Raw genomic sequence first — 144,179 nt, forward strand, 5'->3', positions numbered from 1 at the left:
GTTAAGAGATGGGAAACTATCAAATCTACCATTTCTCTCACTTTCTTAATTAATCGTGTCCAAACACAAGCATTTCATGCCTTCTTCTCTCTCCGTTCTTTTCCTCTAATAGACATTTTTCCTAACAGCATCTGGCTCATTAAGCACTCAACAGCTTATTACACCATGGTAACCCAGTGCTACCTGACCGTGGACTTTGTGTAGATTTCCAGTTTATGATATTTTTCTCCCGTACCCACTCTGCTCAGTGCCTGTGCTCCACACAGTAGCTGTGGTGATAGCTCATTCATTCACATTGTGTTGAAGGGCTGACTATAAAATTCCTCTTTTCCCCCTCCTCTTCTTGCAACCTAATGCCTCCTCTTGCTCTTTGATTCTGGCTGCATTCTTCTGGGATTAAGGGTTTTCTGTTTCCTAGAAGGAATAAAATATGGCTATCTGAGCCAGAGAAGTAGGAAATCTCTCCGTAAAATCCTTAATGGAGGTTTTTATGGGATATATTTTCACCTCATTTAGTTTTTATTTCAGTATGGCTCTTTCATCAGTCTGAGCATCTGAAGGAAATGACAACTTTATAGGAAGGCGAGAAGGAATCATTGGATTAGAAGAAGATACGAAAACAGAACTCAAAGAATGGAAAGGTTTTGAAAGAATTAAGGCCTAATAGGTGGCTCACTGAAGTAAAAATTAATATGCTTTTTGGATGGAGAGATTCCTGAGAGACTCTACATTGTGACCAAGAGACTGAATGTGATAGTCTGTAAAAGTGGGCAGATTAGCTTTTTTCACAGGTTTTGAAATCGGTAAAGAAGCTTTGATCTCCCGTACTGCTTTCTTCTCAGCAAGGACCCTGGTCATCCCCATACCAGGATGAATACTTCCTTCAGCCAGGTTGTGTCATTATGGAAGATACCTGGCCTTTCAGATGTAATGAGATTTAAAAATCGAACACTTTCCTCGGTAAGTTGTTGCAATGATTATCTGAACTCATTATTAAAAATGTGTATTTTATCTCACCTGAATCTAATTTCAAGTTCTAGCTGGTCAGACATAGCATGCCTTTTGTCTGCTAAACTGAGCAACTTTTTATTGTCAGAAATGTTTTCCATTCCCCAAATACAGACTGTGATTTCATTGCCTCTCAATTTTTCTTAGAGAAGTTAAAGAGGCTGAGCTTCTTAAGTCTTTTGTTTTAAAGCAGATTTTCCAGACATATCATCATGGCTGTAGCCTTTTCCTGATTCCTTTCCAGTGTTTTAGCTACCTCATTGGACTGTACATGTTATTTGAGTAATGGACTCAGCAGCACTGTATGCAGAGGTAATAATAACATTTCACTTTGGCACAGCATGCTCTTTGTATAACTAAGCATTGTATATCCTGTTTTACAGGACAGTGTACAGGATTTTTGGGAGTCCCTACTTCTGAATATGCTCTAAGTGACTTTGTCTTTGATGTAGGAATAATGCGTTTCACTGCAGGATGACGTTCAAAATAGCGCAGTTTACCAAGCTGTGAGCACAATTGACCCGTTCCCATTATTGTTTACTGTTCTCCAAATGTTTGTGTCCTCTGAAAATTTCGCCATCCTGGCTAAATATGTTGAAAAACATTGGACAAAAGGAGATCTCTGTAGGACCCACAGAAAATACCCACCCTTTGATGATGATTCCCCATTAACAATTGCTTTTTAGGAGTATAACTCTGGAAGAGACCTCCTGGGTCATTGTGTCTAATCCCTAGCTATTTCAAGTGACCACATCATACAGTCACTATTAGAAATCTAGTTCAATTTTAATCCATTTAATATGTGCTGCACTGGTTTTTATGTAGTGCTGCTTTTGTAATCTGAATGCCATGTGATAGTAAGTCATTAAGTCATTATTTTATTTCTAGTAATGACAAAAACCAGCTGAAGTGATTTTTATATATTGCAACTTCAGTCTAGAAACAATGAACAAAACAAAAAAGAGCCTGAGGTTTTTCTTCTTTACTCATTTCAAATGAAATATTTTTAAAAATTACAATAACAAATAAGATGACACCAATAACGCACTGAGACATGCTGGTGAAAAAATAACACATGGGATGTTTTTAGCAGGATGGTTCAAAGCTCCACATGGATTTTTTTCTTAAGGATGTTGATTCACAAGGATGGGAAGATAAAACCTGGATGGCAGAGAAAATTGCCTTCCCCAACATCTCCTTCCTTCCCCCTCCCAGAGGTTGCTCCTTTCCTTTGCAGAGAAGCTGAACTACATGTGAAATAATTTTTGGACTGCAACTACTTGCATCACCCAGGTTGTAGATGATGGTTTGGGAACTGCATCACATACAGTTTGACTGTAACTACTGCAGTGCAGCATTCTCTAGAAAATGGGCAGAAGGGGCAGTCGAAGGAGGTGCCTTCTCTAACTGCCCATGTTCAACCTGCTAGTTGCCATGAAAGAACAACCCTAGGTCCAGGCTTTTGCTGGGCTGATGATGCTGGGAAAGGCCAGGCAGTCTCTGGAGCAGTGTCCTGCAGAAGCCACAGTCTGCAGGGATGAGTATCAGATGGCCAGTGTCACCTACTTCTGACTTCAGTGACAGCTCTGGGCACATAGCACCTTATGGTACTGGTGATGTGCTTCCTCTGGGTGTGCGAGTGTGTATCCCTCTGTAACACGTTCCCATCAGTGATCAAGCAAGATGCCGTTGTGTGTTTTGGGAGGAATGAATGCAGTACCCAAGCCAGATGCCTGAGTGTTTTGAGGATTTTGCTATATAATTTCATTTCTGTTTGGTAACTGGGAACTAGATGGAACTTACTTGTTTATAGAGATAACTTTAATCCTTGGCTGTCAAAGTGGATTCAGTAACATGTATATATCATTCATAAATGATGGAGGCTGAGCAGTTCTGAGCTCATCTTCAGAAGTGGGATGGGAGAAGAGTGGGAAAACCCTTTTGAATGTTTTCACCACAGTAGTGGTGTCAGATTTACCCCAATTTCCAGACTGATTGGATCCAAACCGATTTAGCATCCCCAATGATGCTGAAGTTTAAATGATTTCCCACCATGTCTGAAGCAAATGTAGTTCTAGCTACATGTATTTCCATGTTGCTATGAGCCAGTTACTGCTTTTGGATGCTTTGGGCTGTACTTCCCTGTGAGATTATGAGTTTCTGCTCTTCTGAGCAAAATTCATAGGCACAAGGCCTTCAGCAATGTGCCAGCACATTGAATCCGAATTGAAACCCATCCTTGTGTGAACTCAGCTGTATGACCCTTCCTGGGTCTCAGACATATACTTAACGTCATTTCTTTGGTGAATTATACTTCTAAAAAACAGCCCACATTATGCGAGTCTTCCCTCCCTTAGTGTCATATCACACGTGCTTAAATGAGATGCTTTCTTGTCAGTGGCATGAGTCTAAACAAAGAGCAAGAGTTTGGAAGCTGCATAAGGAGAGTTATTTGCTCCTGCTCGGTAACCTCAGAAAAATCAGTCTTGCAACTTCTAAGAATGTATTGCATCAGGGACCCGTTCAGGTTGTGCGTCAGAGTGGGGAACACTTGGGTATGTGGCTGAGTTTGGTCACTCAGGTGAGCCGTTCCCTGCCCAGCTGAGTGCTGGTGTGATAAAGGCACTGGTGTGATGGTGTGGGACTGAGGGCAACGGGACGTAATCGTAATCTCAGAGCTTTTTCTCTTCTGTTTGATGGGCTGTTGCTGCTCCTGGGAGACAGGGAGTTTATTACAACCTTCCCCACTCATCTGCAGTGAGTGTCTTAAGGCAGAATTCAAAGGGGCTACTTAGACAGAATTTAGGACCTGAAGGATCCTTATAATTTGCAAAGACCACTCAAGCAGTCAATAAAAAAAAAAAAATGCTGGTTTCTAGATCTGTATATTCATCAAGATTGTTTTGCTTGAATTCTGCTCTATGGCAGAACTGTCCCATTTTGGAAGAATGTTCAAAAAAGTGAATGTCTTAGGGAGTTTAATTCTATTTTAGATAGTTCCCCTTGCTCTGTCCAAGGGGGCACACAGGTTTTCTTGCTGACTGGTTAGGAAGCTGTCTAGGTCTGGCCCTTTTGAGCGCTCTGATGTGCCCAAGTGCCTGATTTCTAGGCATCACAATATCCAAACCGAAGGCAGCTAAGGCACTCTATTGTCCATAGCCTCTCTTGTGTCATCTCAGCATTGGGAATGGTAGCCCATCCTCCTTTCCAAGGATGGTGTGAGGATAAATACATTAAAAGAGCTGAAGTGCTCAATTATTATGGTAATAGGACTCCCATAAATACCTAAGATATATGGGTATATTTGGATTTTAGCAGAACCTAACTTACAACTTCAGCTTAAAAAAACTACCATAAACCCCCATATAAATTCCAATTGTGAATATTTGATCAGATGGTATGTGGGTGGAAAAGTATGTTTCATTGCTATTGTGATTGCTTTCTTTCTTTAGCTTTTCATGAGTAATAAACATGAAGAATGTCCTAACGCTTTTATGCTCTCCCAGTCAGTAATATTTTCTCTGAACCTGTATGCGAATGTTTAATTCATTAAATGGTGTCATGCAACTTTATGGTGAAATCATAAATCTGTTCTGTTACACTGCTTATTGGAAAATCTTCAACCCCAAGCAAACCCCTAGCGCTATAGCTTGCTTCCCTTGATTACATATGTCTTTTATTGGCTGCTTCCCACTTTCTCTCTGGTTGCTTTCTTCCTCTGCTTCCAAATTCTGCATTCCACTTCTCGGCAGTGAATCTCACTGGTTTCAGAAGAGGACTTGTTTTCGTGTGCATATAGCTGGCAAAAAGGAAAGTACAATATGATGTCCTGCACTTTACTTCATTGGGCTTTTGTGCTCAGTACTGCTCAGGTTTTCAGGATGAAGGTCAGTGCAGAGGCCCTGGAAAAGTCACTGTGGGCATGAAACACCTGTGACAGTACCTGAGGTTAAGAAAGTCTTCTTTTTACTTCCTCATTTTCTTAATTTAGCCATTTCCAGTGTTAGCAAAACTGTGCAGGATGGTGTGCCACATGCAATATCATACACTGCTGTGCTTCTCAGCATTATGCTTTGCTTTTCAGTTGCTCAGCATCATGACTAACCCTACAGAGCCCTCAGGAAACATCTCTGGAGACCTGCTGGTGGGTATCACTGCTCTGAAGTGCTCCTAGGAAAGCAGTTGGACAGCAACAACACAGGTTGCTTAAACCTCTGCAGAAAAGTCCAGCATGCAGCCTGCACAGTCAGTCAGCAGAGGTATCCAAGTTTTGGTCATGATTATTGACCTGTCCAGATTGATGATAAATAAGCTTTTTTTCCCCTAAACTGCTGTGGCCTTACTTTTTGTCAGAATCCTAGTGAAACTGAGTCAAAACCAGCATGACTGTGAAGGGAGCCCCAAGGGATAGATGAAGATGCTCTTTGCTTGTAGCTCTTTGCAGCTGGTTTATCTGTGAGATGATTTGCATGAGCAGCTGTGAGACAGACAGGGCAAGTTGCCTAATGCTTGGCTGTCCCAGACTCTTAAAAACTACCTTTGAAGCCTCCTTCCTGAGCTGTGCTGTGTTTTCTGTGGTCACGGCTAAGGCTGTGGGACAATAATTGCTACTGAAGACTTGTTGGTGGATCTTTGCTGAGTTCTTAGTGGTCAGACGTCTGCATCACAGAAATTGCCCAGGCGATTGAAGCTAGTTGGCAGCTCCTTGGCAGTGTCAGCAGAAACACTCAAAAGAAAAGATTAATCCTTAACTCTAAAGCTGGCTCAGGGACCCATAAGTTATAAGAAAATTGCCCTTCTCTTGCTATGTCTATTGCTCATCCTGTGGCTGCTACTGCCTTGGATCTCATCTGTCCCCATGCTTTCATTTCCAGAGTGGTCAGCAGTAAGTTTTCAATCCAACAGGACATGTTGCCACCATTATGGCATCATCGGGTATAACGGTACAACTGATATCTGTGCCTAAAAGTGGCTTTTCTAAGTGCCTAGATACTACCCAAAGCCATAGCATACCAGAGAAATAACACATATATAAATGCATAGAAAAAACCCTAAACCTATTTTTTCAACCTACACATAAGCTCATGTGTAGTTTTATTAAATCCAGTGAGCTCCTTTTCTTCAAGGTGGATGTGCACTGGAGTGCTCTGCTCTTTTTGTGTTTTTTTTTTTTTGTTGTTGTTGTGCAGTTTGGTGGGTTTTTTTCTTTTTAACTCTCCTGTGTTTTAAAAGAACCATTATATTTGCATCAAGGAGTGTCCTCTGTACAAAGGGTGGGATTCCAGTATATTTTCAGGAAAGTGAACCAGGCAATTATCTTGCAGGACCGGCACAGATGCCAGAATGAGGAGGTGTGGTAAAGGGGAATGCATGATTGATTTCTTTTCTATTCCAGAGCTGGATGAAATGCCTGACACAGCTGTTAGCTTACACTGCTTACAAGAACGAGGAATCAATCTCACCAGATGTTGTTCATTTCCTCTGTTGCTGTGTGGCCAGCTCTGTTGTACAGAGGATGCGGGGGGCGGAGGGGAGGGAGGGAAAAGAAAGGGGAGAAAATCTCAGTCTAAATTACACAAGAAGTGCCCAGTGTGGGAATTTAACATCAGCGAGGAACACAAGAACAGGCCATGACTGGGAAAGTGGAAGTTGGAAAGACAAAGCCCACTCATTCGTGGGTCTGATTCATTCACCGGGGAGCAGAGCAGACTCCTGTCCCCTGTGGGTCGATACATGACCATCTTATGAGTTCTCCTGAAAGCTAATGTTTTCCATTAAAAGGATGCAGGAGGTACATGGGGAGGGTTCGGTAGCAGACAGGCCAGTGATTCAAAGCCACATCTGCCAGCTGCATTGTGCACTGTGACGGATGAGTCTGTGGAGCACTTACTCACATGTGTAGAGTGTTTGAGCAACATTCAGGGAAGTGATCATGGTGACAGGGTGATGTGCTGCTGCCACAAACAAACTACCTGGGTGCTTGCGGTCCTGTGTTTGCCAGCACCATTTCAAACCACTTTCTTTCCCGGGGATGGAAGAAGCTCCTGTGCTTCTTCCTGGGGAGACCAGTCATGACATGGGAGGCACCAGGTGCTGGGAAGCTACTGAGATGTTACACTATCTCTTCGAGATTTTTCACTAGAGCAGGTGTCTTCTGTAGATCCCTTACAGGTTTCTTTGTCTGTGGAACTGGTGCACAAGGAAACAAGCAAAGAGGCAGAGGAAAGTACCTTCAAATGAGGAGGACACTTAGCTAAGGGTAATGCTTCAGGAAGAGACATGAGATGAGAAAGGTTCGCAGATGAGCTGCAGTGGTGCCACAGGCCAGAAAAAGGCACGGTGATATCCATGTCTCCTGGAGAGAAGCCATCTTAATGAACTAGATAAATCCTGACCTAATGATTATCATTCGCTCTGGAATATCCGCTTCAAAATGAACTGATTTCTGTTTTATACTTTTTGACACCTTTTTTTTTGGCAGTCTCCATTTCTTCACATAATGGACCAGGTAGGTTCCTGTCCCTGTGGCTCTACCAGCCTTAGCTGTTGTGCGGAGAAGGGGAGAGCTCATGGAGCTGCTGGCATGGGAGATTAGACCAAGCTGCTGTCATGAACAAGTTTTGGCTTGAGCTGTGTCAGGAAGGGCTAGTGCCACTCTTCGTGACCCTTCTGTCTAAACCACCTTAAAATAAGCCCGCCTCTCTCTGCCATTAATGCCTTATTGGTAAAAAAACCCCAAAGACCTAAAAACCAAACAACAACAGGATTCCAAAAGCGAAAAAAAGCACAAAGCTGTTTTTGTTTTTGCCTGAAGTCTTTGGCCTGCAACAGGGTAAAAACTCTGTGGGAGAGAATAACAAACTGCTGAAGTCACTCTGGAGTGACTCTGATGGTCTCTTGGACACAGTGACAGGGTTGTGATGGACTGACACGTTCCTCTCTTGAGGTACAACCACCACCATTGAAGAAGGGACAGCCAGCTTCTTGCTTTTGGGCCTTAGGACAGATATAGACTTGCTGAGGTGGAAGGACGGATGGAAACAAGATCATAACGCTGCCAATACAACTGTTGCGTTTCATGATGGGTGGTCATGTCTGGCCTGCAGTTATGGAGCCAGACTGACCTACTCTAAGATGTCTCCTTATTAAGTAGCTACTTCTGCCAAGGGCGGGAAGCTGGGTTATGTGGAGCACTTATTTCACCTTTGCGCCAGTTGCTGCGGTTTTGGTTAACAAAAGGAGTATAAATTAGCTGGGGAGCTGTTGGGTTGAAAATAACGCAAAGATTCTGTTCTCCAGTTGCAGGGATGCAGAGCTCTGAGTCAATCTGTTGTCATCAGTGCAAATAATCTAGATTTACACCAGTGTGAAATGTCATTCAGATGGATTAGCTGAAGCGATTCCTTAAGGGTGAATAAAATGCTCTCACAGGGCATGTTAGAGGTTGTGATGAAAGGATGTATTGTATGGTTCCTGGGAACAAGGATGAGACATCCTGATACTCTACAGTTACATTGATCAGATCCTTGCTATTTCTCAAGGCAACCTGAGGGTTATTCCTTGAAGAGCCAACAAACAATTTCCTGTTTTGTTGCAATTTTTTACGCAGCTGAATCCTACCTTGCCACGTTGCTTGAATAGACTGCTCTGAATATCACCTAGCGTATCACCTCGCTCTGAAATATCGCCTAACAAACTCTTTTAGGCAATCTGTGAGATGTGCCAAGGGGACCTGATCTTTCAGTGCCAAAGCTGGCAACTTCTGGTAACTCCTTCACTTTATGCAAACCTTCCCTTACCATTGCTGAAAGGCAGACAGTGTATGTGCAGTTTGAAGTTACGGTTAAAATTACATGGAGAGAAAAAAAAAAATGACAGGAGCAGCTGTCATATTTTTAACAAAATTTGGTCACTGCGGATATGAAACCTGAGAACTTGCATAAGAGACCCGCTCCACTGAGCGTTGGTTTAGTCCACAGAGCAGCTGCACAAAGGGGGGCATTTCACTGCTTTTCTGGAGCTCCTGGCCTGGGGAATTGTGGCTGCAGGTTCCCGAGGGCCCCCTGGTGTTTTGCGCAATCTATCTTTAGAGAACTGCAAGTTAAATTTCTGAGAAGGGCACTGGCTTTGAGCAGGGACTACCTCTAAACTGACAAACCACTTCCTGCAATCGTTAACTGAATTAAGAGCTTGCTGTCTCCTTCATTCCCCTGAAAAGACACCCCCCCGCCTCCCACCCTGTCACCACCGCCACCCCCTCTTGGCTTGGCATCAAGAAATATTGGTAAAGACAAGAGGGCATGGAGGGTTGAAGTGATACCAGTGCACATGCCTCCTCCCTGTCTGTGGCTTCTACAAAGGGCTCTGATACCAGTTCCATTGGGTTTCTGCAGGAGCTAAAGTCACGATGTTTCCAGAGTGTTTTCCAGTCCTGGGAAAGAAGGCACCTCATACGACTGTGCATTTGATACTTCCTTTGTAGTACCTTTGCACGTCCCTCCACTGAAACTGATGCAAAAAGATGTTGTAATTTTTAGCCAAATTCTGGCAAGTAATAGAGCATCTGCAACTCCTGGGACATAAAAATATCCCAGATCTGGTCTGTTTCATGTTCCAGTATAGGATATGGCAAAACCTTGCAATCATCCGTATTGACTTCAGTGGTATATGCTTGTAGCCATTGACAAAAAGAACTGCAAAGCTACTCTGAACTCTTCACGTCTGATTTTATACTTGCGGATGGTGGTGGTTGGTCTTTGTTTTTTGTTTTGTTCCCAGATTTGTGGTCTTCTAACATCTGCTTTACTTAGTCTTTGCATACATGTGTCTTCAAAATGTCTTGGGTGAGATTTACAATTGCTTACTTAGTACACATTGCTCCCTCCCTACATTCCTGGTCCTCCCTCTCTGAAGGTGTCTAGGCAGGCCTATTGACTGTGGGACTTACAGATGCAGACTAGTATTTTGCAAACTGGTGACAGAAATTTAAATGTTAGTTAAATAAGATTTTTCAAGAACTTTTCAGTTATAGGCAAGGCAATTTATTTGAAGAATGTTTTTCTTGCATTTTTAAGATTGCAGCATCATTGCAGAAGTCTATTAGTTCTATATACATGAAACACAAGTAGTTTAAGACTATAAAAATTACTTAAAACATGCTTTTCTACTTGATGTTTATTAGATAAGGTCTATTAAAATATGACCGTTGCTTGATAGCTTAAATGGTCGTGAAAGATATTCTTCCTGCAGACATATCTGTCTCAAAAAAGAATATAAAGGTATTGACTGTTATCACATACAAATATAAAGAAAAGTTTGTTTTGCAAACAAATGTTTTCTCTCAAAGCAACTGTTTTGCTTCTTCTTTGCCACTGACATGATGCCAACAATAATTAAGGAACTAAATGGGGAATACATGCTATATTAGTATCCAAAGACCAGGAAATACATGGAGGAATACATAGCATGAGTAGAAGAAGCCAAAATCAAGACTATATGCAAATCTAGAAGTCGTTTGAATTTCCCATTAAACTTCAAAGGCTACTTATAGATGTGGTTTTTTTACACTGAGGACATTGACAGAACTGAAGTGCTATGTGTAAAAGACCTTCCGAAGGTTGCTAACTTCTGTTCCAAAAAGCAGCCCGAAAAGGAACTGGAAGCCTTTACCACTCCTTTATGTGCAGGATGAGCAAGAGCAAATAACCAGGGACAGTTTGCTGTCCCTTTGCAGCTGGAATGAGATCCCACAACGGTGCATTTTGATGCTTGCAGAGGATGGACTGAAGAAGAATATAATCACCATAGTATCAGCTGTTTTGATTCAGTATTTCCTGAGTGTGCAAGGCACCTGAAGGCAAGATGAGCTTTTAAATTATCTCAAAAGACAAAACCAGTGAAGAATTTTTCAGCAGAACAGTTTTTTCATTGGGAAGTGGCATTTCTTTAAAATAAAAACTTTCCCTGGGAACACATCAGTTGGAACGAAACTCGTCATTGTCATTTCTGACAAAGCTGCAAACTCCAGAGGTTTATAAAAACTGAAACTGCATAGGAAATACATACAGGCACGTAGCTTGAATACAGTCTACAATATATACACCCCAGGAGGCTGGAGTATATAGAAGCAGGAGTCTGCTCCCACCAAAAGCACTTGGAGTGTTTCCATCTTTCTTAATGGAAGCAAGATCAGGCTCTGAGTATGGAAATGCAAAGAGGCAGATAGTGTGAGCCCAAGGGAGTTGCTCATTTGTTTGGCCATTGCTGCATGCCTATTGGATTCTCACTTTAGTGGCAATTTTCCTTGTCCAACAGGATGCCATTGATGCCAGGGGTGTAATTTCTTACACCCGTGTAGACTGGAGTTCAATCCATAAATGCACTGAAACCTTCAGTGGTCCCTTGGTAAACCTGGGAGCAAGACTCGTGTCCATTTCCATTGCCGTAAGCAGGATGTAGAACGCTTTTTGAGATAAGCAGATAAAATATGCTACGAACACAGGCAGGATTGTGCCACTTCATGGTTCGCACAGTCCTGACTGTGGCTGGCTCTTGAGCTGTTTCATCAGTCAGTGCCTTTCTCCCACGTAAACTCACATGAGATCAAAGCGGCTCACAGCCAGTCGTGCACCCTGGGGTATGTGAACCTGCTGTCCTCACATCTCAGGAGACCGTCCTGCCAAACGTGCCTGGAGGGCGTCTGCAGCAAGATGGGGCAGAAGTCCCCTTTTGAGTCCATCACTAGGAATGGAAGGATCCCAGGTCCCTGAGAAAAGCAGGCGGCGTGAGTGAGACTGCAGCCCAGCGGCCATGGCTCTGAGCAGGGAGCCCAGGGCTGGCTGGGGGGAGCCCTGCTCCATCAGCAGGGTCTGGGCTTCATGCAGTGGCTGCCTGGTGTCACAGAGGGAAGGGAGCACTGACAGAGACACTGAAAGAAATCAGGCCAAGAACACATCTCTCTAAGGACCTTCTGAACCCGGCATCTTCAAAGTTTACATTTTTTGTGCCTTTTTTGCACTTTAAATTCTAACTTGCAAATACTCCATTGGATAATGGTGGTCTTCTAATGGTAGAATTTTCACCTAAGTGCTTAGGCAGGTGTGTAAGGGAAGAGAAGTGTATTAAGCTGTTCTTATGCCCTCTGACCTAGGACTACAAAGCTACACCTCAAGAGGCAGGCTGAAGTTAGGCTAAATGCAGGTATGCCGGTTCCCAGGTCTGTGTACTAATGTATTTCTCACCCACTCACTGTCAGATCCTGCCCCTTTGAACCTGACGTGGTGTAAAGGCCTTTGACTCTAATGCATACAGAAGAAGACCTACTAAGACACTCAGACCGCAAGGGAAAGCTCAGCTACCCATGACGGGCTTCTCTGGGCCACCGTGGCGAGCAGCGGTGGATCTTGAGAAAGGTCTGTAGATCTCATTTCCCCTTTTCCAGGAGACAGACGTAATTTCCAGCCACCTTGGCCAGAGTTGGTCCCCACTGCAGCAGAGGCTGTCACCTTACTAAGTTATACCCCCATCCTGCTTGTGCCGTCAGCCCTCCTTGGTGCTCTGCTGTTTTGGCTACTTCCCCATCCTCTTTCTCCCCGCCTCTCTTCCCCTGTTTCTTTTCTCTTAAGAAAGTCCAGCTTCTCGATGTAAAGCAATAGGCATCAGGCCCTGAAGGGATTTTGTGGAAGCTATCAAGCCCATCCCCCTTGCCCACAGAAATTCAGCTATACCTAAATTTGTATGCAGGGAAGAGGAGGAAGGGGCAGCGAGGCTGTCAGGCTGCAAGCTACTTTTGGCCTGGCTCTGATTAGCACCGAGCACAGGTGCTAAGCACCTCTTCACTGTCAGATTTTCCGTTCAGTGTGTGTCCTTAATACAGGCAGAAACTATTTTTAGTTACAACACAATCAGCTATCTTTATCAAGGGGGTTTCTACAGTGCCTATTGGTATAGAAGCCAAGTACTTCCCAGACAGATTTGGTCTTCATGGCATGAATGAGAAAGCATTTCTGTGACAAATTATTTAAAAATAGTATGGGTAGATTTATTAACACCTTGTAAAAATGTAGGCAGCTGCAGCTAAGTATAAAGTCAGGCAGCAAAACCGTAGGGTAAAAGCTGGTTAATGTTTTACAAGGAGTTTTCTAGACATAAAAGATCACTTCTTTCAAAGCTGATTTTTTAGAGAAAAGATGCCTATGAAAAGTTTTATTTGGAATTCACTTATACATCCCAGATACACAACCCACATAATAAACATCTTAAAGTTGAGAGTCTCGCTTCAGTTTACCTGCTTCCAGTCAGTAATTATGGATACTAAATTTCTGTAACAGCTAAGCTAAATTTACATTGTCTGCAGAAAGGTTTGCACCACTTAAATCAATTTAAGAATCTGTTAAGTAAATCTGACGCAAGTTTAGTTATTGCAAATGTCTTAGCTAATAAACTTCATGGGATTGGGTTATATCTTTTCTGCATGCATGGATGAAACTCAAGCACTCTCAAGGCCTCAGTGAATAAATAATAAATGATGCAAAATAGCTTTTTGATACATAATAATCTCATAACTTTAAAATGTGTTTTCCCAGGACCAGAAATGAGTGTGGTGTGTCGCTCTGGGAAGTTATTAAATACAAAGAAAAAAAGAGCTATTTCTAGTGTTGGAAGCTGGTCAATGCATCTCTCACCACACCCTGGTTCCTGGCAATCATTTACACTCATCTTTTTCTTACGCCCTTTCAAAGGGGCTGTAAATTACTGCCAACTCAGTATGTTACACCCACCTTATCACAGGTGAAAATAAATGGCAAAGCAATGAAGATTCAGATCTGTGGTACCTACGTGCACAGAAAGGCTGCTGCTTTAGCTTATCGGATAACTTTATTTATCTTCACTCCATCATAACCTCGTGTTGAGTACTCTTAACCCTCTCTAAGCCGGTACTTGATCCTATGTATCAGAGCTTTGTTTCTCCCTTCTTGTGTGTCCGTAAAGCTTTCTGGCTCAGATTAATCATCATTCAGACTAAAATGGAGTTTCTCTAGCGATCCCTTGTGACTGCGTGGCGTGTCTGGGGTGCTTTTGGGATTTAGGCAATCCAAAGCCTGGCCAAAGCTAAAATCACTTACCTGATGTGGTCAAGTGGAGTACAGTCAATGTCACAGGTAAATGAAGTTTCTTAATCTGGTTTCAATCATGCAGAAGTGATTTTAAAATATCCCTTGAAGTCACTTTATTATAACCCTAGATCACCACTTAAAATGGCCAGTTTTTTCCTTCTGTGAATGCTGAAATGCAAGTTAGACTTAACCCTTTATTTTCCTTCCTGGCAGGCGCTGGAGAGGCTGAGCGCATTATATCTATTCCTCTCTTTCCCCTTCCATTTGCAGAGGAAATAACCTTCCTTTCAACAAACCCAATGTCCCCCACACAGCCCCCCTGCAGCAGTTACCGTGTAGGAGCAGTTTCTTAGCACAGCACAGAAGTCTTTTTGCCTGCTCCTTTGCTACTAGCCATACCTCAGCTCCTGGGACACCCCTAGGACAAAGTAGGAGTTACTGGCCATCAGCTCTGACAAACGATACCTGTGACCTCAGGCATGGTAGTACAGAAATGTTCCTGGCAGTATTTGTTAAAACCTTTGAAACAGTCCCGTTGGCGAGTATTGAAAGAAGCCTACCGTAGTGACAAATTCAAGTACTCCCAAACTAGGAGGTGAAGAAGATAAAGTTGTCTAGGCAGCCCCAGCTTGATCTCTCCATATGAACAAGTCATCTTTAAACATGTGATTGCAGATCCCTGCACCTCCTGGGGCTTCCATGGGTGGTGGTTGGTTAACACTGGGCAGCTCAGGATGGTCAGGGTGAGGCTTATCTTACTCGTCAGACCCACACAAACCATCCTCTGAGTGCATCATCACTCATTTTCCAAGAGCTTTCCTATCATGGTAGCAGTCAAATGCTATGCCAACTCTAATGAAAACATTTTCTCACTAATGCCAAAAGATGAAGTTAAGCTATTATTTTCGTTTTTGGTGGCAGAGAGAGATTCAATAGCAACTAATTACATGCCGTGTTTTTTTCAGAGCCCTTGGTGTATTGTGTGTGCTCAGGGTATGGCTCCTTGCACCGCCAGTTACAACTGAGGCAGCAGCAGCTGCAAACCAGTTTTGTCCTGTGCACTGAATGAACATGGGAAAAGCAGGCTGGGTATGGCACTAGGTATTTAAAAAAGGATCTGAAAAATGTGCAAAGAGAGGCCGGGTACGTGGCTTTTATTTCATCATAACATTTATTATATTGTAATCTAAATATCCCTTCCTATCTTTAAGTGGGTACACAGTGCATTTTTAGGTTATATTTCCAATACGTTCAAAAATTCCGAAACAAGACATGTAACATTGCATGGGAATATGAACTTGGTATCAGCTGGACTAAACGCTTTAAATTCACTGTGTAAAGCCCTGCCAAGTGTGTTAACAGGGTAATAATCCACAGCAGTGGCGGGTCCCCATCTTCCCTGCTGCCTTGAAGGAAATGGAACATGTGGCCTGTAAGTGTCCCAGATGTTTATGGAAAGCAGAGGAATGAGGAGATTTGGAAAAGGAAAGGCTTGAGGCATGGAGGGGAAGGGGTTTCAGGACAGAACTAAGGAGAATTTGGGGCCGGACTGTAGAACTATGATGATTCTTTAATGCAACAAGAGATCAGCAAAAAGGCATTTTAGGAAAGTGCTTGGAAGGAAGGACGGGGGATCTTTGTGTGCTGTTCAAGCCACTGACATCAGTGCTGACTCCCTCAACAGCTGCTTTCAACTCAAACGTGCTGGGAGGGAGTATGTCATATTTTATCTCAAGCTTCCTAAAGAGCCAATTACTCTAATGACTCATCCCCACTCAGAGGCAAAATAGAGACTTCTAATGAGGCATCACCAGGTCTCAGCCCATCTCCAAGCTGACCACCTCTGTCCTGAGCATTTCTGAAGCATCTCATGAGTTTTAGCTCTGCTTTGTTCAGCCTTGTGCCTTCCCTTACTTTATCCCTTGCTTCTGTTGATTCTGGTTTTGATGTCAAGGGTTCAGACTCATTCTCTTTTTCCCCTGTTCCTTTTGTTACGGAAGCTGTAGGTCTGTCTTCCATTAGTAATCACCTCGTGGGAGGGAGGCTACTTCATAAGAGACTATTGTCCTCTGATAATATACTAGTCTGGTGTCCTGCAGCCCCATTAAGTTCATGTTATCCATGATCACAGTAAATTTTCTGGTTCACTTTTTTTTTGTGAAAATGCCCCAGCGTTTAGCATCAGGACTTAAAATGTCCTGCCAGTCTGGGCTGAAATGTTCTCTGCAGGTGGCAGCCCTGTTCTGAGGGTATTGCTCTGAAATTTGGCAGCATCAAATAAAGTTCCAGATTTGACTCTTCATCTTTTTTTAAACACCCTTTGAGTAGTATTTTTTTTTACAGCAGCAATAAAATGTTGCTACGCTAGAGCTGAAATAATGTTATTTTTAAATCAAACTTTTTTTGCGAAACAGAGTCATGGCAATTGTGGTCTGTGACCCATTATTACTGCAGATGGTAGGCTGTGGCTCACAAAGAAAGACTTTACGTGTGAGATTACATGTTTAGTGGTTATATTCTCTAATAACACTGTTTATAGATAAAAAGGATAATAATCTAGGTAGTTCTTTCCCCAGCACATACAAATGAATTTATATCAGTCTTGGATCATAAATTGTAAGTTTTTAGAGTTATCATTCTGTGCTGCTTCTGTTTGACTATTTTGGTCTTTTAAAATGATCTTTTCTTTACAGCATTACTCAGAGCATATTAGTCTGTATTGTTTTATTTATGGTTTTTCTCTAAATCTTGGATATTTTGAGTATTCATTTGTAATTTCCATATTTTATTCTGCTTCTCCCTTCTCCTTATCTATTTTTGGCTTTCTCTTTTCCTGTTTCCCTGCAGTCATCTTCTGATCTGCACTCTCCCAGTAGCAGTCTGCTATATTTCAAGTGCACCTTCTCCCAAAGTAATTGTAAAATTTGCCTGTAAAAATGTTGTTTTATCTCAGCTTAAATGCCCTCATGACAGCAGTGTTTGTTTTCTTTTAGTTTTCACAGATATTTAGTTTCACAGAACATTGTCCCTTCCATCCTGGCTTACCAGGCCGGGTCTTCTTAATTCAAAAAGTGAAGTTTTCCCTCAAAGTAAAGATATCTTTTTGGGCAGACACTTCCGAGGAAAGGTATGGGCAGTTGCACATCTCCAGCCAGGTGACTGTCCCATTATATTTAACGCCACTTCTTCAGGAGTGATTTGTCCCCTGTACAAGCTGATCATTGGTGGTGTTGGTTCTGTCTTCACACTTGGTATTGTAAATCAGGTATCACTCTGATATGTGTACCCAATCCAAAATTAATAAGGGTTCTGCTAGTGTACAAGGTAAAAATCTACTCCATTTAGGTATCACAAATCTTCCCAGTAACAAATTATGCTTGCTTGTGTAGAAATAATGTACTTTACACCTACTTCAGTAAATTCTGTCTTTCCAGCAGGGTTTTGCAAAATTATTTTGCTTGTTACAAAATATAGCAGCTTCTTACAAAGGCTAAATGTAAATTTGGTTTGTGGTTTTTTTCCACTTTTTGTGCAGTCCTTCATGCTCCTTCTTTCAATTTCTGTGCGTGGTTTTCCCATTCCTTTTTGAGCTTTCAATTTTCTTCCAACTTCTCCTTTAACTAACCCAATCCTCTGAATGAGACATGATTTCCTTCAAAGCCTTCAATCTGCAAATGATGTTCTCCACTTATGGTCTAATTGCCTTTTCCAAACTGAAGTCAGAATATTTTCTGCAATCTTGTTCTTGGTTTTGGCTCTTCATTCCAACTTTTGCCTCCAATTAAGGATTCTAGAAACCCTCCAAGGAATAGTTCGTTCAACAGTCACCACTCTGTTCTCAAAGCCTTAAAAGCCTCCTTACCATCTTTTTGAGTTCTCATATGATATCTTGCCAGATGTCACAAGATCTCTCTCAAAAGTTTCATTCTATCTAGAACAAAGGGTTTTTTTCAATGTCTTGATCACAATCTCATCACTATTTTGATCTTGACTTCCATGCATGCTATCAAACAAGGTTTGTGATTCTCTGATGAAAAGGATGATTTTAGTCACCTTTTTCAATATCTTTGCTTGCCTTCATGAAGGAACAATCTTTTAGCTTGATCTGATTGCTTGCTGTGGAATGATGGAGTCAGAGCTTAGTTTGGCCTTCTCAGTTCCATGTTCTTTGCTCTTTTTATTACCTTTCTGTTTCTAGGTACACTAATTTGTAATTACCTCCACCTCTTGTGCCACATAGCATTACAGATTCAGCATGCTGCCAGTTTGGTCCCAGAATCTTCTAAATAAAATAAAAAAAATCTACTAAAAGAAGAGTTTTCTTGTGTGTGTGTGCGTGCGTGCGTGTGTGCGTGTGTGCGTGTGTGTGTGTGGTGTGTGTGTGTGTGTGTTTGTTTGTTTGTTTGTTTGTTTGTTTGTGTGGGGGTTTTTATGCAGTATTTGCAAGGTCTTGGTCAGCTTTCCCAGATTTTCACTGGTTTGTCTCTGCATATAGAAAAATGAGCCTAAATAGTGTAAGTTTTGCAACGGTTATGAGCATTTCAAATAGTTTTTAGAGTGGGCAATGTAAAGCAACTAAGACGTGCTTCCAGCCCACCGTAAAGTGCACCTCTCCCACAGAAAGAAGACCTTGGGACAAGGTGTGCTGTGCTTGTTGAAGTGTCAGTAATGAGCATATTGACCTGCGATACTTCATCACCTTCCCAGCTTTTTACGTGTGGACTCCTGATCCTACATCCCTGCCTTTGACTGTTACACACTGTGATTGTCTGTATCACAATATCTGTACCGCAAGTCTGTAATCAAAGCTGTGCTGGGTTTTATGTGCTTAGTTGTTGAGTGTAGGAGTATATTGGCATGCTTGGTGTTATACCCTTGCCTTGGCATCCCTTTGGACCTGAGTTTATTCCCCTACCTTCTGCTGAGCGGAACTGGGGGACCAAGGGGCTGCTGAGCTAATCCCACCCACTGGCTGGTCTGGCTGCAGCCCCTGGATACTGAGGGACCAGGTAGCTCTGTTAGGGGAAAATTGTCTGAAGGCTGTTATAAACGTATTGTTCACTTAGAGCATTTTGGTGTTCATAGAGCTGTTTTGCTTCTTTCTTTTACTCTGGGCAGGGAGAAGGAGGAGAGAAGGAAAGGCTCTCAAGCAAATAGCTGTGCAGCAGGGTTAAGGGAGGATACATCTTCAGTGTGAAAGGCTGTGAGAGTTCAGACTCATTTTGTGATCTAATGAATACATAATGCATTTCTAACACCATAAATAGGTAACAGGTCATGAGAAAAACTCACATGTCCAGAGCTGGCTGGAAACCAAAGCTGTTGATCATATACAAGTAAAGTGAGCAAAGGTCACCATTAGCATGAATTAGGATAAGTCCAGAGCTGGTTCAATGTGGATCACTGGTGTTTCTAAATTTGTACTAATAGGATGAAGAAGGCTGTGATTCAAGGGCATTACACTCACTGAAGCTAATGAGCTCTTCCTATCCCCACACTGACCACAGGATATCAGGATATCAGGAGATGAATCTAAGCCTAAGAAAGGTGTGAAATGGAAATGAATTCATCAAGTGTAACTAAAAGCCAGGACAGAAGCTCCCGTTCAGAGTTAAGGTGACCTTAATTCACATTTGTTTGGCTAACTCTGAGTGCACTAACCACTGACTCTCCTGTGGGTAAGAACGTCCAGGTTCGTCTGTTTCATAAGGAATAACATGTTGAGGATGCAGGGGTAGCTCCAAGTTTCCTTTTAAACAGCTGGAGTTCTACATCAATTACATATATCCATAAACATACTTTCTTCATCCTTCGATAAGAACAAAGAACAGCTGTACTGCTGTGGTTGTAATGTGAGTATGCACACATGTCCAGAGATTATCCTCTCCTAGGCCTATGTGCTCATCACAGATCTGACTTTCTGAGACAGTTTGCTGTGTTTTTCATGTCCAGACTTCTCTGATTTGCTTTACATCTACATCTACATCTACATCTACATCTACATCTACATCTACATCTACATCTACATCTACATCTACATCTACATCTACATCTACATCTACGCCTATATCATCTACATCTATGTCTATATCATCTATATCTATATCTATGTAATCTATATAATCAATCTATATCTATCTATCTTTACAGGACAAGTGGCAGCATAGGACTTTCCTGACACTGCTGAGTGGCCAGACCGTTCCTGCTCCGGTCAGTGTTGAGGATTTGTAATTCAGTATCTTCAAGGGGCAGTGTGGCAGTGTGAAGAAAAGTAGTTTCTAGATGAAAATGGCACTTTAACTTCCCACTAGACTCATGCAAGGAGCCCTGAGGTTGTGCAAGTAATCCCCTTGTCCTCAAGCACTTGCTCTGTGCTGTGACAGGAGCTCAGTGAAGCATGCTCTTGTCTTGGGTGGATGCCCTCTGAAATTTATCTTAAATTAAATTTATTGCTGTCCTCTCTTTCTTACCTTTTACCTGCTGGTCCTAACCTTAAGCTCTGCTTGCCATGGCTGACCTCTCTAGCAGATGTCTGTTTGTAACTGTAACTTTAACATAAGGGAGTTACTACCTTAGTTGTCACAGAGGAGGTCACGGCTGGCTGGTGGTGAGTGGGAACCAGGTTGCTCTTCCTCTCCAGTGATGGACCAGCAGGACAGAGAACACAATTTTGGGATTTATTACCCTAGGTAGTAACTCCCAAATGGATGGGGGGACTGAGTGCACCTTCAGTAAGTTTGCAGATGACACCAAGTTTTGGGGGGGAGTGTTGATCTGCTTGAGGGTAGGAAGAGTCTGCAGAGGGATCTGGACAGGCAGGACTGATGGGATGAGGGAATCTGAATGAGGTTCAACAGGGCGAAGTGCCAGGTCCTGCACTTGGGTCGGGTCACACCAACCCCACACAGCGCTACAGGCTTGGGGCAGAGCGGCTGGAAAGCTGCCTGGGGAAAAGGACCTGGGATGTTGGTCAACAGCTGGCTGAACATGAGCCAGCAGTGTGCCCAAATGGCCAAGGAGGCCAGTAGCATCCTGGCTTGTACCAGGAACAGAGTGGCCAGGAGGACCAGGGCAGTGATGATCCCCCTGTGCTCGGCACTGGTGAGGCCACACCTCAAATGCTGTGTTCAGTGTTGGACCCCCCACTACAAGAGGGACATTGAGGTCCTAGAGCGTGTCCAGAGACGGGCAACGGGGCTGAGGAAGGATCTGGAGCACAAGTCTGATGAGGAGCAGCTGAGGGAACTGAAGCTGTTTAGTCCAGAGAAAAGGAGGCTGAGGGGAGACCTTATTGCTTTCTGCAACACCCTGACAGGAGGTTTTAGTGAGGTGGGTGTTGGCCTCTTCTCCCACATAACAAGCGATAGGACAAGAGGAAATGGCCTCAAGTTGCACCAGGGAAGGTTTACATTGGATATTAGGAAAAATTTCTTCAACAAAAGGGTTGTCGAGCACTGGAAGAGGGTGCCCAGGGAAGTGGCTGGGTCACCATCCCTGGAAGTGTTTAAAGCATGTGTATATGTGGCACTTAGGGACATGGTTTTGGGTGTGAACCAGGCTGCTTTTCCTCTCTAGTGGTGGTCCAGGAGCCTGGAAGATACAATTTTGGGCAGATACACTTGGCTGACACTTCTGTGGGGTGAAAACTGGAACTTCTATTCTGCAGGAATGGTTGAAATTTGTTGTGATTTCAAATGTGATGACAAAGTAGAAAAATAGTTGCTATATACATATGTGATATTGAGCTAGAGAAGATAAGCTGACTACTCTTAACGGCTTAAAAAGTCAGAGCAAAAAGTGACAACAGCGTTCAGCTTTTTTGTTGTGTTGTGATATGTGAGCAGTGGTAGTGTAGTATATGATTCCAGAAAATTCTCTAGTGAAATTTCAAGGTTTTTCCACAATGAAACCTTTTAAGTTTTACTTTTAATAAACTTTTTAATTTTCCTTAGGGAAAGTGAATTCAATTTTACATACTTTTACAAGGAAATTTGTTTGAATTTGATATTTCTTCTTCCCTGAACTAAAGCTACCAAACCCAGTTTTAATAAATTTTTTCCAGTATATTCCAACCTTAGAAAAATGACACAGTGACATCTGCAAAATTTTGAGAAGATTTGCTGCAGACAAAACCACTACTGAAACAGAGTGCCCCAGTTCTCACACAGCCAGAATAAATTTTTCAATGCTGTTCTTTGGAGTAGCGTGCAGTCAATGAGATGACAGGTCTTTAACCATACAGATTTTGGACAAAAAATGTTGTGTGCTAGTAAATCCTACTAGCTTTATATGTTTGTGCTCACACTACCAATAGGAGATATAAATCAAGGTTAAGTCAAGTGAGGTAAGACTCTGGTCTCTAGGGAATAGTGTAGGAGCTTCTGGAAGGTGGTGCGTGATTTAACAGAGGCATTCTTTCTGCACAGGCTGGCACTGAAAGTATAAAGCTGGTGGAGTTCCCAGCTAACATACCAGAGATAAAAAAGAGCCCTGACCATTTGTGTTTATAGAAGATCTCCTGGTATTTTGCAAAAAACCCTGACACTTCCAATCTCTGCATCCTGGGTAAGTTGCAACTTGTATTCTCCTCCCATAGATACCCTTCTTCTCTCAAGAGGAGAAGGATGCTCTGCTTCTCATCTGCAACTTCATCTTTTACTTTATCTCAGTAGGACCATGCAGAGCAAGAGCAGCATGAGTTGCAAAGATGCTCCATTTTGATGATGGTTCTAGAACGTAGGTACCAGGGCTGCGTGTGGCAGTGGAAGCTGAATGCTATAGATTTACATTAGCAAAAGTGCTAAAGAGGTCAGATTATCTTCTCTGCTTTTGGTATCCAGGCTCTAGGCAGGATGTATAATGCATTGTAGATGCTAGTCGTTGTCCTGACCATATTATTAGTAAGTCTCAACACTTCTGGGGCCCCAAATCAAACGTCTGATTGAATTTCAACCTGTTATATACTGTGTATGGGTTTTGATAACTTTTGCTGTCCATCTTCCTTCTTTTCTAAGTTAAGATGAATGGCATTGAATGGAAGAGATGCTAATATTGCATGTGTGTGAGATGTATGTGGGTACAATCCCCGTGTTCACTGACTGTACAGTCTCCTGCTGTCTTTTCTGAAACTCTACACTGCACTTTTTGAAGGCATCATGTAGCCTTTTAACGAGCAGATAGTAGTATGATTTACATCATTACATATATGTGATTTGTTCAAACAATCAAGTTTAGATTGAACTGGTTAGAAGTAGGCAAGTACATGTGCAAGAAGGTGAGGTCCTTTGCATCTGTATTGTAAACCTATATGTAGGTGAAGCCCATGTGAGAATTGCAGGAGACTGAAGACCACTGTTGGTTCCAGTCCATCCATCTACTTTGAAGACCATTCAGGCACTGCAGGACCTGTGGACAGAACACGTATATTCCTCAGGTACAAGAGTCACACATGTCTTTGGCCCTATGGGGAGCTGATATGGCTCTGGGGATATGGAAACCATGCTTTAGTTTCTCCTAAATAAAATGACACAGATTTTGGTTTTGATCGTGGGCCGTTTTTGATCTTAGGTACTAGAAATGCAAACACAGTTGTACCTCCTTTCGGAGGGGGAAGGGGGAAAAGCAAATATAGAATATTCAACCACCAAGATATAAAAAAACTAAGGAAACAAAATCATGATATACAAGGGGTGTTTTCTTTAGTTTTACCAATTCACTATGAAGTCATCAGAAGTTCATGCCAATCTTTCAAGCTATTGTCTGTCTGATGAGTGATATTTATTTTTGGTGATTAATGAATAAATATAAACCCTGAGAACACGTGTATTTTCTTGATTACATCTTATAAAAGAATGCACTTGGACAAAGCAATTTTCAGATATTTGCAACTGTAAAAACACCCGTTGCAAACCCAACTGAAATTGAAAGCATATTTGACTGAATCGATTTTAGGTTTTCTTTCTCCAGTTGCTTTTGAGTCTTCTTCTTTCTGTTTCTTTTCAATTCACATTAACGCAGTTTCTTTGCCTGACTGGGTGAAAAAAACCCGAATTTTGCCTCAGTACAGGCTGCAATCCCGCCCAGTGATCAGCAGGGGCTCCTCTTGGACTGTGACTAACTTGGCTTTCTGCTCTTCTCCCTTGCCATTGACCAGTCCGTGGTGTTTCCACACTGGCTACCTGGTGTGGGTCCTATAACAGTGGGGAACCACATTAATGCAATTTTGTGTTCACAAATTCTCGCTAGTTTTTTGCCTCACACATAATCCAAAAAGGGAAATGGGTGAATCACCATAGATGTGTTGTCGAAGGACACGTTCTATATTCCGAAAGCCAGGCAATGAATTTCCACGTTCAGGAAATTATAATCAGTGATGGATATGGACAGACTTTGAGATAATTTTGCTACACCCGACATTAATGCATGATGAATTTCATACCTGGATAACAGGAAAAAAACCCTCTACACAGATACCTCCGCTGATGAAGTATCACATCTTCACAAACATGGGGCTGAATTTAAGCATATCTTGTATCTGATGCTCTTGTTTGTCTGCAATATGTTCAGCCTAACTTCCACTGACTTCAAGGATATTTGGCCTCAGTGCTCAGGCTTCATGCTCCACTGGGAGCCAAGGAGTTTGATCCGGATGATGAGGTGGATGTAGCTGGCTGTGGTGGCTCGTGATAAGGTGACCCACACACCCAGGGTAACCAAATGACTCAGGTGCTTTCCTTCACATACTGCAAAAAAGACGAACAGAAATAGCTCCGTTCCACCAAGAAGATTGACTAATTGGTCACAAACCTATGTTACTGGTATGTAGATAGCTGGGGAAAATACAGTGCAAAGGTACAAGTGCAAAACCAATGCCAATGAACCCGGACAGCTGGTAAATCATGTAGTTAACTCGGGGGTTTAGGAGCGAGCCAGCTTTCAGAGGAGAACTGAAGATGGAAAAGGGCAATCTTTTACTAGTTGAATAATTTATTTCATTACTAAAAATCTGAGAGGATAAATTATTTACTTAGCTATTTTCCAGCAGATAAAAACCAAATCTAGTAATAAGAAACATTCCTGGAAGGCTATTATGATTTATCATGAGGAAAATAAGACATTGAGAGTGGTGTCTATAAACTGAGTTGTGGATATGCTATACAATGGAAGTTAATGATACGCCTTTTCCATCTTGTTGCAGAAATATGAAGAGCAGTAATGATTGCTAGCTCAATCTTTACTGGCCTTTGGTAATATAAAATTCTTGATTTTTTTTTTTTGTGGAGGGAGAGAAGGGAAGAGAATTTTTGGAGACCAGCATTCATGTGGTCTTACTTGCTTACTCTGCCATTCTCCATATTCTCATTGATCACCAAGGATCAAATGAGAGAAGTTTTTTAGGGCGGGTTTCATGTGTTCTAACTATAGCTGTTCACAGTGTAGGTGTCTGGATCTGAGATGGCTGGCATTGATGTGACAGTCTGTAAAGAAGTGTCAATCCCGCAAATGCAGTTCAGGGTGAGATTTGACTCACCAGGCTCAGGGGTCTAGCTAGGCTGAGACGTAGTGCACTCTGAAGAGCAGACATGCTATTGATTAGCTCTCCATCGACTTTGTAGACACATGCTCAGGTGCGTATAACTACCTTATACGCAACTACATTTGACACCACAATTCCTAGCACTTGCATTCCAAGTGCCACTTTGAGTCCCTGGGCTCTTTGGAGGCTGCCCAATCTGCCAGAGTAGACTTGGATACCACGCCTGGATGATGTCAGTGAAACCTTTGGATAGAATTCTGTATTGCATGACAATTCTCTATGATTTGCTCTTACTTTTGGTGAAGGTGTGATTTCATTCCATGTCATATGTTGCTCAAGCTGACAACTAATTGTGCCAGACATTATCTAGGCAAAAATAGTGGAGACTGTCATGGCACTGTACCTGAAAATGGAATTTTGGTGCATATAATACCCTTAGCAACTCAGGCTTATGCATCTGCTATCAGCTTGTCAGAATGAAAGTGATGAATTTATTTCTGGCTTGCTTAACCTGGGTGTTGTACGGGTCAAAAGTGCAGAGGCTTCTCTGTGGGTCTGGGTTTGAGATTTGCTCCAGGCTCGTGCTGAAGTTCATTCCTCTTGATCTGGATGTGTGATCAAGCTCACTGTCCACCTATTTCTAAATAAATGCCTCCACTTCGGGGTATCCAGACCTTGCTTTGCACACCCTCAACTTTGTTTCCTGAGACCTAGGCTTTGCCAGGAAGAGTGTAGCACCAGCTGTCTAACATGGGATGAGAGAGTGGGAATCAGAAGCACAGCCAGAAGCAACACTACCAGGTCAGACCTGGCTGATTGCTAAAGCCAGCCACATAACCTGACGTGGCTGCTTCTGTTTGTCACTGGCTGGCTAGCTCAACTGCTGTAACTAAATGATTTCCCCTGTCCTGGCTCCTGTAACATCTCTCGTGCCACAGATCTTCTGTGGACTCGACTTCAAAACAGTTTGGAGGAGTTTTTGACCCTTGCAGAGTTCATCTACAGTTCTGGTTATGCTGGGACACGTTGACACTACAGCTAAGCAGATATCTGGCTAATAAAAGCAATCCCAAATGTTGAGGTTATTGCAATGAAGGCAAAACCACTGTATCCCCTATTTCTTCAGGCTTGCAGTGTGCTAGTATGATAAATATGGGTTACCAGGTAAGGATATGTTTTAAGTATGGTTACTGAGGAATCGGCCATGCTGTTCTCCGGACAGGCAATAGGATCTGCACGACTAATTCCCTGAGAAATGAAAGGAAAATGTTCTTCGTTAATAGCAGAGAGAAAGAAAACATTTGCATGGTGAATGCAGTGAATTTGTACGTGAATGTAATTGGCTTTGCTCAGTCTATTGCACTTAAACGATTTCTATGTCTAGCATGCAGAGCAAAAGAAATGTTTCACAGCTTTTCATGAAAAGTGGCCAATCATTACTGCAACCCTTGGGACTGGCTGTGATAACATTAATCATGATGAATCAGTGTGACATCTATGGGACCATAACATGCAGCTCTCTGAGAATACCACTGAGTTGTGTTTCAGAGTACTGTGGACTAGTTTGTATTTTTCTCTTTACTCACAAAGAACTTTTTCCACTCACTAAAAATATCTTATTCACAGCAACATCTCAGCTGACTGTTTGCTACAGTGCAATGGTTGGATTTTTGCTTTTGTAAGGTCAAAACCATGAACTTACCTTCTCTGATATAAAATGACTTAACTATAAGCAAATGCCAAACAATACGATCTCTGAAGAAATTAGAGTCCTGAAATAATTGTTAAAATTCTACAAGTAAAGCTGTTCACTTAAAAAAAAAAAAGAAAAAAAGAAGAAAGATCAAGGGAAAAACTTATCTCTTCCTTTGTGATTGATCTTTTTCTCTTGTGATTGCCCTCTGACCTACAGTAAGTCATTTTAGAGTGTGTCAGGAAAATCTTTTCTATAGCTTTAGAGCTGGAAGGAGAAATGCTTTGTTTCTCAAAGTATTATCACACAAAACATCCAAACAACTGCAGCTTTTCTGTTATTTTTCCCCACATCCTATAATGTGATGGAGGAAGGTTTTACCCATGTTGATGTGAGTTGATAGTGTCTAATAAATATTGCCATCTTAAATCCATATAGAATTTTTATGCTGTAGCAGGTATATACAAGAAAACTTGAATTTCCTTATGGATGAAGAACCTAACAGGAAAGAAACACAATGGAGAAATTATACCCTGCTTTATGAAGCTTGTGCTCATTTGAAAATAAGGGTCTTTTCAAAATAATTCCTTGTTTAAAAAAACAAAGTATATTGCTGAAACCATTGCCACGCTTGGTCTCAGGAGGCAGGAATGGGTATGAAGGCTGACTCACCTCTGACTTGTTTTCAGGCAGTCTGATCTCTCATGGTCACTGCTGTGGTAAGTTGCTTGTATCTCTTCCACACAGAAACCCACTGTGCCTGCAAAACCACCTGAGCTACAAAACCACATCACAGCCTTGCTGTGCAAACTATGCACTGTAACTTCGCTGTGAGGGGTGGCAATGCCTTCTGACAGGTATTGGTCTCATAAAACCTGAATTTGGGGTCCTTTCATGGATGCATCCCGCACAAGGCATCCATTTGACAAGCAGCTTGAAGGTGGCTGATGCCTTCTGTAACGACAAAAACCTGGAAATTACTTCCTATAGGAAGCTGAATTAGTTCCCATTAGAATATTGTTGAAAGTTATCATTATTATGTTGTGCTATTAAATGTATGTGAAGACATTTGGGATGGGATTCCTGTGAGTAAATACAGGCATCTAGAGCACAGATATCTGCATCTGGGCTAGTAACCCCACGCTCTCAGTAGCCATTGGAGACCAGAGAACAGTTTGATGCATCCTAAAGAAAACATCTAAAACTATCATTCTTAGTGTCTATTCAATTCCTTTTTTCTGGAGCTCTCAGAGATTAGCTCAAAGATAGATGTTGATATTTCAGATGATCCCCAGCAATTTTATAGACACTTTAAAAGCAGAACTCCCAGTCTAAATACACTAATAGATTCAACAGGTTTTAAATACTTACTTGCTATATTTTACTTATACAAATTTATGTTTGCTGTACGCTATGTATGACATGAATTTGTTAAATTGTTCTCCCACTTAAATTCAATTTCTTGTGGTTTTGCTATCCGCAACCCCCACCCCTCGCTTCGAAGAGGCCTCCCACATCTTTACAGTAAAACAGCCCAGAAATGTCATTATGTAACTCCGATACCCCCCTAATCAGTTGAGCTCTGGCTGGGTGGGTAGCCCTGGAGGCGGCGAGAATCTCCCGCACCTACGGCTTGTCCAGCTTCCCGTTCTCAGAACTACCGACCACAAGAAACTCCTGTGGTTACTAACAGAAGAAACAAGTTCCCTACAATCTCCCAGTGCACCTTGTCAGTTGTGGTTTGTGAGAATTGCACTGTGCTCTTATCCAAGGCAGTCAGCACCAGTGCAGGCTTTGTGCCCCTTCGTGCCGTCAGTTTGGGGTCCTCAGACTTACGGCTTCGAGCTTTCCGGCACGGTGGCTCCGTTCTGTGGGAAATTGTTCAAATTAGCCCCAGAAAGAAAACCATTGCCTTTGTGAAAACTACCTGCGCTCAATCACAACCACTCTGTGGGAATGAAACCAGGCTTCCCTTGACAGTATGTTAGTTATTTTTTATTTATGTCTCTGCTAACACGTGAGATGACTGTGGTGAAGATCCCAGTGCCTTCTGTCTCTTTCTGAATAGGACTGAGCAGCTTCTGTTCATTTATATTATTCCTCCGACATATACTTTTGCTGTGAGAATGATAAGAAATGAACCATTTAAGGGCAGTGAGGTAGGAACTGGGCGATGTGAGATTACGTGTTTCCCAATTAAACCACTTCTGACAATAAAAGGTGCCACTGGGTTCTTCTATTATAACATATAGCTACAGCAGGAAAACCTTTGCAACAGAGTTAGCCTCTCACTCGTTCCATTTCCTTGAGGCTTTGGTCCATTTGTTTCTCAATATGACCCAAAATCTCAGGCCTTGCAAAACAGCCTTCTTTTTAAAAAGTTACCCTGTGATCTGTCAGTGCATGTCTCACATTGCTGCTTTGTCCTGTGATTGCTTGGCTGTGATCCTGGTGGGATTACACCAGCCTCTAATGGGCATGTTTTCCCTGGTTGCTCCTAGCTATTCTGCAATAGCACCACTCAGCTCCATCAATGAAAGAACTGCAATTTTCTCTTCCCTAATGAATTAATGTAATCAGTGGCAGGCTGTGACTGAGAATGAAACTAAAACTTGATGCAATGGTCAGGCAAGGAACTTTGACTTGGAGCTTTGTTTTGACTAGGTCCCAAATGAGGAGAGGCGTTGCTGACAGTTCTGCATATACTCTGTGGATGCTGGTGGCTCCAGTGGCAATAAAATTGTTCACAGTTTTTTGGTTTTGTCTTGTTTTCATTACCACTGTCATGTTGCTTCTTTCTGTGAAGTTTAGGTTGCCAGCTAATGATCTGGTTCCAGGGGCAGGAATGGCCTTTGGCTTCCTGCAGAAATTAATTTAAAAAAATACAATAAAATCACTCAGGGAGTTATTGTGTGGAAACTCAGCCTCCACTGGGTGCTGGCTGGGAGCAGGTAGGCAGCTGAAGACATCACCAGGCACCCCAAGGTTCTCAGAAATACTCAACTATGAGTGTACTTGGGATGTTGAATATGAGGTTTTTAGATGTAAAGCGTTAAGGACAAACTGGGGAAGGGCCACCAAGCTTCACCCAAACAAGTGCACACCTCCATGTTATTTTTGTATTCTTCAGCATGGTCCGGTTTAGGTTTGACCTGGCAGGGTGAGCAACAAACGATCAAGCACTGAGAAGCCTGATTCCTGCTCCCTTCCCCACTTCTCGATCTGCTGGGCAAGTTTAGCAGCAGCTGACCACTTCAGCCAGGCCGGGGCAAAATCCAGTTTGGACCTGCACATCTTTTTTTAGCTTTGGGACAGGCCAGTGCAGGACTCCCAAGCAAAACATCTGTGCAAATTTGAAGACTTATAAAGACCAATTCCAAAGAATTTTGATGTAAGAAGCAATTTGGCTTAGTCAACATGTGGGCATGGGACATATCTGAACGATGCCAGATCAGAAGGAGGCCACCCTAGCAATGAGTGGGCAAAGCAGCGTGACTATTCCTTCAACACGTCAGCCCAAGCACATGCCATGTAGTGCCGTAAGTGCTGCAGCTTCTCCAAGGTCCCTCAGTAAGCTTGGGCTTGGCGGTGAATCACCATGATCATTGTCTCTCTGCAAATACCGACTTCCCAGGTGGATAGAAGAGGATGAGGGAGCTCTTGCAAGATTCCAACCATAACAAAAGCCACTCATAATTTTATTGTGCTCAGTTGTGGCTGCAGTTATTGTGCCAGCCTTCCCCCCTCCTCCCCCCGCAGAGCCTGGTCCAGACGCTGTGGTTCCTTCCCCTGGGGCTGGTGGCTCAGGAGCTGGAGCAATGGGAGCCTTCTGGAAAGCTAGCTGGGGTTTCTCCACACTGCGGGCAAGGTGGCTGCTGCTTTCACACCACTGAGGGTGGCAGTGAACTTTCCTGATGGGGTTTTGCTGGCTTACTGTGCTGATAAGCAGAATCCCACACTTCTGGAGTGCTTTGAAGGGGCAGGGCAGGCTGTAATACTTTAGGTGAGGTGCACACAAGGCTTCAGAGCCATTTATTATGACTGCTGTTCCACTGCCAAAATCTCTGCTATGGTCATTTGGCACCTGTCCATGGAGTTGAGAGCAACAGTGCCAATTGCCACCAACAGAGACTTGGCCCTCTCTGCTGGAAAATCCCACCCTTCCAGGATACACTTCTCTTGCTAGAACTGCTTTATTTTGTCTGCAGTAAAGCTGGACAAGTGATTTGGCATTGCTGGGCTGGACTGTTAAAAGCATTCATAAACGTGAGCCATTTTGTTACTGCAGAGGACCCGGCACCACAGCCTGCCAAGGACAGCACTCTCTTCAGTGAAGGCAAGCAGTCAACAGTGCTGACCTCTCTGGTTTGCACACCAGAAAGAGGCCCGTCTGCCCTGGCCCTTGCCCTAATATCCTTTATTTTGGACATGTCTAACCTGACACATTGCATTTCCATACCCCATGGATCACCCATTTGGGAGTATCTGCCATCCCCTGTGCTGCGTTGACCAGCTTTCCTCCCCTTGGCTGGGATGCTCTGATGCTGTGGCCCTGGTGATGTGGTTTCTCCTTCTAGGTGGTGGCTCATTGCTCTGATTACGCTACTGGTGCCACAGTGCATGGGCCTGCATGTAGGCAAAACCCCTCTGAAGCTGCTGATGTGCATGAACTGTTTCTGGCTGGGACCCAGGCTGTCTCGTGGGTGGACTAAACTCAGAGCTGGTCCACAGGACAGTTTGGGAAGATGGTGTTCCCACAGGCAGAGACCCAACACAAGGTAGAAAACCCAAACTGTTCTTTCAAAAATATGCAGATGATGACATATTTTCTCCTGCTTCTGCACTGAGAAGTGAGTATTGGTGCTAGGCAGCGTTCAGGGCCTTGCTATTTTGGGTCAGTGGTCAAGGAACTGCATTATGAGACTCACTTGGTGTTCCCTCCAGTTCAGAGGGCAGGAGGGAGGCTTTTTCACACTGTACAGAGCTCAGTGCTCTCAGCTATTCCAACTGACAAATGCAGTGTGCGCTGAAGATCCACATGTCTTTTTTAGGATGGTAAAACTGCTCAATACTAAGTATGTATGATGGGGTGCAGCAAATGTTAGGAGTAGTTGTAAATGTAAGCCTTGCAGGGCTGTCATCTCCACACAAACCTTCTCCTGTAAAGAGGGGAGCTGAATTGCTGAGGCGAATGGTTCAAAATAACTGCAATAGTTGTGGGTTGGTTTTTTTGGTTGCACTTTGTGACAATGTGATCACTTCCAGGTACATGCTGCCTTCCCTCCCAGGACTCCAGTCAAAACTTGGCTTGTGGAAACCAGTTCCCTTTTACACTTTGACTGCCAGGTATTTACATTCTTTGCTCATTGTTTGTGCTTACTTGCTTCTTGCCTCCGTAGAAGTGCCTGCTGAGAGTTGTGCCATTTGTTAGGGACAGCCAGAAGATGTTGACTCTCCTTTCCCGCAGGAGTCTTCTGTGCAGTGATGCTCACCGCAGCTGTGTCCAATTTCCTGAATGGTGTGCAAGGTAAACATGCAATCAATTAGTTGCACTGAACGAGTGATCACATTTGCTAGGATCCAGTGATTTTAAAAGCAGAAAGGACTGTTGTCATGTAGCCTGATCTTGCATTTTCAAGTTTTTGTTGCACAATTTATTAAAAAGCCTTTCCCTCCTTTGTGGTCTGTAGGACTAGGCACTACTATATATAAGGCTGATGCCCGCATCCCAGTTTCCATAGGCAAGCCTCAGGAGGAGACATGAAGCTGGAAACCAGGTGAATCAAGCTTGTGTTTAGCTGCTAAAGCGCTTAAATGCTGATTTCTGTAACTAGCTGGAATATTTGGACATCCTGTTTAGACACCTTAAAACCTGGACATATTGCGCAGCAGTTTCCTGGCACTAAACCCTTTAGCAAACCAGCCCAATGGCTTCCTACAGATCCCCAGTTTTCTACATGCATTTTAGAAATATTATCTGCTCATTTTATCAAGCATATTTTGCAAAAATGAAAACCAAAATTCTTTCACACACAGCATAACAACTAAAAAGTGACACTTAAATAGCAATCAGAAGTTTCTACACCTCTTAGACACAAGCATTCCTCTCCCCCTACCGCCATTAACTTCCCTCTAGGAAATTTACTAATTCTAATTAAATGCTCACTCTCCCAGTTTCTATACGATCAAAACTTACTAGTTAAATTTGGTCCAAGGAAAAGGCCATGAGGGTCTTCCTTAGACTATGAAGCTCAGGTTACTTCCAGCGTCAGACTAAGGAGTGCGGTTGCTGTGGTCTGCTCTTAAGCGACTAACGTTCCTGGCTGGCTGAGGACAAGACTTAGGGAGAAAAGCTTTTTGACTTAGTCATTTTCACTGAGCTCCTACAGGTGTGCAGCTGTTCCTAGACCATCTAAGTGATTGCTGGTCACCACGCAGCACTTACTAGTATAGATAACAGTAACTAGTGCTGTGTGGTTGGGAACCTTGATAGCTCCAGAGGGTAGGAGTTCAAAAGTCTTCTAGAAAAGGAGCCATGTAACCTACCCGAAGGCATTAGTGAAGCAAAGACCAGAAACCAATGAACTTTTTGTGCATGTGGTAAGTTACAGGGGCTTTCACCCTGGCTATATGAATCAAGAACGATCGTCAGCCCTACACTCCCTGATACCACGAGAAAAATTCTTGCCGATTTCTGTAGATGCGAGAACAGACCTTAAAGTGTTGCCCCAAACAGGCAGTGCTCAATGGGAGGGAAAAACCTGGAATAATGTTAGGCAGCAGCTGGGTCAAAAAATGGCACAGCCTGGTCAGAAATGCCCTCTCCAACCTAGGTAGTGACTGTCCACTCAATGCAACCACAGTAGCGCTTGGCTTCTCTTTCAGTGCACAGGCAGCCTTGCTGCTGGTACCTAGACATGGTTAGTTTTCGCTGTCTAGGTGAAGGGATTGCTTCCATCAACAACTGAAAGAAAGTCAGCCTGAGCTGCTAAGGCCACGGTAAAAAAAGTGCATGCACGTGTGTGACTACAGCAGTTCAACCCCTAATCAGTTCCTCCTGTTAAAATACTGTTTATTGCTGCTTGTCGGTAAGGAGTGACCAGTAAATGGAGATGCCATCTCCATCTGGGCGCCAGATTATGGGGAGGAGAGCTGCTTCCTTTGACTCTTCCTGACACGTTTCCTCAAGTGAAGCAAGGACCTCTCCCTCCTCAGGGCTGACCTCCAGCCATCCTTAGAGGGAGCTGTTGCCCCAGCCAGCCCCAGCCTCCCTTCCAGCTCTTCTCCAGACCTGCTCTGAACTGCTGCGCAGCAAGGAAATTCAGTTGATTCATGAGTTGGCACCTTTCTGTACGGCACTGTCAATCACGCCAGCTCTTGAGGGTGCTTTGTAAATAAATATCTTCATTTTCATTTGTTTGGCTTTCTGTACACAACAGAAGAAAGATGACTGAGCTAAACTGTGGCGGCACTGTGATCTTCCACGGATGGCTGGGGGAGCCAGGGAAGCCTTTTAGCCCTTCTGTTAACATACATTAAAAAAGCAGGGGAGAGCTTTACATAATTTTCTTCTGTCATTTCACCAGCCCTTTGTCTGAACCATCAGTCTTTTCCCTCATCCTGACCCTGTTCTCATTTCCATCACAACTGGAGTAATTTAAACCAAGCCGGGAAAGTTACATGGGTGCAAACTCCTCTGAATGAGATCAGAGTTGGACCTTTTGTGACAAAGGACAAAGGCCTGGGACCAAAATCTTCGCAAAGTCGAGCATCTGACTCAGTAGTTAACCTTTGCTTTTAACTTGTAACCATTTTTCTTGGAAACAAATGTCAGGATGGTGGCTCAGGGTACCCTGCCTCCATGCATTCTGTGCTTGTTTTCCTAATTGGGGATGGGCATGCTGTTAGGGTTTGTTTTCTGAGGAGAAATGTGTGGAGATTAGATACACGGTGTCACTGGTGTTATTCCAGGCTGATAACATCACATGGCGTGTTTCATTCTAAAAGAGGGTGTAGGTTGAATTACTGCAGGCCCAGCATGGGTTGTGCACGGCGTGTGTAAGAGCGTATTTCAGCTGCGTGAAGCAATATGCGGGGTATTGTTTTAGATGTGCATGGGCTGAATTAAAAATGTCAGCTATCACATGTTGGTTTTTTAATGAACAGGATCAATTGTTTAACCATATCCTCAGGCTTATTAAACCAAATTCATATCGGTGGATAAAATTTAAATAGGAATGAATTTGCCTGTTTACTTTTAGTATCTCAAAGCTGGGAGTGGGCTCACTTGCAGCAGAGGGACTGTGCCCCGTAGACCTGTAAACCACCGTTCTTAAAACTGTGCAACTCATTTGAAGCTGATAAGGTTATCTCAGTGTTTGCAGTTTTCCTTCTACTCTTCTGTTTTTCCTACGGAGAACACTCGGCACTGTCCCTGCTCTAAGGTAATACTATTCCGTTTTCCAAAGCAATTTGTCAGGATTGTAAGTGTGACCATTCGGCATGCAAATACAACTCATAATCCTCCTGCTGTCATCTTATTCATTTAAATGGACTGAATACAAGGCATATTTTTGTAATCTGTCTGTGCTCTCTTGGGACAGCTTTGTAAATGACATGTTACATTCCCAAGTCTCAGCCAGGCAAAGAGGTTCATTCAGTGCCAATAAAGAGCAGTTATTTCCTAATAAGTATATTAACTGTTCAAAATGCGGTTGTGACGATCTGAGAAAAAGCTCTGTCAGAGAGAAAGCAAGCGGGAGCGAAGCACTGAGTGCCCCTGCTCGGAGGGTGTGTCCATCAGGACAGTGTCCAGCATGCTCCCGACAGATCTGGTGTATTTGCCTCAGTGGGGTGATCCAAGTGCTGTGAGTTACGCTGGTCGGTGGTCAAAGGGCACACCACCAAGCAGGCAGTGCCCAGGAGCCAAGCACTGTCGTTCCAGGCTTGCTGTAAGCTGGCAGCAGCCACGGTTGTCACTAAAAGAAGCAGCTCTGTCTTTTCCTGCCCTCTCTGTAGCCATCACTAAGAGTAGACGCTTCTTGGTTCTGCAGGCAACTGGGTCTTGGAAGTGACCTGGTTTATGACTATCCAGGAAGCAGCAACAAAAAGTTGTTTTATTATTTTAACTGATCTGATTTATTGTACAGCTACAGATACTGGCCTCAAGGCATGGTGGCACTGGAGCAGAAATATGTTGAGGGAAGCAGCGAGGAAGACCAGGACTACCACTTCTGGTGTCAGTGCTGCTTTATGGTAGCTTAAAGTGAGCATGAAGCTCCAGGTTAAGCTACTTACGCAGCCAAAAGCTCCTGCCTGCCTCAGCTCTGCGGTGCTGGGCCATCAGCTCCCTAAGGTAAAGGCTGCAAATGGAGGTCTGCTCTGTCAGCCCCCCTGACTACAACCCCTGCCCAGCCTCGTATCTCCACACTTCCTTGGGCAGTTTGGTTCAATCAGTGCCAGTATCTCCTCTAGTGAGTTCCTTTTGCTCTTTTTCATTTTGCTTCCTAGGGCTGTCAAGTCATGGCCTTAACATTTCAAGCAAAGAAAAGAAAGCATTATTTTTACAGGGTGCAGAACTGAGCAATGGAACTCACTGCCATGGGATGCTGTAGGTGCCAAAAGCATAACGGAGATGATTTTTTATTTTTTTTTTTAAATTTAGATAACTCACAGAGGAGGGCTTTAGTGATGACTATTTATATACAATGATCTCAGGAATGCTGTTACTAGCTAATTGACGTGAAAAGGATTATTCTGTACATAACCTGCTCTACTCTGTTCCTTAAATCTTAATGTACCTTTTCAGTCCACTCTTTGATCTGGCAGGGGCTAAGGTTCAGAACGGCAAACTGGGATGCTAGACTTTTGGTTTGATTCAGCACAGCCATTCCTACACTTCATAAACAATATTTTGATAATCTCTGAGAGGAACTTAAGACATGAATGTGCATTGTCACACTTTGTGCACAAATTATCACCTGCAAATGCAGTAGCTTATCTGGCAGAATGTATGGTCATATATTCTCAAGGAAGAATAAGATCTGGGTGTTAGCTTACAAACATGAAGTTATCTAGTTCTGCACAGCAAAGATAAGGCCAACTATGTCAAACTTCCAGAGCCTTTACTCCAGCTGGTATTCTGCTGTGGACGCTGAGTGCCTGGGAAGAAAGAAGGAAGGTGAAACTTGCTCCCTTTGGTATACAGCTTTAATTATAATCCGTTATTTACCCCACAAGTGTTTGCAACTGAAAATCTGGAAGGAGTATTTGGAGACTGAATTTGCTTTTATTTGCACAGGGATGAATAAGGAAGGATTCCTCTGCAGTTGGTGGATGTGGGACAGTGTGACAATGAGCAAGATCAAGTCTTTTGTATTTCATGGGTACCCTGGTGCCCTTTGTCCCTGAGTCAGACATAGCAGAGGCAGGGAGAGGTCCTCCTGTTGAGCCTCTGCTGGTCCCGCTGGCGGTGCAGGTGTAGCCCTTGAATGGCAGTTAGGAACATTTGGATCAGTGTGGGTTTTGTTGCAAATGTTCTGTGAAACTCATCTCCTTAATGAAGAGGAAAAGGCAAAAAAACCCATCACCCCTCCACCGCCCAAATGCTTTGCAGTTGAGAAGGTCAGCGTGGCTGATCTTGTTGCTTTCTTCATGGTCATCTCCAGACCACGACAGAGCTTTTCAAACCCAAGCCATTACCTACTGCTGGCCCACAGTGTCCCATGTGCTTACCGACACTATCGTCCTTAATGATTTTGGAGCTGTATCAGGTGTGAGAGCGTTTCCTCCCTGCTGGGAAGCCCTTGGCAGTGGTCTCAGGTGGTGTGTGAGGAAGGGTGATCTTGGGGCTGGGTCCTGGGGTCCCTTGAGCTCCTGGGGACAAGGAGGGAAGCTCTCAGGGTGTGCTTTAGACATCTGACCTCAGGTCTACCCGGCGCACTGAGGGCCTGTGGAATTTATCAGAAAGGGAGAGAGGGCCATATCCTCCCGCTGTGCGGTTTGGGGAACAGGCCCGGAACAGCTTTGCTGAGCGAACCTGGTTTCCAACGCAGCATGCAACCCAAAATTCCACGGGGCACGACAAACTTTTTTAGCAGCAAAATGCACAGGGGGCTCCCATGTCTGCTGTCACAACAGCCACCGCGGGAATTTCAGTGCTGAACCAAGCTGCAGCAGGGCACGCAGTGGGGTACGCAGTGGGGTAGGGATCCTGGCCACCCAAACAGCAAAATAAGAAGTGGTTTCATTCAGAAAGGCAGTTTCTGCTTTTTGCTGGGAGTGGGAAGCTTGTGACAGGATCCAGCGAGGTGACAGAGGGAAGTAACCTTTACACACAGTGGGAAACTGAATTCATTGAAGAAAATACCTCCCCCATCCCTACCCATCTCCTAAACTGGCCTTCTGCCTGGGGAGAGAGAATCTATCCGATACCGACCGTGCTTTCATTTTTCTCAATGAAAAGTAGGAAGCTCCGAGTGCCACCCAGCCAAGCCCTGCATCCTCGCACCAGCCAGGACAGCGGGCCCCTACGGACCTGCTTGTGGGGGAAGAAATTGCTCTTTGTGGGGTTTGGCCTTCCCGGCGGCAGCTATCGCTCGTGTCTGCGAGTCATGTGCCTTAATCCCCCCAAGTGGCCTGCCCTGCGGTTTAACATTCCCCGAATTCCTGCCGCCTGCTGACACGCAGCCCATGGAATGGCCGCTCCAGAGGCCAGCAGGCTGTGGAGAACCTTTGCACCAGCTAACGGCTACACCCGCTCCCGTCCCCTGTGCCAGGCATGCCTTTCTATTCGGAGCTGCCCGGGCCACCCGTGCTGGGGACGGATATAGCTGGGGAGCAGCAGGAGAAAGCATCAGGAGGGTCACCACCACCGGCCAGGGGCTGGATGCCCGGGTGCTCCCAGAGCCCCGGTGCCATGCAAATCCCACCGTCTGCTGGAGAGTGAAACTGAGGCAGGGGTCGGGAAAGATTTTTTGGGGAGGCTGGATCTCTGATCCCAGCTATCTGGTGGAGCTGGGAAGGGAAGAGATGTCTAGAGAAGATGACAGGCTATGGTGGCCTCCTGTGACTCGGCTCCACTATTGAGACTTAGCAAGATGGGAAAAGTACTGCTCTGTCTGTTGAGTGTGCTGTGGGCAAGGTCTCATAAAGCCTTAGAATTCAGGAGAAAGTGACATTTTTGCTACCCCAGGAGAGCAGAAAGCTTTCATCCTTGTCCTGACTCTGGGTGCCTGGCAAACCTGAACTTCACTGGTCCTGAGCAGGGCTGAAAAGGAAGGCTCTCCTCCATTTCCTTGCTTGTAAAGTGGAAACAATAATAATAATTAGATGAATTAACAATCCTGTCACATAAGGAGTGTTTTAATATCGGCTATAAATAAAAAAGTCACCAAGGTGTCTGCAGCGTTTGGAAAGCCTGAGAAATTTGCTTGGCCATCTGACCTTGCAAACACTCAAGGAAACTACATGACTTGAGACTATCAATGAGGTGGCTCTGCTGAGTAAGGATTACGCTTGCAGGCAAGGGCTGGGGACCCAGGTGGTGGCAGGATAGGAAGGATCACAGTTATTTTTTTTCCTCAGTCTGTTATGGTTTCTTATTTTCTAAGAATTTCAGTGACAGGTAGGAATTTGGAAGCTTTTGTGTGCTGATAACAGAGGCCGTTAGGATTTGACAAGTGTGAAAGGCAGGCATATGTTGTCCCCAAAGATATGCAACACTAACCATCCATGCATCATCTGCGGATGAATGTTTACATTTTACAACTTTCTGAATCAACTGTCACTTTCTCATTCTCTCTCTCTCTCTTTTTTATGAATGAAGTCTGAAGCAAGCCAGACAGAAAGGAAGGCTGCAGCATGTTTTATAGCTGGTGTTTCCTTCTGGTGAGGATGTTACATTTGCTGAAGCAAATTTCTAAAAGAGATGTGGAAGGGTTTTCTGGTCAGGGTTTAGGGGATATTTCATTCATGCAGGAAGTTGCAAAAGCTGAACAGAAAGTGTATATTCTAGAAGTTTCAATTAAAAAAAAGTAGGCTAGAGGATAAAATTGCAAAATACCAGCTGAGGCTCAGAACTAGAGTTCACTTCATAGTCATAGTAAAGTTTAATATTAATAGCAATAACAGGATTCCTGTAAATCCAAGACATAGGAATACTTTTGCATCCAATCTTCTAGTGTAAATTTTTGAAAATGCTTATTTCTATGATGAATTTATGTGACAAATAATAGTTGTCTGTTACATAAGCTGTTCCAATGCAGAAACTTTGGACTGAACATGGGGAACTGTTCAGAGCAGGGATGGATGGGATGGACGTAATATCACCTGAGCTGGGGTTTAGGGAGTTTCCACATATTACTGCCAAGCAAATCACCAACACAGCAAAAAATGGGAACACTCTTCTGTTGTCCAGAGGGGATGCAGGAGCTGATCTGAGTGGGGATTGTGGCTCAAATGCCTTTAATACTCCACATACCAGTGCATCAGGGAGTGGAAGCTGATGTGTTTTAGCTTTGTTCTGCTAAGTAGGTAGGTTTTCCCATTCATTTGTCCTAGACCCACAGTACACAGCTTTTCTACGGAAGTATAGCCTCAGTGGGCCAAATGCTGGGGGATGGGAAGGGAGTCTTGGCACAGGCAGTGAATGCTACCACAAGGATTCATAGTTTTACAGGTTTTAATGTCAGCAAGAGTTCACTGTGACCATCTAGGCTGACCGTGTCACATGGGTGAAAGATGCTCACCCCAAACTTTCTACATCAGGCTCATAGTTTCTGTTTGAGTGTCTGTGTATTTTTAGAGAGAGAAATAAAATCTTGATTTAAAAGAGTCCCAGTGAATTTGCCACATCTCTAGTTAAGGTTACGCACAGATATAACTCAAAGCTGTGCGAGCCCTTTATGCAGACCAGTTTCAGCCAGTTTAATCCTCTCTTACATCACTGTTCCAAATGGATAAATTCCCAGGTCTGAGCACATGATAGGGAGTAACTGAGTTACTGAAGATGCCCATCATATGAAACATGCTAGCTGACCATTTGCACGCCTTAAGCTTGACCCAGTGAGAAGTGTGTTAGTTTAAACTGTCTCTACAGTAGATTTCATTTTCATTAGGGTCCAAGCAAGCACAATTTACTTTGCAACTGCATTATGCTAAGGACACATGCACCGTCAGGCACTGACCATTACCGTGGCTTAGCTGACAATCAGTAGCTTGATTAACTGCCTGAATTCACTCATGCACCCCAGCCCAAAAGGAGTGGGTGGAAAAGGTCTAAATAGCTATATTGTTATCTCATTTAGTTGTCCCTGGACATGTTTTATAAGCTAGAGGAGGCCTTGGATACACTTCAGAAGTCAGTTTACTGTGTTACTTGAAAATGAAGGGCAAAAGGAAGCCAAATTTACATTTATCCAATGAGAAATAGGACCTCTAACTTAAGCTTTTTTCATTAGAGAAAGCAGCCTCTGGTCTTCAAAGGTCACAAGCGTTCACAACAGCAGCTTAGTGTCTCATCCAGCAAAAGAACTTCTCCTGTAGCTTAGCTGCCTCCTAAAATCACATGAGGGCACTGCTGTGAGGCCTGCAGCTGCTTTGCCTGTGTGATCTCATGCAATCAGAGCCTGGAATGGCATATAAAGTGACACATTGACCCACCAGATGGTTTCATTAGTACTGCACAGGTCATGACAGCAACGACTGCAGTAGCCTGTAAGCACATTGAGGACCGAGTGCCAGGAGACACAGGGAAACCAAAGACAAGTTTGCAAAATCAACAGATGAAAACCTCAGAGGAGGGAGTAGGAGAACAGCTGAAACCTGTATGCAAAATTGGTTTTCTGCTGGTGTGCAAACCTGCCTTTCTAATAGACTGGTGTCCAAGTGCCTGATGTGGGCTCCAACAAACATTCAAAATGCTTGGAGGTCTCTGCCTTGCATTTGCCTTTCCATCGTTTCTAAACGCTTGCAGGTAGTTTACAAAGGGGATATTTGTTCAACAGTTCAGTGTGCCTCGGCCGCCTTGCAGCTTAATTGAACCACCATCTCCAAGTTGCAGACCCACAAGCCCTCTTCAGCGTGGGACCCATGATGTTTAATGGCATGTCATGTGGAGCAGGGACTGGGACCCAGAGGATCCCAGAAATGTTGGGTGGAAAGGAGCTTTGGAGGTCATCTAGTCCTTCCTCCCCCAGGAAGCAGGAATATTTCCAAATGGAGTGAAATGCAGAGCCACTGCATGGATGAGAGCATAGCTCAGGGCTTTCAAGAACAGAGCATCTTAATACAGTCAAGAAACACCAGGAGAGAAAAGGAAACAAAGGAAAGGGGGAAACCCCCTGTAATTTTCCCAGGAAAAAAAGAGAGCCTGAGACCATATTTTGGCATATGTTATGGAGCAAATATACTAGGGAAGGTGTAGAACCAGAGAGAAATGATTAATTTTCTGTGTAATCTGAGTGTTAAAATGGAAGATTTCCACGCCCATGGGATGAAGGTTTGGGGTTCAGCAGAATTCTGCAGCCAGCACGCAGCTGCACTGGAAAAACTAAGTTTTACCCACTGCTGGGTATCCACATCCCAGCTCTGCCTGCATGCATGGCGGAGCAGACTGGCCCCAAAAGTACAGTCTCTGGCAAGGTTTATCCTCTGCTGAATGTGAAGGCTATTGATCTGCTGAGTTTAATTAAACTGTCTGGCTATTTTATCTTGCACAATTTAGATAAGAAAACGACTACTCCCAGACTCAGAAAGAAACCGCTAGCCCTCTTCCTTCTTCGGTGTACATCTGCCGTTCTCATGCTGCCCAATTTGTGATGCTGAACTGTCTGTACTCAAATTGAAAGCCGCTCCCCACCACAGAGCAAAATTTCTGCCCTGCTTGCCCTCTAGATGGCAAACTCGCCTTAATTTTGAACGGGAACAGCCACCGCGGTTGCTGCTGGCTTTTGCAGTTAATTTGCAACACAACTTCAGTTTGTAGTTTTGAATCAACCAGACACACACACACAAAAAAAAATAATAAAAAAAAATCCACCCAAATCCCAGCAACGATAATGGAAGAGGAGGGGAAGGGGGAATCAGGGGTGACATACGTGAGTTTCATAGAGAGATTTCTCGTGAGATGAGATGTGCAATAGCAGGCATTGATTTACCACGTGCATTTGGCAAGTGCTGGCTCTCCCTGGCATCTGGGTGCTGTACATCTCCAGGAGTTACTCCTTCAGGAGTGCTACATAATTCTGCTTAGGTGCTGTACTTGTGGTTGAAGCAAGAATAAAACTGAAATTTTAATTATTTTATTCATTTAATTTGGCAGTGAGAGGAGCCTCAAGGAAAGAATCAGGGATCCCAATTACTCTGTAGGCAGCGAGTTCTCCTGTTCTTCCCTTGGCAGCCCATTCCCTGGGTATACCTAACCTCCTGTCTCTAATTCCATTCCTCTTTTTCAGCTCCTGCCTCCTACCAAATGTTTTCTTCCCTCTTTTTCAAGGAGAACCCAGCCTTGGGACTCCTCTTTTAACACCTCCAGCTATGCATCCCCATTCCCAAACCCCATCTCCCCTCTCTCCCCAGTTCCCATCTACCCTAAACATTCAGATCCAAAACATGGCCAGCACTGTGACAAAGTCACAAATGACAACCTCTCAGTTGCCTCTCAACGTCTTACCCCTGAGGAGACGCAGGTATTTTAAGTCCTACAAAATGAAGAAAGTTTGGTGGCCCAGGTCTTAACCATCCTTCCCCTTCCCAGGAGCACAGAGCCTCAGGGGAGTGTGTAGCCTTCCAGGGAGGGATTTCTCTTCTTTAAGTGGTTATTTACAGTGCAGGCATCTATATCTGAGCTGGTCACCTGGGCTGCCTTTACAATCAGTGGAGAGCTGTCAGCAGAGTTTGGGGAATCTAGGGCACTTCCTAAAGTGGTCACCCACATTGGTTGTAAGTGTTGCACACCCTGAACTTCCCACAAAGACAGCTTGGACACTCTGTTTAGGTGGAAACTCATATCACAGGCAGAATTAGGGAAGAGGAGTCTCATTTTTGTGCCACTGGTCAGATGAGGTGAAGTTTTTATTTTATCTGTTTCTTGGAATTCAGAATATTTCAGACTTCCTCTTTGTGCAGGAAACAGAAGAGTTTTTGACATGGCCAGCAAGACTTCCTCCTTACTTTATCCTTGAAAGCTTTTAGAAATCAATTCTCAGGTACTGTAGTGGAGGTTAATAAAATATGTGGGCTCAGCCCTTTGGAAAAGAAAGAAAGAAGGTAAATGCAGTATTTTCCAAATCAGAATTAGCAAAATCCTGTTTCTTATGTGTACTCTTGGTTATAAACCTAGGCAGGAATACAAGGTTTCAGAAAGGAACTAGTTCTTCTTTCATTTTTGGTATGATGAGGGGCACGAGGAGATCCAGTCCAGTATCTACATTCACTGTCCTATCTACCACTGCAATATTTCCCTAGGGCAAGTGAAACATTATTTGTCTTTTCTCAATCATCACTTCTCAGGACAGAGAAAGAACATGTAATTTCCAATCTATATAGAGTCAACATGACAAATTATTCCCTTCCCCACTGAGGTATTTGCTTTTTTCCTTTATGTTATAGGTTGGTACCAAAGGAAGATGCTAGACATGTTTCTAGATGGGAACACGTTCTCAGGGTAGCAGAGACTTCAGAGCTGCACACAGCCAGTGGCTTCTCTGTTCATTGCTAATTTTATGTGCTCGTTTGCAAAGTTAGTCCAATTGTCTCCATTTTCAAGCAGCTGAGCCAAAGATCTTCTATTACAGAGCCCGATTTCTTATGCTTCATGTAACCTCGTTGGAAAACAGCTAAGAAAAAAGAGAATCAAAATTAAAATTGTTTGTGCTAACGAGTGCTACCCTCTCATTATGCTAAACCTACAAAATAACCACATTCAGATCTATGGAGATTTAAATTCAGAGCTATGATGGAAAGCAAAGGACCTATCAATGTGGTAGCCTGGAAGCCACAATAATGTACAAGAGTGCTCCTGTTGAGGTGTTACAAATGCAAAATGTAGGGTTAGTGGCTGCTTTGCAAAATGTATGTGAAGTCACACCAACTCAAGGCATCTGGGCTTGGCTGTATGTAGGTCTTGATCAGCTGTGATTTTTTAGTTGCAAATTGGACTTAGTTATCATGTGGATAGTTACAGAAGGCTGGATTTGTATTTTAAGAATTTGTTAGGACCATGACAAGCAGGCTAACTCCACATGTAAAGCAAGAGATATTAATGAAAGGAATGTAGCTGTGTGGAAGGTGCCAGTGTGAGATCTCAATTTATTACTTATTCCAAGCAGAGACCCCCACCAGAATTGCACTAATTACATTATTATGAGCATACTGCAGTAGAGCTCCTATTACTCATGGGAAACTATTATTTTTTATTAATTGATATGTACTTAACAGTTCCAGCCATGACTCAGTGCCTGTGTCCCAGGGATTATATGGGTGGAGAAGAAAAAGACAAGTCAGAGGGAGAAGGGCTAAGACTATCTTTGCCAGAATTTGTCTTTGTGTAGAGTTGCTTGGGAATTTCCCTACTAGGAGATGCTATTTTTCCAGACCTAAAATTTGCACTAGGGAAAGCTTAAGTTTTGCATGAAAAATTTTGGAAACTTGTAAATATGGTGGGTGCCTACTCATCCGGGGGTCCAATGACATGTTCAGTTGCTGTCACTGACACCTGCCAAGAAAGCAGCACATCTTAAATCTGAGCTGGAGACTCCGTGGTGGAAGGGGTGGTCAGGACAGTCCTAGATAAATCAGCTTTCCTAGAAAATGTCATGGCCCAGTACCTCCACATACAACGTGCTCTGGGAATGGGTGGATGGGGGCATTCAGCCCTCTAAATGATTTAGTGGGTTTTTTTTTACTGTTGGGCTCATCTGGCACTAACATTTTTCTGAAACCCTGCTGCTTTCTCTGGAACATAAATTTCGCTGATGGCCAAGTGTACAGTACAAACCTTGCCCTTTACAGTGCCAGGTACCGCTGACTGATAATGTTATGATGGTGCAAGCAAGATAGCAGGTACATGGTTTAACCATTCATCTCAATTGGTTCATCATAACTCTGGGACCATGTTTAAATCCAAATTGATTACTTTTATTGCTATCTCAGGATAAACTCTATGCAAGTTAGTCTTTTGATGCTTTGTAAATGCATACCTCTCCATAGGCTGTTTATCTGACGTGCTGTATGGAATTAATGATGTTTATTCCCACTTGACCAATTCGCATTTGTGGCACCTTTACCCAGTCGCAGGATATGTTTGAGCTGACCCTCCACAATTAATCACACCCATCAACACAGCCTGTGCGACCTTCTCTCAGTCACATTAACTAGCTGGCAGGTATCGATTCCTTATAGGTGGATGTACTTGCAGAAGTCCCCTGTTAAGAAAAGCAGAAATTCAATCTCAGAGTATATTTTTTCTCAATACACATACCTGACAAATATTCTGGGCTTAATTCTGGATTTAAAAAGGAGAAAACGTCTCATGCATATTGCATGCAACTTAGATTAATAAGCTCTAATACTTGGACTCATTCGCCATTTTATTTACTTAATTCAGAAGCCAAACTGGAAGATTTTACCACTGGGGCTGTTAGAGTCAAGAGAGAGAGATGGCCTTCTCTTGGGCATGCTTTAGCTCACTGAAAAGAAAACCAAGGGAGATACCTGTATCTTTCCACTGATGAATCTTCAGCTTACAGAGAATAATCATGGGCCAAAATGGGTATGAATGGCCTAAGAAAGGGCTGAATGGAAATCACAGATCTCCATTGGCATGTCTCTAAATGGAGTCCTAGGTGAAAGTTCAGTGTCCCCTGAAAGATAGGGGGAAGTCAACTTTATTGGCAGACAAAGATCTCACTTAGGACAGGTTTTGTGTTACCTGTATTCCACTTCAATCTTTAGCCTAAATATAGTGTCTGGTGACATTTCAGATGCCCTGCCTTGTCCCACCTGACCTTCAGCTGCTGGAGAAAAGCACAAGTTTCCTGTGGCTTATGCGTCACATCTAGCAGTGTGAGCACATCTCTCTATTTCAGATACACAAGGGCATCTCAAATAGCACCAGACACCTAGATTTAGGTAACCCAAATCTGCTTGGAAGCTATTATATAATAGTCCCTTAACAAAAGCTTAAAGAATCCATCAGACTGAAGGAGAGACGCTGGATTTCACAATCTTTGGATAGGTAAATTGTTTGTGTCCATCCACCAAATCTGCAGCATACTTTGGAGGAGGTACCCTTGCCATAATGTTGAGTGACTGACTGATCTCTGGGCCTTCTCAAACAGTGGTTGAGAAAGGGGTTCCAGGTGGGTTGAATTACCTTGATCTCAAAGAGATCAGAAAAAGAGAAAGGGAGGAGAAATGTATATTTTTATTATAGTCTTGTGGGGTGAGTATGTTTCAGTTGCATTACCTAAAATTAGAATGGTCAAAATCTAAACCATATCCTCCCACTTAGCTGAGAACAAGAAAATGCATCCTTTCTGTTTTCCTTCTTTCTCCTACATTGCTCGTCCTTTTCCTAGTAAGATCCTTTTTGCAAGGGAATGTCATCTTTGCCAGGGTGTCATTGCTTTTAATGGTGTAGGAGACTGTAGGAATGACCCAAAACTCAGGGGATCTAGAACTGTTTGTTCTAGGTAACAGGGAAAAAAGGGATGTGTCAGGCTCCTCTTCGTTATAGTCTTCTTAAACCAAAGGATGATACGGTTATTGTTCCTTGATAGGATCAGTAAGAGATGCTGAGGATGCTCACAATGTTTTACTTTAGGTGCCTGCCTTTGCAGCCTCTGCCCAGCTGCCCAACCACTGGCCTGCAGGCACACCTGGATGGAGCCTAGACATATCTGTAGAGGCAATGGTTAGGTTTCCATTGGAGGAATCAGATTTCCTAAAACAGATGCCTAAAATCAATGGCTTGATTAGTGCCTGCCTCATACAGTATCTCCTCTGACAGCATCTTCTCTTTCTGCACCAGCACTTGCTCCTTCTTTGTCTGTAAGCTTCAGTTCTTTGCTCCGGATCGGATCTGGTGCTTTTTTGATACATTTTCTCCCAGCCTTTCTCACAGAATATATTTCTCAGTGGAAACCTCCTGGCCCACACATGCTTTCCATATGCCCACGATTGGAACGGGCTCATGCACTCACTGGGGGTGGAGGCTGCAATTGTTTCTCTTGAGGGAGGCTTGGCCCAAACCAGCACACACTACCCTTGAGCACGTGTCAGTGTTTTCCCCAGCAAACATGGCTGGGCAACAGTCACTTTTAAGTGACATTGAAACAGCAGGAACTAGGTTCTCCTTCTATGAGACGTGGTTTTAGTCTTCCCTCTGCACCCTTGTTAAAATGTGTTGAACTTATTGGCAGTGTTTTCTGCGAGCATTTTCATGTAACAGTTAATGTATTTCATATTCATGCATCTGTGTGTATCACATCATTCTTTCCTCACCCCAATACACTCATTTTCTCAGACACATATTTAAACCTTCTAGCTGCAGCCTAGCATTAAACTAAATTGTTGAAACTCCAAATGCAAAATTTATGAAAAACAGATTTGCTGTTTAGCTAGAAAAGCAGTAACGTTTGTTTTTTTTTAACTAAACTTGTTAATCTCATGATCACCCAAGTAATTTTCACTGGTGGGTGAAAAATTGGTCCTGAATTATTTGGTCAACAGCTGCTTCACTAGCAGGCTCCAGTAGATTACCAGGGCTATGGGAATTGCTCTAGTGGTGTTATCCATCAGTGTGTCCATACCTCTTTACTGTTAAAGGTGGAGTGAGCTTAGCAGTGCATTGGGTTTGCGTGGCAAGGTTTTGGCAGTGGGAGGACCACAGGGGTGGCTTCCATGAGAAGCTGCTACAAGTTTCCCCCATGTCCTGCAGAGCCAATACCAGCTGGCTCCAAGAGAGACCTGCAGTGCCTCTGGGATAACTTATTTCAGAAGAAGAAAAAGTTGCTGTGCAATTGCAGTCAGAGGAGAGGGGAGTGAGAATATGAAAGAGAAACAACTTTGCACACATAAAGATCGATGAAGGTGCATTTCAGATGTCTACCTCACTGTAAGATGAATTATGCCCCAGAAGATACTGTTTCTCTCCACTGACAATAAAGAAAATCTAGATGGTTAGCTCAGAGGTAAACAACTACAAGGAACTTACTGGAGTGACGCCTGATAGCGTATGTGGAAAAAATGAACCCGATGGCTTCAAGCTGTGTGTATTCTCTGCACAGCCACATTCTTCTGGTAATGGACCCCTTTCCATTTTGTTGTGATTAATGCCACATTTTCTGCAAGTAAATTTTGTCCGGGCCATTTGCTGACCTTTGCAGCCCATCTTTGCACATCGGTGTGCATTTTTAATTGGTTTCCCTTTGGTCTTACTGAACTTTTAATTTGAAAAGCAGAGTTTTTACTTGACCTGCAAGTATCAGCTCTCTTTTGCAAAGTCAAGCCCATTGCTACAATAACCTTGCTTTGACCTTGTTTTCAGTTACACTACAAATAATCTGCTAACTAATCCATTTCCTAAACTGTTCATTCTCTGCAGTCTTGTTTCAGTAGCTTCCCATAGTCCTCATGCTTCTTCCAAAAGCATGCTGTCAGTTTCCAGTGCATTTGGAGCTGTCACTTCCAATACTGGGGAAGATTTTAATCTGTCTAACTTCCCTGCAATAATGCCTGCTTCCAGGTACAATTTGAAAAACTACAATAATTTCTTCTAGTTCTGTGCCTCAAAGGATCCTACTGATTCTCAAAGGAAGGACCTGAATTTCTTGTATCACATTGGCAGACTTATAAAAGTTCACTGCTTCTGTTACATGTGATACCTGTAGGTATTTTTGAGCACTACACCATCCTCTTGAAAGTGGATAGAAATTCCCATGTGCCACTAAACATTAGACGTGTTGGACTGAAAGGATCATGTCGACAATTCGGTCCAGGCCTTGCAATCAAAGGTAAGGAAGGCCCATGGATCATCCAGTTTGCCCCATTCCTGAAGCCTACATCCATGACAACTTGTCAATGATCTCTTGTTTATCAAAGCCCTCTAAGGAAAAACTCTTGACAGCCTTCACAACTAGCCTGCCATAGAAAGTGAGCTAGAGAGGAGAAGACCAAGGAATTGAGCAGAAGCTGGGACCACAAGCTGGGGCACCAGGAGCTGTGGAAAGTGCCGATGTCATCTGCTTCATGAAAGGTGTGTGAAGCACTGAAGGTATGAAATCACTTACTCAACGATGAACAGAAACCATGGTACTGAAAATTGCTCATAACATAAAAGGAGGATAAATCTCACTGAACTGTGACTAAAAAGTCAGGCACCAGGCTAGGCTAGCTCCCCTGTAGTCAGTGGAGGGCTGGTTAGCAGAGTTTAGGGTACAGTATGGTCTTTTCTAGGAAACATTGATATTTAACCAAATGTATTTCATCTGGACTCACTCTTGCAAGACTGAATAATTCTGTGATGCCTCGGGTGTTTATCATTAAAGAGCAAGCCAAGTACTGTCCTCACTGCATAAACAATTTATAAACGTTTGTTTCCTGCATCGTAAATGGCACCTTCATGTGTTCTTCACCAAACACACTGATTTTAACCTTACTCAAATAGTTATGAAGAAACATGGAACATTAAAGACTGGGAATGTTGGTGATTTTATGCACCAGTGTTTGACACTTCATCAGCAAGCAAACACTGGTTTCCTATGGACATAGCTACACACTGGTGGGGGCAGAACCAAAGTCAACAAACATCTTAATTACCCTAGGTACCATATCCGCAGGCATCACATTACAGCTGATGTACTTCAGAGGAAGCCGCAGCTTAGCTGCAAGGAGACCAGAGCCTTTGCATCAAGGAAGGTCAAAAGTCAAAGGAAATGCCAGTAGGAGCAGTAGTCACAGTGAAGGAGCTTCATAAACCCTTCACCTTCTTGTTTACCCTTGATTTCTCATTTATTGTATAATAGAGGCATATCTAAATGCATAATGACACAAGAAGCAGCTGGACTATGTTTGCTCAAGAAGGCGACTCAGCTGACAGTGTAGACAAGAACTCAGCTAATCAAACCACACTGGTTTTCTGCTCATCAGTGCCTGAGGCCACGGATGTAGCAGCTGGAATTAAGTCCTCACATTTGCACTGATGGATAGGATGTCTTTGACAACTCCGTGGCAGAAGGAAAAAAATTGCCACTGATGTTAAGCATGTAAATGTGAGGTTGATGCAATTGCATGTCTACAGTGTATAACTTAGTTGCTTTAATTGGATGTGGGTCCCAGATAATGCTAGATATTGTTGCACAACTGTGTACCCACTAGGCTCTCTTTCCACCTTCTTGTAGCCAGCTGGGCCTGACTCTTGATCACAGCTATGCTGGTACAGAATTTCTTTCTTAATGGATTTAACTCAGATCTTAGATAAATGCAGTTACAACAAGGCCCAGATGTGCTAGGGCAGGCCCTTGGGTAGATGTGGTCAGGACACAATTATCTCATTGTGGCATGAAGGCTTGTGGTATGAGGTGGCTGGAGCGCTGGGCAGCTGCCTTTGCAGGCTTTGTACCAAGGTCCAGCTGCCCCTGAGCAGCCTTGACTCTCACCCTGACCTCTGTCCTGAGCCTTGTCTGTGTGGTATCTGGCCCAATTGGCTACCCTCATCCTCTGCCACCACTAACGATGTGGACGTGATGAAATTACCACAGTCTATTTCTGTTCTGGTTAACATGCTGCAAGTGGACCATCACAGGGACTGCCAGAAGGTGCATCTTAATTCCCAGTACTTTCAAGCAGTCCCATCATCATGGTGCAGATGTGTGGAATATATCTAAAACAACAAGAAATCCCAAGTACATTTCTGCTGCTTAGAAAAGGTTACTCTCTCTCTGGAGATTCCTGCTTTCCTCATTCCTTGTATCTCCCCTTGCTGAGTGACCCTGGGGGATGCTGCTGGGATGGGATGGAGCATGTCTGACATGTCCTTATGGAAACTCAAAGCCCACTGCTGGGTGAAGATTGGTGCAGTATCCTAGTAAAATCTGGTGCTCTTGTCATTGATTTCTTATGTGGCATTGGACAGATCCCTTAGACATCCAGAAACTGCTAGAATGTTGGGTGCCTGCCTGCCTGTGGCTCAGACCCCCCATGCACAGCCTAGCCTTCACTCCTACCTGCATCTCCATGTCTAAGGGCATGTTGAGGGAGCTGGCAGTCTGCTAAGCTGGGCTGAGCGAAGAGCAGCCACGGTTAACACAGCTGCCCCAAGGAGGTGATCGGAGCCCGGTGGCTTAGGGACCGCGGACTGCTCAGATGCTGCGCTGACTGATTTTAAATGTTCATCATTTACCAAAAACATTGCAACATTTATCTGGGTTAAACGGTTAATTTTGATAGCAAAATTGCCCATTTAGTTATGTGACCATTTCAAATAGCCTGTTATATACTAAATCACACACCTGCTCTCAAGTCAGTAATAGTTTCTTACATTTTGTACTCTTTTAATGTATCTTACTGGCATAAGCAGATTCATTCCAGTAATTAAATTTATCTTGGTACATGATCTGACTTTTCATTATTACCCCGAAGAAAGCTAATATTCAGACTGACTGCAGAATTAGATGCTTAGTCTTACAACAGGAGATGGTGGTTGTTTATCAATATCCTACAGGAATTATTAGTAGATTATGTATTATCTGTTCAATGTAGTCATCCAACAATTAGGTTTGGTTTCAGAACTTGGGAGGTAGGTGCTTGCAGGTCATGCTTGCCATGGAAAAACGTGAATGGGCAAAATGACTCTTCTTCCACATTCACAAAAGTTTTAAAAAATTGCCAAAGCTGCTGCGAGGTTACCTATAAGCAGTTCCAATTCCCAGAAGCATGTGTGAGAATTTTCGAGGTAAAGAATCAATGGCTATGAAATTACACATTAGTCTAGGGGGGTGTACTTTGCCTGTTTTCACAGCCAACATTCATCTTCCTATAGTAATAGTGGCACAGACAATTTGCCATGGTAAAGTTGATCTATAAGTGTTTTAATTAAAGTTCTGACAGCAAATTGAAATCTTATTTTACTTACAGAGCTGACAGAATTCATCTCCTTCTCACCTGGGTGCTTGGGCTTAGAGGAGGACCTCAGGACTGGCACAAGCCTGAGAGGAACATCAGGAAAGCACAGACTCATCAAGATCCAAGTTATTGCTGCTGTGTCTTCTCTCCCGTGACAGAGAGCAGGGGCTACAAGAACTGGGTTGTTGTGGCTTTGACACTTCTTGGACATCAGGACTCATTGGCACTTTAGCAGAGGCCTCTGGGAACTTCAGAGGGTTGGTTTGTAGGAGATGGTTGGGATTTTTCAGCTGCCTGACACACAGGCAAGAGATGAGGTACACTGCTCTCCCTGAGTGAGGCTTGGAGGCTGTGTAGGGAAAGGAGATGGCAGGGAACAAAATGCCACATCTGTTCCTGAGGAACCTCTGATATCTTCCCTCACGCCAGAATTAGGTGGCAGCAAAAAGGAAGGAGAGGGTTATCGCAGGGCTTGGACAGGCCTCAAGCAGAGGCTCAGAAATGATGAGGAAACTGAGGCAAGAATCTGTTGCAAATTTTATTGATTTCTATGGCTCTGGTGTGGTGTGTAAGACGAAGCACAAGACTGAGCAGGCTTAAGACAAAGGTAAGGTAGGTAGTTGCCCAAAGTAGAAAAGTGGAAATGGCAAAATTACGATTTTGAAACTCAATGAGAGAGGCAACCCCCCAATCTCAGAGCGGCATTAAAGCCTCTGTGAGGGTTGCGGCTAGTGCGATGGGGTGGGGAGGACTGAAAACCCCATCAGCAGCACTAAGTGCCGACATACTTGTCCCCCAGGGCTGCCAGCCTCCAGGCAGCTTCTCTTCCACCACTGAACAAAAGTCTGTGCGTGTTGCAGGGTTCCTCCGCCGAGAAGGCAAAGTGTGGGAGGCCTGGCTGCTGGTACATGTATGGCTCCTTCACCCCACGGCATGGCACGCACACCCTTGGCTGTGGCAGAGGAATGGGCTGGGGACAGGTACTGCAGGGCCATGATGGACTGCTGCAAGGGCAGGGCACTGATTTTTTGTCCTTCTGAGTTATTTAGGTGATGCTGATGCCCAGAGGAGCTGCTCTGCTTCCTCTGCCAGTGTGAACTTTGCCTTTGCTGATGAGAAATCCTTTACTCTGTGAGATTAGAAATCCCACCTTTCACTGATTTATGCACAAGAGGTGTCTGTCCCTTTCCACTGACTGCAGAGGGGATCTGTAAGGGCATGGAAAGGCACTGAAGAGCTCAGTGTGCTGAAAAAAAGCTGGTTAAAATGAGTAACCAGAGCTTTGCAGCCATAAAGAGGAATATCCTAACTCCTAGGAGTTCAGTGGGAGAATTAGGTGATCTAGAACATGGTGTATAACAGTCTCATACTTTGTCAACTAACCTTGAACTGCGGTCAGCTGAGATAACCCAGTTTTCTGTGTTCCAAATTTTTCCTATACAAAAGCAAGTACAAAACCTCACAAAGCAAAAATCTCTACTGGGACGATGCTAATATTTTGTTTAAGCTTTGATTTGGGAAGTGACCTGAGAACTGGCAAACCCTAAGATCATACATTTTTGTCTTCAAAAATATACTTTGCAGGTTATATGTATGGATATAGATGTCATTTTTTCAGCAAGGGTAGGAAAACCCTAGAAAGCCACCAAAACGCATGCTTAATTTTCACAAAGTGCAAGACCATGGAAAAGATCCATGCCTCTTTCTTGTGGGTTAACCACTAAGTCTGGCAGCTCCTTTTGGGACTCACATAGCAGCTTGGTTTTGTAATTATTTATAGAACATTAATTTTCAGTCAGGAAAGAACTAATTGTTTACTATTAGCATAACACTCAATTTGAAATAATTAAGGAGAACTCTGTTTTGCACTAATCTTCATCTAAGTCTGAAATGTATCCCCAAAGTCCATTAAAAACAAAGCAAAACCCACTGTTAATTAGTGATTTACTCCATTACAATAGCTGGGAGTTCTAACAAGTTCAACCAAGGCCTATGCAACATTATAAAATAAATCTCCTGGTTTGTCACATTCGAGAGTTACTAATAAAGAGGGCAATTCAGCATTATAAAAGTGCTTACTTTGTCTGGGGAGGCCTCACAGTATGTCAGCATTATATAATTCACATGATGGCAGATCAGAAGAGAGATATAAATTGTTTGGTTGGAGAAATTAACTAAGGATTGATTCCCTCTGTTTTAATTTAGCATCAGAATGCTAGAGAACTTCTAAAAGCAGATGGGCTATTGATCTGACAAGAGGATAATCAGTGCATCAAAACAGGGGGAGGACGAGAAATGGGTACTCTGGAGGCTTCTCAGCCATTGTTGCCTTAGACAGAGAGGTCTTATTCATAGTGAGGGGTGGGGGGGAGAGGGAGATGCGGGAGGAGAGGCTGCTTTGGGACAAACCCTTCCCCATGTAAGTGAAGCTGAAAAAATGCATCTAGCAGGGGAGGAAATGTAAAATCGAAGTGGGAAGATCTTAAGTTATAAGAGGATGGGGGAAAGAAAGACCTCACAATCAGTCACTGAGGACACCCAATTCATCAATGTCCATCCTATCTGCAGGGCATTAATTGTCCTGTTCATGAAAGGAACTTGAGAGCCCTGAGGGGATGGGCTCCCAAGAAAGCAAGTGTCTTCTGCTATGTGAGGTCCAAGCCCTAGTATGAGCTTCAGTGACTATTTATTTCTCTGTGAAGTTTCCGAAAGTACAGAAATAATGAGCTGGTTGTGTCTTTTTGGCTCTGGAGGCAAAGCAATTCTGTGTCCATGTTAACCACACATAAATGATGCTGTCCGGTGGGAGCCTGTGTTATGGACAGAGTCAGGACGTTCTGACTCCTGGCATGACAGTCAGTTATGTGCAGTGTCCTAAAAGCAGCACGGGAGCATCACTTTTTGTGGAGGAGAACAGGGAGGAGAGGAATAAAATTCTCATGTTCAGCCAGCGGTACTTAACACAGATCCTGGAGGGAATTCAGGCAGACTTAAAGCAAGATTTATGTTTCCTTGATCTTGGTTGTCTTCCTGACACAGCTTCTCTCTAGCAAAATTTAGATGACCCAGAAGAGATTCTGTCTTGTGCACACCCGTGGAACCACGTAGTCCTAATATAGCATTTGAGAAATAGTTGGGTAAGGCTTCACCTCTTTGCCAGATGGTGCACCCTACTATGGGGTGTCTGTGCACTCCGAGGGGGGCTATGGGAGCCTGGTCAGTTGAATGATGCACTGGAATGAGACTGGTCTATGAACCACAGACTTTCTCAGGGACTCTAAGCAAACCACTGTCTCTTTCTGCCTATTTAGGTAAAAAAAGGATGATAATTGCTTTCCCCTTAACCCTCATGGGGCTGTTTTGATTTTAAGTCTGTCTAGTAGGAAGATATGCCTTCTCATTGTGTAGAACACCACACACAAAGTTTGTAATTTAGTTGTCTCTCAAGTGGAGAGGTAGCATTGTTTCACACATCACTGGGGATACTGCAGATCATGGTCTGCTGAAGGTCCTGCGTCATACCTGACAGCCCCCTGGTAGACATCCTGGATGCCTTAGGGCTCCTCGTGGTGTGGCAACTTGTGCCCTGTTTGTGGTGGTGGATCCATCAACAGCCATTGCCTCACTTATTTGTATTTCTAAACCATTCTGAGGCACAAATCTTACAAAGCAATAACAATAGGAACTAACCGGCATTTAACCCCTTCTTACGACGTTGAACTTACTCCAAGGTGTTTACTGACTCATCGATGCTTTTACACAGCTTCCACTAGATTCCAGTGACTCCCGAAGTTTTGCTCGTCATGGGATTTCTTTTAATAGCAATGTATTCATATGGCTTTTAGCCCATGTCCTGGCATTAGCATAAGCTAACCCTCACTTACCAGAATACTTTTGGAATGGATGCAATGGCATACACTCAGCACACTGATATTAGGAAGGTTGCAGAATATTTTCAGTCCTTTTGGATTTGGGAGTGTCCGAACCCCAATGAGACAGTAATTGTGCCATTGGTACCAACTGTCCCTCTTCCCCCACCAGACACCCAGAGGAGGAGCCATCATCATACTCATGACTAAGGTCTCTATAGACCACCAGCAAGTGTTCTCCTGACCACAAAATTATGTGTTTGAGCTGGGCAGCCATAAGCCAAGTACACTTTGTCCTGATTTTGATATTCTGAACCAGCTGCTCTGATATTGCTGGTTCAGAAATGGCTGTGTAAAGAACAAATGAGTAGGGCTGGAGATACTCCCTGTAATTCTGAGGTTTGCCCCTATCTGGGGCCGTTCAGTTTGTGGTATCATAAGAGGAAGCGATTTCATATCACAGAGACTGTGGAAGCAGCAAGCAGAACCCGCTGCCTTTCCATGGGCTCAAGCTAAATGAATCTGCCTGAGAGACACCAAATAGATCTTTTCTATTTTGCTCTTTGCTCTTACAGTGACAAGAGTGCAGTTGGCTGTGTCGAAACCAAAACACTGTGCTTGCTGAAGTCTGGTGGACTTGAGTCTACAAGTGAGCCACAGGCAAAGGAGATCCTTAGAGGTTCATAGAGGAGTGGAAAAGATGTTTTGATTAATCTTTTTTTTTTTTTCCTGTAAAAATCTCATAATGTTATAGTGGTTTTAGTCATTTCAGATGTTTTGTGACAAACTGGAATTGTATTTATCCAGCTTCAGAGTTTGCAGGGAAAATATGAGTATTATCAGAAGCCAAAGCACCTGAAAGTAGAAAAATCCCTACCCTAAACCCCTAAAACTAAAAAAACCCAAACAATAAAAATAAAAAAAAATATTTATATTTTAAGAGGATTTATAACTGTAATAGATTTGAAATAGGTTGAGAATGCCATGAGGTAGCAAACAGAATGTAAACCTCTTCCTTCTGCTGGTCACTGCTAACTCTGCAGCTTAGCAGTCAGTGTTGGTTTCTTCCACGACAGACTTTTCCCTTTCAATGTGTTGAGCACCTGGGTGCTTACCTTAGCTCTGAAACCTCAATTAGCCGGCGTGGAGATGCTCTTCAAAGAAGGGGACCGAAATGTCTGTGGTCCAAAGTGATTAATGGGGAAGGTAGATTTTACTACCTTCATTTTAAAGGTAGTGAAGCCAAAGGACACTGAAAAAGTAACCATTGGCAGAGACAGTGTTCAAAACCACATTGCACACGTTCCTCTGCTCACTGATGGTTGCATCTAAATATCTCAGTCCCTATTATCCCAACTAGTTGCTATAAGGTTTAATTTTCAGTTGTTTTAGTTGTCAATTAAAGATGTTTGAACAAGTTGAAATGACAATGATTATTTTAAAGTTTTTTTTTTCTGAGAGAAAAAAGGAGCTTGTGTTAATAATCGTGTGTATTATAATGGTACCTTCAGGCCACATGCAAAAATCCGCCTTTGCCAGGGAAGAATTCAAGATTCTGCAGGGTGTTAATCCAAGCAGACTAGACAGACAAAGAAATTATTATCCCCTAGCTATCAATGGAGATTTGAGGGATTAAACTGGAGTTCCAGAGACCCAAGTATGACCTTGAAGAAATTAAACCCAAATAGTCTTAAAACCTTGTTCAGTGCTATCCGATACTAACCTTATTCCTTTTGCATTAATAGTCTGAAAACAAACAAACAAACAAAAATAAACTGTCAAATGGTCAAAAACAGTACAAGAGCCATTTATGGAAGAATGATGATACTGCATAGAGCACTTTGGTTCATTCCTCAGAGAAAAAAAAAACGGGACTGCTGTTGCCTCATTTATGGACCTCAGGAGCTGACTGTTATGGGTCGGTATGAGAGGTGTGAGCAGCACATTTAATAGTGAGGGGTAAAATCTGTTCTTAGATCAGCTGAGATAGCTAGAAAAAGCAGACAGTATTTTAGGCAGTCAATCCCTTCCACTGGTCAGCATGTCATAGAAAGATGACAATGGCATTGCTAAGTATCCTTTAATGGCATTTAAAACATTGTAAGTCATTCCCTCCCAGCTAAGCAGTTTGTTTCCAGCAATTATGTAGGCTTTGTATTCAAAAGGTAACAGAATCCCAGTGCAAGAGACTCCCTGAATACAAAACCTGGCACTGTGGCAAGGAGCACTTGTGGCTTTGCACAGGCTCATTGGTGTGAAGACTGAAACTCTTTGTATTTACACTCCTGGACCACAAGGGAAAAAAAAAATAAAATAAAATAAAAAAAAGTATTCTGCTTCTCTTGAGTCTATTTATATGACCCAGTGCAGTACTGGCTCTACGTAAGCTGGCTCCTGTGGCAATGTCATTGGTTTTCATAATGGCCACTGGAGCAAGTCAGCGTATCAAGGAAAGCACCCTAGCGTGGGTCTGAGCGTGACTGTGCTGTTTCTGATTCAGTGCTGACCTGACTGTCTCCTCCAAGCTCTGGGCAGTGTCTGTGGGATGGACACCCCCTCTGAGGACCACAGTTGTTTCAGGGTCCTGAAGACTGGCCCAGCAGGTCACATCAGCCCCTCCTGGGGAGGAACCAATTTTTCTTCTTGGGCTGGCATTATCACTAGAGGGACACGAGAGAGAGCTGGCAAAGCTCAACTATATCATAGGTGAGTGGACCCTAAAAATTTCTACAAGATCAAGCTGACTCTTCATCAAGTCATGTACTTGGATACGTTTGGTCTTGGAGCCACCCTAGGTCTTCCTACACAGCACTGTATGGATAAGGTAACTACAGGTGGATAACTGCACATTGTCCAAAGAAGAGCATTTTCCCTGATGGATACTTGACTGTGAACATTGCCGCCTTCTTGGCCCAGCTAAATCATAGTATACAAACCTTCTGCCTGAAGGACAAGGTAAGCCCTATGTTACACAATACCAGGAGGAAAGATTTGTGATAGTGAAATCTCTTGGCTCAATGTCTTGGTTCAAAGTATCCTAGATTTGACTCAGCACCCTCAACTTTGGAAAGGTTCACTGGAAATTTTTTCCATTTTCATTGGAAAAAGTTACTTACATGACTAAATATTGTATGTGTGCTCAAACACAGGTTTCTTAAATGTCTTATTGATGAAGGAATAGCTAAATTCCTTCAAATAACAATGGAAAGTTTGATTGTTATTGCTGTTAATACTTTTTTTTTCTTAATAATTTAAACATTATGTCCAGTTTGGACGGAACTAGGACACATCTGAAAGAGCATAAGGACTCTGACAGCAAAGATCCTGAGTTTTGTATGCACATCAGGGACGAAAATTAAAAATTTCCAAGTAAAAAGCTGACTGTGTATCGGTGGCATTCTTGCAACAGTTGTTTTAGGGAGTAAGAACCTCCTAGGACTTACCTCATTTGCTGGCTGCTAGCCTGTCTATGCTATTGCCCTGCAAAAAAAGGCTGCTGGGCAGCCAGAAAGAGAAAGGAGAAGAGAAGGTTAGGATCTGTCAGGGTTATAAATTACAGTAGATACAACTACAGAGGATTATGGCAGCCAAAATGGTAGCTCCTGGTGTCTGGTGGTTTTTGAATACACTACCCGCTATGCCTGAGTTAGCAAGCCATTTCCCAGTTTCTTGCGTTCAGTGGCTTATGGAAATTTATGTGATGTGTTCACAAAGGAAATAAAAATACTTCAATTGGCTTAATGCATCTAACATATAAAGTTTATAGCAATTCTTTCAGTAAGTAAAAGTATGAGTTTATTGGCCAATATTGAAGTAAGGAACTGAGTTTGATTGCTAAATTATCATGCATCATTCGGTCTGGTTACTTCAAAGGTGTCCTGCTAAGTGCCACTGTAAAACAGTGTAGAGCATTTGTGGTGTGTAGTTCACCTCACAGGCCGGTGTCTTAACTGACACTGTAGTCAACTATTTAATTATACCTGTATTATCACCAAGGCTCAGGCTTCAAAAGAAAGCATCCTAATGAAAATTGGATGGAAACCAGTCCACCTATAGAAAACTTTTCAAAATAACAGCATCCTTGTTAAAAAGCCATTCCGGTCAGCTCTGTTTGGGCTGTTATTTGTAGCTCCAAAACAAGACTGCTTTAGTGCAACTGAGCTATCAAGTCTTGCTCTATCCATGGGATGGGAGTTATCACTTCTGACTAAGGCTTTTCAGCAGCAACAGCCTTCACACAGCTGTGGACAGCATCAGACTTTCAGAGGTGAGGAACACCTTGAATTAGAAGCATTATATAATGTATATTAATCCCAGTTTGGTTCAAACTGATGAAGTCCCCAGAAAAAAATAAAACCAAAAACCTGAATGCAGACTGTAAGATCAATGCATTTCAAGAACCAAATAAAAGCAGTGCAGTGTAGTGCATTTACATCCTTAGGGCTTTGGAAAAGCATGTTGCTTTTAAAGGATAAACACACTGACGGAACTCCTGTTCTTACATTCTCCTTTTCTGGGCAAGCCCAAAACTAAGAGTTTTCCACCATCCTCTTATGGAAGGAATGTCTAGTGGGAGATGCTTGTTAAAATCTTGGAAGTGTGCACTGTATCATTGCAATGCACCTTTCCAAACAAAACCACAAACCTTATGATTGCTCCATGGTGTTGTTTAATGTGTGACAAGGAGTTCTGCTGCTATTGTAAAAATACCAGCTGACTTTTAACAGGACCATTAATTGATACTGTATCTTATTAGAACTCCTGTTTAAATGGCAGTAAAATGTTAAACCTTGAATGTATTAATAAAGAAGGGCAATTAGACATGCTTGTTTCAGGAGTCTCGATAAATTAATAAATCTTGAGTTAATTACAGTGCTGGGCACGCTGCAATCAGTATATTTCAAAAAGGGCTCTTATCACAGTTAAGTACGTGTGTGCAACTGGTTAACTGGCATAGTAAATCTGGCAGGAATGATTGTGAGGTACGGTAACTCTATAGTTTATTCTTTCCATTATCTATCATTAATTTTTTCAAAGTTTAGATGAGATCAAGTTAACGTTGCAAGTGAAACGTTTCCAGAGGCGTGGCATGAGGTTTGGCCACCTATTTTGCTTCAGATTCTTCAGTGCCATTCATTACCAAAGGGTTTTGGTCACAACTATGTCACGTGCAGTAACAGGTGACACCGCACATAAACCAAAGCCATTTTCCACCTACCATTTTCATCTTACTCTTTCTTTGAGGTGGAAGAGCAAAGAGATTAGACTTATGGCTGTATACAGACCTGAAATGCTGACTTCTCATCGGAACCACTTGCTGTACAATTGTGTCAAGGAGTACAGGAGGTGTTTGCTTACATCTTGGTATATACATGGTGACTCACTTAATTTAGTGCCGGTTTTAGTAAGTCCATGTATTTTTACACATACAGACTTCGATACAATACACCCTCGCTAACGTTCTGCAAATGTTTGTGCCGCAGTTTTTATGCCCGTCTGCCTGAACATCTGGTCTGCTGTAACTGGTGACAATGTTCTAGTTGATTTTTAAAGGTGCTTATTGATTTAATCTATACATTTATGGGTATCTTATATCCAGTAGTAATGTTTAGTAGCCTTTCTACTTTTACAACTGTTTTACTCGCTTTGAAATGTTGAGTTATTCTCTTGGACTTTGCCTATACTGGCTGAGACGCAATGGAACTATTCTGCACAATATAGGGTAACTAATATGTGGATTATTTACTTTTTTATTTATCTGTTCAATAAAACCACACTCTCCCTCTGATCCCCATGAAATTATCCAGAAGTCACTGCTTTTCAGACCTTGGTTTCTTAGGTGGAATTTAAATAAGACTTGATGGAAATGCAAAGGGGAGAGTATGCTGGCTCCAGCTGTAGGACACAAGAAGCCTGGACTCCATACAACTATTCCTCAAACTTAGAAGCAAGAGAAGTGATGCTTTGAAAAGATGTGTGTGGCTGGTAACACAACAGTTTCAACAATATAATTCTGACATGATGCAATCTGGAAATGACCCCATGCTGAGTACAGCTCAGAGTGTAAAATTCAATTTAAGAACACTATTCTGCCATGGCCATGCAATTTAAATCATACATGTTGCAGCATCTTTTCATACTAAAGAACATTTTTTGACAAAGCATGGATTTGAAGCTGAACAGTACACGGGGCAGAATGTAAGCAGGAACGCTCCTTTTAAGACTGTGAAGATGAACCAAGTCTTCTATTAATTTAATGTAACTCAAGACTCAGTGAAAGCAGATTCCTTAGAAATAACTGTGGCAAAAATTGAGCCACAAGCAATCACATGGAGATCACATTTTATTAATTCTGTTGTTTACTAGGCAACTGGCACATAAATACTAAAGCTTAAGTGAGTCTTTTCTTCAACCATTTACTAGAAAGATGACTCTTCAGTGATAATAGAAACCCTTATGAAGAGAAATAAAAAGAAAGAGTGAAAATCTAATTTCAATTTTTCATAACAACTTTTTCCATCTGTTCCTTTTAACCTGATAGTTATTTGTGTTTGCATTCAATAAAGACAGGGAATATACACACTATATTTTGCTTTTGGTAAGCTATTGTTTTACCTGGGTATTTTTTTATTGGTGTCTCCAAGCTGGAGATTCCCTTTGCTGGATTCCTGCAGTAACTGACAATAGAGTCTGATAGTAAAGTACTGGTCTGTGTTAGCTATTCCTAAAGATGGGACAATTGGTTTGGGAGCCAGCAGAGAGATTTCTGCTCTGTCTCTCTCTCTCTCTCTCTGACTCTTTGGACACAATGACATTGCTTCAGTTTTACAACAGTCTCCCTGAACCCAGAGATCTGTCCCAAGTTTACCTTTGAGAGGGGTGGATGAAGAATGATGATTAGGACTCTAAATTCTAACTGCTATAGCCTAGCCTAGCAGAATGACAACAGTGCAGACAGCAACAGGGTCATTTCTGTAATGAGAAAGCCAGTGCTATTTGTATTGTGTAGCTTTTTATGATTAGAGAAGCAAGCCTAAGCAATTTGTAAGGAAGTTAATTACTTTACAAATGTGTTCAGATTTGCTCATCTTCAAAGCTGTACACCAAAAGATGTTTACATAGGTCTCGCTTGGATTAATGGTTACAGGCCAGGCAAGCAGCACGATGCTGGCGCAGTGCAGAGCTGTGGGAGGGAGCCCTGGGCTCTTCCTGAGCACGCCCTGCAACACTGCCTCACACAGAGACCTTAAGGTCCCGTTCGAGTGGGTGTCTTGTTTCTGTGAGGGATCACATCCCCTGACTTCCTAAAAGGTGGGATCAAGAAACCCCTGCCTCATTTTGGGGCAGGATGCCACCTACTCAGTGCCGTATTTGCTCTGTTTAAGGCAGGGGCCACCCCTCCTGCTCCGCTTACAGTCTTTGTTTTGCTGGATGTTTGGCTGGGACACTCAGATGTTCTCTGTTGTCCTGGGCACAGACACAACCAGATCCTTCAGGCTGAACAAGTCTGAGTTAGCCTGCAGCTTGTCAGGCAGCTTGTCGTGTTCTGCAGCTACTGATTTCTCCATGCTTGTACGGACACATGTTTAAACACTCTTCGGGAGGAAAAGTTAGAGTAGCCATGGCGGAGGTTACCATCCAACACACTGTATTTAAAAGCCACAGCCCGCTGTTGGAAGCAGAGCTGTGCTACTCTGCTGCCTCAACACCACCCATCAACCGATGGGTTGAGCCTCTGCACGGATCCAGCCGGGTACCGTGGTGGCTTCCTCAGTTCTGACCAAGGCAGTCTGAGCACAGGCAGTGGGGCTCGCTTGTAAGCCTGGGATGCATCTTCATCCATATTTATCAGAGGGTCCAGTGATATGCAGTTGAGGAGAACAGAAACAATAAATATCAGAACTGTTCAGCTGAAGTGAAACTGGTTGATGCCTCTCACAGATCTGCTCCTTCCAATTCAAATGGGAAAGTGCCAACAGCTCTTTTTTGTGAACTCAGGTTGTCCCAAACAGTGCTAGGTTCTAGGTCTACCTCCAATGGCAGCATCAGCTCAGGGCTGTCTCACGCTGTCACATTGCTTGATCTGAGATCTTTCACTCTTCTTTTCTCTACCCACTTCTGTTGAAAAAGGAATTATCAGATTCATACAGTGTTTTTAGCTGAAAAGTGGTGGAAGAGGAAAATCTCTCTTTACCCAATGTTAGAATTACCTGCTTTCCGAGATGAAGTTTCACTGACCAGCTCATTATACCACGTTCTTCTGGGAATTAGCAATTAATTTTAAAACAGAAAGAATTGATCATTAATTTTCTTTAAAACCTGTATTCCTTTATATAACTTCACTTCTTCATGCTTCTTCAGCTTATCTACTCAGTTGCTGGCTCTCTGGGACAGTTTTCCAAAGCTATGACAATGTCTTTTCTAGCCGTATCCCTGATTTCTGTGACAGATCTGACAACTCTCCATTTCAGATGAACCAATCTGCTGATAACAGAACAAAAGTGAAACATCACTAACTGCATGGGGAAAAAAAAAAAAAAAAAGGTTTCAAGGGTTTATGCTTTAGCACTTTTCTTAAACCTTTGTTTTCTTCACCTCACTTATATCTTTATGCTGGCTGTGGCCTCAAAACTGGTCCCACTAATTTCTATCTTAGAAGGCAGCTTTTCAAGTGAGATGATTGCCCCAAAATTTTTCTGCCTGCTTGGGAGATACTCCCAGGCAAGTGGCCACTTCTTCCACCTGAAGTTAGGGTCTAAGTGGACCCAAGGCGGTGCTTTTTTATTTTATACCCAAGGGAGAGGGTATGATCAGCAGGGACAGAGTCCTGTTAGCAGTGATGGCCTGAGTACTTGCTGCTGTTAGTTCCTCCAGATGGTGCTGCCAAAATAAGAACAGCACGTCCATCCCCTATCCCATCTCCCACCTGTGACAAGCCACCATCCTTACAGGGATGTCACACTCCTTTTCCCATGGCCCTGGCTGGATCCCACCAAGCTTCGATCTTGTGTAATTTTTTGGTGTTCAGGTAATGAATTTGCACTATTTATAAGCTGTACATGCTGCTAGTAGTATATTTACAATAAGAATTTACCCATGATGATCATAGAATCATAAATCATTTATATTGGAAAAGGCTTTTAAGATCATCAAGCCCATCAAAGTCATCAAGACCATCATGGCATTGCTTTTTCTTGTGCGCAGGATGGCAAAAAAAGATTAAGAGCTTCAGAAACCAGTTTACTTCATTAAGGGGGCTCCTTCCCTGTGGCACTGGTGAAGAAGCAGGGAAAGAAGACGATGATAGATTTGCGTGAGGAAGGGAACCACACAGGCAGGAAGAGGACTCATTGGTGCCTGCAGTGAGACCTGCACTGCCACAGATCTACATACACTGCCCACCTTCCATATCTGGGGTTTGGGATGAAACCTGTGTAAGCCTCCCTGATCCCAGCACCCTCTCGCCCTGATTACTAGAGCAAGGACACGTAAGTGTGAGGGCTGTGCTGATTTGAGTGGCAGCGTTGCTTCAGCCAGGGTGTGTTGCCCTGTTGTCCTGCTCTGTGATGTTGCATTCAGATGCTGGGGGAAGCTGAGCTGTCACACTGCTGGATACGGAGTCCCCTTGCCTGGCTCCACAGGGCAGTGCCAAAGAGCCATCACAGCTTCCCTTTCTGCATATGGTACATGCCATATACCATGCCAGATGGAGCTGAAAGGAGATTTTCTTTACAAAGCCTCAGTAAATCTGCCTGCTAGGAGCTGCGTGCATGCAGTTTGGGTGCAAGGGAGAATGCAAACACTGTGTCAGAGTTCCCTCAGGTACCACAGATGTGCCACATGTGGCTGTTAGGCTGAAATATGCAACACTCACATAGGTGTGTGGCTGTGAAAGTGTCTTCAACAGGTATCTTCTTAAGTACACCAGTGTAGCTGTCAACAGGGCTGAGAAGCTTTCTGTTGCAATGAAGGAAGGTGAAGCAAACCTACCTTTTTTTTTTTCCTTTCTTTTTGCATTTGCAGCAATGCAGCAGAGACATTTCTTGTAGCTGGGAGAGCTCTCATGACATGCGTATGAATTCATCCCCTTTTAAAAATTGCTCTCTCTTCTGCAGTTTTCAAGTATCGGTTTTGCTGGGCATGGAGTCCAGAGTCCTAGGAAGGTGAGCGATAAGCCCTAATAGTTGCATCCTCTTAGGAAGACTGGGTGGCAACTAGGGAAGTCTTCCTCACTAAATGATGAAGCTGAGAGTTATATAGCATGCTGGGGTAGACAGTAATGTACCTGTTGAAGGAAAGGCAAATTTAAACCTGGGGAAAGCTGGTGTCTCCCATTCATTAGGGGACTTGCACCCAGTTCCACAGGGTCACACTGGTCCTGCCAGGGAACACCTTTAGAATTCCACAGTGGTCGCATATAATTGCCACAAATGAATTCACTAATGTCCCTGAAACCACAATGGACATTGCCAAAACAATCAGAGAAATGTTTTATGTAATAAAAGTTAAGCTGCCTCTTGTCACCTCTCTGTCTGTGAAAGCTTTCTTGCTCTGTACTCTGGCAGAATTTGAGGTCTCTACTTAAAGCCAGGCTGAAATGTAATCCCTACCTAGATAGCCATCGGCAGGAAGGTCTCCAGACAAATTAACCAGGTTAAAAAAGGAGAACATTCACCTTAAAATCAAATTCACCATACACTTTTGGTCCTGCCAACAAGCTGGTCAATTTGAAACAGTAGCCAGGAGCAGGAGAATCGAGATTTATTTCAAGACATCTGGAGTTATTGTCCTTTTATTTCAGTTATGTGTCAGAATTCACAGTCACTAAAGTTCAGGCTTATGCATGTGGTCCACGTAAACTGTTTTGTACAACATATAGAGAATAAGGACCAAACCCATGCTTGGGAATCAGTTTCAGCCACTATCCTTTCCTGTAAAAGTCCTCAAACATAAAGCTGTTATCAACAGGTTTAATTTTCGTTTTATACCACCTAAATATTGCTCACTACTCCTTAGAGCTGGATCTCACTTCAGATCAGGGCACTGACATTATTAGCTGCATGGTAGCCAGGCAGCAAACAAAAAAGATGTTGATGATTTTCTGTGATGCAGGTGATAACGGTTACCTAGGTATTGAGATTAGTACTGACTCATTGATGCTTATGCACAAATAATTCAATGCAATTGAATATATGAGGAAAAATACAGCTCCTGGATTCAAGGATGTTCTTTACCTTTGAAAAATGGCCAGCTAAGCATTCCGGAACAGCATTGTTTAAAATTATGTGTCTGCCCTGGTGTGCTGAGAAGTATGAAGCAGTGACATTTGCAGGGCTATATACTTTTCCTTCCCTGGAAGGCCAAGCTGTAAATGTAAGGTTTCAATCTGTGGGGCAAAATTAACCCAACATTTAGAACAGAGCAAAGATCGACACTGAGAGCTGCATTTTTAATATCTCATAATTTCAAGCTGCATAGATGTAGGGGTTTGATTCAAGGCCACAGCTGGTATGATTTCAATGGAAAAGCAGTCAGGCTTTGAGTGTAAGCATCTTTGTACTGCAATTTGTACAATACAACTGTATTGTAATAATGTTATCAATATTCATACTGAGAATTTATAACTAGTTTCACAAGTTTCAAAACCTTGAAGAGTTATTTACCTTCTGGGTTCTGCTGTTAAAAACCTCTGCAAATTGCTACAGATATTTTAAAAAACCTTGCCTCTTATTGGTGATTTTACACTGGCAGCAGTCAAATTCTCTGTGCTATAAGCCTTCTGGGCATTACAAGTTAATGACTGAAACTGAGTAGCAGTAAAAGAATGATTAATGGAAAAATCTCATGTCTCCCTGTCAAAGCTGGCTCAAGAGCTATGCTCATATAGCAGCAGTTACAATATTTCTCAGCTTTGCAATCTCCAGACAATGAAAAATGGCACCTTATATATTTCTAAGATAGATAGTTCCCTTAATATTGACTCTATTACAGGAGAAAATTGTGCTTTAAATAAGGATAAATATTGGCATATTTTATTATAGAAAATAAACTCACATTTGAGTCAACATGCCACAACTATCTTCTTTAGTGAATTATTGTTTAATCATTATTTAAATTTTGGATTTATTTACTAGGGAAAAAAAAAAAAGGCACCTCAAAAGCAGATAGCTTAAGAAGCCAAAGCCGCACAGAAGTAACAAGAACACAAACATTCCAGAAGCACAGAAAGTTCAGTGACACAGCTGGGAAAAACACTGCAAAGTGGTTTTACCTCTCAAAACATGTGCCATTACCTTCGGGTTTAAAATGTTTCATGTAGGTAGTGTCATAAACGATGTGGGTGAGGTTCCCAGAATACCACACGAGACTGAGTCTCATGAAACCCAGGCAAGCTTGGAAGGGTCGTAGCTGGGTGGGCATCAGGTTGTTGTCTCAAAAGGTACCATGGCATTGGTGACTGCTCTGCCATGAGCTTGATGGCCTTTGCAGTCATCCCCCCCTGCTGAAGACAGAAAAGGATATCTCACATATCTGGTGTGAGATACATTTCTGTCCATGGGTCCTGGATCCAAACCTAAGATTATAGAATGAGGGACCTTCAGACTTGGGAGACACTATTTTATTGACGGTATAAGCTAGACCCTAAGTTTGCTGATGACACTGGGATCTTTTCCTTTGTATTATTGCTCACTGGATTTCTCTGCTTCCCAGAAAAGGATTGCCTTGTCTTGTCTTACCTTAATTAACTTTATTATTTTCTTTGATTTCATTTATTTGTGCTAGCATTGGAATTGGGCTGGAAATGGTTCCTTGCACCACACAGAATGCTTCGTAGTTTTGAAAACAAAGCCCTGCTTTATGCAGAAAAATTACTTTCAATCCCTTGGTGTCTTGTGTGCGAAATGGGCAATAGTTACGGTGCCCACGTCCTGTCGATGAAGGCATTCTGGATACAGGAGTTCAGTGCTCTTGCGATTACTGGGCAGATGACAGATCCGAATGGGCTTTTTCTAGGTTACTGACTTGTTCTCCAACTACTTTCAGTCTCCCACTCTTTGAGCAGAAATATGTCCCTTGCCCTGATCTTTGCCAATAGATCTTTCCCTGAAACCAGCACCTCTCCGTAAAAAATGTTTTGCTTCCCAGACAGGTGCTGTCATTTGGACAGCATCCTTTCTCTCCTCAATCTATACAAAAATGTTCAATTAAAGGCATTTCAATCTCCTTGACGAGCACAAGTGCTCATTCCTAGCTGGCAGCATTCTTGCTTTCAGCGAGACGACAGTCAAAAAAACAGAAGTGGCAGCTGCAGAGCAAAAGGTGAGCTTCCATGTACGGAGCACCTAACTCTGAGAGGCATTGAATATCAGCACACAGACCTGGAGTTTGATTCTCTTTAACAGTGAGATGACCACAATACTTTGTTTTTAAGACATGTCAAGATCTACAGCATTTTCTCAACAAATTGCATCAGAAACCTGGACAGACAAATGGACTCTGCGGTGAGATTCAGGTGAATATCCAGATGGTAGTATCAAGCCTCGTAATTGCTACAGCCTCCAGTAAAATTAATTTGTAAGCCATTGGCTTTCTAAAGGCCACATGTCTACAAATACTTCTTTTTTTTCCCCTTTGTGCCAAGATACATTCTTTCAAGAAAAAAGTATTGCTAAGCAAAGGGCACCTGTCTAAAATTACTAAGGCTCAAGTAAGAGATTTGCAGATCAACTTCACTGCCCTTTTCCCCTTGTGGTAAAACTATATGCTTTGCCCACGGAGAACAAGAGAACATGCCCTTGCCTTGATTTGTGAACTTTAAAAATTGCTAAAAAAAATGTCTGGGAGGAACTAGAATGCAAAACTGGCCTTGAGCTGTGAAGGCTTTGTTTTTCATTGTTTCTTAAAAAGAAAACGAGGATGCCATAAACATATCTGTCTTTATTTATTCTTTTGGTCCTCTGGTTTTCCTCAAAATAATTATTGCAAGATTTATTTACACCATTTATTGATTTACACTCTAGGCAAACCTAATATATTTCCAAAAGGATCCCCGTGCCCAACAAAAAAACAACTCACACTTCAATTTGTTTATTTCTATTGTATTTGGACCCAGTCAGAAAATAGAATTTACAACCTGCATGGAATTGTAGAATATCTGTATTTCATTTTGGTCTTCACTCAGTATAAAAGGACTATTACTGATGGAATAAAAAGCTGCAGAATAGTTTGATTTAAAAATAACTAAACATTCTTTATTTTGACATTGAAGTTGAATACAATTTTCTGCTGGGAAATAGCCATCTGCCCACCTCCTCACTGTGGGTGTCTTCTCTTGTGTGACCTTAAACTTAAAAAAGATTAGCTGTCCGACATATTTTTTCCACTGAAAAAAGTAATTTTATTAAAACAGCTTCCATCAAAATACATAATTGGCAAATGATGCTCATTAAGAACTGGATTACATCTTAGGGATAATAATTTTTTTTTTCAAGCTGATTTCCTACGACTGTTGTAAGAAATCCAGGAAAGACTCTGCTCAGATGGGAATGGTCCATCTTCACTAACACCTCAGACCTTTACCATTGCCAGTCTGTGATACACCTTTGCCACCTCTGTGATGTCTCACGTGCCAGATCTCTGCCGATTTAAATCCCAGCTCACAGTGCAGTCACTGTATTTGCTGCAGTGTTAAACTGTCAAAGGAGAAGAACAGCAATACAAGGCCAAGGAAAGTATTTTGTGTTCTGGATTGCTGCAGCATCTTTTTTGACGTATTAGAAGAGGATCATAAAAAAAAAAAAAATTTGGTTGGTTAGTTGGCATTATAAAACTGATGACAAAATGCCATTTCCTGCTACAGATAAAACCAACCATAAAGTTAAGCAAATGTTTTGGGCTTTTGCAGTGGATCTGTCATGATTCCAGTGTAACCAGTGTCAGTCCTTACATGGTGCATAAACTGCTGAAGACCTAGTTCCTGACATACTCTGTAATGGAACAGAACATGAAGTAGTAATGGCTCCATTTTTACTACAGTATATTTTGTGATAGTAAACATTATCATGACACAGCTTTGTCCCCACAATAACACCAGCAAAAATCGCTGTGCATTACTGTACATTGCAGATCACTTTTCCAATAAAAATATCTCTCCAATTAGAAATATTAGGGAAAAAAATGCAAGAAAGTACACACCATAGTTGTTCTTAGCATATGCTAACTGTTGTCACTCTCTGCCTGAAAATTAAAGGTACAAACCTGAGGACCCAGGGTTGGTGTTTTAAGTGTATAGCATTGTTCCACAGTTTAGAGATTGTCCGGTCTGCTGATATCCTTCAAACCTGTGATAACAAGCCCTGAGCTACTGTAATCAGCTGAACTATGGCAGTTTACTCCATTGTAAGATTTCTGCTCCAGTTCAAATTGTTGAATTCCCCTGGGCTGGAGATAGCTGTGGATCACTCTCTCTCTTGCTCTCTCTTTCTCTCTTGCTAAGACAAATTCTCTCATGGTGCAAAATGGCACAGATTTATGCACATGAGTTCTTTCTCCAAACCAGCTGTTCCATGAAAGCAAGCAAACAGCTTGACAATCCAGAAGCTGCTCTTCTTCCACAAGATGAAAAAAAAAAAAAGTTTTTCTCTTCATCTCAGTGTGTGCATTCACCTGAAGGAAGAATTTAGGTCCGGTTAAGTTAAAATCAGTCTCATTTTTTATAAGACCAAAAGGCTCCTGGGAGTCATTTGCTAGAAGTATATGTACATGTTGCTCTCACAAAGTCTGTTTTGGTCATGTGATGGTATATAAGCTTATACCTGCTTGGATGTATTGGAAGAATACATTGGAAGATGTATAGGAATCAAACACGTGTACTTGAGAAACTTTCAAATTTTTCACAAATACAGATTCTTTAAGGAGCTTAGCAGCCACATCGGATACATAAAAATGGCATTAGGGAGGTACTATTACCTGAGTTTAAAACAAAACAAAATAAAACTGCTTTGCAGGTTGTTTTCTTTTTTCTTCATGCTCCCTACAACTCTGTGCAAAGTATCCAAAGGACCAAAAGCAGGCTATAGCCACTAGACATGAGAGATGGCTCAAAGTGTGACAATCAGTGGAGCTGGGAAGCATTTCTCTCTCATGAAGTAATGTGTGCTGATAATCCTAGATACCCTTCAGCAGGAAGAACAGCTTTTTATAGGGCTCAATTTTCTGCTTTGAATGAGATTTGCTGAGTGTCTGGGTTACTGTGAACCATGGGAGACATTTTCAAAGGCACCTCAGGCGCCAAGGAGCTCAAATCTAAAGCGACTTGGTGGTTCCTGGATCCTTTAGCTGCTTCTCAAATGTTCTCCTTTAAAACAAAACAAAACAAAAATTTATGAATATAGGAAAACATAAAAACATGAGAAAAAAATCCAAGCACTTAATGTGGGACAAGTGATGTGTGGTGTGGGGACCAGAGGTGCAGCAACAGGAAACACATCAGTGTTTTAAAGCACAGATTGAAAGAGTCACTGTTTTATTTTTTTGCAATGACCTTTTGAACTGGAGATTGCGGGTAATTAAATAATACTGTTAAAATAAGACATAAAGGTTCTCCCTATGTATAGTGGCAGTCCCTGCAACACCGGCAGCAGCAGACTGTGCCCAAACCCTACGGTTCCCAGGGAGCCATGCCTCCCCTTACAATGCTCTGCAAAAGATGCATCAGGTCCATGAGCAGTTTGCATCGCATCTCTGTGCACACGGATTTCACTCCATTTTCAGTGTATTAGCTCAGCTTTACAGATTTGAGCATCGGCGCCTGGTGTGGTTATGACTCTGACCTGGCGCACTCACCCGCTGGCTTTGAGCATGGAGCGCGTTGCACCCAGAAGGAGTCAGTAGCTGATCCAGCAGTTGCCTGCTGTTTATAGGAACTGCTCATGATCCCACAGTAAATTGCCAGAAAGCTGCTTTCATGACAGACCACATTCCTTTCCCCCTCATCACTCCCCTCTCCACACGGCGTAGCTGGATTTCCAATTATGGCTGAACACTGATGTGTCTTTTATGCCCCTTTTATTTTTGTTTCTAACCTCAGAAGCCATTGCCAACCTGCTCTTCTCTTAACTAACCATATTCTTCCCTCATCAACACGAACAAGTGCGGCACCATCGAGCCCTGTGTAAATAGCCACAGTGACATCTGAAACAACAGAAATGTTAGTAGTCACTTGATGGGGGTTTTTAACAACATGCTTGGAGATGTCGAGGGTTTACTTTACATCTGCAGCAAATTCACTATGTGATCTGTTGATGGGTTGCAGATGGCATCATGAGCCACTGCTTGCAACAGAAGTAACAACCCTGGTCACATTTTACCACATTAAACAATTTACTTGGGTGGTAATTACATAGCAATTAACTTTGCTGCCTCACAAATGCTATGTGAGCAGTCTGTCTTTTTCAGTTTTTTCTCCTCTGTCAGCTTCAGCCTTTTATCTATGGCTTGGGTACAAGTGCTCCTGCCAGAACAAGCTACTAGGAAATGTGGTCCAGCCATGATCTCCTTGGGAAATAACGCCTGCTTCCCTGGGCAGGGCTGGGAGATGAGCTACCAGGGTAAGAATTTTAGCTACTGCTGATTACTGTTACCACTTAAAGGGCGGGCTCAAAGCATTTGGTCAAAACATTTGATATCTATTCAAAATCTATTTCCCTGGGCTCCTTCTGCAGCCACTGTATAGACTAGTACAGTACCTCAACAGGGCAATTCGCTCCAGCTCTCTATGAGGGAGGTGAGTTACTTGAGCTGAACATAGCGGTGATGTGAGTAAGATGCTACTTTTAGGTAACTATATGTTAGGTGAAAGGAGCCCTGTCCTGCATGGCCACAACCCTAAAAAGTCTAAAGAGTAGATGGTGTGCAGGCAAAGTCTTTGCAATAAAAGCGAGCTTGACCTACCTGTCTTAGAAAGAAAAATTTTTTCAGGCGATAAGACAAAATGGCTCTCTGGTATTATTAGGTTTTATAACCAAGAAACTTACAGTGGAAACGTGTGTGGAACTGAGGGTGGTATCAGTCACTGGGACACTCTGTGGTGCTCTCTGGTAGATTCCTGAACCCTTGACATGAAGACTATAGGCATCTTTCCAAAAGATGTGTTGTAATACATACAAATGATATGCTACATATTAATGGCATCAAGTGTGGGCACTTTTACGTTGGATGGCCAATGTAATCTTTCTGGAAAAAAATCTATGGAAAAAATCTTACATATGTATTTTTTGGCTACAAGTTTTGCTGTGTATTTTTTTTTCTGTAAAACTTGGTGTCCTGGCAATAAAAATACATACAGGACCATTTGGACATATAAGCTATGCCATGTTGGTCCAACCATGATTTTTGGTCCTTAGGTTGTAAATCCTTAGGGACTATGACACGTCTTGGTTGTGTTAACATATTTTCATGACTAAAATTATTAACAACCACCTTTAAAGAAGAAAGGTGGTCATGCAGGAAGGCATTGCATGAGGACAGAAGTGATGCAGCTTTCATTCTGCCAGGGTTTCCTCTGTGATTTCATTTGACTCATTCAGGTTCAGCACTTCAATGCTTTTAAGATTCTTTTTGAAATCAGGAGGCTGACTCATAACTGAGCTTCAGGCTATATAGGCTGCATATAGACTTTCTACTATAAGAACCTAAACATACCATCACTACCTGTTTGACATCTACACTTAGTGATGAGCTACTGTGGCTGTCTGTTATCCAGAGCTGCCAGACATTTGCGCCTTTATCAGTCAAGACAGAATTAGTTTCAGCTCTTAGTTTGGTACCTTCAGGAAGAGGTCTGAATGTGACACTTTTTCTTCTGATTTTTTTCCCCTCATTCCTCTTCCCTTTCTATAGAGACTGTAATCACATTATGTGTAGACAGTTCTAATTGCAGATGCAGCTTTAAGTGCTACTTTAGCACAACTAAAAGCCAACTACACAGGACAGTCACACTTGATAAATTTATTTTAAAGACTGCCATTTTGAGCAATGTTACTGGACGTTGTGGAATTGCCTACATTGTACAGAATGGACTGGAGATTGATAAATTTTGCAGTATGGAGGAAAGGTGGCATCTGTAGAAGACAGGAGTTTAAAGTCCGCTAAAAGTCAGTAGCATTGTTATTTTATAATCTCCTCATGTGGCTTTTACTATCCCTGCCCATCTGTTCTGACAGAACTTCTCTATGTTCCAAACAAAACCCTGAATAAGATATTTTTCTAGTGCCATAAACTTAATATAATCTAAACTCTGATTACAGTAGGGTTATGGGGTTTTTTACCTGTGTTTAGATAATTACTCTGCCAAAACTGCTGTAAAGCAAATGGTGTGCTGACTGCTTAGAAAACTAAACAACTCCAGTTTTTCTCCCTTTCTAATATTTAGCAACTGTCATTTAGCTCTGTGGCATCTGGAAAAGAGCAGTCCAGCAAAAGCTGTTAACGTTATTTTGATGATATGTTTCCATCCCTGACTATCTCACTTGCTATACCAGCTGCTGGCAGCACTAAAATGGAACTTCTAACAGTTTTTAGAGTTGCTATTATTATTATTATTATTTTCCTAGTGTGACATACACAGCAGAAAAAGTTTTATAATAGACAAGTTAATCTGTGGCTGGAACTTGTGTTGTGGCTTATTTTTTCCAAAATTCCAAGAAGCTTCTCAGATTTATACCAGACACAGTCTGGAAAGAGGCCAATATTGTTCAGACTACTGCTGAGCTACCTGAGCCATCACTACTGACGGAGACCGGAGTTTTCCCTAGTTTATATACAGGATTGGCCAGGAATTTTTTGTGGAAATAACTGTGTTACAGAAAATTCAGTTTGGGTAAAAGGGACCTTGCTACACTTTTATGACAGACTGGATCAACTAAACAGAAAATTAACATTCATTAAACTGAACTGAATTTTAAAATTTTGGATTATTTTGAGATTAATCCATGTTTGCCTAATGTTCTGGCAACATTTAATATGTGTTATCTGATAAGTACTTTTTGCTACTTTCCTTTTCTTTACAGATCAGTATTTTTTTGCAGGATAGCATAGATATCCTAATGTACAATAAATTAAGGTTTGTGTTGTTTTAAAGTAGTCCAGACTTGGTGCTAGCTGAGTATCTAACCAGGCAGCACCACTTATGAAAACCAAAAAATTTCCTCATCTTCTAGATACTTACGTGGTCTTAATATAGTGTAAGGTCATGCTACTGTCTTCCTTCTCAACATCCATGAGAGGCAGAAAATTGCCAGTATTTCTGTTTTAAGGATGAGAATTGGAGGCCAGTTCACAGACTTGCTCTCTGCAGCGGAGTGTGAACAGGAATAGGCAGCAAGCTACGCTGCATGCTCAGCTCGCTGCTGAGCTGATTGTAAAGACAATAAGAAGGAGCTTAGGCTTAAATCCTGTCTTTGTAAAATAGCTGCCAGAAGTAAGAGAAATGTAAACTGTTTTTTCATAAAGGCCAATTTAGCTCTTCATGGACAGGAGAGCTTCAAATCCAACCTCTGATTTCAAGCAGGGCTTGAGTGTCAGGTCTCCTATCTCCAAAGCGAGTGAAAACTACAGTCCTGGAAGAGTTCCATTTTGTCCAGAATCAGACCCCGGTAACATCTGGACCCCACCAATTCAGTTAAGGAACACAGCTGTTAGGACGTCAGTTAAGGAACACAGCTGTTAGGATGTCGTTCTCTTACTCCCTGTGGCCTCCTGAATGCTTTCTTACATTACATAAACTTGTACAGCCTCAAGAAGGGAAAATAATAGTCTGGGTTCCAAGAACTCTCCTAGAGCTGAGTCATAGTATCGTGTTCCTGCTTTGGCCTGGAAGAGTGAAAAGCTGTGCTCCTCCTGGTGCGGGGACAGGCTGTAACTACCGGGCCATGGAGGACAGAAGTGGCATCAGCCCTGCTGTCAGAGTGCGCACCCCCTTGGGCTCAGAGGTGCAGGGACAGAGCCTGGCGTGAAAATTGTGAATGCAGATGAGGATTTGCAGATCACCAGGTCACTTTGCACATCAGTAGAAAAAGAAATGTAGGTGCTGGAGGGACTTCCCTGCAAAATAAAGACTTCGGTGCCTTCAAGGTAGGCAGAAACTGAGTGGCAGGTCTGAAATTTCAGTGGTATCAAAATATTGGACTTGCTTTTTCATCTAATGGCCTGAGGTCAACCCGAAAAGTTTAATCGACCTGCCTTAGAGGCAGGTTGGTTTCTCACGTTTCTGGTTAACACCTTAGATGAAAAGGACTATAAGACTATACTTGTCTACGGCCTTTCTGGAAGCACTCCAGAATGTGACTTTGTTCCATGATGGTACATTAAGAAACTTCCTCTTCTACTGTGGTCTAACCACCTTATGTGGCTGAGATTTATAGACTGAGCTAACATAGGTGTGGTTGACTGCTAAGGTGTCAGTTGGGAGATCGGGGCACAGAGCCATCCATAGAGCAGAGTAACCTAAGCTGCTTCCTGCACTGGTGGTACCAGTGCTACGCCAAAGGTGGGCATGGGGAGCAGAAACAAACATCTGAGAATCTGGCTCTCCTCCTCTTAATTCCTGACTGCTGAGGATGGAAAATCTTTAACTCACTCCGACATAGCTCCAGAGCAGCTAAGAGAAAGGTTATCACCAAACCTGTCATGAAACTTCCATTTCTCATAGACCTTCTCCCCTACCTGAAAAATCCCAGTTAAGAAAACCTGCAAGATTACTCTGCAGGGGAGCAGAAAAAGAGAACGCAGAAAATAATGGGAGCATATAGTAATAGTACAGGTCATTTTGGGGTAAGACATGAGGGTAAAGCACAAGGAGACAGATATGCAAGGAACCATTCTTTGGTTTCATGCTGCAGTCACCCAGCTTAGCTCTTTGTCACCTAAAATTATAAGATCACATGATAGAATAATTCAGGATGTCAGGGACCTCAGGACATCTTCTGGTCGCATTATACGTGTCTTATACCTCATTCAGACGTTTTCCTAGCCGAAGTATGGCAATCTGTGAAATAACATCCTTGTTATTAGGTGTCACCTTATAACTACATTGCAGTGATTTGCATCTCTTCAGTAAGACATAATCCTGAGGATTCTCCTGCTCAGGCAAAGCACATACAGCCTCAGTATTCATAAAAAGTTAGACATTAAAATAGTGTTGAGTAACATTTTAACTGTAAACTACGTGGCCACGGGATTCTGTACGAGAAGAATGGGCGATAAGGATTCACATCCATGTTATGCATGCTCCCTATTGTATGCATGGCCAGAGGAAGGAAGTTATGTATGGATGACTGCTTAGGGGCTGCAATTCAGAAACATTAAAAAAAAATAATCATGCACGTGAAGTGTAAACACAGACAATTCTGTTTCCTTTTATCTGAATTTTCTCAGTGATGCCTCCTATTATGTCTATAATATTTATGCCTCATATCTCTACATAATCTGCATATATATATATATAAGAAACTACATCTCACAGAGTAACCATGTAATTCTAAACATATGGTAGAAGGCTTTACATGTCTGTGTATGTACCCATATGTTTGTGAGTACGGGTTGCCGTGTAAGTGTATATTTTTTCATTCCCTTGTCTTCTACAGAACTGAGGGTACTTTAGGGATTTGATAACCTTACATTCATGCCATTTAAAACTGAATAAAGGCCACAAAAATAATACAGGAGATAATGCAGTACTGGAGGATGAGGGACAGGCTGGCTGCATTCCTTGCATTCAGTAAGGTTTCTGTTCCAGGCTTCAAAAATCTAAGTATGATGAGCTCTTAGAAGAGACAATGGGAGCTGAACCGCATGCAGAGTCAAAATAAAGGTCTGTATAGCTCAGCATCCCTCTCCTGGACATCTTGTGCTCAGTGTAGGACAAGCAAGATATTCTTGGGACCATGCAAGAGGTTCAGGAGAAACTCCTTTTAAGAAGGTTGGTATTTTATGTGGTGCTTGCTAAAAGAATTAGTACAGGTCATTTTGGGGTAAGGCATGGAAGGAAATAAAGGGTGCTGCCCTGGAGTTCTCTTGTTCTCCTTCACCCTCTTGCTTAGTTTTCAAGGAAGCTCCTTTGCTGAAAAAAGCAAAATGAAACACAAATACAACAAAAGCAGCATGCCAGATAGGACCTCTCCTCAAATCATATCTGCTTAACTACTTCATTTCTTCATCACATTCCTTCTCAAAACTCTCCTTGCCTGCTAGTGTCCAAGATCATGGTTTCTTTGTTCTTACACTTCTGAGTTGACTTACTTTGTCCCCTAGCCTTTGGAATACTGGGGTATTGTTTTATTGTTTGTACAGTGCTTCTGATTAGCAGACACCTAGACAAGGTATCCCCTAAGGCTCTTTCTTCTTTCCTTGTCTCTGTCTGACAACTTAACTGCTCTGAGATGCCTTAAGGTGAAAGTAGCCTCTGGGACCTCCCTCAAGCTTCCTGGACACTGTCCCTTCCAGCCTGAATTACTCCTTGATTTTGTGGATTTGTCAGGGCTGGATTCAGCAAGGAGAGAGAAGCAATTAGCTGTATCTTGCCCTGGTTTCTGCACCTTGGGACTGATGACTCCAGCTTGTGATGAGGCACAGTATCATCACATTGTGCCAGAATCTACCATGTGGTTGCTTACATCTGCTCAAATTAACATAGGGTTGGGTTCAGTTGGCCAGACGCTGACACCAGCTGTATTTAGTTCTCACAGTCTTGGCAGGTGCAGTAATTCGATGAGGTTAACCACCAGTTAAAGGGATGCAGAAACCACTTCTCATGTTTCAAGCTATTGTATTTTTGTGTGGTAGGAAATGTCCCTTCTATCTAGATGGTTATTGATCATATCATTAAAACGTAACAGTGGCTGGAAACCAGAGCTATGCGAAAGTATCAGCAGTTTTATTTCCCAGAGATACTATCAAGAAATATTACCTCCTATGCCCTCTCCAGCAGGTTTGTATACAGGTGAACCCAATATTTCTAAATTTAAAAAGAAAATGTATAACAACGGATATGCATTGAATTTTGTGCTTTTTTTTTTCAGGCGCAAATTTAGCAAGAACGAAGGAATGATTAAAACCACAGGCTAATCAGAGTCAACTTGAAACCCAGCTCAGGTGTCCATTGTTTTTTCAAATGTTGGCCAAAATTTTGGATCAGGAATGAAGTGAAAAATGAACCCAAACAGCTCCATTCTATCATAATAATAGCAGGAGTGTGCAGGGAATCCTGAGCACAAACACCGTGTATTTCACCCCAATTGTCCCTACTGGACATTTCCTCTTTTAAGGGTATCCTTTGAGTCTTACACTTTGTCATTCCTTTACAATTGATCCCAAAACACGTAAAATTCTCGCTAGAGCTGACGTTTGGCAGAAAGGAGCCTGTTCCACAGACCACTGTTCCGTTGGGAAAGCCTCTGGAGGTGGCATGCTGAGATCACTGTATAAAATCGCCATTTAGCTCCCTGATCATGGGTGTACCACTGACAGCATGAGCTCCCTCAGTTGCCCTCACCTCCTTTTTCCTGCTCTTCCTAGGGGAGAGCTACCTTATTTCCTCTGGGTACGGCACTTTGCACAGTAGTGCCTCATATACTGTGCTGCATGTGTAAAGCATCACTTATGTGGTATGAAAAACAGCCCTTTGGCTGGGTTCAGTTCTATGGTGTGCAGCTTTCCCAAGTTATCTTATGTCTGATTTATGTTTAATTGTCTTTTTTTTTTTTTCCCAGAAGTTTGTGATGTTCAATTTCCGAAGTTATGATTAAACAAATTAACATATTTCTAAGGGTTTCTGATTATTTATTAACCCAGCATGGGAGGAGTCTTGGTGAAATGTGTGCCCTGTGTCCCCACACATGACAGAGCTCTCACAGGGTTCACACAGTTTGCTCACTAAAAACAGTCCTATGAATCTTCATTAAGCCAGGAATTATGGGCACTATCACAGCTCTAATTCTGGTTTTCCACATCTGTATCTGAGCTTGTGCATAGCAAAGATACCACTTCATTTCCAAATAATTTACAAAGGGTGTATTTTTCCCCACTGAGAAGTTGCATTCTAACAGCAATCAGCAATTCAGAGCTTTCAATTAAACATTGTGCCATTTAAATGGCAGTAAAAATGAAACGGTAGAGCAGAATGGGAAGGAATCTAAAAACAGGTGCAATTACACTCATTTTTATTTCAGACTCTTAAATTTTAATGCCTTTTACAGCCACATGAATAAATGAATTATGCAGGATTCACAACTGTTGGGAATTAATTCATACTGTTCCAGAAAGCTCTAGTTCAGCAGAGGTAGCAAAGGGAATAATAGGTTCTAAAGGTGCCAGCTGTTGGCCATAGGTTTTCCAGTGATTCTAGGTACGTGCCAGCAAGTTGCAGCAGCTGCTGTGTGGCTAGGGATCAGGGAGAGTGATCTCACCATATTCTGATAATATCACTTCCTACCACTATCAGTGGGAGATAGCTGGCTTCTTATTTTGTCTCCATGGAGAACTGTGGTGCATCTTAATAGTAGGCACACTCCCCACCCCCACCCCACCCCCACACCCCCATCCTCAAGTACTACTGACTATGTAAGTTGCTTTCTCTTGGCAAGCAAAGTCCCATACTTGTGCCCTTGGAAGCTGTCACTATGAGCTTAGTTGCCTCTCATGAAAATCCAAAAATTGATTTGCAGTTAGAGTCACACTGCACAAGTGCATCTGTAACTTGGGACCATTTCATTCAGGCTCCTTGTGGGCTGCTAATTTCCCTCAGTTCAAGGGCATTTACACCTAATAGGATTTACACTCACTCACCGTAATTCTGGAGTTAAGGCTGCTGCTGTAGTTAATGGAAGGTTGAACATTCTTCTGAGGATCTTAGATGTCTGAGACTTTGATTTCATGAATACTCCTCCTTTATCTGTCTGAAGCAAAGGACTCTTCTGAAATCACAGCTCCAAAAAGACGCACTGATTTGATTAAAGGAAGCACCTCATTTCTCTTCTAAAGGTATAGCATATCCATGAAAGAACTGGAATAAAGCTTGATCTCGGGTTTTTTATTGTTTTAGGCAGGAATCCAAACCTTTACAAATTGTAGGGAATATCAACTACTGATCTGAGTCATACCAAGCCCTTTTTGCCATGTTCTGAGTGCCCTGTGTTCTTATCAGTCAATAGAAATGGAAGAAGCTAAGAAGCTCACATTGGATTTTCCGCACCTTGCAGAACTAGGAGCTTATTGCACCATTGCTCCCTACCAGTTTCTGCAAACAGCTGAAACTGTTTTGCTCCAGCACTTCTTCTCTGACATAAGCCAGGGTTGTCAAAAGAAAAATGCATTTTCCAGATGCGTTTGCAGCATATACACACACATCATGTATTCAGGTATCTTTTTTCGGGTGTGAAATAGCAGCATAAGGTCAGATGGCCACAACACTGGTTTGCAGTCTCAGTCTGGTACCAGCCATGAGATGCTGCTAGGTGTCTCTTGCTCAGCAGCTATCACCCTCCAGTTCCATCACACCCTCCAATGCACCTAAAGGTTGGCTCAGAGTGAGTGTCTGGCACAATGGACATGGATCGTGAGCATGCCCCATTAAATTTTGCCCTAGCTGCAAAAGTGTGTGCCTAGGGGGACGGAGACTTGCCCATGTAAATGCAACCAATTGATGCAGCTGATGGGTTCTTCATCTGGTTGTCTTGATCTATCTTCAAACTTTGCTGTTCAGCTTTACCTACATCCATGAAGTTTGTATCCTTTTGGTTTCATTATCTTGATTATAGGGTCTGGAAAATATAGCAAAAAACCCTCCCCCTCCCTTTCCCTGCCCAAATTTCTACAGGGGATAAGGAGCTGCAGACCAGCTGTGGTCACAGCACTGCATTCCTTTGTGTTACTGCATTTTTTTAAACCTTCATTATTACTCTTCAGGGCATTACACTGACATCACTGCCACTCCCATCACATCAAGGAAAACGGGCTAGATAAAAAGGCAAACACTGTCTGTCCTCTGTCTACAATGAAAAGAAAAGTTTTAGGGAGGAATTACAATATGAAGCTATTAAAATTATTAGAAGTATCAGGTTCTAACTTTGCTAACAGCAGTGTAACTTCACTCCCTTTTTCCATGGTGCTTTGTAATTTATGCTTGTTTGAGAACATCTTTGATTCTGGGGCTAGGAACACACATGGAGTTCACACGATTTGTCTTTGAATTAAACTCATTGCTGCATCTCAGATGAAGACCTGAGATAGCATTGAGAGCCACAAAGAGTCCTCCAGTACCTCCCGCCCTTCCATCCCTTGTAGTGAGATCAAAGATCCCTGAAGTGCAACAATAGTTTATAGAGGAGGGAAAGGCAAACCTTCATCCCCCTCCCGCTGAGGCCTTTCCCTGATTTCAGACTGCTTTCTGTGGGCCATCAGTACAATCTGTAGAGCAGGGTGCTGCATAAGAGTCCCAGACTCTTTGATCTCTGCCGGCTATGGTTTGGCTTCCTTGACAGCCTTGTAGCCTACGTTTGCAGCCCCAGCCCCAGCACAACGTACAGCCTTTAACAGGAGACTGGCTGATACCTCAGGAGTTGCTCCCCCACTGATAAGGATTCAGTTAAAGTAAATACAAATAAGGAAGATTTTCTTGAGTGATAAAGGATTAGTGGAAGCCAGGGAGGCAGCTTCTTGTTGGTCATCCACTGAAACATGTCTGCTGTTGTTGCAAGGGGATGTCCTGCAAATAATTCTGCCCCTCCACCAGCTGACCTGCAGCACCTTTTTCCTTTGTGTGTATTTGCAAACGGGATAAAAAACAAACCCTACCTTGCATTAGAAGACAAGCTACTCATCCGTATCAGCTCACTGTCATTCTCATCCCACAGTTAAGCTCCTTTAGGAAAGGCAAAACAAACCCTAGCTCAGGCTTTCTCTTCCAGAGCCGTCAGCTCCTCCCCACCACCCTGGTGGCTGTCCAGGGAGACCTCTGCCAATTCTTACACAGCCAAGTGATATTTCCAACCTACCCCAAGTAATTTGTGGGAACCCACCACCCACCACCTCTGTCATGGAAGGTCAAAAGGAGCTCACTGCTCTTTGCTCTGTCATCTGCAGGCAGGACTGGATTCCCTCCAGGTAGGGATCAGGCTGTATCATTAGCCTCACCAGGAAAGAAAAGTGCTCTGAATAGAGACTGAAAACCTGCTTTGGTAAGAGGGATGAGCACATGTCCAGCTCCAGGAACTGCTCACGTGTTTTCTGTCAAAACATTTCAAGTATGAGACTCCAGTAAGTGTATTTTTATAATTTCCAAGGTACTGATTTTGTGAGTCAATACCTGCGAAAATCCTTCAGCTCAATTGTATTCTTGTGTTTTTCTCACAGGAAGAGAAGTGGTTTTTTTCAATTCTAAGAGTTTCACAGATGTAGATTGTGCTGAAGCTAGTTAGGGAAGATTTCTTTTTATAGCGATGTCCTCACACAGATGACCTGCTGTCAAAGCCATATTATTTCTTCCAGCACATCTGAGTTACAAAGATTTTATTTATGGAATTTTATCGCCCTTCCTGATAACAGCAATTTTAAAATGTCCAACTTTTGGAAACACTGAAAAAAAGAAGAAGGAGATAAACGTAACTCTGTGGTCTGTTTAAGAACAGCTCTTTCTAGAAGAATAAAGCATATGAAAAGAAAAATGTTTAGAAATCTGATTTAGATTGATATATTTGGTTGGTAGCTCACTGACCAGTGGTGGTGCATAACTCTCAGCAAGATAATCCATGACATGACTGCAAAAATATAAACATAAAACAAACATGCCATTCCCACAGCTGCAAACAAAATGGGAGAAATAAGAGTGGTTTCAGTGTTTAGCCTGATCCTTATTTGCTTTCGAATGACATGCCACTGGGGCAGCATTGCATAAAATTGTCCTAAGACTTCCTGTAAAAGGTGTTGTTTTTTGATTCGAAACAGTTGGAAAAACACATGTCTAAATGAAAGTGCACTCAGAGGACCAGCTGTTGAGATGACTGTGCCACTTGAAATCTTGGAGAACATAGTGGAAAACTGCAGAAAAACTCAGAACTGGCAAAGAAACAAACTCAGGGCTGATCTTCCAAACAGGAGTCAGTGTGCCAACGCGACTGCAAATATGAGGGTGGGCAAAACCTTGGATATGAAGCTACAGTCATAACAGAGAAGTAACAAAGACTTATAAATGTGATCATTTCTTGAAACATTCTGGTTTGGTGTTTTTTTTTTAATTTGGAAAATTTCACTGGGCAAGGACCATCTTACTTAGGGAGGTACTGGAAAACAGCAACTCAAGGAAGAGATATCAATGGCCAAAAATAAACAGTTATTTCAGTGTCATGACACAGATTAATTATGCAGTTACTAAACTTCACTGATTTATATAGGAAGTCATGAAAATGATTGCTTACCAAAAGTGTGCCATTGCCAGCTCTAATGGACATAAGATGAAAATGTGTAACTGGAGGTCATGTGGAAGCAGAAAAGAAGAAAGAGAGAGGAAATCTCTCTTTTTATAGTTTTTGAAGGTAAGAGGAGACATTGAGAAAAGACCTGATAATGAAATGCTATCAGGCTGCTGATGAGTCTTGAATGAAAATCTCTGAAAACACAGGAGTGGGAACACTTATGGAGACCTGGAAGAAACAGCTGAAGGATTAGGCCACCCACCCCTGGCTCCTTCGCTGTCTTTTAACACTTAATCTTCTGTTTCATGCAGTGATAGTTGGTGTTTATCTTCTGGAACTAGCTGACACATAGGGAAGTGCCCTAATGCCCTTCTGTTTAAAGTCAGGATAAGCATTTTCACCCAAACTTTTTTGGGTGTCTTTTCATTCAAACTATTCAACTGCATGTACAAGATCCTCCAGGTCCCTGTTTGAAAAGCTCACAGAGGCCTATTCCTGAAACACACCAATCTAACACCCAGATATGCACATGCAACAATATGCACATGCGTGGTGGGGAAAGGACAGGGAGAAAACATGCTGTGGCAGCCCCTTCTGAGCCTGCAGAAATGCTGTGCTAATCAGTGGGGGGAGAAATGGCAGTGGTGCCCAGGCATTAGGATCAGAAAGTCACCATAGCGCTGGTTCAGCTGTGCTCTGCACGTGGAGGAGCTGGGAGTGCCAGCTCTGAGAGAAAGAGGCAGTGAGAGACGGAGGAATACAGCTGATGTAGTATGAAATAACCAGATGTGGAATGTTAAGGCATGAACAGGTGTGTACATCTCTGAATGCACTTTTGTCTGGGTAAGTGCCCTGCAGAGCCCAGAGATCAAAGTCAGGCTCTGGTGGTGGAAGAGAGGTTTTTCGTTTGAAGAACTGGGGGAAAGCTCATTTTGTGAGCAGACGATAAGTGGATAAATGCTAGCTGGGAGGGTTCAGGGCTGAGAAAATCAGAAGAATGAAAAGTTTGCTAGGATTAAAAGCATCATCCTCTGCATGTTTCCTCATTACGTTCTTTCACTTTGCTGGCTCTGATCCAGCAGACGCTTGGATAGAGCTCATGGTTACATAAAGGAAAGCACCTGAAATACCTCTTTTTTATATATGCACCCACACACGTGTAAGTATATAACCTCTAGATTTAAAACCTGTTCTACTGGGAAGTGAAGAATTGCCACTGGACTTGCTTGTGAGGCATCATCCTTCCCTTCATCTCTGTCCAGTTGCTTTGTCTGTAACATGACTGGGGTTTAAAAGGGCCTCGCACATTCGTGTGTCTGCCACTAGAAACAAATATAAAAAAAAAATCCGGTGGAAGGAAAACAATGAGCTTTATTCAACTCCCAGAGCCTCTTTGTTTTCCTTCTGGCCGCATGCGTGGGCTCTGCTACTATCCTGCTTTCCAACAAGTCCATTCTCTATAGGTCCCTTCTTGCTCAGATAATACTTAGCATGTTCACACAGATCTTCCTGCACATGCATTCACCGGTGATTTCTGCATGTACACAGGCTTGCTTGATATGTCGCATATTAAAGCTTCACATTTAATCCCACTATCATTACGATAGCATAGCTGCAGTCTCAAGCACTGCATGAGCGTGGAGGGTAAAACAGTCCCTGCCTAGAAGAGCTTGAAGACAGACAGACATAAACCAGCAACCACCACAACAACAAAACAATAAAAAATGGAGAGAGTGGAGACATTTTTTCTCCTCCTTTGCCTTCTGCTAACCTTCCCTCCCATCTCTGCCCAGTGTTGAAGACAAGTGCTCCACCCTGCTTTGTCCACGCAGAATGCTTCCCCTGGAGAAAAAGGCCTGGTGCCACATCTGCATTCCACGGTGAAGAGAGAGGGGAAAGAACAAGCTGGACCTGCCTCACTGGTGTGGGTGACGCCCCAGCACACAGGGACTCCAGCAGGCAGTAACTCTCAGATGCACACGTGCTCACAAATGAGGCAGCGCCACTGATGCTTTCAGCTCTGCTCAGAGCTGGATTATGTTGGCACAGGCACAGTGGCACGCACCTACCTTTTGGAGGAGAGAAAAAGGAAAAATGAAAGAGGAATCCCCAACCCAATCTCTCCCAGGCTCACTCATCCCCACCTCCATTCTCCCCTGAAGAAACTCCCAGCATGGCAGAGCTGAGAGCTCCCAGATCTCAACTCTCTGCCACGAAACCCGCAGACTAAGGATGGACAAGCGCTGGCACATCTGACCAGGAGTTGTTATCCCATATATAAGGGAGGGCCTGCAATCTGAAGGCAACTTCCAGTTCTGAGAGGGGAAGCAGTGACTCCTTTCACCTCCTGCTAGCAATGGATGTGAATAATATGACAGAGACAGGAATAATTTAGTCTGAATTTGAGAAAGCCAGTCCTTGGTAACTGATGTTCATATTGCGTTGAGCATAGGTTTTGCAGTCCTCACATTGCCATTTTCCAACACGGCACAGAGATTTGTACTGACAGCCTTTAAACTGCATCAAAGAAGCTGTCAGAAGTGTTATGACAGCTGGCGAGTTATCAGCCTATGCTTTAGACACCTGGGGATGCCTTGGGAGGCAGTTTGCAGCTCTAGGGTAAGCACATTAAGTGAATGCATTGGCAAAGTAGCAAAGTTATTAAGAATGGTGGGATTTAAACAATCATCAGAAAACGGTCACCATCCTGGCTTACACTCGATTCTTGTTTTCCAGGCTACCTGTGCAACGACACACTGTTTCTTGGTACCTGATGAATTCCACAGTGGTGGAGTCTCACAGTATTGTGAGGAGCAGGCAGCTGGCCTGCTTCACCTGTGCTCTCAGTCATTACAGCTCTGTCTCGGAGTTTATACTCCAGTTGAAGTTGGAAGGGTCCCATTTTGCCTTCTGCCTCATTCCCATTCTTCTCTGACTAGCCTGCAACCCAGGTTTTGCAAAGACTGCATGTAATAAACTAAGGTGATTTAAAGCAGTTGATGATATTGTTACCAGTCCCATTTCACTGGATTTGAAAATTCAGCACTAAATCTCCACCAACCTTGTTTTGCTGGCCTTTGACAAACCAGGGTTCCTACCTGAAATACCTAACATTTGTTGCACAGATGTGAGAAATACATCTGTGATGACACATACACACACAACCCAAACTCATTTTCAGAGCAATCCATCATCTTAGCGATTCTTTTCCTTTCCTTATTTTCCCATGGAGATGATTAATTCACTTCAAAACTCCTTCCTTCATCTTGAGAGCTAATGCAAGGCTTGTTTAGGAGTAGCTCTGACCGAGATACGTGAAGACATTTGTAGCTGAGCCAAGAGGCCCCACTCCAGCTCCAGCCAACATGCAGCCCTAACAGCTGATCCAGACATCTACCGAACAGCTGGCAGGATGCAGCCCACAGCTGTTAGAGAAACGACAGGGAACAGTGTCTGTTTAAAGAGGCAGAAGAGACAGTTTAAATCCTGTGATCTAGGGACTAGCAATGCACAAAGGAAGATGTCTTCAAGCACAGTGTGTCATACATATGTGCATATGCATATGCACAAATGCTTAATTGCAATGGGCTATAATAAAGGAATTTGGGATGACAGTAGTCCCAGTGCAGCTAGTTGTCTCAAGGCTGTAGGTGTTATTCAGCTCCCCATAAGAAGATCCCTGTGGGATCCTCCCTCCATGTGAGGGACAGAAGAGCAGGGGGAGATGATGGGGTCTGTGTGTGTGGCTGCTCTAGTTTTTAGGGGTGTGGAGTTGCATTAGTGAAATAATTTCCTTGCTTCCACATGATGCAAAGCAATGCCAAGTGCTTTAATAGATCCCTCGTACATCAGGTAGCAAAAGACACTGAGACCATCTGTCTTGCTGCTAAATAAAACCACTGTTTAGATCTCAGAGCTGCTTACAGTCAGATTTGGAAACAAATTTAGGAGCCTAGAAGTAATGGGCTGCAATGTTTGACATTTAGGAGCCAGGCCTCTGGAGTGGGATCCAGAAATTCAGAGTGTCTTTGTTCCAAGGATGAGGAACACTGGTGTCTCCAACCTGCTGCCTAGACAGGGAGGATGTGCAGCTTCAGACACTGAGAAAACACCAAGGACAGTAGCGTGGGTGAAGTCCAGTCCCTCCAGATGCCCCATTATGGGTAACAGGAAAAAACTATGACAACTATTATACTGACTTGATTTGGTACCTGAGCTGACTTTCTCCAAGTGAGGTCTGACCATACTCTGCCTTGGGCTGACATAAGCTTGTACGTAGGTCGTATGTGGAGATACATCCACCCCAGCTTGTGGTCTCCTGTACTTTGTCACATAAAAGCTTGAGGATTAACTGCAGTCAGAGACTGAAAAGCCCTCTTAGCTGCAGAACCCAGCCCCCCACCCAGTATGCGATTATCCTCTTGGTAGATCTTGCTGTAACTCAGTCAATAGGGGAAACAGAAAACCAAATGAAATGAGATATTTGGCTTCATGGAACTCAATTTGGAAGCTGCGCTTTTATGAACATCTGGTAATCCTGCCTCCCACTCATAAATGTCAAATGCAGGACCCTCTGTGTCCCTTTGGTCAGTATCTTCCCCCTCTGCTACAACACTTTAACCAGGGAAGAATTTAGAGCATTTTCTCTTTCCCAGCAGGTTAGAAACTGCAGACTTTTAAGGAAAAAGTTTGTTTCCCACTATATTATTTTTACTTTCTGCTCAGAAGGGACCATTTTCTATCTTCTCATTCACTAAACCTCCTCACACATTTTCTTGGTCTTTGTGTCAGAAACAGATTTATCTTTCTGTATTATATTCTTAAATTTCAGTTGACCCTGGAAGTTAATGTTTTCTGTAAGTAACTGTAGGTCAGAGCTTTTAATTCATTATACAGCAATTATTTGTTTAACTGGAGCTTTTTGAAAGGTCTAAACCAGAAAGGCCAGCTGGAGGCCTATGGGTTGGCTCCGGCCTGTGGACCAAATCTCCACAGAGGAGACAGGGACATCTGTTTTGGCAGTGAATATGCTGCCATAATTGTGGCTTGCTCAAGTGCTGGCCCTTGGTGGACACATGAGACTAGCCACCACGAGTGTTGTGTGGACATGGGAGGAAAACACAAAGACCAGTGCGTACGAGCTAAGCCTGGCAGTTGGCTCTGGACAAGGTCTCTAATTTGGCCTCAAAAGAGAATCATGACACTAGGACTTGGGTCCTATGGTTGGCAAAAGTCACAGAATCCAGGTTAAGGCATTTGCCATCCTAAATAGGATGAAAATTTAGCAACTGTTGGCATGTGGATTGTACTAGAAACCAAGGATGGGCTCTAATGCTTAGGCTACAATGAATTAAACTTAAGTGGTTATAGCCACAACTAACCTCAGGACAGCCTCTCCCCCTGCCATGCTTTGTCCTGCCCATGTGTGCAGAACATCTACAAGATTTCCACCGCAGCACAAAAGCAGCAGAAGACAGCATGTACACCTTCTTCTGTTGGGGTACGGACATTTGGCCCCAGCGCCAAATTCACTGAAATCAGTGTTAATTGCCTTCCATAGGCTTTGGTTTAAAACTGCTGAAGATAAATATTGTTCGGGGGGTGGGGGGGGGTGGGAAAAAGCAGCCATTGATTTCTTCTCAAAGGTGATGAACAATAAAACCATGTCAATGAAAACAGCCACAGGTACAAGGGTTTCTAGCTTGATGCTAGTACAGTGAGCCTGGACTGTGCGAGGGTTTCAGGTCCCAAAGATATTTTTTTTCCTCTCCCACTACAAGCAGCTATCCCGTAAGACCCCAATGAACGATCTGGTGAGGTCCCTAATGCAGTGGGTAGAAGTGAAACAAATCCAGGTGACTAGACCGCCCACAAGAGTTTAGCTTCACATTTTACATTTCTCGTGTTACACAAGAATACCTCTGAGGTGTCCCTGGTTGCTCCCTGGAGGCCGTTACATTAATGGCAAGACAGACCTCCACTGTCACTACCAAACCTCCGCTAATGAGGTCCTGTGTATGAAAAATAAATGTTCTAAAGGATATAACGTTAACTTTCTTACTAACAAATTTATACAGAGATAACCCAAATGAAATGGCTGCAGATCAGCTTATCAAAGAATCAGCATCTTCTGCATTTTTAAATTTACCACTTGTCTTAAAACAGCGTTCAGTGGTCCTAGCTCAGAAAGGGGAGTCCTTACAGAGACTGCCCTTGACTTAACGAACTTACAGACTAAGTTCAGGTGGTACATAGTGCAAGAAAACCACTAGAGAGTTCTAGTAAGATATCATTGCTGAAACTATAATTTTAAAAATGAGGAACTGTTTCTGCATTACTTATTTCTGTGTTCATGACCAGGGTTCTTCAGAATCCCATTAGAGTGCATATGTGTATGCAAAGCATACAACAATTTCTTCAAAGCATTTTGGCCTAATAGAATCCTAACTGCCTACTAGAAGAAGTAATTTTGTTGTTCCGATGTAGTTTGTATGTTTGCTTGCCTACGTCTATCTGTGTTCAATCTTCTGATTTAGACAGTTACCAACTTGGGATCTGGACCACCTCTTTATTCCCTACCACAGCACAGTCATGACCAAGATGGGGATGCTTAGGCACATATGTTTGTTTAACTAAAAACAGCTGAAAAATTGTCCCATGTTCCTGAGATAACCGAAAAGTGAATAGGAGAATATCGAAGAATTCCTCACGGCTGCCAGTGAAAAATCAGTCCTTTAAAAAGTGCATTAAAAGACACCTTTTAAAACACAGTTAGAAGTTGCCCAATAGCCAACCATCCCTTCTAAACGCCTATGGCAAAAGTAGCAATAGTGACACATATATAACAACTTATAAGCATATATTTATATAAGCTTTCATTATATCATTATTGCTCAACATCTGGAAAGGACAGAATGATTTTTGTATACAGGCTTACGTGAGACAGCACTGAGATGTCATGACCTACACTTGATGTTGCTTTCTTGCCACCACAAAACCAGTTCCTAAATGGTTTACCCTTATGCACAGCATGGTGCATCAGTAACATGTCAGCCTTCAAGGCTTAAGGGTATCTTTGTGTTAAGTTAGTTAAAGCTGCACAGGTTTAAGATCACAATCTGCAAATGGAAAGACATCAAGTATTATCAACCATAAAATATGGAATTGATCAGAACTGACAATATTTGTGTGCAGCATCATTTTGGTAAAATCACAAGCAATTTTCTGCTATTATTTGAATAACATTTACGCTATTTGTATCATCCCTTTCCACACTATAAATAACCAGGGAATTGGCTGACTGGCTGACTGAGGATGTGGGGAAGTGACAGTGTAATATCCTAGAGCAGGAAGGGAAATGACATGCTAAGCCTCAAAGGAGTAGGTGAAGCTCCTGGGCTACAGAAGTTCCATTGAATATAGAGAAACAATCAACTGGTTAAACAATTGTTACTAATTTTTTTATTTATGTTGGAGCTTATACTGGCCTCTTGCAGCTAAGAGCTGTACATGTCCCAAACAGCTTATGAACAAAGGATAAGGTAGAAAACAACACATGAATAGAGATAGAATGAAAGGCTGAGGTAGTGCAAGTTATAGAACTAGACATAGTAGGTGACTGTGCCATTTCAGTGGCAGATTCTTAAAAAATTAAATATTCTGTTAATTGACACACAGTATGGTAGCAAGGTCCCATCATCACCCCCTTCGTCTTCCAGCATTAGTTTGGAAGATCTGTGTATTTCTGCTTCTCATCCCAGAAGAAAACAGGGCATGAAGACCTGTAGAGAGATGCTTATTTAGGATATAATCAATTTTATCATTTCTGCAAAAGAAATAAGATTGGCAGGAGTTCTGTAAGGAGATGCTATCTGTACTGCTGAAATTCTGACAGAACTGATCTAGCCATACGCTTTAAATCTAATCTGTGAGATCACACTGGCAGCCGCACAAGAGCACCAGATTGGAGAATGGATGATAAAATCATTAAGACAGCTCCTGTCAGGTAACTACGAATTGATCATGACCCTTCAGCCCAGAGAATAGACAGTAATGATAAAAGTCTGTAAAACCATAAGCAATACAGGGAAAGTGGAAAAGTAGCGATTGCTTTCCACCTCTTGCAGAACAAGAGGATGTCATGTGAAAGTATCAGGAAGCAAGTCCAGAGACAACTCTTCGCACAGCATGTTGTTAAGCTGTAGGACTGCTCCCCACAGGATGTGGGGGATCTGGATTCAGGAAGGAATTGGACCTGTTCATGAAGGAAAAATCCATTGAGGGCTATTAAGTACAAAATTTCTAAGTCTGGTTTAGAACATCACTGAATTACAAATTATTGGCAGCTGGGAGAGTATTCTGGGAAAGTATCCTTGAATGTTTTCCCTAGCTCTTCCACGGAGATCTACAATAGGGCTAGACTGACCTTTGGTGTGAGCTGGTGTAGCTGCTCTTGTGTACTTACATCACAGAATTAGGTTAGACTCAAAGGAAAAATTACTCAGCTTGTATGACCATTGTAAAACTACACATCTCTTGTGTTTGCTTCAGAAAGCTAGTCAAGCCTCTAGGCAGCTTCCTGCATACGCTGAGCTCCGTTGAAAGTAATGCCAAACTTAAAGCTCATGTTTAAGCTAAACTGGAACCTAAACTCCAGTTTCAAAGACACAACTGGAAAGGTCTGTGATGGGAAGTATCATTCTCAATGTGGACACTTCCAGGACTGCATCATATTCAGTTATACTGTATTCAATACAAATTAAAATATGACCAAGAATTTTTCTTTTAAGCGCCTTGCTTCAGCCCCACATATTTGTTTTGAAACTTAGAAAGCTATTTTAAACAATGAACCTGGAAGATAATGTGGTTAATGGTTGGGTTATGTCAATGTCCCTGACAAAGCTTCTCAGGTGAAAAAGCACCAGTGGGTTTCTCTTGTTTAACTGAAAACTCAACCATGAAACCCAGTGCAATTCATCATCAAACAGATTTTTCGCACCTGTTCGGAAAAGGTAGAAACCACCAAGAAGCCATCTGGGTGTTAGAAGCAGCATCTGGAGTTGTGGGGACTGCTGATTCACCACCCAACTAGGAAGCAGAAGTCTTATTTTTTCCCTAGGCTACTAACCTATGTTCCACCACTCCTTTCTTGTGCAACTGAGAGATTAGTCTACCTTTGCCCTCTACTATAACTTCCAGGAAGAGGGCTGTGCAATGTGCAATGACCTGGGTGCAGTGCTGCTAACTGAAGATGGTGGTAAACAGGCAGGTTGTTATAGTTGGAATCTGATGCAGAACCCTTCTTTTCCCTTGAACCCAGAGCTACTTAGCTTCGGGACAGCTGTGAACAGATTGACCTTAAGGAAAAAATAGGTGTGAACAGTTTTTTTTTTATTATTTTATTCATTTATTTATTCAATGCACTCCAAACAATGGCAGCCTGTATTTCATATGTTTTTTATCTCTCGTCAATTGAGATGTTGACACTTTTGATTAAATCTTTGATTAACCCAAACCTGAACCCATTTTCTCAAGCACAGCAGAAGGAAACACTCTCTCTTCCCCTCCCCCCCAAATACCTTTTTGGATGGTTGGTGATTTTCTATGTCATTACTGTAAATTTTTTCAGCATGTGCAATCTTGCAATATCACCTCAAGCTTTTAATTCCACCTAGAAAAATAGATTTAACTCAGTGCAAATTATGCCAGATAATGTTGCTTTTCACATAGGATAGAAGAATAGCAAGTGCAAACAACAAGAACTTAGACTGTTTATTTAACCCTACACAGTGTTTAAGGCTACAGTTCTCATTATAACGGGATCCTGCAGACAAAGACATTATTGTACTTTGAAGAAATCAATAGAAGGCATCAGACTCAGGAAAAAGTCAACAACAGTTAGTCAGTGCTCTCGACACAGAGTTATTTGGAAATGTGACTGTAGATATCTAATAAACTATCTAATTTAAAAGCCACTAATTTAGGTGCCTAACCTCAGTGGGGAGAGGCAGCAGTTAGGAATCTATCTCTCCTAATTCTGTCTTGGGAATTCCAGATTTTATGGGGATGTTAGATGAGCATACGCGGTTGTCCTTGAACCTCATGGAAACAGGGATGTACAATATGAGGTATTTTGCTGTGAGATAATAACAAAAAAACCCACTCATGTAATGTTGGAGTATTGATTCATTTGCTGTTGCTATAAATCTACTACCCACTGTCATCAATCTAACCTTTGATTAGTTATTATTACTCCATCACTACCCCGATTTGTATAGTGACGGGCTGTCTGATGAAGTCTTCAACTTAAATTTGGGTGGGTTTTGGAAGATTGCTATAAGTTATCACAGACAACAGGACTCAATACACCAGGGAAATTGAGTGTGGTATGTATAGGATTGTTATGATATAATGTATTCATTTGCATATTTTGTACTTGTCAGACTAGATGAACTAATAATGATCCTGTCTGGCCTATTTGCAACAGAATCTCTGTGGAACAATCTTCGTGTTATTTCAGTCATTCAACTCTAAATTTTAGCAGCCAACATTGTGACTTTGGCCCATAGCTTTTTCTTTTTTTTTTCTTCTAGGTATTTTTAGGGCAAATAGTGTTGCTTTTGTTGTTTTACTGTGGGTTTTTTTTTTTTAAAGCCTTTTGTTTGCATGCTGGAAAAAAAAAGCTCTGCTTGCATCTTTTCCCTGCAGAACCAGTCATGCCGTGTTGTAATAATAACCAAATCCCTCCCCACATCAATGTCACAATGTTTGTTTTAGCAATCTTAAGTTCAGCTGCCAGCTGTTCTGTTCTTTGGATTTTATTGCAGGAAGTATAAATTCCCCTTGGTTTGGCTGGAGGTGCTTTTAGAAGCTTTTGAGTGAAGGGGGATGGGAAAGGAGAGAACAGCATGTCTATTTTTGTTGGGGAGGGGTGACAATCAGTTAAGGACTATTAAGCTTGATGGCCTTGATGTTATAGCATTGCATCTCTTTTTACCATTTCTTAATCACTACAGAGTAATAACATCTTTAAAATTTATTGGGACAATTAGAAGAAAGCACAGTTCCTTTGACCCCAGCTGTTTCAAAGATTTCTATGGCTTTCTTTTCTCTCTCCTTCTCCTTCTTCTTCTTTTTTTTTTTTTTTTAAATCTTTTTTATTTTTTTAAAGAAAGGCTAATCACTGGACCAAACTTCTTCTCATGCAGTTTCTACCTTGAGATTTATGTCAAGTTCCAAGTTGCTGATAACATGATAATTAAACTCAAAAAGAAAAGAGGAGGAATGTATTCATGAATAACACAGCTACCTTCATGAATTCAAACTAGTGCTGTGAACGAGGAACTCACTTGGGTAGAGAAAAAAGGTCCCTCCAGTTCTTTGCCTGAAATTTGACCCAAATACTTTTTGAAGTTGGAAGAAAGTGAGGGGAATGTAGTTAACACTTGCCTTTGTTTACATTCCCAGTGGCTCTTGAAGTCAAATGATACTGAAACATGGTAACAGAGGTTGCATTTTGTCTTTTATCAGACTAAGTGTAGTGTGCCATGTCCATTCCTCAGCTCAGTTTTTCCTTCCAGTTCAGCTTTTCTCCCTTTCAGTGCACTCTCTTCTATTTTCTTAGAAATCTGTGAATTTTGTGGCTCTGAATTCATCTTTCATCCCCACCCCCATCCTATGTAAAATTAATTGGCAGTATTCATTTCATCTGTGTTCCCCACACTAAAAGACACTTTGCTTCTCTGCTCTGGTACCAATACAGAACCAACTGCATCTATCATCTGGTTTGTGATAATTTTTACACTGATTGTTTATAGCTTCTGTGTCAGGAAGAGGGAGATATACAAGTTTGAAGAGGAGAGGTGAAACTCCTATTTGAGAACATTAAACACCTAAATGAGACAACTAAGTTATGAGTGTACTCAACGCTGCTTCACTAAATAGCTATCTGAAAGAGATAATTATCTCCAGAGGACTACTCAGCCCTGCTAAAACTTAATCTAAATTGTCAACTACTATCTCTTTTCACCATCTATATGAAATGCCTACAGAAAAAGAAGAGACTGTATTTGAACTCAGATATCCCAAAGACCTGGGCACGTGCCAAATTGTTGCAGTAAAAATTTGTGCCAAGATGTAGGGCTTTTTTAAAAGAGAAATGTAAGGCATCCTGGACAACCTTTATGGCTTTTTCAGAACAGACAAGTGAACTTTGAGTTCCCCTTTTCCACCTGAGCATCCTAACTGGTAGGCTAGGGCATCAGCCCCTCTTTTAGGACCTGTTCCATTTTGAGCAAAAAATTTCAATTAGGCTGCTGTAAGACTGACTACAGAGCCTCACTAATCACCAAGCACTTGGAGACCCTGTGAATTAATTCATTCACAGGGAGATACCTGTGTGTTCTTGTATCAGATCAGAAGTGGTGTCCTGAAGAAAGTCATCATTCCTTTAACCTAGTTAATGATGATGGAGTGATCCTGGTTCTCTCTACAGGATGTTATGAAAAGTATATCTTGAAGCAGTATAGAAACAAATGTTGAAATATCAGCATTTTTCCAAATGTAATTTTTCTTTTCTAGCCAGCTTTGTTCTCATGTTTCTGCCTTAATCACTGGACTAGCTTTCTTCCATTGCTGTCCCAGGAGTAGTATTACGTGGCTGTCATCCTTTTATGACCTTTATGACTGAACTCATATTGTACCATATCTTTTGAGAAATACCATGTATTTTCATAATATAATACACATTGTGTAATCTTCTAGTTATGAACACATTGAGCCCCAACTTATTAATCACCTCCAATGTAAATCTAAGCAGTAACATGAAGTGACACACTACATAACCCTGAAGTCTAAGGAGTTCACAGTATAGAACATAAAGGACCGGAGTTTTTCTAAAGGCCCTGTTGAGAGATCTAGTTCAGTAGTGAGATCAAGGTTCACATATAAATATTTCAACATCTGTGTGCTCCCCCAGAAGTCTATGCAGATTACAGGTATCCTGGAGTTGGGCAAGCACTGGTCTATCATAGCTTCCTCCATTCTTTGTTTCTCCTTCATGTGCCCAGATATTGTACTACCTGATAATCCAGCTCTAACTAATAATTGCAGAAATTTTAGATTAGAGAGTTAACGTCATAGTCTGGCAACAAAAGCTCCAACAATATTTTATTCTTTTTTTATTTTTTTCTTTCTTTTTGAAGACTATAAACTCTGCTTCCTCTACTGGAGTTAAAATGGAGACAAAATGGCACATAAAATACTGAAATTGTTTCTCTTAAAAAAGAAACACTTAAAAATTTTGAATTGCAACATTTGACAATTTCGAGTTGCTCTAATTTCAGCTTCTTTACCCTTCCTTTCAGAAGATTCATGCCTTACTGGCATAAGTCAAGATCCTAATCAGTTAGTTAGATGTTACAGATTCAATGAGACCATATAAACAGGCACTATAGAGATGGCATATAGGGAGCTGGAAGATCAGTAGTATAAATAAGCATAGTTACAGTATTAAGTAGGAAGCACATACATGTGTCCATGTGCGTTTATTTATATACAATGTGAACAGTAATTTATTATTGTTACGTTTTATTGAGCCCATTGATTACATTTACGTAATGTCATCAAATATCTCCACAGAGGCTCATCTGCATCAATAAGGTTATAGCTCTAAATCACCAATGGCTTGGGCTTTACAGCCAGAGTAAATAGCTCCCTTTAAAATATGCTATAGTGAAACAAAACCAAACCACGAAATACCCCAAGACATTGCTGTCCTACAAATTTATTAGTTTGGTCACTGCTGAGAGCTGAAGTCTGTCTAGTCGTGCAGTCAAAAATGTTAATGGGAAGGAGGGAAAAAAGTACCATTTATAAACAGTCATGAAGTCCTGGAAGACCAGTGGAGATCTCTGAATGTTCATTCAGCAATAATATAAAAAGCAAGAAACTTAAAGCAAAGCCACGTCTTCCATGAGCATGGAAATGAACTAGAACGGCAGAGAGTACAAACAGAGCTTGAGAAAATGGTAAGTCTAAAGGTAAACTGTAAAACTCTTGAGTTTACTTAATTTACCAGAATGCATGTAACCCTGAGTGCATCCCCCCTTCTGGAGTTAAGGAGCTCATCTGGCTGAGTCTACCTTTGTTGGTAAGAGCAGTTGTAAAGAAAGCTAGAAGACAGAAGGTACCAGACCAGTCAGAGACATAGCTGTGATGCACCTGCAACGTAGCACAGGCGAGGGCCAGCCGTAAAGCCTCAGTTTAAAAGCAAATCCCAAGGGAAATAAGGGACAGGCTATCACTTCTACCTCTGGTGTGCTCAGGGCTCTGACATTAAAGGGAAAAACAGCATGAAGAATATAAAGCCCTATGTACTATCTGCCGTTGGTCCACACTCACAAATGTTGAACTAAGCTTGTATATAGTGCTTGGTGAGCTTTAGATTTAAAGTGGTAAGGCCATTCCCAGCTCTGAGTGCCATAATTTTCAACACCTGAAGCTGGGAGGAGTGGTAAGCAGTACTGCTTTTAGGAAAGTGGTCCAAAATTTTGCAAAGGTCATAATTTGCAGTGAAAATACAAGCTTAAAGTATTCCTTTTCATGAAATGAGTTCACTAGTGGGTACTTGCACAATTGCAGAAGCCAGGGCCATTTTTGTGGCCATTTGCTGAAATGACATTCATGGCTCTGAGCTGCCCTTCCAGGGAAGCGGTAGGTTTCAAGCAATGCTGCTAGCAAGCACCCCCCATTCCTGCACAGCATCATTGTAAAATGAATGAGGGCCACATACACACTGACATGAGGCATCTGTCTGCCACATTTCATAAGTGCTGAGAACTATTTTCTGCACCTTGAAAGTCACAAAACATGGAAGAAAATTATCAATTTAAACCTAGGAGAGAGTGCGTGCGTGTGTGCACATCTGTATGGGTTCAACTGTGTATGTAATATGCATTTTATGGGGTGAGAGGACTAGCTGTTTGAAAATATATAGTCAAGTTTGCCTGACATTTCATACTATAAGTCTGTGATTTCAGTAGTTTAGCTTCACCAAGGGTAAACAATTTTATTTAAGTTTCTAGACAATTCTCTGTTTCAGGAGATTATTATTGTGATATGTCTGAGAGGGATTTACTTCCAAGTTCCAGCAAAAAGTGTCTCGGTTACTTTCATCAAAAAAAAGTAGGGGAAAAATATGCAGTTTTGCCCCTATTGAACCATGTTTTATGGAAACCATGTTTTGAAGTAAGTGTTTCAAATTCAGCAGTTTGTGACATTTGTTAGTGATAGATCTCTCGCTGCTGTCATGTCGAAAATCCCAGCATAAGTAGCTAAGCTATAAATAAATGAAAAATCTTAGTTAACAGATGCTCTGAATTTTATTTTGGGCAGGTGACCTTCCAAAGCCTTTCTCCTCACGGAGCTCATGCTAAGCTGCTGCAGCAGGAGCTGAGTACACCTCTCCCCGCAACTTCTGCTCCAGACTCCTTCCTCAGCATGTGTCCGCTAAAAGCAGTGATCCTCCCTCCTCTAGTCTGATATCCAAATCCTGGTGTGGTGAGGGGAGAGTATCTTCCTTCGACTTAGGATGGGATGAAAGCCAGACCAACAGAGAAAAGATAGCAGCCTACAGGTACAAGAAATGTCTCTGGATGTACCAAAAAACCACAGGCAGTGACTGAATTTGGCTGATGAATGAATTATTTTATTTTTATTTTTATTTTGCCAGAACTTCAGCTATTCCTTTCCATGTTTCTTACTGTTCTTCCTATTGACCATGAAGTACTGCAATGTGTCACCACTGTTCCCAGCTGTGAAGAAACTTGTAGTGCTGCTTTCTACTAGGTAAATGACACAGGAGATCTTGGGATATATGAGCTGATTAGTCCTGAAGTTTATTTGAAGAGCCAATAGGGCTCACTTAGAGGTTGTTAAATAAGAGTAAGGCTGGCAAGGAAGAAGGCTGAAATGAATGGACTGATGTGGTCCAACCTCCCTTACTGTCCAAGTGAGGAGTCTGCTTTGAGCACCTCACAGCTCTCTTCTGGCCTAGAGCTTGAGTTTTCCTTTCATGGAAACCAGGTGAGAAGCTGAAGAAAACAGTGCAGAAAGCTGATGTTCTCTGCTGCCTTATCTCAGCTTGGAGCCGGAGCATGGACAAGTCTGGACCACAGATGTGCTCCTGGGTTTGAATGAAACCAGTATTCCTGGGAGAGATCTGAAATTGAAACTGGCTTTCAGGCACTAAGAGAGATAGTGTATAAAAAAAACAGCTGAACACAAGGAGACGAATAAATCATGATGACTATTGTCATTTTTTCTACCTGTAGAAGGAGGATAACAGCTTTCTCTCCGAACAGCTGTTTATTTAGTGGCACTAAGTTTGCAGCATTGTTTCATTTGGTACTTGGTCTAGGTATTCAAAGGATCTCAATCCACACATTGGGACACTCCTTCTAAAAGGCGTCACAAAAATACAGTGGTTCAATGTCCAGGAAGAAATCACATAAAAGCCAGAGAAACTATATTTGGAGTAGTGTTGGAAGATGGTGTGCTAAACAAAGCATGAAAGCAGATACTGATTAGTGAGGTTGAAGGAAGAAAATACAAGGTGTAGACTCAGTGAATATAATTACTCTTGCACAGTAAAGAGGGCACGTGGAAAAAATCTGTCCTTCTGTAATTAAAGGTAATTTGATAATGTGTGCACACAAGGTATACCTGAAGTTGTATATTCATCCTGAATGATGGCATTTCCTAACTGATGATTACTTTATCTTACTACCTTATCACTCTTTAAGCCAAAGGGTTGGATTTAAGTTATTTATACACTTAAAAACATGCACATACCTCTAAACGAGCTAGCCCTCTGTATACAGACCATGTACAGATACAAAGTGTTCATGACCTATAAATAAATACAAACTGTGGATAACCAAAAGATTTAAATATTTTAAAAGAGATTAAAATATTGGTTAAAACCCACAAAACATTGTGAACCAGAAATAAAGTTAAGGCCAGCGATGTGTATGATAAAATAAAATTATGCCTATGAGTGTTCAAATAGCTGATGACTTTCAGTCAGGAAGGAAGGCAAAAGGATTTTGAATAAACATATTTAATTACTAACAAGATGATGGTGCATTAATAGCACAGAAAAAGAGATGAGATATTGGAAATTATTTTCTAAATTAGTTGTCGTATTGTTTACTTGCTTGCATGTAATACTGAAGGTGTCTGGTTATCAACAGGATATGGACACATGCTTAAGATCAAGCATATGTTTGGTTTTCTTCGTTCTTGAAACACTGCAAATGTGAACACATGACTACTCATATCACTACAGAGAACAAGTGAGGAACACCATGCTGCTTACAAAGGCTGGGGTTCAAACGGGTCAAAGGGAAGACCACTGATAATCACTTGGTGGAAATTATTATTATTAAAAGAAGAAAAAAAAAGTGCAGTGCTTACTTTTCTTCCTTAAAATTGATGAAAAACAAACGTGCCAAGGAAAGACACATTTAGACATAGTATGGACATTTCAGAAATAAAATTAAGTTCTAAATGTGGTGAGACATGAAATGCAAAACCCCTATCTGCAGAGTAAGCCCATAGTATCTCATATTAAGAAGATTATGTAGGGATTAGTTCCAGTGTAACTTGCCATATGAAAATATATGATGACAGGTGTTTTTAAATTACTGTAACAAGGTGGAACCTCCTCTTACAGCCAAAAGTTTTGGCAACAAAAGAAACTGGGTTTTAAGGATAAGAAGCTGCAGACAGCTGGAACAAAGAGAAATCTATTGACAACAAGTGGAAGCCTCCTGCATATATTTATCATAGACCGGAGTGTTTTCCATAAACTCAGCCATATATTGTTAAAAAAAAAAGAAGATAAAAAAAGTTTATTTCTGCTGAAAAAGTGCCCCCCTACTGTGCTGAAAGTTCTCCTAGCAGCACATTCCCTACCAGCTTTCCTGAGATTACTTAACATTTCCATGTTGTCTGGCAATGAGTCACAGACAAAAAAGGAAAGGAAAAGCCTCATATGTGAGCTCTATATCATGTTTAAGAATTTTGGTCTGGGTGGAACAGCTTAAATCAAATTCTACAGACAAATAGCACCCAATAAGTGGCAAAGATCCGTGGAAGACCTACTATCCCACTGGGCTACTGTCAAGGCATTTCTAAGTTACTGGCCCACAAAGAAGTGAGCTGACTTGTGTGATGGCAGGACAACTTGGAAGGACGTGGTCCAGCTCTAAGTGGCTCAGTCCAGAGTGAGCTCTGAAGCCCCCATTCTTGAAGCTGTAATGAGGCACCATCTTTGAACCACCACTGTGCTTCTGGGAAAAAACAAACAAACAAAACTGGTTAAAATTATCTTTGTCAACACTTCCAACTACATTGGTAACTAAGTTGTACAATGGGAGGTAGAACCAAGCACTTCGGTGAATGAGGGAAGGGGATGAACTCTTAAGGTGGTGTATCCCCAAGGTTGTATCTTGATATGGAAGTGGAATAATGAGAAATGGGAGCCAAAGACGGAGCCAAAATCACTCTTACACTACCTATTACTGCACTAGTACATTACTGAAACTTCACATTGATTCCACACTTGCCTGAACTTTGAGACAATAGGAAAAAAGGTTTTTTTCCCCCTCTAAATTACATGGATTTAAAGTCTCCTTTAGCATACTTGAACTGGCATTCATCTCAGCTTACTTTAGGTGTCTAGAGAATGGGTGTTTGCATCTGAGCTAGTCCTGACCTACTTGCTTGGCTCTTGTTAAAGCTCATTAAGGTGTAATCAATATAAGCCAATGAAAGCCGATTGGCATTCATTTGATCTCATAACATCACCTATTTAAGCTGACATAACTTCATACACTTCAGTGGCAGGATCTAACTGATTATAAAGGGAACCAAGATGATTTTCTCAGCTGTGAATACCTACCTTGTAGGTACCCCCACTTAGATGAGTCCCACAATGATGTAACTTTTCCTTTCTTACTTTAAGGGTATGCAGACCTCTTGACTTACATGTTGTGGTGCACAACAAGACACGTGCCAAAGTACATGGTAATGAATGAGGAACGGGCTGTTCCATGCATTATTGATATGTATGAGCATTCACAGGGCCATATCCTGAATAACCTCCAAATGCTCTAAGTTGCATGGATGAGAAGAGCCTGTGATTCTAGGCTGGGCCCTGGGAAAGTGCCTTCCAGCAAATCATCTCTGAACCCCCATTGGTGCTAAGATCTGTTTGCAGGGTCTTTCCAATAACTTCTGCCTTCAGTATGCTGTGAATACAAAAGGTGCCAGTATGGGCAGAAGGTGGCCAAGCATATGAACCCTTCTTCTACAGTATGAGATATAAAATAGGACATGTTGGATGATATAAGAACCATGTAAGAAAAGCAACATTCCACCCATATCTTATGCCTACCTCTAAAAAAACAGTCAGTTTGGAAGACAATAAGACTGAATAAAAGTTGGCACAATTCCTAGAACAAGTATTCTGGAGAGCTTGTCTACAATAAACAAAAACATGCCCACTTACAAGGGCTGCCCTGATCTGTCCTTTGGAACATCAGGTTCTATACCACCACTAAAGGCTTAACCTTAAAGACATACTGTCTATTCTTGGGAATTCAGAGAATCAAAGAATCATAGAAAGGTTTGGGCTGGAAGAGACTTTTAAAGGTCATCTAGTCCAACACCCTGGCAATAAGCAGGGACATCTTCAACTCAGTCTGGTTGCTCAGAGCCCTGACCAACCTGACCTTGGGTGCTTCCAGGGATGGAGCATCTACAACCTCTCTGGGCAACCTGTTCCCATTTTTCACCGCCCTCATTGTAAAAATTTCTTCCTTAGAGCTAGTCTCAATCTACTCTCTTTTAGTTTAAAAACCATTAGCCCTTGTCCTGTTGGCCCAGGCCCTACTGAAAAGTCTGTCCCCATCTTTCTTGTAAGACCCATTTAAGCACCACAAAGCTGCAATAAGGCCTACCTGGAGCCTTCTCTAGGCTGAACAACCCCAACTCTCTCAGCCTTTCCTCACAGGAGATGTGCTCCAGCCCTCTGATCATTTTTGGGGCTCTCCGCTGGGCCCACTCCACAGGTCTTCCTTGTGCTGAGGGCCTCACAGCTGGATTCAGGACTCCAGGTGGGGTCTCACGAGAGTGGAGTAGAGGGGCAGAATCACTCCCTCGACCTGCTGGCCACGCTGCTTTTGATGCAGCTCAGGACACCGCTGGTTTTCTGGGCTGCGAGCACATATTGCCAGTTCATATTGCTGGCTCATGTCCAGCTTTTCATCCACCAGCACCCCAAGTCCTTCTCCCAAGTCTTCTGTACCCAGTGGACGGACACCAACCTGCCTCCACCAGCCACCTCCACACTGAGCCATCGCGCTGGGTCTCTGCTGGGCACTGCCCTGCGGGGCCCCCTGGGCTGCGGGACACCCCCAGCCTGGGCAGTCCCTGGGACCCCCCAGGGCCAAGCACAACACTGTGCGCCCTTCAACCTCCAGGGGAGAGCTGTGGCCTCAGCCCCCTCAGTGCTGCTGCCGTGCCTTCCTCAGTACCAGGACATGGAGAAGCAGTTGGCACAGCTCAGCCTCTCCGGCACGGCCACCCCCGTGGGGGCAGCCCTGGGCACCAACACCCTCCCAGGCACCAACACCTTCAGCCACGCTGCTGCCCACCACCACCAAGCCATCGGGGGCCCAGCAGATGATCTTCTGCTGCTCCAGGAGATGATGCAGAACTGCTCCTTGGTCAGCCAGGAGGAGCCCAGCAGCATCCCTGTGTATGGGGAAGATGGTGACACCGGCAGAGCCATCTACCGCTTTGGCATCAGCTCGCTATCACTGCCCGCAGAGATGCTCAGCCCAGACCACAGCGTCCCTGAGACCACCACCAACATCCCGAGCCCACAGCAATTCAAGACCATCGTGACAGCGGCTCAGGATGTTGCGGGATGTGGGGCCAGGCGTGCCACTGCCCCAGCCTGGCAGGCCAGGAAAGCTGGGGCAAAAGCGCAAAAGCGCCCTTCCAAGCCCATCCGGGAAGCACAGGGCTTGTGGGGTCAGCACTGGGATGGGATGGTAAATTAAACCCACAGCAGGGATCGGAGAGGGGAGTAGGAGGGGGGTAGGAAGTGGTGGTGTACTTGGGGGTGAGGAGGGGGTGCGGGGTGTTTAATAGTGTTCATGACACCTTTGCTCTTATTTTTTCATGTGGCCCTTACCCAGCCCACCCTTACAGTAGTACCTTGAAGGTATCACTTCGGAAAACCCCTTCAGCACTAATTATATAATAAATTGACTAGCAAGACAAAAGTGTTTGGCTGCTTCATCTTCTATTCCTTAACTAGCACAACATTTTTAGAGACAAAAAAAGTCTACCGTAAACCTAGAGGTTTAACACTGATGCTTGCCACTCTGGCTTCTAAACTTGTACTGAGCACAAATTTGTTTTGGATCAACAGATGACAGGAATCACCACAGTCAGACCTATAAATGACAAACATTTTCAAGTATCTATAAAAATGGGGAACTAGCAGCATGATTGGCCTCCTGTCCGTGTTGGCCACACTGCTTTTGATGCAGCCCTGGACACTTGGTTTTCTGGACTGCGAGTGCATAGTGCCGGCTCATATCCAGCTTGTCATCCACCAGCACCCCAAGTCCTTCTCCCCAGGGCTGCTCTCAAGCCCTGCATCCCCCAGCCTGTACTGATACTGGGGGTTGCCCTGACCCAGGTGCAGCAACTTGCACTTGGCCTTGTTGAATTGCAATGTTCAATTTTTCCAGTCTGAGAGAGGTGTAGTCCACTTGTATGAAAGATTTTTTAAGTACAGACTCTAACTGTTGTTTTCAATTCCAAATATTTATGTGATATGCAGAAAGCGGTAATTCAGAACCTCTTTATATGAGATGAGTTTATGAATGTCCTCCAGTATCTTCTTTGCTGACCTATATCCAATAGATATATCTGCTATCACCTTCATAGGACATAGGAATAGAAGTCTTTTGCTATATTATGAAACATAGCGAGAAACGGTCTCCCTGATTTTCCATGCTGCTGCACATTGCTGAAGCAGTAACAACAATCAGAGAGTGTAACTCGCCCTGCTCTTACAAGAATAGCTTAGAGAAAATTGTTTCAGCAGAGCTCAAGTAGAGCACAGATACAGGTGTCTGATTTGGAGGTATTTATCAGAGCAGAGCCCAAATTATCCTAGGCTGACAGAGCTTTGCTGAAGGCAGAAGAGCCATCTGATTTACACTGCTGAGTGTCTGCCTCACTAGTTTTATTACACTTCCAACATTTGTGTTTATACATGTGGGTTCTTTTGATTTTTAACGCTTTTTGGCATCACTAACCTCCTACAGCTGAATAGTGAAATACCCTCCCCCCTACACACTTAACAGTCTAAGTGGCATTTGCAGGGTTTTTAAGAGCTCGTGCCAAGCAAAAGCACTTTCAACACCACAAGAAAGTGAGTTCTTACGGTCTTTTGGCTGGAAATGTGTGCGGGGGCCTTGCAGGGTGGCACTGCAGTCTGCAAATCCTGGCACCGTTTGGTTTTGCATGTGCCTAGGAATGCCTACTCTTCCTCTGCATTCAATTTTCCTGTCTCCAGCTTTATTTAGTCAGATGTTTCTCTTGTGCATCCAGTAAAACTCAACCACAAAAATGAGTAGTTGCTGTTTATAAAATCAGCACATTATTATGTAATCCAGATGACAGGAGAAGTGTGAAATGCTGTTAAATACTTGACTATAACCACAGTTCAGCTAGATCTAGACAGTTAAAGTGTAGTGGCGTCTAGGTTTCCTGAAGAGCTGACTCTAGAAGTGGGAGGCCCACTTCACTTTCAGGGTGTAAGAAACTGAACAGCTCTCACTGGAGTCTATGTGCTTATTGTGACTTTTCACTGGGCTTAATGAAGAATTGAGTCAACTGGTGTAATTAGAAATATTAGATGCATTCATAACTACGTCCTCTTAGGATAGGCAGTCAGATCTTACAGAACAACGTGAGTGAGAAATACATTGGGAAAAGAGTTAAAAATACAAGTTTTGCAACACGTTAATCTGTAAATTGAGAAAGTAGCATGGTGAGATAAAAGGGATATCAAATATGAGAAGAAGAACAATAACATCCTTAGCAAATTTTCAAACACAACATTATTCTAGAATTTTCACTTAAAATATTAAACTTCTGGGAAATTAGAGAATATTTCTATCCACTGAGAGAATGATCACACTGATAATACAGCAGTTTTGTTAAGAGAAACCTGTTCAAAAAAACCCCTCTCATCTCCTTACTGTAACGGGAACAAAATAACAACTTAGGAGTTCCAGCCACTGGGTTTCAGGTCTGGCACTCTGACCAGGAATTGCAGTTACTAAACATATATATGTTTTCTTGTTCATAATCGATTTTGTCTTCAGTGCTGTTAGTATGGACTGGAGGAAATTTTGTTCTTGCTTTACAGATGTGATTCCTTTACCTTATGTTGCCGTATAAACTAGAACGATATTTGGTTCTGTCACCAAGTAAGAGAGTCATGTCTTAAAATGAACCAGAATTGCTGAAGCAGGACACCTCCCTGCTCCTACTCTGGGGTCTGCTCACAGACCCCACCAAAATGCATGGGGAGGAGTAGGGAAAGAGCTGGCTAACAAACTTCATTTTATCTTGCATTATTTTCTAAAACTGAATACCATACCACCTGGTGGAAGGTGCAACCTGCTATAACACACTATTGATGACAGCAACCTCATTAAACTTACACTTACCAACACTGACACTGCAGTGAGTTCCTATGCGTAAGATGGGACAGTTTCTATTAATTAGCTCCACACCCAGACATATTTACTTCTCTGGCAATGTATTATTCAAAGCAAGGAGAGCTGAATTTAAAAAGCCTACATTTCTTTGTAAAACAAAGAAGTACCGTTAGCTTGAGCCTCACACCCGGAAACATGGGGAAGGAACTACCACCCCCAGATTCTCTTCAGAAGTGGTGATTCTTTAGCCATAAGCACAGGAATTCTGTATAAAATGAGGGAATACTTTATGAATAAGAAGGACTTTGGGATCTGGGAAAAAAAAAACAACAACCATGGTACTTAGACATTATTTCATTTCCCTGTCCAAGGGTGTGGATTTCCTAGAAGCAAAACCCACTTGTTTCGTTTTTGCCTCTGCCACATTAATCTCACGATTTTGGAGGTGTCTCTCAGCATGGTCCAAGTATTCAGGGTCTATCTTCAGTCTTTAAGTGTTGCTTGGATCACCATCTGTGACAGTTGCACTGACTTCAGTTTTATGGATATTGAGTGAATTCGTACCTGGATTTGCTCAGTTTTGTTACAGTCATCTGTAATGAGAACCAGAAACATCTTTGATGCTACCTCCTGCTGCCCAGCCATCTTTAGAAAATCCCATTACTAAACTCTCAGGGGTGATGTGTCAAAAGCATAATTTGTCACAGAGCTGGTTCCTACAAGGTAGGAGTCCTTGCTTCTTTTTTGCCTTGCCCTGACTAGTTCTGCTACCTCCCCAGCTCTGAGTTTCTGTCAGTTCTGGAGGCTTCTCAGATTGTCAAGGTAAAAGAGAAGAACACTTTAATCTTTTTAGCTGCAATTTCTGCTGTCTCCATATGGCATGAAAAACAACTCACTCCAATGAGCAACTTCTGCCCGTTGTTCCTTCCCTTCCCTATTTTATGCTCACTATTTTATGCATTGTAAGGGCATAGAGCTTAGGAACAGAGAGATCCCATTTGAGAGGTACTATTCCCAAGATCATAAAGAGGCATTACAATTTCTGTCTGTCCAGAGTGGTCATTTTCTGTGGAAGAGCTAAATGTCACAATCTATACGGAACAAGTGCTGGGCTTTTTTACTTAAAAAAGTGAGAAAATGTTATCTGCTCAGATGTAACAGTGAAGAAAGAGCAAGATACCAGTGCCTGTGAACTCACTAGGCGTGCTGACAGGTGCATGGGTAGGAGCCACCCACTCTCTCTTGCTTTTTCCAACTCTCAACCAGGGAAAATTGTTCCATATATATGTGGAAGTCTCTTCTTTCCATCTCACATCTGAACCCAGTGCCCTTCAAAGAAGATTGTCTCTGACACACCAAAATGTTTACCAAAGTGGGGTGCTTTATATAAGAGTAAGCAGGGACCGCATGCTTCTGAAACTGGTTGGGATGTCTTCTAATAATCTACTAGCAGCTACTGCAGACTGTATTCTATCCGTTTGCTATCATTTCATGATTCTTCTTCCAGCAGTGCTCACAAGAAACTCATCTTCCTCTCCCTCTCCCCCATGCTGATTGCTTCAGTGAGATGGAGCAGAAAGACGGGTCAAAGAGGTCTGGCCATAGGTAAATGCCACCTACCAGCGCCGGCAGGCACCCTAAGCCTTGGTCTGGGCTGCGATGTAAAGTTAATTGCCATGGGCCACCCATGCATCTGTTTTCTCTGGGATAGATACATGGATACTCCTGTAGCTGCCTCCCACCCTCGGGCCCTGTAGCAGACCCTCTGCCACACTCCTTTTTCCAGGAAGTGCTTTTAGAGGTAGATGGGATCAAATGTTATCTCAAATCCAATTTTTGGATGCATTCATTATCAGACCATGCAATGTGAACAGGGGTTACTTTCATTTGAATGTTAGAAAAAAACCCTCCACAAATATTTTATAGAACGTTCTGGTGTACAATTCCCCCAGCAAATTATAACTTAATATTTCGAGTAAATTAGTAGATCATATTTATGAAACAGACCTTTTAAAGGTAGAAAATTAGGGACCTGCATGGATTTGTGTCACAGTCTCCATTTTACAAGCTACATTTTATCATTCACAGTACAAAATGAAAATAGAGAGCTCTGTTTCATCAGTTACTCATATCCAGCTGCTATGAAAATAATATGTTTGATATAATTCATTTGACATTTGATGGGTTTAAGGTTCCTCTGACAAGATATAATCAACTCATTATGGAGAAACAGAAGCCTTCCTTGTTACAAATAAATTATTCCTAGTCATGATTGAATTACTGTGTATTCAGTGAAACTGGGATGGCGGGGCTTCCAGTAGAAGTGGATATTTTATCATCAGGCCTGTGTGATAAAAGCCAACTCAAGTCACTTTATGTTTTCTCTCTTCAGTGCTCTGATTAATGAGTGGCATTACTTTTCTAAACCAACAAATTAGGTCTTTCCTTTCCATTTTTTTTTTTTTCACATTAAAGCTATTAGATCAAAGTATAAAAATCCTGTCTTTCCTTTTTATGCACAAAGACTGGATCAACAGCTTGGACAGAGTGTTATTTTACTTTATTTTGTTAGTTTATTTTTAAAAATCTCGCACAGTGTTTGTGAAGGAAGCATAGCTTCATGGGTGGGGTGTGAATTTTCTGTTTTAAATCAAAACCTGTGATTAACTTAATTTTGGTGTTAACATCAGATCTGTTGCACACTGTTCTGCACCATTACTTTGGGGGAACAGGACCAAGTTGTATCATTTTGCTGGCATCAAAGAATTAAAAATGCATCTCCACAGAGAGCTGAGGCAATGCAGCCATTCAGGACTACAAAGCAATGCCAAACATGCTCAGGACTGAGGGTACGGCACAGTATGCACAGTCCTGCGAGCTCAGCTTCCACGATTTCAAAGGCATTTGCACATGCAAAACCTTTTTTACAGTTTTTACAGCTTGTAAAATAGTTCAAAATAATGTTACATGGTGGAAACACAAAAACAGCAATAAAAACTCTGGGGTGACAAGTTTGGGGAGCAGACTAACACATGAAGTGGAACCCTGAAAATACCACCAAAAGACCAGGTTGCCTGCTTCAAAAGCTTCTAATTATAACAGTGCTCATTAGGCATTGGAAGTAAAAACACTTGGGCTGTTTTGAAGCAAAGGTACATAAATTACCCAGCAGCTACTGATTGTTTTTCTAGATTTCCAGAAATATTACCCCTCATAGGAGCCACTTATTATTTCTGCATATCTAAAACATTAAAAAAAGGCTTCACAAACAGTTAAAAGGACGAAGAGCAGGCCTGAGGGCTACGTACCATTTCCTTTGTTCTTCCTTGTTCGTCTTTAGAAGGAAAGTGACTATTTCTTTGTTCTTTGACATTATTATAGAATAAAATGTCTCGTGTGTGTGGCTTCCTAGCTCATAAGAAAATATCCTATTCTGTGATTAGTTAATATTACCACACAGGGTCACCCTAAGTCCAAACAGATCAAAGTAAACTAAAAATTAACTACTGACACCACTAATACTGAAGAAAACTAGAATGATGCAATACATATAAAGTCACTTTAAGTCTCACTAATTCCCCATGTGCCAGTCCTGACTCTGCTCTGTATATTATCTTATTGCCGGTTACAAGCAGTGCAATTCACCATGACACAGAGGGATTTAAAAATTAGCCTCCAGCTATTCCACTAAGTACCATTCACTAAAACGTGATGATCACTCACGGGAAAGTTTGCAAGATCTTGCAAACTGCCTGTTGAGACTGAATGGTAAAGTAATACACTCTCATGAGTCCCTGCTGCTTTTCAAAGTGCAGTTCTGTAACCCTTGGCAAAAGTCAGAATAATCTCATGTTGCCATACTTTTAACTCTCTTTGAAAGCCCCAGCATCCAATGTCTCCACCATGCTGACAGGTTTTAGTCTGCAGTTTCTACTTGAGGGCTGGCATTCTTTGTAATTTCTGGCTCCATCACTCAAGATAACTTTGACATCTTTTATTTGGTCTTTGTTTCCTTTTGCATTTTCTCATTTGTCTCCTGGAGCTGTGAGTCAAATTTCTCACCTATATACAAATGTATTTAAAGTGGAGTTTTTTTGCCATGGGTCAGCTGATGATGCTTACCTTTCAGAGATGGATGTGAAATCAAATGATGGAAGAGACCTATATACAGCATTAATATACAGATTTATAGCATTGTTTTCTGCATTTAGGCAAAATTAGATAACCTTCACTATGTGAAAATTCAGGATTGCAGTTTATGGAGACCATAGACTTTAATATGTATGTAGCTAACTAGGATTTTTTCAATTCATGCTTTTGTTTGCTGTCATTTGTAATCAGATGTGACAATTCTCTCTCTCACTGAGCTAATTAGATCTGAACTAATTTCTGGAATTCAAGCTTCTCTGAAACACAAGATTTTTCAAAATCTGCACTACATAGTTCAAACGAACTTGTTCTTGGCTATCATGTAGCTGTACTGTTCACACACATACATTTCTTTTATAAAACTTGCTGGTAGACAGAGAATACTAACCACGATACAGGTGATCAAAGGTATTTAACTAAGACTAGGAAGTGGGAATCTGCATTTTTAGAGTGGTAGTTTCTGGCTTCTACACTAACTATCAAGTAGCCATATTTAAGCCATAATTTATCAACCATAGCCTTTGTCAGTGAAATTAAAGAAGTTCCTGCACAGCTGGGATAGGATTTGAGAGCAAGACCTCTGTGGACACTTTCTGGGTGGAAAAATGGCCAAGCCAGTGGTGGGAGGGAGTTAGAGTTCATGGGGAAGGGCAGCAAAACTCACAGGAGGGGCAGAATTTATCTGCTGGTGATGGTTAGAAAAGTTTGCAGAAAAGAACTGGGGTAAAACTAGAACTAAAGACTCTTCCTACCATCCTCCCTTCACAGTGATCTGCCATCACAGGAAAGGCAGTTGAATCTGCTGGAAAAGAAGAAATAATCTTGGCAGCGAATGCTGAAAATACAGAAAATTTAAAATGCAAGGTTAAACCTGCTACATTGCAGGAGTCTGTCTCCAGCTTATCTGTAGTGAGAAGGGCTGCCCAGCGTAACTCCATTTGGGAATAGAAACAACTGATTTAGCAGCAGAGTAACCAGTCAGGTTGGGTTAGTCTGTGTGTATTTATTTCACAGAAAGATATTTTCTCAGCTTCATGATCGGAGTTATCATAAACATTAATCTATTTATTTGACAATATGCAACAAAAAAGTAATCACACACCTTAAAATTATTTGACATCAGTATTTGAACAATTATTTTGCAGAGACTGAACCTGAAATTTTTTTTTTTTTTTTTTTTAAAGAAGGGGAAACAAAGCAAAGCATGGCTGATAGATTGATATAGATTTTTAACTGCTTCTTCCTGCAATCTACTGCATAGAAGAACTGATGCCAATAGCAAAGCTACTTCCTCTGATCAGCAATAAAAAATTGGTTAGGGATTGGCAAATGGATTCAATAAGATAATTTAAACAATCATTACTTTATAAATGATGTTTTAACTGTCCTCAATAACTGTAGAATGTAATTAGCTTTGTGCCCTTCAATCAAGGCTTACGCTGCTTTTCCCACTTGAGACCTGAGCAGATTTTTTCTCAAATCAGAAATTACTTTACCTAGAATTACAGAGCTTCACATTCCTATTTCCTGAATTAAGCTTCCACTGTGGAAACAGGTTATAATTGAAATGGTAGGTGTATTTAAAGTTCTTTAAACACCATTTTGAGGGGGGTGGGTGGGGAAAGCCAGCTCAAATTCATAGATTTGGATTGTATATAATGGAAGTACTATTGGCATCTGGCTTTCTATGCAATACCTTTTACAAGGGCAGTTAAAAAGACTGGAAAGCTAAAAAATTTATATTTTGGAGTTGTTCATTTAAGATAAAATCCTTTATACAGAGAATATAGCTCCGTTGTTGAATGCCTATGTAATGATATTCTGGATGAAAAATCTGGATAATAAACCTGGATGACAAACTGGATTCTGGACGGCAAACTCATGAATTGGTTAAAAATGCAACTAGAATTTCACAGAACAGTCACCCAAGAGCTATGAAATAGAAATGTTCAGTCTCTGATTTGGAAAGTGTTTAAGCCACAGACTTAGGAAGAGTTCCTAGGAGAAGTATCACACTGGTTATAATTTGATATATAATTTCCTATTAATTTAGCAAGATGCTTAGCTAAGAAGTTAAGCTTCTGGATGCTCTCTTTTGTGTAAACAAACACCAATGTTTTGATCTTCTGGCTGATATTAATCAATCACAAAGGACTAATCAATCATCTCTTACAGCCTCCCATGTAACACTTCAGCACTTCACTGACTTATCTCCAGATACATTTTTGCATGCAACACTTTAATCTCCAAGGTCAGCCAGGCTTGTCATGCAGACCTCAGGGACAAGAGTCCAAAACTTCTCTTAACAGTCTAAGTGGAGGATCTCACTGGCTGATAAACATTATAGTATCCTATAAGTTACCTTCGTTACACCTTGCCTGGCTTTAAGTCTCATGCCTTAGGTAAACTTGCGTATGTCTTTTGTGAAAAGCAAAAAGGGATTTTACAGCTTACATTTATACCCGAAGGAGGTGTGTTTTGCTATCCAGTTACTGTCAGTTTTAAATGTTGCTTTTTTTGTTTGGTGGTTTCCAGGTAGGGGGCAGTGGCACAGGCTACAACATACACCAAGTGTTAAGCTCAGCCCTTCTGCTGGGTGGTAGCAGCAAAGACAGCAGGACTTGAAGAAATCGCGAAAGGGCAAGTTTTGGAGTCAATATCCTGCTGATCACCAAGAATTAATTCAGGAGTCAGATTTAGCAGATTTTTTTCATCTATCTCATAACTCTGCAATGATTTCCTGGTCCAAAGAAGGGCAGAACAGTATATAGCTGTCTGAGCTTATATGTACATCTGATGTTACAGGCATTGCCATCGTTTGTTTGTGTCTCCTAATAACGGTGGGGCTCAAATCTTTTGCACTGAAGAACAGTTTTTGTTGAAATGGACACTTTCCCAATCATTTCAGTACCAGTGAAAGGTCCTCTGGGAAAACTTGTAAATTAAACTCAAAACCAAAAATGTTTCAGGGTTTGTTTACATTTGGGAAAAGTCTTAAGGGTCTTTTGGACATTTTTAGTTTCAGCTTAGAATTTTTTTTCACTCTATTTTACGTTACTTAATTACAGCCTTTTATTGTAATGCAGATTTTATTATTTTAACTTTATTTCAGAATCACTAGGGAATTGCTACTTACGTTTTAATATCTGTCCTTCTAGATCAAACTGCCTCCTTTTTATTAAATTGTAGGAAAATCCACATGCAGAATATAAACAAAAGGGACATGGGAACAAATATTGTTTCCACTTTGAGCAATCATCATTAAATAGAAATTTCCTGTAGTAATGTTATAATAAATTAATATTAATAATATTGATCTTGAATAAAATTCTAGATATAAAATACTAGGCAATTAAGACATTCTGATTGTCTGTCACTAAAATATTTTGAAATTGGATGAAAACATGTCTCATTATGACAGAATTTCTTCAGAAAACTGCAAATTCCCATATTTCACCAGTTTCATTTTGTAAGCTCTTACCCAGCATCAGTTATACATCTAAATCTCATAGCTGACATGGAACTTATTTAAAACATAACTCTGAGGGATAAGCTTATGAGATACACATCTCATTTCTGAGATGGCCCCAGTGGGATAGCAATTAAGCAATCATCTTCCAACCCAGTTCAATAATGGCAAATAAAGGCTTGAAAATCAACCAAAATACTACTTGAAAATATTTTAGTGTTGTTTATTATTAAATAAAGTTGTCAATTATATTTCGCTCCTGCCTCTCAGGCATTCCATGAAGCCCCAACGCAATGTCTGGAGCATCACTTTTATTAATACCTTCCTCAGGCAGAAGGCTGTAAATTTTTCTGTATTGTGGGAAGTATATTGTGAAGAACTATTTCAAGACATGCCCTGTATTTATTTTTGGTTTTGTTGTTGCTGTTTGGCAATAGAAATGGAGTCTTACTAAGTAAAGCCTATGAATGGCCCTCCAGTCCCATGAGTAACTTGCTGAGGGAATTCATGTTGCTTCCATCAACAGCAATATCCCAAGACCATCCAGGCAGTTAAAGCAGCCTGGAGACTTCTTTGGCTAATTGATGTTGGGTCATCTTGATCTGTAGGGACAGTTCCTGTGCTCAGATCATTTTGCCTTCAGCCACATCCATTTTCTCCCTTTAATCCTGACTCCTTAGGCATTCACCAGCAGCAGCCAGGGGAAATCCCAGGAGTACAAGGCTTTACATCCCCTTTGTGCTGCTGCTGGGGTGGGGTGTAGAGCTGGGCATAGCGTTTACACTGTGGTATTCTGCTGTAGGAGCAGGCACAGCTGCAAAGCTGCTTTCCAACTGGTTGCTTTTGATAGTAATTTTTTTTTCTTGTCTGCCTTCTGAAAAAGGAGAGCGTAATTTTATGGACTGTACAGAATTTTTTCACTAAAAGAAATAAAAATACTAAAATATTAGCACCAAAGGAAATTGACAGACAAGAGATTTCACTATCTTTGTCCTTTTGTTCCTTCCCAAGAACAGTGATAGTTGGGAGAGGCACAGAGAAATGTTTTTTTTACTTAACTAGATGTGTCAGAGAAATGCAATTATTTTTTTAATTAGTTTTGCATAGGGGTTTTTTTTTTTATTTTCTTTTGTGGAAAGAGAATAGAAACACATTGAAAAATTTTTCACCACTTGGGATAGTTCTTATCAAGAAGACTTTACCGATAAAATCAGTGAATTTTCCATCCTAGCCAAAAGAATAGCATTTAACTCTTCCAAAGAATAATAATGAAAGTTCCATTCATAAATTTCAATAAATATGAGAAAACTGTCACCATTTAGCTCACTAGGATTTCTAACATAGAATTGTATCATTTTGTTTAATGAAACATGTAATAAGACCGATTAAGTGCAACTGGAGAAAGACCTGGACTTTTAAGGAGAATTGTTTCAGCATCTTTAGAGTTAACCATCTGCATTTCCTAAAGGCTTTTCTCACAAGCATTATACCCTGTGTGCCTGATGTGACCAGCCAAATAGCTGCTTATTGATCCAGAAGCCTCATTACAACTTGTTCATTGTGAACTTACCATCACCGGTCATGCCATTAGTGTAATTATCTTATTTCATTAGTGATAATGCCATTTCGCATTACAGAATATTGGCTCACTTAAAAAGTAATAAAGATTTGCAATCAGAGGATATATTTGTTAACTTCAGAGCATGCCTCTGAACTTGTCCTAGGTCATGCTAAGCACCAGGATCTGCTCTGTGCAGCAATACTGAAGTCCATATGGATCTGGGGGTGGCAGTCCTCTCACACTGATGGTATAATGCTATTTAAATAAACGTAAGGCACTGATGGCCATACCCGGCTTCCTGGAGGTTAGGAGAGACAAATGTATCTCTGTGTTTTGGACCCTAAAAGGCAGTTTATTTCTCATTAATATACCACTACTATAGGCCAGAACCCACTGACAAAGTAATTTTTCTCCCAGCATCACGGTTTCATACCGTGATCCAACCTCTCACAGTGTGATGGCTCCATTTCCAAGCAAACGAATGGCTGTTGAGCAGGATGCAAACACTGGTGGGTGAACCACCCAAAAGGTAATGTATGTCAGTGTCTTCCCTAGGGGTTTCCTCTTCTCCTTCCTTTCACACACTAACTTTGAGTAGAGTAAAATGGAAATTCCTGTGGAGACTAGAAATTCTGATTGTCTGCTTTGGTGCAGAAACATTAGCTTGAGGCTACGCTTGAGGTGTTTCATCGCAGGGCAGCAGAACTGGTGGCTGAGTATATGTTAATTTTAGCAGGTACCTCCCATTCTTAGTCAAGCAGAGGCTGGCAGGTGTTTTCTACTCCTCCTTGGCCTCCTTGTTTGTCCTCCCATCAGTTGAGTTCAGCAAGGAAACAAGCTCTGGGATGGCTCTACCTCTCGTACCTTTGCTCTCCGAGTGTTTAGTCAGGGAGCAGAACATCCTCTTACAAGAGATGCTTTTGCAATGACAAGTCATCATCAGAGACCTGCAGCACTTGGGATTCTAACCACAGATCACAAAGCCCACTCAGGTTTGGCATTGGGATTGTTAAATATGTGAAGACATCAAATATATTTACATACATTTGATTCTCCCTTATGCATTTTAACACTGGACAAACTGTTCAGTGTTTTTCAGCCAAGCAAAAAGCTAAAGTATTTGGAAACTAAACTGGAAAACAGTTCAGAAGAAAAGCAGAAATCAAGGATGACAACTGAAAACATATGCTTTCATTCTCTTACCCTTGCTCTGTTATGAAAACACCTCATAGCCCTTCTCTGCCATAGATGAGAATCTACTTTTCTTAACTTTGCCTCAGAAAAAGTCTTTCAGAGTGGACAAAACCTGAGTCCTCTCTTGCAGTTACACACGGAAGTAATTCACATTTTAAGCAGTCCCTGTGGTCTCTATTTTTGTTTCTTCTAACTAGTTAGTATTAATGGAATCTGCTGCCTTAGCTCTTTTGATTTGTTCTTAATCTTTATGACATGAATAAAACAACATTTCAGATTACTTATTTCTGTCCAGCCCTTGGAAATACATTGACACCAGTAGTTGTTTTCTTCCACTGGGCTTTTGTTCCTCAAGGACTGCCATTAAAACCACAGTCAGTAGACTGGGGTGTCTCAGTTTGCTGGTTTGGTTGGTCTCAGGCATTTGGCATGGCATGTAAGGGATGCAGAAATTGCCATCTCCAGTGTCAGCACTGAATTGTGTCTTGTCTGGTGTCCAAAAGTGCTAAAACCAGGTCTTTTGGAACCAAATATAAATAGATTAATCACATATAATTAGTAAATCATATGCAATTGTGAAGCCAGTCTGAGGCTGGAACAGTATTTAATAGCTGAATAACATTTGAAAGATGCTTTTCATCCTAGTAGAACCATGAATAATTTTTCTAATCACAGAAACATTGAATTCTACTCTTTTCCCTCAATACTATTGCCACTATGATAGGCAAGTTCAAATCTTGTATATAAAGAAGAAACTGAGAAGCTCAGAAGTGGAGAAGAGTTCATTAAAATTAGTAAGTAATAAATGCTTTTAACACACTAATAACTTGAACAAGAATGACTTGGGATTTACCTATTGTAATAGTGTTCAAAAAGAATCTTCAGCCATTTCATGGCAACTTACATTCTCAAAATCAATGGGCATCACGATCCTACTGTAAGACCATACATATCAGTGATGAATCTTCCTTAGCAGTTGGTAGTATAGGCCTTTAACTTAAACAGATGCTGTTCTTTCCTGGCAGATGGATGCAGTAAACTCACATTCTAACTCCTTGACTCCAGGACACAAGTCAAGAAGCATGCAAAGTATTTGCAGTGAAACATAAAATAAGCAGCCTGAACATCCAAATCTTTTTGCTTATTCAAAATTGTCACCTTATCATGTTCTTGTCACACAATGAAATTGTTTTCACTGTGAAAACATGTGGGATAAACACCAGAAATCATCATGCTTTTGACACATATAGACAAACACACTCCGAAATTGTCTCAGTTCTGCACAGTCAGTCGATCATTTCATTCTGAAAGTCTAGACAGTATCAGAGCACTACCAAACACACTGTCAGAAACAATCTCACACAGTTAAAGTGATGGATCAGCAAATTTCATCACTCTTTTCTAGCTCTGTGATTTTATTTGTGCATTGAATTGTGCATTGTGGATTTTGATTTGATGTTATGAAAGATGGACTTGATAAATGCCTTGCCTGTGTGTACTTATTTTTTAACTATAGTCCTAGCTGGAACATGGATGATGATTTCTTTAGAGCACATGTGAAGACAGCACTGCTGAGGGTAACTAACAGTACGATATATATGTGAAGTGTCTAATTTGGGGGGGTGGGGGTGGGGGGTGGGGGTGGGAACAGCTGCTCATTTCAAGATCACTCTCAGGTATCAAGAGTGTGAATTACTGCTTTCTAATCTCTTCAGTCATGCCCCTAGACTGTAAAACTGAATGGTTTATTGTAGAATTACTCCTAGAGAACCATCTAACGATCATCTGATCTTTGAAATGGATACAAACTCACCATATCCTTGGGACCAGCAGGTAAAGGTCATATGCTTGCTAGTCCACACAACCAGACATGATGGCTATTGCTGGCTTAAAGATATTTATAATGACCACTCAAATCTTCCTGAACCATCAAAACTGTGTAAAATACTGTGGTTAGAATCTGGTCAGGAACTTATTACAAATAACCCTGATGAAATTAATGGCAGATATTACAAGAGGACAATACTATTCTGTAAGTTCCTAAAAAAATTTACTGCATCTTTGCCTCCAGGATCCACTGTATTCAAAGGAAAGAGTCAGGCTCCCACAGAAAATGATTCAAAGCAAGAACCTTGCTTTGGTGCTTTGAATATCCCCCTCGGGAGCCCTTCCGTCTGGGGAAGATAGTGGTGTGCCGTGAATATTTCACTAAGTGTCTTGCAAAGGCGTTGTGCTGTGTGCTGGGAACACCCCCACCAAAGCGCAGCTAGTGCTTTGTAAATCCACACCCTGGCTCTCCAGCACTGACCTCTCCCCAGAGCTGGCACAAAGCTTCTCAGCGAAGACAGAGCTGCATTGTGCTGTTGTAGGGCTGATGGTTCAGACCTGGCCAGAAGAGCCAGGCTTGCTTTTCCGATCGTCTCTACAAGAACACGGCATGACTGAGGGGGGAGAGACTGAGAGGTGCCACCCCAGATCTCACACATCATGTAGATACTCCTTCAGGCACTCTCACATACATATTCTCAGCCTGGCTTCTCTGCCTCCTGACACGTGCGGTGGGGACAGGGGGATCGTGCTGCTCGGTTTATGTCCTGTTGCACAGAGTGCTTTCCTTGAAAACCTGGGGAGCAGAGCTGTGCCCTGCTGTTTTATAAAAATCCATTCAAAGACAATGGAAGAAATATTCCAACAGATTGCTACAACTATGGCTGAAATCACTCACTAGTGATGCGTGCCCCTTCCTTTACAGATTTTCTGTTGGTTGGGGAGAAGGCATTACTGGGAGAAAATGATTCACCTGGATAAAGGCTCGTGAAGTCTATTTTTGCTCATTAAGTCTTTCTCTGAGACTTGATTAATAGAAACTACAGACATCCAGTAAGAGAGAAAGAAGAAAAAAGAAAAAAAAAAAAAAAAAGAAAAAAAGAAGAGACTATAAGAGATAAAACAATACCCCAAAGCACATGCAGGAAACATGTCAGAAGACTTTGATGTCCTGCTGCAGGGAAGCAGGCTGTGTTTGGACAGACAGTGTGCTAGGGAGAGTAGCAAGTTTGCTTCTGAGTATCTCTGTCTTGTAGGAGAATTATCTAAAATCTGTGTAAACAGCGAAAGGAGGAGGCACAGTGGAAAGGGCGAAGTGGGGCAAGACAAAACAAAGGGCCAGATGAGAAAGTAATCATTAGCTCACACTTGAAGGAGATCTGTGGGAGTGCTCTGCCCCTGAACAGAAAGTACATGACGAGTCTCCTTTTATTGTCCGAGGTTTCCAAAGGATTTCTGAGCAAACAACCATGGGTAGCTCGACATCCTAATTATAGCCTGCTCATCATCTCTTTCTGAAGTGTTGCTGAGTTCCCTGGCACAACAGCTGTTAGAGCGTACTTCCCAGAAGTTTTGGGCTCCCTGCCACGGTAGCACACTTGATTTATGTCAGACTTTTACCGAGGGATCTAGGGGAGGCTTGATTGTGCAGCTGATGATGATTTTTTCCTCCAGACTCAGGAGCCAGGAGCAGCCCTTGTCCTGTTCGTGCCCGTAGGTGTCCGAGCAAAGGCCCGGGAGTCAGCTGCTCCCTCGAGTGCTCTCTGGGGAAGCCAAATCTGTCTCCATGTGGGATGAAGAACTTTTTCTTCCTCTTGCTAGCTCACTTGACAAAGTGCTAGACTTGTTAAAAAATAATTCTTTTTTATGAGGTTATTGGAGGGTTTAAAGCTGCTAAGCACAAACCACGTTTTTTTTAAGTTGGGTTGTTGGGGTTTCTTTTGTAAGAAAAAAAGTAGAAACATGGGGCCAAAACACCTCTCAGCTCCCTGGGGTGCAAGCCCCTGGCCTCAGTCCATGGACTGAATGAGACTGAGTCCCTCCACACTGGCAGCAGTGGGATTAAGAACAGTGAGTTTTGGCCTTACGTACAGTGCCCCTATGTTTCCTGCATGCCACAGACTCAACCTATTGCAAAGGTTTACAGCTCGGATGAAGCTGGCTAAGGCAGGCTTTCTCCTTTTTGTATATGGAGTATCCCTTGTGTTTCCACTGCGTCAAGATTATTGGTTTCTTGGAGGCATGGAAACATGTTCGACATACAGTGCAGGCAAATCACACAGCTTGAAACTTTCTTGGCTGCAAGCTCCAGAATGGGACTGTAACTGATTATAGTGTCTTTTATATTCTGAGAAGGCTCAACAATCCTTAATCCAGCTTCATAAATAAGAACTGATCATTACTTGCTAGTAAATAAAATTGATTTTAAAGTTGTGACTATCAGGATTCTAGTGACCATACCTTATTTATGAACACAACACGGGCTAAATGCTTCACTGCAAAGGGTGTGCTTAGAATAAGTATCTAAAATGTGAATGAACTGTGATTGCAAAGTGCCATTAACCTCAAGGCTAAGGGCTCTTCTGAGTTAAGCACCGTTCAGTTGTTTGCTTCTGCACTCCACAAGTGGAGGTGAAAACTGCAGTGATGATGTAAGAATAAGAAAACTGACAAAACTTCTTTGTATTGGTGGTGCAGTTGAGCTTAAAAGTAAGAGCTAGTTGTGATAGTCACAAGCTAAGAGGCAAGAAGGTTGAAATTCATGTTCTTCTCTCTCAGAAATGGACACCAGTAATACCTGGCATGGAAAGCACAGGATATGAGGGTTCATGGCCAGATTTTTCAGAGTCACAACTAACTTCAGATGTCTACCTTGGAAATATTTGACAGCCTGATTTGGAGAAGGGAAATATTAAATGCTGGCTGGAAAATCAAACCCAAGATAAACCATCCAAACTTGCATTAGTATCCAGTGAAATTACAGCACAGCTGGCAATAATCTCCCTTAGCATACAGAAGACCTGCAATATCTTTATCTCTAATCCCACTAAGTACCTGCTCCAGGGTGTGGTACAAAGATGGACTTTTCCACAAGACTGTCACCATGAAAGATTCAGTCTGGTCAGTGAAGGTGCTAGTACAGGGTAATTCATTTCAACATACTAGATTCTTATTCTTGGATAAGATCAATAAAATTTTCCCCATCTTCTTTGACTGTACACAGATAAAGAAAAAGTCTCAGTTAAAATAAACCTCAATAATTAACTCTGAGACTTTAATTAAATGCTAAATGCATGCATGTATAAGAGACACATGGTTTATACATCTCTGAATGGTACTAAAAATCAGCACTGGCATTTCCATCACCGGCAGAAGTTTATGCCCAATACTCTTGTGAAAATGGCTACTGAAAGACAGATGAAACCAGATGGTCTCTGTAATCTGAACACGTAGCCTATGAAGAAATCTAAGAAGTGAACAAGAGTAATGTTAAAGGACAGCACTTGAATGAAAATTAGAATGTACTTTTCTTTACTTTCTATAACTGCGCAGCTGCTGAATAGTAGAATGAATTTGAATCATGTAGGGATTATGCTATGTTGTTTTAAATGACAGTAAATTAAATTATTAACAGGGTATTACATTACCAGCATTGTGTACAGTGATAGGTTTTCAAATACCCCTGAAGCACCAGGTGTAGGCTACTGCTGGAGGGAAAGAGACCTACAATCATTGGCTTGTTTCAGTAAGACATCTCCTTTCTTGAGTGTGTAACTTGAAACATTAATCTAGGATCATATGGCTGAATATCCTTACAACAAAATTCAACAGAGGTCAAGTAGTATAATCTGAAGGAGGGTGAATGGGAAAAAAAATACCCTTTTGCTGTAGGAATTCCACCCAATTTTAACACAGGTCTTGGCTTCTGTCTAAAAAAATCATTAGAGATGTGAAATACTTCAAAATGTTGGGGAAATCTACTGTGGGATGCATTTTAGGGGTGTTAGTGGTTGACCTTTGGCATTTACAGAGAGTTAATATTTTTCCTCTGACAGATCAATATTTCTTTAGTGAACTTTTGTTCCCAGGAAGATGTTGAAAACACCAGTTTGGTGCCTTTCATCACCAACTGGTCCATACAAATGTTTATCAATGCCCTGTGGCCACCCATCCCAGAAATAACCTAGGTACAAGGCAACTGATGGATGTACTGTCCCAAGTCTGGCCACTGTGTTACTCCAATCATACACCTTGCATTTGTGGACTCATGGTAGCCACATCTCTATAAGCTTTTTGTCAAGCCAAGCTTTCTGAATTGTCAGGTTACGTCATGTTATTTTGTGAGATCTTACAGGATATATGATAAAGTTTTCTCTGCTTGATTCAAGGCTAGTACAAAGAACAACAGAGGGTAGGGACATTTTTTCCTGCGGTATATATTTTAGCATTGAATTGTTCTTGGCTAACAAAGGTTTGTGCAGAAGAATGATCCCACAGTTGGTGGAGAGAGCCAAAACATCCATTTAGGAGAGAGATTTCCCAGTTCTTCTGAAGATTATAACTATAAAGTTGCCTTTAACCACAGCTAAATTTCAGCTAGGAGAGATTAGTTACACTTGCAAAATGGCCACCCAAATAAGGGCTAGATAAAAATTTTGGCACAAAAGGATTTCCTGTTAGCGTGGAGCTGACAGCACTGTGCTGGCTTTCGCATGCCATTTAATACACGGGATAGCTGGGGTCAAGTGGAGAGTCAAAATGCTCTGCTCTCTGATTCCAGTGAGCTAGATGACCTCTGTAAGCTGCTAGTAGTCTCTGAAGCAGGAGAAGCCTCAGGGCTGGAGCTGAAGTTAGACCAGGAATAATGAAGCATTTGAACACTTCTAAAACTGATCTCTTAGTCTTCAAAAAGTGGGAAAAAACTCTTTTGCTGATTTACTCAATCTGATGCGCAAGAGAAAGATATTTATATCGAAGCTTCAGTTATCCAAGTTCTGAGTCATGTGAGTAGCAATTTATTCGTGTTAATTCACTGAATACAGCAGTTTCAGAGATCACACACATGACTCCAGACTTGGAGGATCAGATCTTGTTTATGTAATAGCTTGAAGAGTGAGAAAACGAAGAACTGCCTTTTCTAATATTCCTCTTCTGTATAACTTATTTACATTTTTTATAAACATTGATTAGCACAGATGTTCCTAATAAGATTTTCACATCTGATCTGAATACATTTTCCTATTATTTTGCCCTTGAGAAGCTAGAAAAGAGGAAAAAAGATTCCCACTCCTCAATTTCCTTTAAAGACAAGAGGTTTTATTTATTGTATGAATAAAAAGAAAAGATATTTGTGGGTAGATCTTGTGCATGTTCTTTGGCTGAACTACCTTTTAGTCAGAAAAATAAGATGTAATTCCAGAAACCAAACCTTAATCAACACATGTATAGCATTACTTTACCAAGTTATTTTCATTATGTATGAAATGAATAAATATTAATACTAACCCTGGGCAAGAGACTTTAAAATAATTTCAAAAATCACGGTGTAAGTAAGCACAGTGACAATGAGCTCATTGTCTAGCCTTAAGTATCTTTTAGGAAGCCAGCTTAATCAGGAACTGCTAGCAGGCTTTTCCACAAAGAAACAGTCCAAGGACTACGAGCGCAGCACTGCAAATTTCTTTCCTACCCAAGGTACTGGCTCACTGTGACACAGCTCCCTATGTGACTGCGCTCCAGCGAACACATGGCAAAATGGCCAGTGGATCTAGCTTCATCTGTGTACTTACAGAGTTAAAAATTAATGAAAACATTTAAAAGTAGCATACAAATAATTACTTTTACTTCCTCACCACTATTAACTCACTAATTTGCAAGATTTTTTTCCTGTGGACTCTATTAATCAGAACCAAGGAAAAAGACTCCAGGGAAATTATAGCTCTTGGGTTTCATTTCTAGAAGAGCAGAGAAGTACCTTTTACATTGTAAAAGTCTATTTTCTGTGCCTGAAAACTTCTCTGGAATCCCACTAGGATCAGAACATTGAATTGCAACTTTGAGCATTTATTTCTGAGGAGGATACAGTAAAACATATTATAATGACCACTACTTAGATTATTAGCCTTTTATTGGAGACATCTGCTTCATTGCTAAATATCTGATACACATGAAAACAGTTTTAATTGTAGAGACAGTGGAAAGCCTGTTTCAGAACAAGCCATTATCCAGTTGTTTTGATACTTGCTTAGGTACACGAACAACCAAGGTAAGATGAGGTCTGAACCATGGTCTGTCACTCCATATAAAGATTTCAGGATACTGTGGGAAAGTCTCAATGACTCTTCCAGTTTGGGCTTCCTCTGGAGTTCTTCAGAGGCATGCTTTGCTTCTTGGCTTAAAGGGAAACAAAGGCCTGTTAAAGGATGAATAGATGTGAGTTCCTCAGGACAGGCAAACTAAAATGTCCTTGCACCTGAGGTTAAGTCACATGCACTGAGAGTCAACCAGAAGCCCAGGCTTTGGTCCTCAAGATCTTCAGCAGGGCAACAGAGCACATGAGCTCCATGTCCAGCCCTAACCAGGGGTTAATTACTCACACAAAGTGGTAGGGACATCATTAACAGGTAGGTGAGTATCAGTTCTGAGCCAGCCTCCTCCTTCTACCCCCACATCACACTGATGTTTGAAATGGGAAAATGGAAATTAAAGTCCACATCCACACTTTGTCTATAACAAGCTGAAATCACTTCAGGGTGTAGAAGGAAATGAAGCAGGCTCCCCGGCCTCCAGGGAAAATGTTCTAACTGCTCATCTAACAAACAGTAAAAGGACAGCATCTTCATTGTACATATTTTATCAATCTGATTGAAGAAGGGTCACAATATATGGTGAATTCAGATCTTTTTTGCTATATTGCAGACCCGAAAGCTGTAGAGTACAGTTCTTCATCTCTATGCACACGCATACATACACTGAATAAAGCTTCCATTCAAACAAATATGAATCCTGAAAAATTTGACAGCCCAAGCTACAAAACGGGCCAGACCAGATGATCACATTTTCTTTCAGATAAATTGCTTCTCTCCTTTCATATTTTTTGCATCATCTGACATAGATAAATGAAGCAGGTTTTATGTCTACCTAGGTTTGAGATTACTGATGAAAATTTCTTTCAGAAAACAGGAAAAACCTTTATTACCATGGTCACTTAAGTTCCGTTTTGGACCCTTTATAGGACTGATGTACCAAATTATGAACTAGGAGAAAAATGCTCCTTTCCTTCTAGATACAAGATAATTTACAACATAATCTGACACAATCTCTGGTCAACAGAGGCATCATTCAGTAACCAAGAAACATGGATATTCACAGAGCCATATTCTCAGAACTTTTAACTAGTTTGTTTGGGGTCTCCGTTAGGAAAAAAGAGAGGTGAGCCTTCTTCACTACCCTCTGGAAATCTCAGTTTTGCAGTAATAGTGCTTGGACCTGGGACAAAGTCAAGCCATACAATTAAGTAGCCGTTTTAATGGAAAACTAGGCAGTACACCTTCAACTTCTACAAAACCTAATTATGAAATGAAAATAAATGTATCTTTCCAATTTCAAGAAATTAATTTAGATTACTGAGAACTAAGATGGAGTTTAAGCTTGCTGACTTTTTGGTCTGGCTCTGTTTTTATATGCTGGAGAAGAATCCTGCCACATACTCTGGATTTGCAGAGCAACGGCTTAATAGCAGCCTTAAACGAGTAGTTGTAAATCCCACTGTTGATCTCCATCTCACCAGGCTGGCATTGACTGCATGGCCAGGAGACGATGGTGGTGTTAATAGCATTGAGGTCTACACGTGGAGCAGCCATGAGCCCACTGACTCTAGAAAACAGAAAGATGACTTAACATTTACTTGAACAGGAGCTTCAATTCAGCATTTGTATTTTTTTATTTGAAACATTATGCTATTTCACCAGCTCAGCTCTGAATCACACACAGTAATGTGTGAAGCTGAAATTTAGCTTGTTTTAGATTTACTGGGACACAACTTGCACAGCAAGAGTTTGAAGTTCTAATTCAAAACCTGATGATTAGAGGAGCGCAGTGAAGTAATACATTTTATAGACATCATTGTACTTAAATTGCTTCAGGAATACACCAAGCTTCCAGGCTTGCTAAATGGAGTGGAAAAAATAACTTAATTATGCAACTGAGGGTAAAGGCAAATTTACTTCACGTAATTTTAAACAAAGAGAGAAGAAGTAATATTTAAAATTCAAGAAGGACTCAAGATATAAGCTTCAAACATTAGTGTTAGGGTGTTTTTAAAATGCTTCTCTTGTTTCTTAAGAACACACATCATTAAGCTTTCTGGTTGTCTTAATGCTAGAAGATATGATTTACCCTCTGCTCACATTTGAACTTTTTTTTGTTTTTCTTGTTAATGGCCTATTTGGGAAATCTAGTGTCCTGCTTCCCAAGAAGAATGTGGAACCAAGGACAAAAAGTCTCTGTACAAAGAAATAATAGAGAAAACCTGAAAGGCATACAATTTCCTGAGTATTCCTTCAACTTATTAGATTAAGAAGGTGAGGTCTGCCCAAAGAAACAACGGTTGCATCTGTCTCTGCAATCCTATGTTGTTGTCAGAGGCTCTGGACTAAAGGAGTCATGCAAAGGAAGACCTGTTAGGTAATAGAGTGGAGGAATTAACTCCTAACATCTGAGAAATACATAGAGCATGCTGTTGAGTCAGAAGTTGAAGAACATGACATGAGGATAGCATAGTACCAGTGTATGTTTGCTGTTTGTTTATTGTGATGCTCCAGAACACGCAAGAGCTTTTGCTTTTCACAGGGACCCACTACAGTCTAAGAGAAAAAACCACTGAGCTAGATAAACATCACAAGTTTTTAGAACTGTGTAGTCAGATAAGCAATAGGGAAACCTTTGCTCTGGCTCCAGTTTTCCCCATTTTCCATTCATATAGTTTAATTTATTTTTTTAAAAAAAATTCTTACAAGCAGACCTAAAGTCCAACTGCAAGAATGGAAACAAAATGTTTAGCAATTATTTTAAACTTCACTTACTACATATGGGGGTAGATCAGTTTATCTTTATGGTTGAGGGATGACCACTAAATTCACAAGTGGTGAAGCGCAGAGAAACCATCAGTGCCAATTACACAAGGCTATATCCCTTAAGCGAAAATAAATTGGTTATTCCAACCATCTCACATTGCATGTTTGATTTATATTGTTTCATGCTCCCTCTTTACATTCATTATAATGGCTTCAATACTTTCAATTACCGGTGCTGGCTACTGCCCTTGGGTTGGCACCTGAAATAATGTTGTATCTAACTGATAAAGCATTGACAGGAGAGATCTACAACATTAGTAATAATAAATATTTGTGCATAACTGTCCTTTGAAAATCTCAAAGCACATTGTAAATGTTGATTAAGCTTCATAACTGGATCCTTTGTGAGGCAGCAAAATTTATCTGACACACTATTTTACACTGCAAGATTAACAAACAGCATTTAATCCCAGTTGGTATAAGGATCTCAGGTGAAAGGAGGAAGCAGATGGACCCTGAGATCTAGCTGCTGTGAAAAGAACTGGTATGGATTATTTTTTTTCCCTTAAAATGTGGTTAGATATGTTTAAGATCCTAGGTCATGACAAATACAAGTGACTTTTGTAAGATGGTAGTGTGATTACAACCATTGTGAGAAACTATAAAGGAGAGGATACATATTTTTTTTATATAAAAATACAAAGGTCCTGTTACATTATTCCCAGTAAAAGGCAATTGGAATGCCAATTCTTTAGATCACCACACAATTAAAGAAGCCAGTAATGAATCACAGGATTCCAGGAAGATGTCCTTCAACCTCTAAATCAACTATCAGGAAAGATGATTAAAAGTTGAAATACCACGTGGCTGTCTTCCTTTTTCTCAAAGAAATTTAAGAGAGGCTGGGGCTGTTGCATTAAAATACTTCACAGTGTGGACTGCAGTGCAGATATTTTGAAGCATTAGTAATTTTTGACATCTCAGTTTTGGGACAGTTCGGTTTCTGCTGATCTCTGAAAAGATCCTTGAAAATAACCAAAATAGGAATTTAAGACTGCTATAAGCTATATGTATGTGTCTACAGATTTTTTCTGCCACTGGGAAAGCAATACCAAATTTCATAGTGGGAATGGTTCTCACCAGTATTAACACTCAGCTGCACCCAGAGCCTCTTGACAAAATTCCTGATGATCCTGGTCAAAATTGTTCAGGTGATGGACACTCAATGCTGAAGAACATTCTTTGAGACTTGTTAGTTTACCAGTATACATGAAAACCCTCGTACTGAGGAACCCTAAATTATGGGTCTCTTCTGAGTTACCTTGGTAAATATACTAAATTGTGTATTGTGCATGGACTTGTTATGGTACACTGACACATTCTCTGCGAGGATAAATTACAGCTCAGCGAGGCAGATTCAAAGTAAAAATAGTCTTAGGAAAACACTTGGTAAAAAAACCCCAAACAACTATTTGAGTGTAAAGAGAATACTATTGCAGGTGTTGACCAAATTTGCCTGCATAAGAGTAAGATGCAGTATTCTGAATAGCATTGGGTTTGGGTGTGGGGTTTTTTACCAGCATAAACATCTTGTAAATTAGTGTCAAGAGAAGCAAGAAAAATATATTTTGAAAAACTGTAAAACATTCCATTAAATGAGTTACTTTTACAACTTCAGTCTCCAGGACATAGTCGACAGAGAAACAACAGAGATGGAATTAAGCTGTTGTAAGCGGCATAAAGATTAAATAAGCCCCACGGCAAAGCAGTGTTTGGATACAGACTGTTTTCTATGTGACTTTGAATATGAAATGTCCCAAAGAGAAGCAGTGTGGCCAGTGCATTTTTTGAAGCATCTCTTGTCATCAGTGAGGCTGGACTGAGTCAGGGACTTCCTTTAGCAGAGCATCCTTGGGTAGTAATTACAGCTGTGAAAATTTGCAACAGGCCTTAAAGCAGGATTGCGAGATAGCTGGGAGAATGGTTTAACTGAGCAGATAGTGGACTGGTATACGTTCTTGTCTCCCTGATGTCAGTGGGATTTTTGCCATTGATCTCAGTGATGCCAGGAGTCATCTTGTTTTGTTTTCTAAGTTTTATCTACAGTTTCCATTAGGCTGGCTATGGTTCAGGGAAATTATTGAACCAGAGTACGGTTCCTTATAGTTTTGCCTTCCTAGTTCATCTCAGTAAGACCATTCTTAATGAAAAACTATTGCAATTACTTTAGCACAGAGCAACACTTGTAACTAAGGCACTTTGTGTAAGAGCAAAGTATTCAAACTAGGATTCAAACCTCTTCTTCCTGAACAAATCTTTACACCTCTCTACCCTTTCCCTTAAGGGTTATTCCCCTGTTATAGCAGTTCCCCATCACACAGTTCAGACTGACTGAGCATGCTGTTTTCTTTAGGAAAGTGGATGAAGAAGAAGAAGAAGAAGAGGAGGAATAATAATAATAAGGAAGAAGAAAGAAGAAGAAAGAAGAAGAAAGGGGGATGGGGTGGGGAAGTAGTTCTCTTTAGAGTTGGGTCTTTTTATAAAGGGTTGGCTGAACTTTGCAAACTTAACCGAAGGGGGAACCCTTTCCCACAATCCATTTCAAGACCAACCTCTTTGATGTCACAGCTGGCTCAAGTAAACTCATTTCCTCCTTCCCTAATGTGTGTCTGATGCAATTTTGGCAAGCCGTCTCTCCCTGCTGTTACTGCTGCCTGTTTTGAAATGAGGCCAAGTGCAATGTTTAATGTGAATGTTTGGTTTGGCCTAATCATCTGTGCTTTGTTTCACTGGTACTCCGCATTATATATTTATATATCCAGATCTATCTATAGAGATCTATAGGCAATTTTTCCCCTCTTTCCCTCCTCCTTTGCAAATAATTCACACCACATGTTTTCAGTTTATTCCTTTGTGGTCTACTCCACCCAGTTCCTAAATCAGTAAATCATCTTCATGCTTCTTCCCACACTGAAAGAAAGCAAGTTCTCAATTACAGAGAGAGAATAGAGTTTTCAAGCCTTTCTGAGGGATGTTGATTAGTTTCTTGGTAAAAACTGAAGGTGCTTGAAAACAGTAGAGAAAGTTTTGGAATGCCAAGATTTGCCCAGTATTATACATACTGCTTTAATATCAATGGCAGTTTGAAGATGTGAGGGGCAAGTCAGGAGCAGCTTGTGAAGGAAATGACACAGTGCATCAAAGTTGTGGTGATCATTTGCTTTCCCTGCAAGGATGATGTTGATAGCAGTGGGACCTCACCCCCCGCAGGGGATGGACTGAGCAGCCCTGGAACAGGAGATGTGGGTCTGCAAGTCAATGTGTGTTGTGGGTCACATGTGGGATACACACCCTTGTGGCCTCCTGCAGGACCTCTGTGACTCAACACATTTATTCAAATTTGATGCAGGGATTAAAATTTGACTCTAAACTTAACCCTGTATTAGTAAATTAAACATTATTGGGGGGGGGGGGGGGGTCCCAGGCCCTGGGGCTTGATCGCTTATACTGATGTAGCTAGAACAGCCCTTGGCATTGCTTTGGCCCAAGTCAACCCAGGCTCTTCCAAAAAATGTTGCATTTTGTTTAGGGCACAGCGGAGGCAAAGGCCGTTCACATTAAATAAAAAGAATACAGCCCTCACTACTTAAAAGATAAGGAAGTTTAAGACTATAGCCCTATAAGCTTTCATGTTGTTTGGCATCTGTGCCAGAGAAGGTGCTGGGAACAGTTAGTCTACCAACACAGACACAGCCTAAGACACATTTTTACAGTATCTGGCATGAAACACCTTCTTTACTGCCTAAATGCAGGAAGGAATTCTTCCCGCTGCATGTAGTTCAGTCTGTCTCTTCCTCTCCTCTGGAAGGAAACCCAGAGCCTCCCAGGCAGCTCGTCCTGCACCACCGCATCCCTCCCGGAGGAGCCTCCTCCCCTTCACTGACTATGGAGAAGGAGCAGGCTCCCGCTCTCAGCCTGTAACTTTGTGATCTGAAAGACATGCTGCAACTGAGGTCTTTGGCAGATCAGTAACGAGACAGAAAAGTGGGGAGCTCCTGAATACGGATAAATAATATTACAATACACCAGCATGGCAGGCTGACCCCGGCCAGCTGCTGCCTCACTCCCCCTCCTCAATAGGGCAGAGGGGAAAATGGGACGGCAAAGCTCATGGGTTGAGATCACGACAAGGAGATTCACCTGAATCACCATCCTGGGCAAAACAGACTCAACTTGAGGAAAATGAATTCACTGCCAATAAAAATAAAGCTGGATGGTGAGAAACAAAGACAAAAACTGAACAGCCGCCCCTGACTCTTCTTCCTTGTTCCCAGCTGCCCCCTCAGCTCCCGGCCCCTCTCCCCCCGCGGGCCGGGCTGTGCCGGTGTGGGCCGTGTGCCAGCCCGTGTGAGCCCCTCAGCCCCGCTCCCGCCTCCTGCCCCGTCTCCCTGCGCCAGCGCGGGCCCTGCCCCGGGCTGCAGCCCTTCAGGGACCCCCTGCTCCCGCCGGGGCTCGCCAGGGCCGCAGCTCCTGCAGGAAAGAGCCCCCAGCTGCGGCCTGGGGCCCTCCCCGGGCTGCGGGCTGGGGCTCTGCCCCGGCGGGGGCTCGCCAGGGCTGCAGGGGAGCCCTGCTCCGGGCCTGCGGCACCTCCTGCCCTCCTCCTGCTGCGGCCTGGGGCTGCCTCTGCTGCTGCTCCCCCCTCGGCTGCCTCCTCCTCTGCCTGGGCCGCCTCTGGCCCTTGCCCAAACCTGTTTCCCCCTCCCCGGCGCCCCCGGCTCGGCTGAGGGGCAAAGCTGAGCCCTGCGGGGGGGGCGCTGGGCCCGGCTGGGACCGGCCCGGGGCAGCCCCGAACCGCCCTTTCCCCCCCACCCCCCACCCCGCCCCGAGGCTGTCCCCGGCCCTGCTGCTACTGACGCCGGGACACATAAACTCGATAAAACCAACCCCTCAAGAAAAAGCTTATGTTTTGCAGGAAAGGGAAGAGGGGCTTTTGTGCTCCTATAGGACAACTTGGGGTGGGGTTTTTGGTGTTGGTTTTTTTTTTTCTAGAAGTCAACTGGGCAAATCTCAGTGCCGCACTCAAACAGCAAGTGCCCACTGTGATTTCAGGGAAATGTGAGGACTTGCAAAGCTGAGGCCACATACATGAGTCTACCAGTATTGTCAGTCTCTGATATAAAGATCATGAGTTAGAGCTCCAAGATTATTAGCTGGGCTTGAAACCTCGGTTTACTTTTTTAATGGGGACCTTTGAGGAAATGCTGACCTCCCTCGTGTGTTACAGGATCATACAGGCCCCAGTCCCAATCTCTTCTAAATAACAGGGACGGGAGCAGGAAGGTGAGAACCTGGGAGAATTGACAGAAACTTAGCTTGAAGTTAGAAGGTCAGTGTGTTTACGTGGTGCCAAGGGTTCTTAAACCACAAAATCACAGACCACTCAATACCAAAGAGCTGCGACAGAGCAAGGCACTAGTGCTCCTGATCAGCTAGCCAGACACATTTTCTGTTATCATTAAAGTGAAGTTATTTACATCCATGTACATTCACCATCTTCAGTCAGCATCAGGAAGGGATTAGTGTGGGAGGAAATGTGAACTCAAGAGCGAGGTCCTCAGCTATGAATGAAGAACATGACTGCATATGTGTCCACAGAGCAGAAGGAACAAGAAGTCCCAAACGAGAAATGCAGTGATAGTCACTTTTAATTGGCTAATTACATCCAACTGATTGTTCTTGATGAGTCAATCCTGCCTGTTTATCTCATTTACTTTTCATTGGTTATACAAGAACATAAAGAGACACGGTGAATTGTTTGTCTAGCCTCTCCAGGAAAAAACACTTTAATAAAAATCATGCCATTTAAAAAGAAAATATAAGTTTTGATAAAGTAGAAAAATTATTAAGGAGCATTGTTCTTTTTCATATTAATAAGGTGACTGTTTCTTTCTGATTCATGCACCTAATGTATTTTACATAATTTCAATCTCATTCTGACATGAGAACATCGACTGCAATAGAAGATAACTATTTTATTATATTGAATATTTGGACTTTACTAGATGAATAATACCAAAGAAAAAAGGTTTCCTGAATTAGTTTCTTGGGAACTATTTGCAGCTGTATTTTAGATTTCAGCTTTAATTCAGGAAAAAAATATTGAATTTTGGAATTTCCAGCAGAATAGACATTTCTGCTTTTGACAAGGCATACGGGGAAAATCTTTGGGACAGGAACTGTTATTTATAGCAGCTGTGCTCAGCACACAGTGACTGCGGTCATACTGATCACTAGGAATGATTGGAATGGATATAAATCAAATAAGAATTTATGAATTGGGTAAATGTTCAGCAGATATCATACCTGACAATTTTAATTATCTGCTGTAGTTCTTGTAACTCCTATAAGTCAGTAACAGTGACTATATCATCTTTATTACCTGTTAAGCATGAGGCATTTTAAAGAGACTTGCAGAAAGCAAAGCATATATGACTTTGTGATGATGTTGCCTCCATTTGTGAGATTGTAATCAGACTTGGGTTTGTGACACAGAAGTCAGTGCACAAATGTGGTCTGCTGATGCTGTGAGGAAGAAAATTACAGTACTGTCATTCTTGTGCTGACCCCAGTCTTATTTATTGTTCATAGATACTACCTGATCACAGCCTGTGAAACAGAATTAAGGATGATACGTGCTTGAAAGAATTTGCAGTTTTCTAATGAGTGATATTAAAGATACAAAACAAACTCTGCAAATACAAAAAAAGGTAATCTAGAGAGATTCAAACTTGGTTAAACCATGTGTTCTTCAAAGAACTTGAGCCCTAGGACCAGAGAAAAGTGGAAATGGCATCAAAGTTCCTGAGACCAAGTACAAACATGATGGAAGAAAAATCAGGAAAAAATCAGAATAGCAAAGACAAAAATTAGATCCAACTGTAAATGAATGCAGGGCAATATTCCATAATGCATTGTTGTAACAGGGGAGCAAAATGTTTGTATGATACTTGATGGAGAGGGAAAAAGGTTGGCAGATGGAGCTGAGAAGGCTTAAGCCCTTTTTTCCTAAATTCTGATTATGACACTGGATGAACTGGCTGGGCAGCTTACGTGAGTTGGGTACCTCCTTACCCAGGCCTTAGGAAATTCTTCCCAGGGTACTCAGGTGACTGACCAAAGATGTGTCTGAGGAAGTCTCAAAGAAGTGGAAAACACCTTCATATTGTTTTGTGAAGAATTAATCATACTTTAGACCTTCCTGCTTTCATTAGGAAAGAACTAAATTGTTGTTGTTGCCCAGTGTGGATGCTGCAAAAACTCATGGTGAGGGTGATTTATGTTTGGCAATAGGAAAAGGTTTTTAATAGTAAGAAAGGTTGAGTTCTGGAATAGATTGCCTAGGGAAATGTTGATATCTTCACCACAAGGAATTTTCAAGAATATGAGAGACAAATCATATCAGGAGGAATTCAGGCACAGTTAACCTGGTATTTAGAATACACCTTGCTACATCATTTATAATCCCATGGCAGCTTTACACTTGGTCAAATCATATTTGTGTACTGCTGGGGAAGTGTCAGGATCCAAATCTGCTCTACAGTTTCCAGAACATCTATTCCTATATACTTAGAGAGAGAGAGTATAGGGGTACATTTGCCAGGGTATTGCAGTTTCCACAGTTTTCCTAGTTTCATCATATTTTTTTTTTTTTTTTTTTTTTCCTAAAGAAAAAGTGATCTTTTTTGAAAATAACTCTATCAAAATTACTTTTACTTTTATTTCCGGTAAGACTTGAAAACTTCTGACTTCTGCAGTAGCTTAATCCCGGTTGTGTACAGAAGCTGAACACATGAAAATCTCCAGCAGTGGCAAGAAATTCATACACATGCTGAAAAGAAGATTTGAGAATTTCACAGTTTTGCCACTGGTAGAGAAATTGATTTGGGAGAAATAGAATTTGTCTGAATTTTCATCACTTTAAACTGAAATCAGACTGGATGTGTCAGTAATAAGTTCTAGCCCAGGGGTCCTCAAACTTTTTAACCAGCGGGCTGGTGCGTGGATGCAGTGGCAGGCAGCCATCTGCGGCTGCTTGGTTTCCCCCCCAACCCCCGGCGGGGGGGTTCTGTAAATAACCAGGGGCAGGATTGAGGATCCTGGGGGGCTGTATCCGGCCCGTGGGCCATAGTTTGAGGACCCCTGTTCTACAGAATGTCAGACTCTTCATTCACAAGATACCTCGAATTGCCTGGGCAGAACCAGCTTCACTTGATTCCTGTCTAAGCACCATGTGGAATTATTGCAGTGAAATATGTGAGTCGTGACATTCTGAATGAAAATAAATGTTGATATTAACCAACAGTGGAGTAAAACCATAAAGGGAAAACCTGAAATGTCACTTAGATAACAAAAGTAATCACAAGGCAGATTGTAGCCACTAACTTTGGAAGATCTACCTCCAAATATGCCAATCCACTGCAGCCCCTTACAGCTGTGCTATAGTAGTGTCCAGCTGTGAGCCAAGCTGAGCACAAGGACTTTAAATGTACGATCCTTCCTGTGAACACCCACATCTGTCTCAGCTCTCTTGTCCTTCCAAGTGGGAGAGCTGGGTCTCAGACCTGTCTTTGGAGCTGAGCACCAGGAGTTCTTCTCTGCACAGAGTTTACAACCTGCCTATGTGCTTCCCTCCACAAGGAATCCTGTAGATGCACCTTCTGCTTAGCTTTCTGACCTCACTGCCGTGTTGCAGTACACTGTATGGATGTTATCTGTGTTTCCAAGCTTTAGCCCAGGCTCTGCCAGTAGCTGTATGTGCGTCTTGAGGGAACTGAACCTCTCTGCATCTCTTCCTTTACCTTGTTCATATAACAATACAGAAAGAGCTTACCCACTTCACAGGTTTGTTGTGAGACTGAAGTAATTGTTGCTTATATGTGACTTTGAAGAGGTAAATGGTAAGCATTATTATTTGAGCATCACTCTTGAGCTACAAAACAAACCCTTGTGCAGTCAGGGTGCTCAAAAGAAGAGAAGGCGGCTGTGATGAGAGAGAGGCCTGGAGCACAGATGTGAGGTCGCTCTTCAAACCTGTGTGATCTCCCCACCTGCACATCTCTCTCCACCTGCTCAGCAGCCCCTGCTGTCACCAAACAGAAAACATTTGGCTTTTCTGCCAGCGCAACAAAGTGAAACTGTGCACAAAATATCCTCAGCCCCTCCTCTACATCTGTCCTTACCATCTCTGGTATATAGACTGTTTGAACCCCTCTGAGAACATTTTTCTTACCTCTTGAATAGGTGTTGTAGGAAATGCTATGGAATACATCACCTCTTGGGAGTCTGTGAGTGTTCTTGGTATGTGCAAAGGGAACAGCAACATCAACATTTTGATTATCACTGTGAAAGCAAAATTAATCTCTATTCATTTTCAACAGGATTCAGACACAGCAGAAAGCAGATCTCTAACAAGCACTCTACATATTAAGTGATCGCTCATACCACAGGTGCTTTACTCAGTTATTGAGTTGTTAAGTTAATTTTAATCCCTCAGTAAGGACACTTTAAGAAGGTAGTGACCAAAGTAACAGAAATATAGCCATAAACATGCATGATTTTCCCATGGAGTATTCCTGCTCGGGGTGAGATTGTCAAAGACAACAAATACAACTGCGATGCACGGTGAGGAGGCCACAGACTCTGTGTGGCCAAGTACTTAAAAAACGGGGCTATTTTCTGCAGTTATGGGGCCGTGTTTTGTACTAACAATGTGGGAATATGTGGCTGAAGGCAGGGAAGTGGATCCATTGTAAAGCATTAATGCTGCCTGAGCTTCTGTACCATTAAACCATGACCTCAGCCCTCTGCCTCTTATGAGGTTATAACTTGATTAGTCCTCCATCGCCACAGAGCCTTTTAAGGTAGACAGGACTTCAATTGCTGATACAACACATTCACGTTTTCAGCTCGTATGAAAGAGGACTAGAACAAAACCAAACATTTTTTTCTTCCTTTGCAAGTCATTGTTTATAAGGATTCAGCTGATTGCAGTGAAATAAAGAAATGTATCTTCAACAATTCTTTTAGGAGATAACAGATTAAGATTCTTTCTAGTATTTATAAGTGCAAGATTAACTCAGTAATCTGGTTTCTTATCTGGCTCCTACCTCCCATGCCTACCTCTTCTTGTACATGGAAGAAGTCAATAGCACTTAACTTCTCTAATTGAAATCAGCCTGCTGGCTGAGTCCACCCGTGGATACAGGAGCTGGACAGTAATAATCTGTTCTGCAGAGAATTAATCTCCTGGGAGTGCGGCAGACCTAATTACCAACCTCAGTGAAAAGTCTGGGTTTGCTATCACTGCTTGTGGGCCCAGCTGGAGGAAAAGACCCAGCATACCATTTAACTAATCTCTTCCTGAAATGTTTTAAACATGCCTAATATTGCATCTTGTGCAATTGGTTTTAGCAGCTCCAGTAACAGGCTATAAGCTCTCTTTCAATCGCACTTAACGTTAAAAGAATCCGGGCCTCCCATCTGGCTCAGGGCAACAGGCTGAAAGTCTCTAGAACTTATGAGTCACCACAGGCTTATGAATGGCATTTAGACCATGCGTTTTACAATTACAAGTCAGCATTTCTGTGGGCGACAGCTATTTTGCTAGAAAGAAAAGGAGAGTCTCTGCCAATGGCAAACTGGGAGCATAAACTGTTTCCCTTGCATGAATGGTGTATCAGCATATCTTTTCAGCTTTGGTCAAGTGATGTATCCCGCAGGATAAAAGATGGGGAGGCTGCAGCCAGCACATGGTTAGCTGGGTTATTTTCCGTGAAGAACTCACTTCTTCACGAATTTGCTTCCATATTTGTCCAGAATAGGCTGTTGAGCACTATGAAGATTAATTGCTAACATTAAAAAAAGAGTATCAAATCTAGTTTCCTAAGTGTAAAATAAGAAGTCAAATGCAAAAGCCTGTTTATGGCAGGCATTCCAGCAAATAAAACTAACAGCTCTTATACGAGCTACCCCACGTCTTTTAGAAAGTATTGTCTTGATGTAAAAAGCCCTAATTTGAACTCTAGATGAAACTAGCATAAACCCAATGTCTTAAAAGTGCAGTAATGGTAAATATGACATCAAATGCCTTATACATTATAACATGTAATTCTTCATGCAAATAGGAAATCCATGCAAGTTTTATTTACCCTATGTGGACTGTGAGAACCATATTGTTGAACACCTCTTACAGTTTCCAGTTTTGGCCTGATCTCAGTTCAAGAAAGATCTGATTTTGCAACACAGTACAGTGTTTCAAATGCAGTAGATGCAGGTGGCAGTGGAGCAGCACATCTGACATTTCTCTTATTCCTTACCTGCACTGACTTTAGCTAGACTCTGGGAAGTCTCTTGTAGGAGAGGAACATGTTTCATGCCAAGCCTCTGCAATAAAGATACCATATAAGCCCAGTAGTTCTGTTGATAAGATGTTAATGAAATGCTGGAGTCTGGCTGATGTTGGGCAGTGTGTGCAGTGGCAGTTAGAAACAATGACAGATGTCAGCTAAGCAGTATGCATCACAGATTTGTTCTTGTAAGTATAGATGAACCTTTTTTTTTTACTGCTAAGCATGGCTGTATTGATGAACTGATGGCAACCAAAGCCAGCGTTTTGGAATTACATGATAATTCAGACCACATTTTCTGCTGCCCTTTCCCTGGTTGTGAAATTGCCCTCTGTTCTCCCTTTGAGGTCCAAGATCTCACAACCCCCTGTTAGAAACAGGAACTCTGTGTGTGAATGGAAATCAGAGACTTGTGTCCTGCTGTGACCGTGCAGAGGCTTCAGCGGAACGCAGGCAGCAACAAGATGCCTAATAGGAGGCAGCTTGCAAAGCAAGGAAAACGGAAGTAGAAGGAAGAGAGTCTGAAGACGTCTTTAAGTAATTGGCTTAACTAATTATGGTTCCATTAGCCAGGGGCACTATTAAGCCTAAAAGCTAGAAGCTCCTTAAGACCACTGTATACAGCTACTAATGCTATTGGAGTTCGTTCTCCACATTTTGTTACAATGACCAGCATGTGCAGCGATAGTAATATTAGTCCTCAGAATGGGAACTTGCAAAACATCCACAGAACAGGGCACTGATCCACAAATCATATCAACATTTTCATTATATTGTGTCCAGAATCAGCAAGTTCCATAGTGATACAACAGGCTTAGTTATTAGTAATAAGCTTTTCCCTCCCCAACAGACATGTCTGCAAAACCAGTCTTTT

Source organism: Falco rusticolus, chromosome 3, assembly GCF_015220075.1.
Source record: "Falco rusticolus isolate bFalRus1 chromosome 3, bFalRus1.pri, whole genome shotgun sequence".
Lineage (NCBI taxonomy): Eukaryota > Metazoa > Chordata > Aves > Falconiformes > Falconidae > Falco > Falco rusticolus.